Genomic DNA, 138,963 nt, shown 5'->3' with positions numbered 1-138,963 from the left:
TACTCTGTTTTTAAGGGCTACTTAAAACTGTTTACCCAGGAATGATCTTGCCAAGTTCAAGGCTCTTCATTTTATACTGGAAAGAAGTAATATGGATATTTAAGTAAATAAATAAATAAATAAGAGAGCAGCTAATGTTTTTAGCATGTTCTCCATGCTCTTTTGTACAGAACAAAATAATTAGTTAATCCTCTCATGTTGCCTCAGCACAGTACTTGGAAAACTGAAACTTGACAAACCATTTTCAGAGAACTGCAAAACATTCATCATTTAGTTTCCATTTTCTTTTTTTTTTTTAAAAGAAACCTACATAATACCTAACATTTGTATTTCTCAGTCTATTCAACTGTGAAGGGTTGATAATTCTCTGAACTGTTTGCAAGAATTGTACAAATCCTGTCACACTGAGATCATTGAGATTGCTTAAATTCAGCATAGAGAAAAATCATCGAGGCAATATCAGTTTCATACAGAAACTTTTACTAGAATACCCTTTGCAAGCATGGATTTAGAAGACTCCATGGGAAATCAAGCAAATGTTAATCCACACTGATCTTTTCAGCTGTTCATTGGACCACCTTATTAAAAACAACTATTGCCCCTTGTGGAGGATCAGGTGACACCATGTCTGGAAATTTTTTTGGATCAGCTTTTTCTTTCTGTTTAACTTGTCTCTCAGTTGTATAGCTATTTGAGTTCTGGGCTGATTCTAACCTGAATGTGGTATCCTGGGACCTGTAACAGTATATAAGCACACAAGATGCATATGAACATTGTAAGCTTCAGTAGCACTTGCCAGTTTTTCTCAGCTTGTGCAGTTTTGTTTTGCAGTTGACCCAAGGCTCTGATTCTGTAGATTATATGGAGCAGATCAGTTTCAATGCTTTGAAACCTGTCTTCTTGCCTTTACTTTTCTGTGTACCCTAATCACAAGTCAGGTATTTTTTACCAGTGATGAAGATAGAGCTGTGATCAGTTTTCTGTACACACAGCTTTTCCACTCCAAGCTAGCCTCAGCATCTGGAAAGCTGACATCTTGAAAATACTAATGTTCAACCAATCTTCATTTTGGTAACTGTTAAACACTCTTTGATCTCTTTTCCTGCACTGGAAGGTGGAGCTACAGAACAGGGCCTTTAAATGACAGTATGTATTTGTACACATGCATAGGGTATAAACTGCCAGCAGTTACATACTGTACAGTACTTATTCCTCAGTCTGACATTTATCATCCAGCATGGGTGCTGGTAAAAAATACATTTTCAAGTCCTACACACTATAAATCTGGATGTTATCACTCAATTATTTTTTTTATGAATCCTCCCCTTGGAAGTTCAGGCATTTATATTTACAGCTGAACAAGTTAGTTCAATTTAAACTTTCTAAGAGGTTTTGGAAAATTTGGATCATTTCCTCCTTTCTGTTTTTCACTTTTCATACCCTGCATTTCCTAACTCCAGCTGGGAGGAAAAAGTGCTGTGTTGCACTTTTCTGTGCAGTATTTTTGGGCAAATTAAAAGCAGGAAGTACCAGAAAGTTCATAAAATAGCATATTCTTGGGAGATTTCTTATCCAGCTTTACAGACTAAGACATTCAGATAAGATCTGGCTATGCATTTACATTAATTTTCAGTGCCATTGCCTGGAAAAATGTATTATAGACCTTTAATGATAAACGAGATTAATTCTTCTTGAATATATTTAGTTGGAATTTTAAGGTAATTACAAACAACTCAAATTAGTGGCAAAATAACTCAAATAAACAGCTCTGTTGCCCAACACTAATTTGCACAACTCCTGTAAGCTAGGGATTGAAAGCTAAACCCACTGAATTTTGTAGGTTAGTCTGCTGCTCATCCTTTGGGAGAGGTCAGAAATTGAGCCAACAACATGTCAATGCTCCAAACAGAGTATGAATCAGAAGATGTTCAATAATTCAATTAGCATGGACAAAAAAAACTTTGCTGTACTATCTTAGCAAGAGAGTAATAATGATGTGCATATGACAGAAGGTTAGTAGTAAATACATTGTGAAAGTAATAAAGCCAAAAAAGCTGCTTCAGTAAATAAATGAGAATTTTATGGCAACTGGAGTAACAGAACTAAGCGCTGTGTGTACAACTACCATTGATTCTGTATATGGATTTGTAGAAAGTTTTGGCAAACTGTGATCATTTGTAAGTAAACTGAGAATTTTGGTAAATTTTAAACCAAAATTAGGATAGTACATTTGGGATCTAGTCTTCAAAGTATTGCAGTAATTAGTGTGTCTCTATTCATCTCATCACAAGTTTCCACCTGACAGCCTCAGACTATGATGGTTTCTTGACTGCCCTGAATTTAGGAGGGTTCATTAAATGCAGTAGGATTTAGATGTAACTGTGGAGAATTTCCACTAAATATGGAAATCCACTACAGTCTCTTTGGATATACTGCTGTAAACAAGGACTGCAGATCACCCCAAATTTGTCTTTTTCGGAAGAACCCAGAGCCCTGCAGCGCTCCTTATTTTGACTCCCCACATCCAAACTGCGGCATTTCCGCCCTCAAATTATGCGTATGAGCACAGGAACAGTTCCTTCACTGGCTTTTCTCATCCTTAATGCTTGACCGCAGGGGACGACACTTCCCAAACACCACCATGCCAGGCCCTGTCCTGAGGCCTGTGGAGAGCTGGGCGTCAGTGTGACCCCCACTGGCATGGCCGTGCCCCTCAGCGGCTGCCACCCGTTGCATGGCAAAGCGGGTGCCATAGAAGGCACCCCAGAAGCCCGGGGTTTATCCTCGGCGTTCATCCCCGGGGCACAGCCGGCCGCCAGGGCTGCGGCCCGGGACTGCGTTTCCCAGGAGGAAGCGCGGGCAGCGGGCGCGCCCCGCCCCGCGGCGCTCGGGGTTTGTTTCCGGGCCGAGCCTGCGGAGCGCGGCCGAGCTGCGGAGCGGGGCTGAGCCCGGCCCGGCCCGGCCCGGCCCGCGAGCATGGACGAGGACGGGCTGCCCATCGTGGGCTCCGGCATTGACCTCACCAAGGTACGGGCTGCGTTCGCCCGGCGCTCCGGGGCTGCCGCTCCTCCTGCCCGGCGGCGGCTGCGCTGGCCCTGGTGCTGGGCGAGCCCCGCGTCCCCCCGGCTCCCGGCCCGGCCCGGCGGCAGCGGGCGAGGGGAGCTCCCCGTGCCGCCCTCGCAGCCGGGAACGAGCGGGCTCTGGTCCTTACCTGTGTCTCCAGCTGCTTTCCTGAGGCCTTTTTCTGCAAGTTCTGCGATAACTTTGTATTTAAAGACTAAGCCGTTTCAGACATCGATGTGGGGGGGCAAATCCTGTGCAAAGCTGTGTATTAATTTCTTCAAATGTTGCAGAAACTTTCTTTTTGAACTTAGTTTTCTCAATAGAGAGTCTGAAGACAGGACAGTTCCAATTCACCCAGTGATTCTTCCAGGCTCTGTGCCACCCTGCAGATTTCTGCTAAAGTCACAAGCACTGCTTGGCAAATTTTGGAACCACCGAATTGAACTTCAGCAGATGTTACTGTACAGTGCACAGGCTGAAGGCTCGAGGTAGTAGCAACAAAAGTCTCAAAAAGTCAGGATGTTTTAAGATGGCCATAATGAGTTGTATATTGAATGCACTGATAAGTCAGTGGCTAAAGAAGAGGTGGAGACCAGAGAGTTACTGTATTCACCAAAAAAGTGCAGCAGAATCTTGGCTGCCAGTAATATTCCTTGTAAATCTTCCACTTACATCAATGACAATGTCATAGGCTAATTTCCTTTGCGAAGGTTAACAGTTAAAGAATTGTCCAAGGTTATTAACCCTGAGCCACTAAAATTTTATACACAAACTTTTGTGTGCAAATTCCTGAATCCAGTCTTCTGTAATGGTTTAAATAAAAATGCTAACTCTGTGTTACAATACGACCACCATTCTTTTTGGCAAACATAAGATTCTGCATTTTAGTCTGAAAAGTAGGTGAGCATCGAAACTGATTTGGAGGATAACTTTTGGTCATTTTAGGCTAGTCTGGACTTGCAAATGAGAACCAGTAGGGCAGCCACTAAATACTTAGATAGCAACATCACTACACTTCAGTTTTGATCATGGCATTAGTTGTAACTGAGTATTAGTGTGGCTGGCCAAGTTTGTTTTTCCTTCTGATTTTCAGGAATATGCACAATTCCGTCTGAAGGTGTTTTCTTTAAGATAACAATCCTTCATTTCTTGAGTCTTGTTGCCTTTTCTATGTGTCCTCTAAATTCTCAGCTGTTGTGTTAATAGATTTTTAGTGGCAAAGGATTTGTATGAATGCATATGTGTATTAGAAAATGGTTTTTGTATGTATGTATTCATAGCAGGCACACTTGAGACAGATTTCCCAATAATTTCTTCTAAAAAAAGAAATTACGTGCATTTTTAACAGATATTTCAATCCAATTGTGAAACCTGACATTGACTTATAACCTGATTTTCTTATCTTTTTTAATGCAGGTTCCTGCTATTCAGCAGAAAAGAACTGTAGCATTTCTAAACCAGTTTGTGGTTCACACAGTGCAGTTTCTCAACCGCTTTTCTACTGTTTGTGAAGAGGTATGTTTGTTATTTTCCCAGCTGTCCCTTTATACAATTTAAAAAAATTCAAGAAGTGGGAAACATTCATTTAAACATTTTTGATGAGTAATACTGGTAGCCTAAACCAAAAATGTAGTCTGCTTTTTGTTGAAGGTTTCTCTTTAGTAAGTGATTAAGACAGAATTTTTCCCCAAGGGATCCACATGAACTCCTGATTGTGCCACTCTCCGTCCTGTTTTCTTAAACTTTTGCATTTGGAACAGACTTTGAACTTTTTGATACAGGGAATTTATTTTGGGCAGCTTCATCTCTGGCTCTTATGTTGTTATGAAAGAAGGATGCCATGTTCTTGTGGTCCATCAAAGCTTATTTTTATCACCTTTAATTTAAGAGAGTCATACGCTTAGCGCTGAATGTAAATAGTTTTTATGTTGAAAGAGGACATTTTTGGCAAGTGATTAGTATAGAACATGAAGCCTTTAACTTCAGTTTCCTGCAAAAAGAGAGAAAAATAAAAATATTTAGGATTAGTAAGATTATGTGATGACTTTAGAGTCAATGGAAATACACCAGACCAACAGGATTAGAATTGTCCACTCAACAAGAGTCCTCCTTGTAAAAAGAGTGTTTTCTAATGTGGCTTTGAGGGTAACCTTTTTGTCTTTAGAGGTTTTTTGTACTTTTTCATTAGTTTATTCAACAAAGAATGCTATACAGCTCTAGCCAGCTGAGCCAGGGCAGCAGTCACATCCAATTAGACTAAGCCATGTAATCTGAGAAATTCTGTTATTTGTTGGTGAAGTTTAGAGCCAGACGCGTGACAAGTATAAGATTTGGCTATTACATGAATATATGGAGCTTCAGAGGAAAAAAAGTCATTTTTCCTAGGTTTTTAAACTTCTTGTAACTTGATAGATGGGACAGTGCAACTGCCTGATGATGCTGTTGTCAGTTGTCCAAAAGTCAGTTGTCACCTGATATCAGTATTCCCTCTTCCACAGGCCCTGTGGAAATCAGAGCACCTATATTTAAAGCCACCTTGAGCACACTGCAGCACTGTGAAGTCTGCCTAATAAAACAGTTATTAGTTAACCAAAATGTGTTGTTACTCAAGAGACTAAATAGTTGCTTTATATACTCCTTGAGAAGTTTTTTGTATTCATCAAGTACAGAAGTGTTTTTAATGCGAAAGGTCGCAGTGTAAGTCAACAGAAGCCAAGAAACTCAAAATCAGGGCTGACACCATCCTTAACTCTAAATTTCTTGGCTCTTGTCAAATAGACCCATAAAATTGCATAATTGTCTTTTGTACATCTTTCCCCCGCCTTATCCAGTTAAATGTAGGACATATAGTTCCTTCCAATAGGAACTGACTCCTCTTCGTGAACAAAGGACCATCTGTAAACAAGTCAGTGCTCTATCCAAAAAGACTAACTCCTGTCAGTCTCCTACTTTTTCTAGCATATTGGCAGAACTGCCATTTTCTTAGGGTGTTAAAGTTCTGCTTCAGAGCCAGGCAGAATCTTGCCAAGGTGCCAGAAAGCTGTCAGAATGGTACGTATCTGCCAGCCAGCACTCTAGCCAACTTCACTTGGACAGGTCTGGTGGAGTATGGTAGTGATTAGTTAAAAGACTGGCAGTTCTTATGGAGTAATTTAGAAAAACTTAAGTTGTATTTAAAAAAAAAAGAAGTCAAAATTTGATTGAGGTGCACCTGGAGCATATAAAGTGCCTGGTAAGTTCTGATACATCGTGGATTTTGACTGTGTAGGACTTTGAATCACCTGCTGTATTAATTATCAGATTTTCTCATTGTATTTGCTCAGTTACATACACACACATCATCTCTTTTCATCTTCCACATTTGGAAAAAGCTTTGAAGAAAGATCTTTCAGTAACTGGGAGAGTACAATGTGTCTACCATTATTCTCCAGTTGCCCAGAGTAATACCCTATTTACTTTGGCTTTCTTTTGTAAGTAGTCTGTCTTCATTTCTCTCATTATATGGGAAAACCAACTGCAGAGTAAAATTATTTAAAATTTGTACCGCTGTAGCTACTGTTCTAAAAAGGGTTGTCATTGCTTTATTCATTTCATAATGTGATAATCTCATTTACACTGTACTCTGCCTTCAGCATGGAGAAGTTAAAAAAAGTAATTTTTTTTTAACTAGCTGCAAACTCTTGTATATGTCCAAGTGCATAGGGAAGCAATTTCACAACCTGATTGTTTTCTGTTGTAGAAATTGTCAGCACTCTCTCTTCGTATCCAACAAATTGAAACCACACTCAATATTCTGGATGCAAAGGTTTGTATGGATATAGACTTCATCTTCTAACAGTGACAGCCTCCTAGATTATGTGAACTAGCTTCTTTTTTAGAGTTTGAATTGAGCAAATAAGTTTTCATAATGATTTGAAGGAGCTAATATAAAACCCTGATATCAAAAATTCTCTCTTTTACTTTCTAGTTAATGCCTTCCTACTTGTATTGTGTAACATTTGAATATGTAGTTGATACAGAAGACAGAAAACAACAGTACCTAGTGGAAAATTTGTGTGTGCTAAGCATGTGGAACAGGAAAGGAACACTTTTTGCCATACAAATGCTAATAAGGAAATTCTTTCCCCCTGTGTAAAACAAAAATATCTTTGTATGTTACTGGACTGTAAGGACTTCAGCTGATATAAGTAACTAGAGAGAAGCCTTGTAAATCCTTTTGATATTGAAATGTGACCTGAAGTGGATCTAACCTAATTAGATTTATTTATCTTCTTTAGCTGAAACAACAAAAATATATAATCTGTGGTCTTAGACAGGAAATATAGTATATCATTTACTAGGAAAAAAAACCCAACAAAATCCCAAAGTCAATCAATCATCCACTATAAAATTTTAACAAGGTCTTTCAATAATGATGGAGGCAGTTTCAGTTGGCTTTTCTGGGAGCAAGGGTAGGATATTTTGAAAGCATTCATTAAGATCTTTGTGGGGAAAAAATAGTGTAATAACACAAACAGAGCTTACAAACTTATTTATTTCAAAATATTTAGGAATTATCTGAATTGATGATTTTTGCAGAATTCTTCATAATCATGTTAAATAGAATTTCCTTCAAATAGATTTGCGGTGTATTTAATATCCACTCACATAATTTCTTTAAAAAAAGTGAAAGATGTAGAAAATTGAAAAATTTGTAACCAGTCTCCCATCTGTTAGGTGATGGAGCTGTTCTTGCCATGATTTCTTTCACTGTAGGGAAAGTAGCAGAGATTGCATGGCTCTCATGTGGTTGATAAATGCAGTAGCAAAATGCTGGGAAGGTGTGGAAGTCTTTCCTGCTCTGCAGCCCTGTGTTAACAGTGAAAGTTTTTATTGTAGAAGGCAGCTGGATAGAAAGATTTTTTCCCCCCAATCAAAATACCAAAACTAGGGGCAGAAAGTTGCAATTTTACTAACGTAAAACCCACCTGGACAATAAGTGGTAAGCAGGATGCTGCAGATTTTGTTGTACATGTAGTCCTATGCAGTGCTCAATGCTTATTTGATGATGTTTTTTGCATTCAGTTATCCTCAATTCCTGGCCTAGAAGATGTCAAATTTGAAGTGTCCAGTGCAAACGTGAACAGTGTTACAAATGGTCCCGTGGCACAGGCTGCTACAGATCAACAGACAGCTGGATCACCTCAGTCTGGAGTAAGTAATGAAGCATAACTCACACCTTGAAGGAGTAGAGCTCTCTAGGTCAAGTTTTTAATGTCATTTGCAGTATATAGAGGAAGCAATTCTACTGGAAGTGAGCAATCAACTGTAGAAGTCCAAGACTAGGCTTTTCTCTACTGACACTGTTTTAACAAGTGACTTAAAACAAAAAAAGCTATACCCTTAATTAACTATGTGACTTAAATAATTATAACTAAGTCAAATCTAATGCTAAATTTCTCCTTCCTTTTCTTCACTCACACTAAAATATGAACATGAATTACATCAGGGCGCTGGGAAGGTCATGAATGAAAATAACAGTTCAAATCACACAATTGCAACTCTTTTCTCCTTTCTTCAGAATGTGTGCTTTTAGCTCAAATTGGAATTTCTAGCATGCTTAATTCTAAAGAGTTTATTATTGAAGGTTTTCTGTATATTATCCTTCACATATAGTAAAGGCCAGCTTATTACTAGCAATCAGCGTTAAAATACTACCCCTGCAACTAACTTCTTGTCATTTTGGGGCATTTAATGTGTGTGGTTTCTTGATTTTTTTAATCCAGACATTTGAATCCCATGGTCACCACACAACTAAGTGAGGCTTTCAGGTCCATTTGTAGATGGAGTTCTTTTCCCGGTTTCCCCTTACACTTTCTTCTCATGGAATCCTCAGTTTTGATCTCTCTGCTCATTCTCTTATTTGGTGGAGGTTGCTGTGGAAAAGCAGTAGCACTCTGCTGCTTTTGCCTGCCTGTCAAAGATTGTAACTCTGATTTGCAGGCAGCAGCAGGGGAGACACTGGACAGCATTGCATGTTCCAGCCATGTTAGAGAATGACTCACCATGAGTTCATTTTCTTTAAAATGTTCCTCTTCTCAGATATGGAAGTATATAAAGTATATTTAAGTATATAAAGTTCATATATTTCCACGCTTTCAGGTGGTTAGTTTTGTAGAAAAAATACAGTTTTCTGTGTTCTTTTAAAACTACTAGAACTTCTTGTCATTTTTCGTTTCATTTAAATTAAATACTTTCAAGGAATCTTTGATTTCATTACACTATGCTTTGATTAATGATTTATACTCAAAAGTATAGTTTAGAAGTTACATGATATGTATGAAACCTTTGTCAGGGAATTACATATTTTGAGGAAAAAAAGCATTTGACTACTGAGGGAGATTTACAGATATACTCCTTATAAATATTTTTATAAAAAGACCATTTACATTTAATATTGTGATATTTATTAAATACAACTTTACAGGATTATTTGGGCCTTTTTGGTTTTTTATGTGTTGTTCAATAACTTAAAATTGTATCTAAAAGTAGAAAGACACTTGTAACAGTGAGCAACAAAATAGCTAGTTTTGTGATTTCATACATCTAGGAAATGTCTAATTTTGTGAGTGTGGATCAGAATAATCTTGATGAGGAGGTGTTGCACTTTACCCTAAAATGCCCAGTTTTATTGTTTGGAATCTCTCCATGGGTGTGGTGTGTACACCTAACCATTAAAGGGTTTGTTCTTCACATACAGCAGAACAATACACAAGAGGAAGGGTTACAGAAAACAGAGGTAGTAACAGAAAATGTCACAACTGTGGCCAAGGATCCAAGATATGCCAGATACCTCAAAATGGTCCAAGTGGTAAGTCAGTTCTCGTGTCATTCTTTGGCTAGCATGTTATTTTTTGTTGGAATGTACCACACTGCTGTACCTGAACCTTAAATGTCTGAAAACATGTATTGCAACAGTAATCTTTAAGGTAGGATAACATCATAATATTCTAACACATCATCTCTAATAAATGAATTAATGTAATATATTCCCTCAGACAGTTTCTGGCAAGATCTTTCTACAAAATTCTGCTGGTAGACTTGTGAACTGAAGGTGTGAAATGTGTAAATGCAAAGTGATGTTAGCCGGAGGCACAGAAGATGCCACTGAAAATGGAGTTGTCCTGGCAAACTGGAGTCATTCCCTGCATACAGACTGATTACAGCCTGATTTTACTGTAGGGTACAAAATACAGCTTTGCAAGTATAGTCCAGAACAGGAGTACTTGATATTTCTGTAAAGACCAAAATAGAGATACAAGGATTGCTTCACTATCTGGTTCCACTCCAGTTTCCTGTTACTCGTGATGCAGTTTTGTTTACGTTTTTATCTGTGGTCTGTGCTACAGATAAATAGGAAATAAATGATTGTAATCTCAATATTAACATGTGTGAATCTAATGAAGGAATGAGAAGGTGAATGGGAGACTGTTTGTGATATTTTTAGGCCATTTCACATCCACAAACTTAAAAATGAGATTGGAAACAAAGAGTTTACTTCAATTTATTTTCAATTTGTCAGTGGAAATTTTCCTCTAAAATACATATTATAATTCTGGAAAGGATGACTATGTCATAGTATTAATAAAATCTTCCTTATGTTAAAACTAAATTAATGGTTTCACTCAGTCTTCAGAGAAATTATTACAATTGGTCTGCTTCATCCCTTGAATGCTGTTCCAAACCTTATTTTTCACTTGAATCACAAATTGTCACTTTATGGGTAGCTTATTACAAACCATTTGGAAAACCTAGCAGTGGGATAGTAGCAGAGAGTAGAACACTATGTTACTATATTGATTTAATGCCAGACTTCAAAGTGGATTTGAAAGTGCTGGATGGTCTAATTACTTTGAAATTTTTAAATTTTTTTTGTGACTGCTAGAGGAGTGAGATCTCACTTTCCACATTTCTCCTGTGTACTGGCAGTTCCTGGTGACTCCTCTGCCAGTTGTAAACAGTGTGGTAGGAAAGTCAAACTAACATACTACAAATTAATGTGTGTTTTTGTACTTGCCAAACTTGTCTCCTTGTCCGGTCAAGTATTTCAGTTAGTGTCATTTATTTGCCTAAATTAAGTTTCTAGCTGAAGATTTGTTTGAACTGATAATTTATTTATTACTCACAATGTTTGTAGTATAAAAGAGCACCATTCTAAACTAAAAGTAGCTCTTCCGTGAAATTGTGACAAACTCATTTTGTGAGGTGCAATTGAGGATACTAAATTCTTACTTTATAAAAATTACAACAATATTCCAAGAAATCACACAAAAGCGGTACCATATTTCCAGATTAAAATTTAGGAAAGCATAAAAGGTAAAGTGTAATGCCCTGATTGTATTATAAACAGATATAGGTACAATCTTAATTGTTTTCATTCAGATAAGAAGTCTAAAAGAGCATTTTGATTAAACTTCAGATTAGTTTTGTGAATCTATGATATATGAGGGTACTGAAAGGATTTTTTATTGCAGATTTTAATGCACACAGTGTTGGAATAAAACATACTCCAAGTATGAACATAAAAACAACCCATTCTTAGAAGTCCTATACCAAATTCCCTTTGATTGAAATCAAATATGAACTCTTGCCTTGCCTGATCTGACTCAATTCTGTTTTCACCTGGTTTGAATTGATGCATAAACAAACCATCAGTGACTTCTGAGGTGGGGAAAAGTACCCTGAGAGCAGTCAAGCAGGGGAAAAGCATTAGTACAAGATGGTGTGTAGACACGCAATCCCTGCTGCCCAAATCTATACTAGAATAACTAAATTTTTAAACTATCATGAAATACTCAAATAAATATTCAAAATATTCACCTGTGTAATGCACATTAGTTGTGAAGTACTGAGATATTCTTTTATGTCAAGGTATTTCATTGCAGCTACTTGAGTGACCTTTTTTGACACTGATACATTGCTACAGCTGTGTACCTGTGTGTGTGCTGTTCCACAGTGCTCATGCACAAGCCTTGATTGTGATTCTTACCTTGCAGCTGTCACTAGAATCACATCTTTCTCTGGAACATTAGTCATGCCTGCCCTTTATTTTAGCACTATTTTACTTGCTTTTGGACAAAAAGATACTAGTCCTACACCACTTTTCATTTAGAATTTCATAGACCACCACTAACTTTGTCCCTTTTGAATCAGAAATTGTATCCTCGTTTGGTTTGGGGTTTTTTTTCCCATATCCTGTATTGGCATGGAGTGATCCAGATGGTATTTCTGATGGTTTCCAACAGGAGATGGCAAAGCAACAAGTTGCCTTTGAGCAACTGTAGTGGAAACATAGGAGCAGTTTGTTGGAATGTATCTCATGAGAGGACTTGGGTCTTGGATATGTGATCCAAGATAAGAGGATGTTTAGGTGTTGATGAATAAAATAAAGTGCAGAAGCTCTGGAAGGACTTGCAGTGAAGGGAAGGAATTTTTTTAACAAGTACATATTTGGCTGAAATCTGTCCACAAGTCACAGAAGATTCAAGCCTGACTGCACAAGCAGTTGTATTCAGAGAATTCACTTTTAAATTGTGCTTCTGTTCTCATGTCCTGTTTGCCTTTTTCTCCATGCTTTTTAGACTTCTCCAGCTTTTAGCACTGCCTTACGAGATCCTTCTGGAGTGGTAGCAGATGCACTTCCCTGGTTTTCTCCTCTCTCTTGGGTATACCTTCAGCATGCCCAAGTCTTTCCTAGCACAACTTCTCTGCTGTCTTTATGCTACTTTGTGCTTTCTCCACGTTCCTACCCGTACAGATAATGTCAGCTTCATAATTTTGTGTACACAAATTGCAAGTATATCTGTCCAGTCTTGATTCTCTCCCTGCAACTTTCTCTAGATATTTTGCCATAAATATAAGATGGATTAAAAGGGCCTTTAATCTCAATCATTTTTTGCTTCTAGGTTCATATTGATGGGAACTGAGATTAATGTTCCGTGCTGTTTTTTGACAAGTGACACGTATAAATTTATGTGAAAGTGTGGTTTAAAAGTACCTGTGTTATTTAACTCATCTGTTTGTGTCCAGTAGTTTTATGTTATTCTTCCTGCTACACAGGGTGTTCCTGTAATGGCAATACGAAACAAAATGATTTCCGAGGGGCTAAATCCTGATCTTCTCGAGTAAGTAATTTGTGACTCCCAGTAGGGCTGCAGTGCAAGTGTGTGTTTAAAAAACCTGGAAAAACATGTGCTTAGAAAAGGTTGTTCAAGGTGTTCTGAGTTATAGCAGTGACAAGCTAGCATCTGACAATTTACCCATGAGGACTCAATAAAAGTTCAGTAGCCATTTTCACTTCCCTATGTAGGCTATGAGGTTTTTCCCAGATACTTGCTTTCAACACTCCAATAAGGAAATGTCATTATTGTAGAGCAGTAAGAACAAACACAGTCATATTTTGTTGAATGCTTGAGGGACAACACAGTTATTTCCAGATTCCCTCAGTAGATGTAGTGTACAACTTGACTTCAAAATTAACAGTGTAAATTGATGCCAGCAGTTCAAAATTTTGGCTGTTGATTGAGTTCATCTGATGTCAAGACTACTAAGAATAGATAGTAACTTTCAAAGCTTCTTGTCTGGCCATAAACATTAATTTCAGTCTTACTTTACAGTAAACATTTAATTTAGTTCTACTGTATTATTTCACAGAATTTGTTAAACTAATTAAAGTATTAACTTTCATTCTTACATTATAGAAACCAAAATGTTTGAAGTATTTTTGCATTCTTTTCAGGGTATTAGAAAGTATTTCAGGGTATTAAAAAGGTATTTGCAAGCTGTCAAGGTATTAAAAAGTCCATTTTTCATTTCCAGTGAAGTCCTTTTACATTTTGTAAAGGCTTATTCTGAAACTAGCTACATGTTAAATAAAATAAACCTGAAGTATCATCATATGATGAGTCACTTTAGCTCCCAGTTACTTCCTGGTCTAGATAAGCCTAAAGTAATTATTCCTGAGTTGTTTTCTTTACTGATTGAATGAGAAATAAAAAAAAGGACCCTGTGCAAGTTGGAGATAGGTTTAGCGAACCTGGGTTTTCTATACGTATGTTAAATGTATTATATTTTTTGCTGTGCTTTGAAGTCCATACCCTTCTATAAATGCTGCTATTTCTGCATGTTTGGGTGGATTTTTGTAGTAGATAAAACAAAAAGGTAATAGGTTAAAATTTCAAAAGCTGTTTTTTAAAAAGTGTCTGCTTTTGGATTGTCTACTTTGCGTTAAGACAGAAACGTTATTACTGTGGATTGAGGCTCACGGAATATATTTGGGGTTAGATCTCAAAATGCATCTTCAAAGATCTGTGCAAGAGTAATGCTTAGTCAGATTTTCTTTAAAAAGGTTTTGGTTTGAAAACTGGTTAAAGAAAGCTAATTATTTGGCAAGGTGCACAATGTGGAACATGTTGAGGTATCAATGGTGACTTTTCAATTTTCTTGCTTGTTGTGACACTGTAGGCTTCTTCTTTCATGTGTTTCTTGCCATTCACGCTGCATTTCTTGGGTCTTCAGCTTCCTTAGGTCTGCTCACTCAGTCCCAGAGAAAATTAGGAAAATGTACACGTGGCTGTGTGCTCAGTCACTTACTGCAGACTCCCCCAGCTCCTTGCCATTGGCTGAGCATGGGTTATTTGTGGCTGTAGATGTGCTAATTCTAATGATACAATATTGTTTCTACACTCTCCTCTTGGCTTTTCCACCTCTGTTAATGCTCCTTTCTCAACTTTTTACAGCATTTGGTAACTGCCTGTTCTATCAAGCTCCCAATTTACCTATCTTTAACTTTTGTTTCTTGTCCTTCCTCTCTTGCCTGTCTTCAGTTCCACAAGAGCTTGTCCTGCTCTCATGAGCTAAAGGAATTCAGCATCATCTTCCTCTTTTTAATAAATGAGAGGTTTTGCACTGGTCTCTGCAGATCACATCTTTGCACAGCTCTTCTGTTTTGTCATTACCACAGCAACAAGGAATAATATTGTGAAGTGGTATTTGCATGAGAAAGCAAATGCTTTCTTCATTTGTTTTAGAGGTGTGCAGAAGGGAGGGAGAAGGCTCTTCTGCAGTTCTTTCACACACTTCTCATCTTTGCACCAAAAATGTTTAGGAACACTTTAAAGTTACCTTAGGGATTCCCAACAGAGAAATTAAACTAAACAGAACTAATGTTGGAAAATAAATTCTGTACTCCCGAGATAAAGAAGAACAGGATGATTAATACAACTGTCAGCTTAGTTTAAAATGCAATATTTTATCCAAGATATGTTAGCTGTCATACAGGAAGTGAGGTTCTCTGAATGTCATTTTCCCCCAAGTATAATTATGTTTGTATTTTCTACCTTGCTTTCAGCCTTTATCAGGCTCTGTATTGCTTGTATGTCAAATTCATTACGTACTTTGGAGGGAGAGTCCATGGAGAGCCAACATCTTCGGGCAGTAATGTTAGTTAGTCTTTAGATGGCTTGCTTATCTCACCTTCATTTCCAGCAGATTCCCCAAGCAAACATTTTGCCACAGTGTTAAGATCCATCCTAAATATTCTCTTTAAAACTAAATACAAGAGATCTGATCATTTGTAGTCAATAAAAATCCCATGGCTGCTCTTGCATGTCAAATTTAACCCAATGTTCTAGCCAAATTCCACTCTGAGTAATTCTCTTCTGCTTCACTAAATTATCCCTGCAGTTTTAGTTGGATACAGTATTGTTCATTTCCTGTCTTATTTTTTTCATGTACTATTTACACTGCTCAATGGTGTACAGAATGTTCCTTTCAGCCCAACAACCTCTGAAGATTGAAAAAAAATTGAATTAATCACTATTGCCTGCTTTCAACTCTTTCTACAAGTGTTTGCCACTTCTTAATGATCTGTCATCATTTCTGATGGCATCAAAGGCATGCATTCACACTGGTGTCTACAGAGTTTTGATGTCCAGTGAGTTACAGTTTCTAGTGTTTGCGTTCCAGTTGTAGGTGAAGCAATACCACTAAGGTGTGAGTTTGTGAACCATAAACAGTTAATGTGTTAAATGTTGTGGCAATAGAGTTCTTGCAGTTGTCATGCAAGGACAGTGGTGTTACGTGCTGAGCTGCTTGTGCTCTCAGCTGGATTTACAGCACAGAATGTTTTTGTTGCCTGCAGGACCCCAGATGCCCCTGTGCCTGCCTGGGGAGATGATGGCAAAGCAGAAGACAGTTCTGATAGTGAATCTTCATTCAGTGACTGAAGAGACTGATTCCAGCCTTTGGAAACCTTTGTTAAGTGCCCGTGTGTTTGGAGCTTTGGCAGACAATGGTTTTGCCTGGATCACATGGATGACATGGTTTGTCTGATGGCGTTTTTAAGAACTAAGATCCTCCATGTTCTGCTCTGGAAAGTTTGAACAGGCAGCAGTGTTTCAACCTGAACCCTTCCCCTATGAGAAAAATGAATAATGAGATCCTTGCAGTTTTTATGCTGCATCATGTCAGCTTCATTTCTGGTTCTGCTGAAATTGCTCCGTAGGGCTCTAAGAATTCCACACCTCTAACACTGCATTCTGGTCATTGTTAGATTTTCTGTGTAACACATTTAACCTACGTTGCCTTCTTTCTGCATCATAACTTAAAGGTGAATCAAGTTTGGAAAATGAAAGTGTTTCATTGACAAACTGTACCTTTTTTGCAATATCCTGTGTTTGCGGCAACAAGAATTACATATAAGTTAGCTCTCTTATGGTGATTGCAAATCAGTGATACTCAGATTTGAGAAGAACTAAAATACAAGTGAAAAATATATTAAAACCCATTTTGAATCTATTTTCAAAGCATAGACTGCTATTCAGTGCCACATTAGAGTCTGTATGAAGCTGTTAGAGGAACTCCTACTCTTGAAGGGTTGATTTATCCAGTTCAGGTTGCGGTGTTGTAGAAAGGTGCAAACGTAGCAAGATTGGTTTGAAAATGACACTGAGAAAAAAGCAAGGGACTGGGAGATCATTAATGGAATCTCACTGCTTGTGAGACTGCTATGTGGGTTAGTTGAAACCATTTTCTGACTTCATTGGCCTTACTCGAAAGAAGCTGGGGCTGAACAGTTTGCTTAGGAGGAGAAATCACCTCCAAGTTGGTGCCTTTGCTGATAAAAGGCTAAAAAAAAGCTAAAATTCAGGCTGTATAAGGATAAAACTATCTTGGCACCTCTTGAGGCACTCATTGAGGAGCAATATAAAGAAATGCCTGATGTGCCCTGAAGATTCTCCTCAAAATTACTTGATGTATTCCATGACTCAAAAATTATATTTCATTAAAGAATCTTCTTTAATACAGTTTGTCCCACGTGAAATCCTTTGCAATCTGTTTGAATTCCCCAGATTGTTGTGATTATACCAGAATGCTGTGTGCCATGCAGTCATTAACCTTCTGGTGTTTCACATTCTTGCTGTGACCAAGAGAAGACTAAAACTGGAGCTCCAAGTGTATAAGTTTGTTAGGCTCTATGACTGAGTCAATACCTTCTCTCTTAGTTATTTGTGCCACTTCAGCAGGTTTCCTGCTTTTTTTTTTTTTTTCCTGTAACTTAAGCATGGCTCCCATTTCAGCCTAGCAGACCTATTTATGCTCTCCATAACCTGGAAATCAGAATAATGCCTGAATCCCTACAAAAACATATATGCACTAGAGAATGTCGAGAGATGGTATTTCAATGATGGGTTAATTACTATTGAACACTTTAAAATGTACTTAACAGTTAACACTTGGTAAAACACAAAAAATATTAACATATTAGCCATAAATATTTCAAATGTAAATGTGATAACATTATTCAGAATGTATATATTGAAACACTTAGGACTTTTTAAAATCTATATTTGAAAACTCATTGAAGCAGTCTAAAATAAAAGCTATACTTTGTAAACCAAAGTTATGGTTTCATTTTATTCCTATATCTTGTTCTAAACAAAACAATGAAAATTCTTCCAAAGTCTCTGCAATTCATGTTTTCTCCAGAACTAACTTTGCTGAAGTTGTATCACCCTGCTAGCCTAAGGGGAGAGTTTTGGAAATTGAGGTTTGGAGTTAAAGTTAACCCATGGTGGCACTCTGACTACAGGAGAACTGAGTATCCCATAGCCACTGTTCTAAGAAGCAAATTTAAGGAAGGCTGAAATTAATGTGTATTATATGTTTGATACTTTTGAACTGACATGGACCTATGTAAGGAAGTAGCATGATTTACAGAGTTGAATTGAGACACAGTAGTTAATATTTTTCTAAAGAAACAAGCAAGGTTAACAAAATACATTAAAGAAGGTTTAGCTTCAGTTGTTTAACATCCTGAAGAAACTTTTTGTGTAAAATAATTTTAGTTTGAAACAAAAAAAACCTAAAATCAATTGCCTTTTATACCTGCAGATACACTTTTATGTGGAATGAAAAAGAAAGCCTCTGGCCTACAGAGGCTTTTAACACTTGTTAAAATAAGGCATAATTAATCAGCAATTATACATGTCACAGAATAACAATTTCATGAATAGGGATTGTGAATTTAACTGCTTAGGAATTGGATGATTTTTTTCAGGGTAGACCTTTACTTTGGAGTACTGCATCGTTGATGAACTTGCAGAAACATTAAGAAAAATCTTGCCACTCTATCTCCTCTCCCAGTTGAGCGGTAACTAAATCTAAATGTCTGAATTGTGAGGAACTGGGGGGGAAAAGAGATAAAACCATCCCTTTTTACATTCAATGTCTCAGCAGCTATAGTGCTTCCACTCCCTTTGGACCCTGTGACCACTTTAGGCTCTTCTGTTCCTAAAAACATCCCTTTGCTCTTAGGCTGTACCAAATTCAATCTGAGATGTATCAGCTGACACGAGGAGCTATCAAGTTTGGGAAGGTTGGTTTGAGACTGAATTATGTCAGCTGTGCTGGTGCTCCTTGATCTGCAGCAGTTTTCTAGAGATGTGGTGCTAACCCAGAAAGCTGGAAAGTCCTTAACCGCAAGCTAAATACTGTAAGCGGAGAATATTCCAAGGTGCTCATTATTTGCCATCTGTTTTGGAATAGAAGATGGAGGGAGTATTTCAGCTTGGCAGCACAGTAATCAGATATATGTAATACTTTCAAGGGAAAAAATCCATTTTTAAGAGACTTTTATTTTTAAAAGCTTCCAACAACAATGAACTTTTAAAAGATGCGGTATACGTTAAGAAGTGTCATCTAATATACACAATTTTTTCATGGATTTGAACTCATCATCTGGGGCAGTATTACAACTTGTAGGTATAAAAACTACTGCAGAGTGTTGCTGAAATAACTGTATGCATCTGTTAATACTAATTATGTACTACTGGTAAACTATATATTCTTTGTTAAAACAAACATTTTTAACCCCATCACCATATTCCTCATTTTGCAGGTGAATGGGAGTGCAGAATGCATAAAGGTCAGTTTCTTAATGGTATTACAGGCATTTTAAATGCATATAGATGCCCTTAGACTAGATGCATGTCTCTATTTTTGTAAGTAAAACCTCAAAACCTGTCAAAGGCAAAAACAACATCTGGACATGATAACTTTATAGTGAAGTCCTGGTTTAGCAGTTGTAATCATTAATCTGTTCCCTCTCAAGTCTTCTGTTCAGCTACATTTGAAATGAAAATTGGTGGTTCTTTTTCCAAGCTGAGTCTCTTCCTCTCTCTTGTTTTTCTTTCCAGTGTGTGTTATTTACACCAGTGAGTAAGTGTATAGTTTGACATTCTGTGAAAAAAAAAATGTAACAAACTATAGCCTGTACTTGGAAAAAGAGAATATCACCAAGATCAGCACTTTGAGCTGAGTGATCTGGTCAGTTTTGCTTTCCATAGTGTTACATACCAAGAAACTTAAATTCATCATGGGCTCAATCTGTCCAGAGATCCAGTTTTCTACTCTGAAAAGCCAAGCAGAGGTAACAGTCTTACAATGAGTTTTTCTGCAGAACGGGACACTTATTTTCTTATTCTTCTGAAAATTTGGCATCCTGCTGTCTGAAGTGCCTGCATTGGTGTCCAGAGTGTTACTCTCCTGATGTTTCATGTGATGGTGTCTCCATTCAGGGCACTTTGCAAAGCACAGGCCAAACAGGAGCTGCCACATTAACTGGGGCCCGTGGCTTGCTTAATTGTGCAGTTCTGTCTGTGCTACAAGTCAGTGCTGAGTGCCTCAAAGGAAGATGTGAGGAGCACCTCAGTGTCCCTGCAGTGCCTTTTCCTGCCACCAAGACTTCACTCCAGCCAGGAGCAGAGATTGATGTTCAGTATGAAATTGCAAGTTTGTTGGTGCTTCCAAAAATAATTTCATTAATTTGGGAAGCTGTGGATATTCCTGCCTAGTGTTTGACTCACCAACTTTGCTAATTCGATATTGTTTTAAGGGAGTCCCATGGGCTCCCATGAGGGTAACAAAGCAGAAAATTAAAATAATATTCCTCATGCTATACAAAAAATGAGTGACAGAAACAAGCTTAGCATAGGATATGTCACATGCTAAAGAAATAAGTCCAAATAGCCATAAATTTAAAAGCACATCATTGGGTGAGGACAGATGCAGCACAAAGCACTAAGCGCTCTGTTTTATTTGTTGGTTTTTTGGTTTGTTTTTTATTAAAAAAAAAAAAAGTTAGATCTGTGTCTTGACCTTAAACTAATGGGTTATTTTCTCATTCATTATATTTCCCATTTTCAGGTTAATGGGTGGAAAGGAAAATTCTGAATAAACATTCACTTTGCAGACAGTTGTTTTTCTTTGCTTCAGATTTCAAACTGGTGCCCTCTCCCTGAAGGAATGAAATGGTAAATAATAGTATTCTCTGATTTAGGTAGCACACCCTTTGCCTCTCAAGCTCTTGTATATTCTAGAATATGAACTAGAAATCCCTTCCTGGGTTTCATTATGGCCCCCTGCCCTGGTCTGTAGAATCAGAAGTTGTAGTAAAGTGAATGCAGGCCCAGTCTTTCACTGGAAGGAGCATGTATCCGAGTGCTGAAAATGCAAGGCAGAACAAAGGGATCTGAGAGAATTTTTTTCCATTTATATGAGCTGTTCTTTTTATAGGTGATTACCATCAGCTGTTTGGTAAACCTTATCCTTAAAGTCACTTGTAGTGGTGAGAAGTTGATTACACATGAACCAACCTGCTGTGAAGAGTTCAACAGTGGAAATAAAACTTCCAAGGCCTGTTTTAAATAATCGCTCTCCTAAGAACTGTGATGATCCTTTTTGCTTTCGAGCAAACGATCTCTAGTGTTCAGTTGACTCCATGCTCCCAGCAGATTGCATAATCCTGTTGTGATTTCCTATATCACAATCCAGGACCTGGGGAATCCTTCCTCAGTGAGAGCCAAACTGTTCACAATTGGTTGTATTGATTTCTCTTTACTACTTCCCAACAGCTCTTTGAAAAAGAACAATTCTGTGTGCTGAGACGATCCTTTGGTCTTCTGGATCCAGTTCACCTCTTTTTAAAGGAGATCAGAAGTAGGGAGGGAAATGAAGAGAGAGAATGAATTGTCTTTTTGTTTGCTGTTTCATCATTTGCTTTTCCCTCAGGGGACAGCCAGTGCTTTTGTAAAAAATGGATTAGGTGAAAAATGGTTCATAATGCTTTATCAAATGATTGTTGTGATTTAGGAAACTGATGTTAGAAGCTTGCCTGCCTGCCCAAAAGCATATGTCAAGAAGATAATTTCAAAACAGCTGAATTCAGATAGAATATCATGGGTGGGAGTTTATTAGTAGTATTTTTGTTACTGTAGCTTCTCCCTGCCTCTTACTTGGCTTTTGTATTTGCTTTCTCTTCTGTTGTAAATGTGAGGCTTTGCTGCTGTTCTTTCAGCCTCCTGGCATCCTTGCTCTTCAATCATTGTTGAGCTGGCCTATTACCATACTTGTAACCAAGTCTTTTGAGCTCTTCCATTTTACAGGATAACTCTCTGATGCTTTCTGCATATTTTAATTGTGAAAAGTGTTTACCTTGATTTACTGTGGAAAAACCATCACTTTATATATGTCTGTCCTTAGTTTCCCTCAACTTTCAGAACCTGTTGACTAGTTTCAGTCACATTTGGGGAGGGACGAGAGGAAGGCATCCCAAAGAGTGAGGTTCCTATGGATTTGATAAAAAATAAATAACCAAGTAAAAAGGAGAGATGATGTAACAGCATTTGAGCTGAAGCATCTCTAGCTGAAGCCTTCTTATACCCCGAGTGGTCCATGCTGCAAAGAGGTGTTACCCATTCATGCTTTTCGCCTGAAATTGGGCCCTCTCAGCAGAAGCCTTTCACCCCCTCTGGTTACAGCCCTAAGCCCAGCTGTAGGATGGTCACCTGGGTTTTCTTTGTTCAAGCCATGTGTCAATCAGCAGAACACCACAACACTGAATCATCATCAGTGAGGTCTGACTAGCAGGTAGAACCTGAGGTGCAGTAAACTGGGCTTCCTTTTTTCCTGGGTCTCCTGTAACGTTTTACGAGCATAAGGCTGTGTGGACTGTAGCCCTGCTGTAGGAAATGAACAGGTGAACTTGCATCTTAGAAACCAAAGCCAGCCAGACACATGCTCAAGCTTCCTAGGAAGTCAAATTCTGATCATTTCCCTGAACTTCTTGCTCTAAGTATACAGTTACCAGAAAACATTTCAAAATGTGACCAGCTTGGATCAGGAGAGATGCCATGCTTTTGTGGTGACTGCAGCCTTGGCACAGAGGACAGGAACAATAGGACAGTTCTCTTTGGGAATTATTTATATTGTGTTCACAAGTGGACCATGTTGTGCTGGTGTTGTGTAAGGCAATCCTCAGGAAATCAGGTGGGAGCACAAACTTTCCTTTTGCCATATAAACAGAGTGTGTTGCATAACTGAACTTGTCTTTCTGCTGTTAGGGATGTTTTTTTCATTTCAGTTATGTGTCTATATCGTCACACATAGCAGCCCACCCCGCACTAGCTGTTTTTTCCAGGACCTGTCCTTCCTGGGCATCCATCCCTTCACTCCATCACATGCTGTGACTCTCCACAGGATGTCCCGGGGTTGCAAGGAGCCTCAGCCACCAGCAGCACCAAGCACAGCTACCCGTGGCAGGCCCCAGCTGGCTGCTGCTCCCTGTGTTGCTAATCTCACCTCTCCCGGGGGCTGAATTGCTCAATCTTGCCCAAGTATTTGACACTGGATTCTTTTGTCAGATGCCTTTGCTGGGACAGTGTGATTAGTAATGAATGGACAGGCTGTGAGGAGCAGGCTTTGCCAGATGTCACACAATGGGGCTCTGCTGAACCAAAAACTTGACTTCAGGAGCCCTGAGCCCCACCTTCCCCTGGGAGGGCTTCCTTTCTGAAAAGAAGTTGTGGTGTTTCTGTGTGTGTGTGTGTGTGTTAGCTTTCAGTATGTCTCTGTTGGGCAGCTACCTACCATTTCATTCACACACTGGGCACACAGTCCAGCTAGAGCCACAATTAATGTCACACCGTCAGCTGAGCCATGCCATTTTGGGTGCCATACTTTGGCCATTTTCCAGCACTTATGTTTGCTATGGGAGACTCCTTATCAGGCAGGAGTCACCTGCCAAGAGGAATGCCCTGTCATACAAAAGAAACTTAGGATCAGCCGTCATTTGCTTATCTGTTCCAGGTTTTGTATCTGTCAGTTGCAAGCACATAGCAAATTCACTTTAGTGGCAGTCTTCACTTAATAGTTTTGCTTGATCTTTTTCTCTCTAGCTTACATAAGCAAACAGAGTGAACTGGGGAGAAGAAAAAACATTAATTGATGCTTAACTTCATTATGGACAGAATATTTATCGTCAGATTTTGAAAGTTTTTCTTACATGAGCTCTTTCACATCACAAAGAAAACGCATCCACACATATGCGTTCTCACATGCACACTCCTAACTTCCCAACATGTTGATACTTTTAGTTCCAATTTGTAACACTTCATCTGTTCCTGAGCAGTGCAGATTCTTATGTTCAAGATCCAAGCAAACAAAATTTCTTCAAGCATCTTTCTGAATCAGAGAAGAAATGACAGTGAAAAAAAGCAAAACAATTAAATTCTCCCCCATTTATATGAAAATTTTACTGAGGCTTGTTTTGTTACATAGTGTTATAGTAAAAACAGATGATACTTGAAACTTGGCTTTGAAGCAGGCCTCCCTTCAGCCTCCACAGGCAACCAGACATTCCCCTTCTGCACATCACTTCCAATAGCTCTTTCGTGCAAAACATTTCCCTGTTTATCCTCCAGACAAATTACAATTGCTGGTCTTAAGTCATCTGTGTACTAAGAAAAATGATGTGCTGTCAACCCCAGACCCCACTCCTCTTTCTAAATCCTTTCTTTCATAAAGAATGAAATGAAAAGAAGAGGGAATTAATTCATTGCACTTCTTTATTTTCCTTTAAGATGTCAGGGTGGCTGCAGAGGGATCAGCTGCTCGGTGGACAGCGCAGTGAGCGGCAAATGCAATCAGCCTGTGCACCTTGTCTGATGCCAGGCTCAGGGATCAGAGCTTCAGCAGCTCTGCTGACACCACAAGAGCAAACCCTGCACTTACCTCCCCTAATCTGTGTTCTTTGTAAAATGACTGTGAACTGTTTAGCAAAATGTTTAGCTTGTTTTGATAGCTGGACTAAATTGTAAACAAATGGTAACCGCATGTTATTCACGGCAGAATAATTTTGCTTTTTTTGGTTTTATGACAGCATTTACACAGTATTTTTTTCAGCCTTAGTGACCTACATGAGGTTTTTGTCTACAAGGACTACTCTTTTTCTTTAAAAACAAAGAATTAACAAAATAGATTATGGCAGGTTTGGTTTTTAACTATAGCAGCTGGTAATTTAATGGAAACCAGCTCAGTAAACTTCTTTGGTGTTTTCAGAGATCAGAAAATCTCTTGCGGCTGTCTCAAGGGTCTTTAACAATACTCAGTTGAAGTTCATTAAGTCAGGGAGTGATGGCAATACACATTACTATTCTCCATAATTCCTGCCATCACAAACCATTTTCTGGCTTCTCCTCACCTTGCTCTGAAGTGGTTTTTCCTTTGGTTTACAGTGTTTTTTTACTCAAGATTTGAGAAGAAGGGGGTACATTGTGATGAAACCTTCTGTAAAATCACTGACACCATCACACTGCAGTTACAGCTTTGGTCTATTTGCCTTAAGGCACAAAGCAAGATTAGATGGTTCTAGATCAGGAAAGAAGAAATGGGGAAGGCAAAACCACATAAAAGCTTTTCTCCTCCATTCAAGATTCCCAGAAGAAATCACAGATATATTAGGTCAGCCTTACAAAAATTGTTCTTTAACAAAACACAAGTAAAAAGAAAAAAACAAGACCCAAAGCCCTAGGTTGTTCAATATCTGAATTATTTCATGGTAGTGTTGGGAAAGCAGTAGCAGAATAATTTTGTGGTTTGGTTGTTGTTTTCAAGACAAGACAGCTTTGTAAAGTTGCGTGAGAGGGAACAGAATCCTCTTGGTTAGGATTTGTGAATATAAAACATCCTAGGGCTGCTGTACCTTTCCCCTGCTCCCGGATCATTATTCTAAAGAAGCCACATGTAATTCTCTTTGTAAATTGTCTGTGCTGCATGTGAAACAAGGAAGGAAGAAACGGGGGAAAAAAACCAAAACAACAACAAAAATCACCCAATAAATTTGTTGAACAAGACCCAATGAAGTCAGTATTTTTGAAAATGTTTGATTTTCAAGGAGGGACATCTCCAGTTCTTGGTTCTCCAGTGCATGAGGAGGGGAGCGTTACAGCTGCTTTAACCACTATCAGCTCCATTTTACTCCCAAGATGACATATTTCCAAATTGAATTTATAGTTGACTGCAAATATGAGAAACACCAGTGCTACTATTTCTCAGTGTTTCTCTATGGTTTTTGTGTCTTATATGTAGAAGCTTTTTCAGTAAAAGATAAAGAATACATCATGAGCAAATGCTTCCTTTTCCCTGTAGTTAAATGAGTCACTGAGATTAAACAAAGACTAAAGTTCAGGGGTCTGACTTAAGAGTCTCTTTCATTTCTACTACCCCTAGTGTTTCGTCTTACAGGCTGTCACGTTTTTCATTCCTTCTAAAGCCTTTCAACATGACATTAATTTGCATAAACAGTCCCATGGCAATAGCAGGAATAATATTTAGGTCTCCAAAGCAGAGCTTCAACAGCAGGAATAATATTTAGGTCTCCAAAGCAGAGCTTTTATCCATACTTCCCTTAAGTGTGTCAGCTCTGAGCACAGCTGGTCAGGATGCCACTTGAAGTTCCTGCCAGCTCTTGCACTGTGGTGGTGAATTTGAACTGGTTGCAGCAGCTTAACTCAATTTTCAATTCTTTTCTCTTTCACAGGAATGACTAGAGCCCCAGGAGAGGAAAGACTGACCTGCTCCTTTTGCTTCCTCCAGCTCCTTCTTGATGCCTCACTGACTTGCCTAGTCCCCTCTTTCTGTGCTTGTCCTCATCCCCTGCATCCCTTTCCTGCAAAAGGTCAGAAAAGTATTTATAAAAATCTAGACCCACTTAAAGCAGATTTTTAGACCTGCCATGTTCCAATCATTGGGATGAAATATTCCAGACCAGGTGCCCTGATTGGGATGATTTGTTTCTGAAACTTCTGATTCAAAATTCTTTCTTGAGAAAGTTAGGGGGGAAAAATATCTTTTTTTTTTTCCCCTGTATTTTTAAATTACTAATTTTTGAAAGTTTCAGTGTTCTCACATTTAGATCAGAGGGAAGGTCTTTGCCAGGCAGCACCAAGGGCAGGTTCTCTTCCCCTGAGGGAGGGCAGGACAGGGACTGAGGCTGGTGGCAAGGCAGGAGCAGAGCTGGTCAGCACCAGCACAGTCTCTCAGACCATGCAGGAGGAGAGCAGGCAGGGTCCAGACACTGAGCCCAAGTTGAGCCAAAAGTCCAGATCCATAGTGGTGAGGAAGGTTTGAAGTGAAGTTGACTTTGCAATTTACATTCCAGTCCAGAGGACACCCAGTTATTGCACATTGACCACCAAGCATGCTTGTAGTGTGGAGGGAGCCGAGCTGGAAAATCAGACCAGGGGGTTTTCTTAAAGAATTTCAAGACTGGTGATTGGCCTCCTCAGTTGCATCTCTCCTCCCAGATAGGTCCAGCCCCACCAGAACTTTACAACCTTCAGTAAAATCTTTGTAAGCTCCACTTTCCCCTTTGTGCAGCGAGGAGGGTGCCCCGGGTAGCCCCCAGCCTGGCACCACAGCAGCCAGAGTGAGAGGGGGACAGGACCTGTGCAGCCCACAGCAGGGATTTCCCTGTCCATTTCTGGTACAACATTTTCTGCTGAGCTCCCCTCAGCTTAAAAGCATCAAAATACCATGTCCAAGAATCGTGGAAGTAATGGCTGCCCTGCACCACCACCCAGGAAAGATAACAAAATTGGAGCTTGCCTATGGGAATATAGAGCATAACTGCAAAATGGAAACACAAATGGCACTGCACTTGCAGAGGAATCTCAGATTATACTGTTGCACAGGTAGCTTTAAAACTGACAATTTACAGCTTGCATTTTCAGGGGAAAAAACACATAATGGTCTCAAAGCCCGTTTTGGCTTGAAACTGTAATACGTACATGCAGCAGAGACTGAGAGAAAAGGGTTGACTCACTCTTCTTGTGTGAGGAGGGATAGTGTGGAAAAGACACCAAATAACACCTAATAAAAAATAGGCAGTGATGCATATAAACTAGATGTTGGGAAGAGGTCTTTAGACCTCTTTTTTTCAGAAAAGAAAACTTTATTTTCTGGCACTAGTAGTATACCCCGAAAGACTGTCTGAGTTTTGGAGGGGTTTCTTGACAGAAAACTGAAAACTCCAATTGTAATAAAAGGAAATATTTTTCTGACAGAGGAGTAAAAAGGTGCAACATCTGATAAATATGCCCTGATAAATATACCCAGTTAACACAGGCACCTACAATGCATCCCCTAGACACATTTTTCTGGCTGGTGAAGTGGAAAAATGGGCAAATTTAGGATTAAAGAAAATTCTATTCCACTTTGAATGTCTGGAGAGTGCCTGAACGGTATAAATTGTGTATCTTGGCCATCTCCAAATATATAGGCAGGCATTTGAGGCAACGTGTTAGAACTGCATTTCCTCATAGGCAAAACTCAGTTGCAGCTGTCAGTAAACTTGTACTTTTCCATCTGACATGGTTAGTAACTTGGATTCCTGATGAGGAAAAAGAGATAGTACAAGTAATTAAACACAGAAATGGTGACATATGCCCTATATGGCAGGAAGTTTTCTCTAATTGGTTAGATGGAACCATGGATCTATGAAAAAATAATGTTTCCCTTATAACAAAACACACAAACAAACAAACAAGAGTTCTACCAAAACAACTGTCAGCATGACTCTGCATCATTTGTCTGAGCACTATGGGGGCAATAGCTTGAGTTCCACAGCTGTGAAGATGTTCATCTATGTTTGTGCAGCTATTCTGTGTTCAGTGAGTTTCAAAGATTTGATAGAAAAATTTAATGGAAAGCTCTAGGAAAAAAACCCCACTTTTTAACCAGTTTTCTGGGTTTGAAAGACTTAAAGTTACTTGCAAGGAGGTGTAATTGGTATGTATGAAACTTCAAACAATTATTTTTGTCATATTCTCTTTAGAATATTTTTTGTCACATTCCCTTTAGAAAATCTTTATGGTCAGTCAGAAATACTTGTGTAAAGCTGTTAGCATCACTTTAATGAAGATATTATGTATTTTGTTCTCTTTATGCTATACTGTGAGTTGGTTTGGCTTTCTTTTTCATCCCAATCCTGTCTTAAATTCAAAAATAGAAGTAGAGACACTCATATTTGTTCTACATATGTAGCTTTTTAGAATAATTCACACTTAATCCAGAAGCATCTTATTACCAAAAAGGAACTGAATGATCAAGAGAGCCCATACTTTGTCTCATATTTAAAACATGCATATGGGAAATATCGAGTCATAGAATCACAGGATGGTTTGTGTTGCAAGGTGTCCCAGACATATTTTATGAAAATCCTTTTGCCAGGATTTTCCTGTGAAGCTGAGGGGCCTCAGGAACAAAATGTAAACAATGACTGTCTGCTGCTGTGGAATGCAACAGGTGGATCTGTGATTGGCCTCATGTGGTTGTTTCTAATTAATGGCCAACCACAGTCCAGCTGTCCAGACTCTCTGGTCAGTCACAAGACTTTGTTATTCATTCCATTCTATTCTTGTCTAGCCTTCTGATGATTCCTTTCTCCCTATTCTTTTAGTATAGTTTTAGTTCAGCACTTTTAATATAATATATATGATAAGATAATAAATCAGCCTTCTGAAAAATGTAGTCAAGATTCTCATCTCTTCCCTCATCCTGGCTTCCCTGCAAAGACCACAGCAAGGAACCTTTAAGATCACCCAGTTCCACTGCCCCTGTGGGCAGGGATACCATTCAGTAGACCAGGTTGCTTAGAGCCCCATCCAACCTGGCCTTGAACTCTGCCGGAGATGGAAGTGCTGTGCAATTCATGTCATGTGATTTTCCCTATTTTAAAAGCTGCCAGTCTTCCAAGTCATTATTAATAACATCAGCCTAAAATCTACAACATTTGCTTATTAACTTCCCCAGCACTCTTACAGTAAAAAAAAAAAAAAAGACTTGTACTTGCAAAAGGATGGCTTGGATTGCACACGGAAGGCATTTCTGATTGACAAAGTTCTGCTGATTATCACGTTCATTCCTTTTCTCATCTACGTAGAAGATGGTTTGCCACATGGAGAGAAAGGCTCGAGTCAAAAGTGGAACCCGTGTGCTGCAGGTATGAACTTTTTCATCCTTTCCATCACTTGCTCTGGTCGTATACCTGTCATGGCAAGAGAGGAGGAGAGAGAACAACCCAGACCAGCAGGATAAAAGTACTTTGAGGTCCACAGTGGGTAAGGGTAGAGCAGAAAGTGTGAGCTCCAGCTGACCAAACCTTTGTCCTACACCAGCACGAGTGGACGTGTGGCCAAAGGGTGACTGCTCCAAAACTGTTCTTGGTATCACCTGTTTTAATATAGCAAGTATAATAATGCCTGAGCTGTTGCATAAGTGCAGATATGCTGCCTGAATAGAAATTACCATGTCTGGCAGTTTCAATACAGTTAGGTGAGTATATGACAAAATATGAAATTCTAGATGTCATGTGAGGCAGGGGCTTTCCTGCTGTCAGATCATTATAAGGAGCTTTAAAAAGTTATAATATTAAATTTTTATTTTTGTTTTCCTTAAATGTCCTAACCGGGCAGCATTCAGTTCCAAAAGCGTCTGGTTTTGGTACAAATGACTCATAAATAAAAACTTGCTGTAGAAGCTTTAAAGCTGGCATGTAGTTTTCCACAAAGCAAAATCATAAGGAACTTACTCTCAAAGTGGTGCTACAAATACTAGAGTGAATACACAGGGTGACTGGGGGAGTGGGATGGAAGACAGACAACCACCTCAGTGCAGAAAATTGAATTTAAAAGGTGGGGAGGATTCTTTTTTTTTCTTTCTCCTTGTTTCTATGTTGCTTATTTTAGAGGGAAATCTGTCCAAAAGTATTCAATAATTCACATTCAATCCAAACTAATTCAAATTTGAAATACTTGCATTCTTTTGTTAGTGTTTGAATCAGAGATACAAGTGCTGGATCAAGGACATGTGTGCTGAGAGGTGCCAGCAGAAATGTGGCAGACAAGTCAGTAAGAAAATTTTAGTGATAGAGAATCAGATTTTGCTGCTTTATGATAATAACTGGAGACTGGAAACAAGCCTTTGAATAATTTCAGATTTTCCACATTTCAGACTTTTCCAGCCAGTTTATGGTTCCTGTACTTTAGCCTTCTGCTAAAAATAACAATAATTACCTCCCACTGATTTTAATCCACCAAAGGCAGGAGAAGTTGGAGTCCTCCTGCAAGCAGGCTGCACGGAATTGCCAGATTTTGAGCTGCCATTTGGTCTAACTTGCAGACAGCAGAGCTGTACCTGAGATTTATAGAGCAGTTGTGCTAATTTACTAAGCTCAGTGTTGTCAGGAAGACACTGGAAACAGAAATAAGGAGCAAGAATGGGAGCTGAGAGGGGAACTAATGCCAAGTCTTGCACTGTAACAGCCTCCCATGCCAAGACTGCCATAGTGATGAACTGAAGTGAAGATGCCAGCAGCAGTGAGGAAGACTGGCTTTTTTTCATGGTGCCCAAGAGTGGTTCCTGTTCCTGTGCTCAGCCTTCACAAGTGGCATGAACCTTTCTGACAGCTGGGAGCCTACAGGTGTCTGTCCCAGCCACAGTTTTATGAGATTCCGCTGGAGACAGCCCCACATATCCATCCATCCATCCATCCATCCATCCATCCATCCATCCATCCATCCATCCATCCATCCATGCATCCATCCCTCCCTCCCTCCCTCCCTCCATCCATCTCACAGCAGGCTGCTCTCTGCTCTGCTTCTCATTAGCTGCTGCTGCCACTGACCATTCAAGTTTTCTGCTTCTTGAAAACCACAGCTGAAACCTTGTTTTGGTGAGCTAAGATAAAGTCAATGTAGCGTGGTTCCATCCTTCCTGCCACTGTTAGTCTGGCCAGCCATGGAAACACCTGTCCTCCTTCATGTGTCAGCAAGCCTGTGGAAAATAACCCCACTGACCTCTAACTTCAAAGAGACTCAGGGAGCAAATTCTCTTTCTGGTTAAATGGAGTGAATCCCTCAAATTCTCATTTCTCAACTCTTGTATTTACTGATCTGTCAGCATATTAAAATTTCAGAAATACACTCTGTAGACTTTCAACCATTTTTAAAAGAAATTACATACACAGTGCAAAATAAAGCCTGTTTTCTCCAGGTAAAGCATTACTCACCTATGAAAAACCTGTCTTATTTCTGTAAGTTTTCTGCAGGCAATTTGCAGTAGTCAATTAGACAGCAAGGACAAAAGAACGTCATCCCTGAACTGCATGCTGTGGATCAAACTCAGTGAAATACTTAAATGACTGCAGAAAAAAATTTGCTCTTATGAAAAATAATTGAGAGAAAAAAATATTCCAAGTCAGTAATAATTTAAAAAATTAAAGCAATGAATTATTGCCAAACTGCAGATTTTGTCAGAAGCCCAGACTCTTGGTGGTTCTGAGGATTGCTGTGATGACTGGTGGTTCACAAACTCTCCTTGGGAATCACTTTTCCAAATAATAACTGAAATTATGACAACTTTTATCCAATTTGGTTTCTATATAGCAGGCAGAAATATGATATCACTGTGCAATTATTCACATGTTGTTTGGTTGATTTGGTTTTGTTGGGGTTTTTTTATCTCTAAGGACAACTGTCGTTCTGTGTTTTTCTCTGGTGAATGAGAGCAGTGTCTGCAGCTAAGACTAGGTATGGATTTACTTGGATATGGAAATATTGATGGGCTTGACTTGCCTTTGAAGTCTGAAGAATGCTAAGTCAGCATTGTGACAGCTGTGCCTCTGCTCACGTTTTGAACAAACTTTGTTTTGGATTCCTGGGCTTGACTGATTCTTAGCTTCATATTTGTTTTGCACTTTGAAGTTCGTATTACCAGATAGGTGTTCCTGCCTCTTTTTTCTCCATTTTGTTATAAATAAACAAATCTCAGCATCATACAAAGTTCACAGAGTTTATAGTTTGATTTTCTTCATTTGGTTGGCCTGTCTCCAGAAAAATTCTTGGGTTTAGGTGTATTGACTCTGAATTAATGGACTTTTCTGCCCAGATTGATGCCACTTGTTCCTCAAATCCCAAAGTGATTCCTGTAAGGACATCTTTCCTTTTTCATCTCATGAGGTGTAGCCTTAAGTTACCACCCCAAAAATCCTCTCTCATTCCCAGGGAAGACTTTCCTTGGCTTTATTAAAAAGTCTTATGCAGTACTTTTCTATTGTAGGGAAATTAAATGCTGGTGGCTGATGGTGCAGATTTTCATAAGAAAAGTTTGTCACCTACATTATTTTCCTTCTTTGTGACAACAGAAGGTTTGGCACTGAATGGTATTGCAACATAACAACATGAAACAATTTTTTCACTGCTACTTCACTTTTTTCACTGCACCCTTGTGCAACAAGACTGCAAGATCTGTTTTCTGAATGAGGGCATTAGTTACTCTGTTCACAGGGGATACCTGTGCCTCATGACTCTGTTCTGAGACTGCAAAAGAGCTTAAGTGCTGGGTAAAGGAGAAAGGCAGCTCTACATTTCAGGATGCCCCCTAAAAAAAGGCAAGATTTGAAGCCCACCTGCTTAGCAGCCTTCCAGGGCTTCTTCCACAAGAATATTGAAGACTTGCTGCCCCAAATAGCTTCAGAAGACAGGAACTTGGCAGTTTTCATCCCGGCTGATAAAAGAATTTTCCCAATCTAATATAATCACAGTGTTGGTCTGTGGAGTTCGGGTATGCCATCAAAGCTGATATACACTGGATTTTGGCTATCAGTTCTCTAGGTTTCTGCCTCCATCCAGTATCATTTTAAACACAGGACTGATCTAAAAAAAAAAAAAATTAAGAAAGGGGAGAAGACAACCATTTGGAGATTTCATTTCATGAAACTAAGACAAGCTTCTACTAATTAGATTACATCTGATGGAGCAGTATCAGTCATAAAAAAGGATAGCTTTGAAATTTTCCATCCAGGAGTCCTTATTGTTGAATCTGGAGGCATGGTCCAGCACACATTTAGGTAGTTCTGATAGGTACGTATGAAGTAAGATATGTTTTTTGACACTGCTCCAACAGCCAAGTCAAATAAGGAGTCACATGTGCAGGCTGGACTGACAAAGAGAGCTGTCCCAGACTTATACATCTGCAGCCTTATGAATGCTAAACCCTTGGCCTGACATTTCCACACTGTTACCAGGTAACAGTGGTATCAGTGAAGGTATCAGCAAGGTCTTTAGGGAAGCCTGTAATTTTTTGGCAGAGTGTAAATGAACATAAAACATTTTTTAGCTTTAGCTCTGGGTCTTGCACATGAATGCTTGTCATTGGTCTCGCTGTACATGGAGCACCATTTCTGGATAAGAGGTTGGATACAATGATAAATGAAGTGCCAGTTGTAATTTGCTAATTAACCCAGTGTGTCAGGGTGAATAGCCCAGGGACATGGTGCCAACCAAGCAGATCTCTGTGATACCCTTACTGTTATGTCATTGTATAGAACAGGTAGTTTATTCTTTCCAGGAGAAGCTCATGTTTATTTGTGTTTCACAGCCGTGTACAGAACTCATGGCCAGTCATTCAAACACATGTAGGGGCAATGATAAGCCCATATAAATTTGTACAACTGGAGCCAAATTTTCATTGATGCATTCAGCTGCTTGACAGGTGATGATGAACAGAAAACAGAAATTACACAGCCCAGCCCCATCAGTAACAACTGTGCACTGATTACTCCAGTCCTCAGTAGATAAAAGTAGTGTTGGCAACCACTGATTACCTGCCTCACAAGTTGCTGTCGACCAAAACCAGTAAGCAATAGGACTTTTTCTGCAAATGTCCCTCGAAGGCATTGAGCAGATGAGCATGACAGGAACAGAATGTGATTTAAATTCAAGCAGCATGGGAAAATTCCACAAGATTTTGGTGTTGTTGAATGAATCCTCTGGTAAAAAAACCTTCTTAACATGGTAGATGCCATGTAACATGGTTAGAAGGTTTTGTTTTCCTCCTTTTGCCAGATTACCCCCCCCCGCCGCCCCATGACCCCCAATGTCTGCTCCTTCCCCTCCAATGAACATGAAAAGGGCAACTGCTCAGTCTGGTTCTCCATCTCTCATAATTGCACCATTATCATGCATAAGGAACCCATTAATGTGGAAGAGGTTTTGAAACCAAAGCCTCTCTTTTCAGAACCCTGATCTAGGAATGCTTTAAGGGTATGTGCCAGCTCAAGAATCAGATTCATTTTGGTTCTGGGAATCAAACCGCAGCCTCTGAAAAACAATGGAATTCAGGAATTCACGTCTTGTTCCAGAAAGTTAAGCAACAGCCTCAGTTTTTTGCTAAAAGAAGGCTAATAAGGCTTGATGTAACATCAGAGGAGCTAATTCAGAACTAATAACAATACCTAATTTTTGAACAATTTATCCTTTACACAAACAGTTTCTCACTTCATAATTTTCTTTCTTAGGGCCTTCTTTTGGAATATCCTACAGACAGATGTCCTACTTAGCAGGACACCCCTCATATTCTTCCAATTTTCAGCTACCTTTAAACATTTACTGATTGAGAACATTTCACCCAAAGAATCCTCTCTTTCTGTGTGGGATGCCAGATGCCAGCTGCACTATGACCTGCAGAAAGACACACTGTCTTGAGGATACCTGGGCAGTAGGAAGATGGGCTTAGCCATTCCTGCCTTATTTGAAACAGCACTGTCCCTTTGTAGAAGTAGATGTAAAGAAATAAGGAGTTGTGTCCAAAGCAGTGTGTTATGGGCAGAGTTGAAAAGCAAAGCAGAACCAGTTTTTACTGCACCAGCAGAATAATTAGCATGAACAATATGTAGAATAAAAAGCAGCAGCAAAAAGGACATGATCTCAAGGGAATAGACACTTCCATTTCTATTTCAAGTTTAAGAGGATCCATTATAAAAACAGTTGCTCCCATCGCTATAAATACAGAGAGAAGAAGTTCCCAGCTACTTTCACTTTTATAAGTGAAGCCAGGAAGTACCAGAAGCTTAAATCATTCCAGTTTGTTCTAAACCTTACATTGCAGCCCTAATAAGTGCTCACAGCTAAGAGGGTGGGGAAAAAGATGACACCAGCTGGAATTCATTAAAAATAAGCAGGTATAAAAACAAAGTAAAAAAACAAAACAAAAACAAAAACAAACAAAAAAAACACAGTGAGGAAAAAGGTGACAAAAATGACTAGGTTTCTGAAAGGAACTTTCACTGGAATTCATGTCCTGTTTGCAATCTCTGCTGTGAACTTCAGCTTCTATAGCTTCCTGCCTGTATACTGCACAGAGTACCTGGTGCAGTTGTAGGTGGCCCAAACAAAGCCAGCTCTGTGTGCCTCTTCACACACAGCATTGCAAAGCAGAACACCAGCAGTAAACAAAGTTGTTTTAGGAACAATACCTTAATTACTAGTGAATCAGCTGGCCTTTGTCCAAATTTTTGCAAATCTAAGATCAGTAAGGTGGTTAAAAAAATATTTTACAATCCTAGGAAGTTAAAGGCACTGAAGTGGCCATAAATAAATGTTAAAGAGTAAAACTAGATGTTGAAAAACAGACTCCCCAGATATGTTGGACAAAAGCCTATAAAAGCCTTCAAAAGAATTTTCTTCAAAACACTATGAAAATTAACAGGAAATGCTCTATAGGAGATTTCATAATCATTATAAAGATGTTGTTTGTCACTTTCTGAATAACGTGTTCTCTTCTTTAAAGAAAATTATACTGAAAATTCACAACAACCCAAAAAGAAATTATAAGGGCAGCAGCAAACATACACTAAGGAATGGGCTCAGATTAGCAATATTTTCTGTTAAACAGTGGTTTAAACAGTGGTTCTGTTAAACAGTGGTAGACCAACAGAACAGTCTCCTGTGTGGAGTATTTAATAGATGAGCATTAAATCCATAGGCTTGGTTGGGTGAAGTATCACTGCACATTTGATTGATCCTAATGCAGGCCAGTATAAACACTGGTAAGAAGAGCTGTCTTCACCCTTTTCTGCTGGAATCTCTGTCCTTCTGATCATCAACAGATGTTTTAAGACTTCATTACATATTGTTTGGTGGGTGATCATTTAGCTTGAGGCTCTTCCAATTGCATCAGCAAAGTCCTCTTCCCTTTATGTCTCCCCAGACCAGTATTTGTTCATTAGACTGACCAGAGGTTTGTAGATCTGCATCTGTTGTATTTCCAATTTCACTGATTTTCTTTTTTTTTTTTCTTCTTCTTTTTTTTTTTTTTTTTATCTCAGTGACAAGCACGGGGCTTCTCACTTAGGTTTCAGTCTTTCCATGCTTCTTTGGGATGTATTTCAGCCATCACTTAGCTGCTGGGAATGGAGAACCCATCTCAATCAAGCAATCCCTCCTTGCAGCCACAGTGACACCCTATTCAGAGTCTTCTACATGACACTGGAGACAAAAACAGATAACCACAACCATCTTGTGTAGCTCACCCCTCACTGTTTCATTACAGAGACTCTGTTCCTCTTCTAGACTGTGATTTTGCTGGCAGAAATCTCCCCTGTGTTCCCTGTCGGACTGCCAAACAATCTGGTGTCTTCCCACCAGAAGCTATGTGGGGACCTTTGCAAGCAAGAACAACCTCCTGTTATTTCAAATTCTACACTGAAAATCCAGAGAAAGGGGATCTCCTCCTGCTGCAATCTGTGAGCAGCAACCTCTTCTCCAGGTCCTGGGACTGTGGTTTCAATATAACTTGACTCCCAAGAAACCTATCAAAGTATTGATTCTTAGTGTCCAGAAAATGGCAGAAAAGTGCTTCCTGATTCTTCTTTGTAATTTGATGTCATTTAATGTAATTCTTTACGGGGTAATAAAAGGGTCTCTCTGTGTTTCTTTATTTCCACTGAGGCCAAAGATAAGTGTCATGTTCTTTTCCACAGACTTTGAGGCAAAATCCTACCTTTTCCTTTCCCTATTTTCTTATACAGGGACTCCTCTCTTTCTTACCCTTTCTCTCAGATTCCAATCTTTTGCCCTGTTTCTGAGTCAGTGTGCCTTCAGAGTAACTAACAAAACTGCCCCAAACACACAGGAACAGCTGCTTCTGCAACATGCTTACACAACCCAGATGAAGACCCATCTCCAGCTGTCCTTGAAGGAAAAAAAATCACTAATTCCCATTTTGCCTTGCTGTCTAACTGCTACTGTGATTTAAGGGATAGTTTCAATAACCTATCCACAATTTTGCTAGGATTTTGGTTTCCGAGACTTCTGGTTTTTCCCAAACCTCTTTTCCAAAAGAGTTACACACAAAGGCAGAGTTTCTGCTCTTCCTAGAAATCCATGAGAGACTTATCTGTCCCCAGTCCCGAGCTGAATGCCTGATGCCCAGTGCTTTCTGCTCACTGAATTTAACTGGGTGGTTTGAGGGTCGACCCCCCTTCATCCTTCAATCCTACTCAAGAAGACTCAGTCGTCTGCTGGATTGCATTTTAACTCCAGAAATTGTTTTTTATTTGTCTGTTTGTGCATTTTTCCATGGTGAATTTTTATCTGACAGTGCAATGAACAGTTTCCAATCCTGTCTTTCTTTAGTTTCCTCTCACTCCTCTTTAGTCTTAACATTGTTAAATATTTTTGCAACCAGAAGGTATTTTTGGAGTGAATACACTGCCATGACTCTCTGTTTTGAATGGCAACGCTCAGTTCTGGCTGCCACGAGCAGACACAAGATGCCATGTAAAACTGCAAGTTGATTTTTAAAAAACATGATTATATAATGTTGTCCCATTCCTTTTGGTTGAAATTCCAGGAAAGTAGCGATCAGGATTTTGTATTGCCTACCCTAAACAGTAAGCATGTTTTAAATTCAGTTCAAGACTTAAGAACTATGCTAATACAATAATAGCCTTCAAATTTTAAAGCCGTTTGGCAAGGAGGGGTACTGAAAAAATGTCAGCTTCACCCTTTGACAGCACTGGCAATCACCCTTTAAAATCTGCTATAATACTATAATTACCCCAAATATTTGGTTTAAACACTTTTAAGCTAACCAGCCATGCCAGCTGTAGGCAGGATCTCAGTTGAGAGTTGATTTTGGTCTGCAGTCAGGTCAGAGAGCACCCATGACTTACTACCTGCATACGTTCAAATTCCCCAGACATCAGATTGAGACCACAAAATGGAGGAAAGTAAGGCTAATTTGTTGACTGTCATGAAGAAAGATGATTTCTGGAACAGAATCACAGAAACCACATCCTAATACTAACATACTGGGAGAGCTGTTTGCCAACACAATTTGTGTGAATTGAGTATTAGGTAACACAGAAGGACAGAGGACAAAGGCAGAAATAAGAAATGGCGCCATCTCCGTGCCCCCAAAACCCAGAGGAAGCCAAGCCAATGGAAAGCTTCCACAATCCTGAGAAAACAAGTGCTTGCTGAAGCTTGGATCCTGCTTCCTCAGTTGCTTCTAAGACTGTTACAGCTACTTGGGGATGTCTCAGATCTTGTCACAGTGCCATCTTTACACAGTTGCACTGAATTTCAAATTAAATGTCATTAGAGGCTTAATCAGAACTATATCCTGCTGTACTTGTGATATTGGTTCTGAGAACTTAGATCAAAACACTTCACTTTGAACTCTCAATTTGTGTTTCTTCAGTAAAAAAACAAGCTGGGTTTAAGGAGCAGAGGCAGAGCAAGCAGATTCTAAGAGCTTGATGTCTCTTTCAAACTGCTTGCAGGGAGATAATTTGTTTTCCAAATTCATCCCTGAGATTATTCTGCTGACACCATAATCTATCCAGGAAACATCCCCAGGCTCTGTGAACAACATATGCACTTGCTCAGCACAGGAAGAAATACTAACATTTAAAGTCAGTAGAAGTCTTGTAATTTGATTTCAGTTGGTTAAAGTCAGGATCACTTTTCCTTCAAGTGAAGGTTCTTATCTTTTGTTGAATTTGTATTGCCAAAGGCTAAATAGATCTAAAAAGCTAATAGGTATGAAAAGAGGGATATTTCATCTGGTGGAGTTTCTGAACATTACATTTTTGCCTGAAGAACAAGACCTATGTCAAAATCCTTCCTAAGTAGTAGACAAGATTTTATGTGTAATCCCATTGAAATTTCAAATGAGCACAAAGTTCTGTTTGTAATTTTTTAAAGGGAAAAAACCCCACAAATTATTTTATTATCAAAAAATCCTCTTGAATGATTCAAACCAGAAGAAAAACCTCCCTGCAAACCATCTAATATGTTTCAGCCACCTGATGCAGTGTGAGAGGAAGGAAAGACACCTCTTTGCATGGAGATCCATCGGCTGTTAGTATCTCTAATAGAAGGAGAGCTACAGAGAATGTTCCTGCAGGTCTCATGATGGAAGTCTCGATGTTCATCAGAGAAATCTTCTTTGAAATGTACCTATAATGAGTTTTATGAGTGTGTGTTGGGAGAGTGCTTGTGGAGTAAGAAAGTTCTACCGTGTTAAAGATGTCTATAATGAATAATGAATATATAATAATGAATAACATATAATAATGAATCACTCATACTTTGTCAGAGCGCTTTCTATATTTATTTTTTAAAAAATCCATATAACATTTGGTGGGAGTTTCTAGAGAAACATCCATGCTGCTCAGCATAGTTTATTTAAAACTGTGAATGATAAACTTGTATCATTGCAGGTAAGATAATGTTTGAAAGCCTGTATTATTGCTACTCTGCATAGAAGACAATGCTAACTGTTTTGTTAGGCAAGAAATAACTGGGAAAAAAGACATTTTACATAAGTGCATTTTTAAATAGATACAGCAGCTACCTTTGAATTTCTTTTACAACTAGAAGTCACTTTTTCTGGCTGCAATGTTGAAATGTTAAAATCTTGTTCTTTCTATATTGTTGTCTCATGAAAACAAGGCCTATTTTGTCCTCTAAAGCCCCATGGCAAACTGACAGGATTCTACTGAAGCAACCGAGGGAAATGTACCTTTGTGATAGGGTAGGAAAAGCTTCCCAGGAGAAGTGGGGTAGTAATGAGAGCACGATGTCAGCGTGTGCTAGTGATAACTGCAGCAAGTGGCTCCTTTGACTCAGACAAATTAATTCGAAATTGAAGTTGCTATGAGACTACACATTGCAGTAGCAAAACATATTTACTTAGATGAAGGCAGGAAGGGATGGCAAAGAAACTTAGATCTGACTTGTTTTCCACAAAGGCACAATACAAAACTCATTTAACTGGGCCTCCAGACGACTATTAAAATCAGCTAAAGCTACCTACAAAACTACTGTACTTGCTTGCCTGAACGTGGGAAATAAACGCAAATCATGTGGGCTGCTAGTGCCATCTATTGTGTATGGGGAAAAATACAGATACCACATGTAGGACTTGCCTATTTTCTCCTTAAGATGGGAGAAACGCTCTTTCTGAATTATATTACCAATCCAAGATATAGCCAAAGCTCATTAAATCACTGTGATTGTTTATAAAATACAGCATCTATTTTTATTTCTGTGCATCGCAGCAACATGCAGGACTCTGACCACTGCCAGGCCTCATCATGCCAGTACTGCTTGTGTCTGCAGGTGTGACCCTATGGGCACTGCCACACACACAAACGCAGTGAAAGACAGACTCAGCTCTGACAGTTTTTAGTCAAAGCTACAGAGAATTTATACATTAAAGCCTATGACTACTTGCCCACATTTCTCCCAAATAAATGGACATTAACTCGTCTTCCAAGGAAACAAACATTATCACTTCTTAAAATACATGCACCATGCTGCCTTTCACTGTTTCTTGGAGGAGAGCAGCTCTTCTGCCTCTTCCAGAGACAATATTTCCACTGGATATTGTGAACCACTGGGAACCAACCCGACACCCTCTGCAGTCTTCAAACAGATGCTCTAAAGCCTGAAGTCTTGTGAAAATGTGGTCAATATTGGGACTAAGACTGTATTACAGAGGAGTTTAAAATGCCAAGCTCTTGAACCTCTTTACACAATTCACACTGGAATGTCCAAAATTCACTGACGTGTTGACATAATCCCTCTAATCTGCTTGGAAGTTTTGCTACCAGTATTAAGAGAAAGAAAAAAATGCCTTGCCATCAAGATTATTGTACTACTGTCAAACATATGTTGCTGTCACAGGTAAGGCAGTGTGCAAACTGAACAGACCAGAAATTAAAGTTTAGTTTGCCTTATGAGAAAAGCCAGTGATAAGGTCATCACTAGCTCAGTGCACATTGGAAGGCAAAGCAGAGCAAGTAACAGTGTCCTAAGACAAAGGGGGTTTTAAGAGTTTTGAGTTGGTAGAGTTTCATCCTTACATGATCTGGAACTGTGACAGAGACCACAACAGTGGTATTTCATCTGCAGATCAAGCTGCACAACCTAGAAAAATCAGCTTTTGCACTTTTGGGAGCAGTAGAATAATTTAGCATAACCACTAAAAATAACATCAAGCATCATGTGATTTACTGGAGTTTATGCAAAAGGAATTTCCCAATCACTCCTGATGGGCTGACAAATAGAGAACATCATGCAGAATAGATGATGAAAATATTTCTAGCATAGCTTCCAACAAAAAAAAAAAGCTATTTCTTGTTGCTAAGAAATATGAAAATATAGAAAAAAGGACCTGTAGCAAAGCAACAGAAATGTGCTGTGACATTATCTGTGCTAACCTCTAGAGATCGCTTGCCCGTAAAAATTAAAGTGCAGTATTTAACAAGAGTCAGAACAGCTAAATTATACCTCACTAGAATATTATTTTGGCAATTGCTTGCAACTCGTCAACTCACATTTCAGCCGAAAAAAATAGTTAAGCTGTTAACTGAAAATCTGCTTGGAGCCAGAGAGCTATCAAAGTGTTTTCAATGGTTGCTCACTGCACAAATAAAAAAATCATAATCCATTGCCTCTATCTGCATGCCAATGCAAGTTGAGGTCTTAGGCCTTACAGATTTAATTAAAGGAGCACTATTGGTGCATTCTTTTGGTCATGAATATAACTCATATTCAAACGTATTACAATAAAGCTCAGGAAAATGGGAAGGATTTAATTCAGTACTTGAATTTACCTCTTGACTTTGGGGACTAAGGTGATCTTGATTCAGCCACTTTCTCTGAATTTTTTTCTTCCCTTATGGGTACTGTAAGCACTGTAAAGGTTGGCTATCATTTAAAATAACAACTTCTTGCTTCTTATACTTTACTTTATGAAAGCTAAGAATAAAAAACAAGAAAAGAATTAATACACAATGCACTAGGAAATATGGTCTTTTCTTAACAGAGCCTTGAAAATAACATGATGTCACTTTTTGTGGTTGATATACATTTTCTTTATGATCTTCACTTGAAGGAATGTGTGTCCCTTGCAGGATACCCAATCAGCAAGACATAAGGTCCTTCCTTTAGTCAAGTACTAAACTTGATTTTTAACTTGGTTGTAGCTATAAACCTCTGCAAGATAACCTGAATATTATGGAAAGCAAATCTTCCAGTGAAGAAAAAACACTCTTACTGTTTTTAACTGTATTTATAAACAAAACATCAACTCTTTAAGTTGCGAAACAGATGAATTTAATACAGTTTAAAATACACATTAAAAGAAATATTAACAGATGACTAATCTTAAGATATCACTCTCCAAATACACATTAGTTATTGGATATTAGCAACTGAAAATCATCAATATTTCTGCATAAACTGTGATAGAGTGTGGAAAATGTAATTTTCGGAGAACATAATTCACAACCAAGTGGTTAATGCACTGAATGGAGGTGGAGAATCAGCCCATGAAAGAACCTTTTGAAACATCTGACTTCTCAATTATTCCTTTCCAAGTCTTCCACTACAGAAGTAACTCTATAGCAGCAAATATCTTCATTACAGATGCTCTGCAGGTTTGTTTTTTAATTCAGTTTTATGTATATAATACTCATACATTTATTTCTAAGTACCTGAAAACTACTGCCTCTTCTTATTTTCCATTCATTCCCAAGACTTTTTTTGAGACCTTCTTCACTCCATTGTAGATTAAAACATAGGCTGAAAAATTCTGCTTCATATTAATGAAATTGCAATAAGATTTCTCTTCATTACATCATGTTTAAATGTAAATTTACTTTCTATTCCCACTTCTATCTTTTGTTTCCTGTGGCCATCAGTGCATAAAAGGGTAAAAGGGGTGGATTTTACAACATGTACTGCAGTGATGATTAGCAAACATTTTTCAAGCAATAGAGTTTAAATTTCTCATAGGATTTGCATTTGCATTGCAGTGCCCAGTATCAGAAATATGTAGCATAGTGTTGCCATCTGCTAATTTCAAATTTCTTCAAAGATGCCCACTCTTGCTGTCACCATCTTCTCCAGCTCTTGCAACTTAACAGAGTAAGAATTCAGTCCTAGTGATTTCCATTGCCTTTACACTTCCCTCTTTGCAAAATTTACTTTCTCAAGTTTAAAACTAATGCTACTGATCACACTACAGCAAATTAAAAAGTACAGACATGTCCAAAATGGAAGAGCTGAGGAGATCAAGTCCTTGAGTGATTTTCTGGTGCTTCTAAATATTGCTTTTATTACAGTATTTTTAACATACCAAAACATATAAAAATTACAAAATATTGCAAAAAGGTAGGAGGAACCTTGCTCTGAGCTTTTAAAATCTTTTAGTGGTTGCTGGTGCAGAGTTAATGGCATGGGTTCTTAATACAACCTTATCAATCCTTGTGCATCTGCCACTTTTTCTATAAGTAAAAAGAAACCTAGAATATTCATAGATATAAAATATTGTTCTTTCACTATCAGGTTTCTTCATGTATTTCTGTTGATATCCTTAAAGAAAATCGCTAAAAGAAAAATAAAGCAAGATCAGATTAAGATAATTTAATTTTACAGTTCTGTGATATAAAGTACAAGGAGATGAAACAAAATAAAAGAAAAAAGTGTTAAAGTGAAATAAATACTGGGGGAAATTAGAAAAAAAAATCTTGTTTTTCTTTGAGTGTGGCAGGACTTTTTTACTGAATTAATAATCTGGTTTTCTCTGAGCACTGGTTATGACAAAAAGACAGTAGAATCTAAAAATCTTTCTGTCATTGTCAAACACCAACATTGGATTCATGCTCTTTCATAGCCTGTAATCTAAAATGGCCACAATTCCATTTTGTTAATTCCATTTTGTTTAATTTCATCACTTTCTCTTATTTACATAATATTTATATTTAGTAAAAGTTTTTATGTGTCTGAAGCCGAATTATCAACTAAGGATTGTTGATAAATATTCTGAGAATTACTGCATTGTCCTGCAAATCTCTGTCTCCAAGGGAAGAGTTTGACCTTTGATGAAAGAGATGCCATCATATACATAGATATGAGAGAGTGATGGATACAGACATTTTGGAATGGTTCTTCAATAATTCTATCAGTTTTAGAAGGCAATTATATACCTTTAAGATCATGTGTGGTGTAATTCAGAACAACTATTTTTTTTTTTTCTGAAAGAAGTGGATTTTTTCTGCTGAACCTAGCTTATTTTATTTCATTTTCTTAATTAAGGAAAAGCCCTACAGCCATGGTCTATTCAGTACTAAGTCAAAACTAAACAGACATGCAAATGTTTGCTATTGGTTAGCAAAACATATGTTCATTCTGAATCCTGCTACCCAAACCAGAAGGCTTTTGTGTCAATACTTTTCCAAAAATTATTTCATATTATTTTCACTGTGAGGAAACATATTGCAAAATGTGTAAAACATCAATGATTGAAATGCTTTGGATTATTATATAAAATCTCTCAGGCAGAAAGAAATGACATTTATTTGCATCATTTCTTTTGTTATTATGTCACCTTCAGAGGGCCTCTTTCTACAAGAAGAGTGGTAAATAATTGACAGTCATTAATTTTCAAGAACCAACACATTGAACTATTAAACTGAATTTTATGTTTTATAATCAAGGGGGAGAATATTCATTATGTAGACAGAAATAATTTCTGTGCTTGGTGCTTGGTTACATTTGTTTCTGTATAGCTTTGATGCATCTATCTAGGTAAAGAATGGTAATTTTCTATTGCATTGTTATATAATTCATAGCACTTAGTCACTGCTAAAATATGTAGATACCAACCTGAAAATCCCTAATGAATGTTAAAAAGAAGAAGATGAAACCAAAGGCCACTGTCCATTCACAGATTGCACTCATGAAATGGTAAGTATAATCCTGATAAAATGAGATATAAAACAAATTTTCAGATTAAACAGCTAAATAAAATATGGGCGAAATTATATAGACATTTCCTTCTGTAAAGTCAACAAATAAGATTTATGACTTGTCATCCCTGCTGTATAAAAGTCAATTCACATTTTGTTTTTACAGAATGGTGAGTAAATTTATGAAGGTGAATGTGTTACGTGAACTCTTGTGCAGTACCATCAAAGGCAGTAGAAGAAAACTCCAACTGGCACGGTATCAAAACAGAGGTTGAATGGAATATAAACCTGAAAACACTCAGTTGTTATGTTAAGATTACTGATGTGCCCATGCTCCAAGCTTTCACTCAGAGCCACTGAGCTCAGTAATTCTGACCAAATCCTTACCATGTTTTGAAATGGAGGGCTACCCTTAATGACAGTTCCTGACAAGACTTTTAAGACTGTCATTGAAAACCTATGGCACACGACACAAACAGAATGCAAAGTGTTTCTTAACAGGCCATCACCAAATATGCCATCTGTTTCAGTAAAACTGTTTTTTCATCTTTGCATCACATAAAAACTCACAAAACCCCCGAAGATATTACTAATATTGTCAAATTTGCAAAGATTCCTCTCAGAGTTGCCTTGCCACTGTTTGGTTGTGGTACATTTGCTAAGTGTGCTCTTATTAAGTGCTTCAAGCAGAATATACTCTCTGCATTATTTAACCTTTTTTTTAATACCTCCTTTTAGCAAAATTTGCTTCAAAAAAAAAATTAGTTTTCATAGCTGTCATTCTGAAAACACTGAAATGAATTCAAATACCTAAAATTAACTTTAGGATGTTTTGGGTCAGAGTCCAAATATTTATGACAGTATCAAAGACTATTTAATAAAGAATAATAAAAAAGCTGAGAAAACCAATATTGTAAAAAACCTCAAAAACTACAGAATTAAATTGGTCTACTTTTTGTTTCATGCGAAAAGTTCATTTTCAAGAAAACTGACTATAAAAGGAAGTGGAACAACTAATTTCCAGATTTTTTTTTGGTAGTCTTTTTCTATGGGAAACTTTCAAATTCTTGGTCAAAATGAAAGTCTAACTTCTTTCAAGATTGATCAACCATGACAAATTTTCTTACCCACACCGCAGACATCTTTCTAATAAAGAAGTGACTGGAAACCAGCATTGCACAGATATGTTCATGATAATGTGCTATTTGAAGCCTCTGAGGTGTTTGTAGTGCATTAAGATAAATATAACAGCATTCCCCAAATAATATCACACAAGGTAAGTAGGCTACCTAGTAAGATTTTACCTTTTCACCTGGAGTCCAATCAATTTTTGTCATGGAAATTTTTGAAGCAAACACAATCACTGGGAAAAACAGTGTAAAGGAAACTATACAATATCAGTGAGTAAAAATGAAAATGCCTGCTTACAAAACAAACAAACAAACAAACAAAAAAACCAAAAACCAAAAACAAACAAAAAAAATCCAAACAAAACAAAAAAACACACAAAAACAAAAAACCCAGTCCATCTTCCCCTTCTGTAGCACAGGAGACCCTGAACAGCCAGAATATCAAATCAAGGTATTAAGAATACAATTAAATGAAACACCTTATTACAAGGCAAGTGGTAACAGCAATCAAAACACATTTCTGCACAAAGGAAGGTTTCTGTAGTTTCTTTCAAAGTATAGACAGCAAGGGAGACACTCCAAACTTAGGTGACATTTGTGATCAAGAACTATGGAAGCAGTAGTGCTTCCAGAACTGCTGCAAGTGGAACAATGTTAGTTTCCAGTGATACACAATAAGTGCCTTGATCTGTTTGTACAACTTCCTCTCGGGACTGAGGCCCTCTTCCAAAGCCCTTTCACAGCTGCTGGAACCAAAAGCAGGCTGTAGCTGGCTGGCTCATGTGATGAGCTGCTGCAATCACTTTTCACCACTGGCAGATCACCAAAGGCAAATAAAATCAGTGAGATGACTAATTATAGCGTGCCAAGGGAAAAGCCAGGAAGTTGTGCTGTGTGGCTTTAAGAGAGGTGGCTATTGAGGTGAAGAACCAAGCAGCATGATCAAAATCATCTGCTTAGGCTTGTATGCCACCTGTGTTTTTAGCTTCTGTGTGTTTGGTTCATTGTAGAAGCTGTGGCTCCCTGTTTCAGACCTTCCTCCCTGCTGTCCTTCGAGTGAAGGAAATTGCTCTAGCTTCACTAGTGCATGGTTCTGTGAAAAACACTGGGACATTGTTTTTAAATGTACCACTGAAATAAGAGATAAAGCTTTTCAGAAGCTCCCAAAACTCATCTTTATACTATTAATGGTGTCTCAACATGCTGTATTATACACATTTGAGAGCCCTAAGTAAAGAGTGTGACCTCGTTTTTATTTTTCATCAGCAATGATTTAACTTGAAAGGAAAACCATGAACACATAAAGGGAAAACCATGGGATACACCATAAAGGATACTGGGAATGAAAGCAATGCATGATATGACAGATATGGCCATCCTTATGTGACACACAAAGTAGGTGTTCCATCGTGGGCAGGACTTGTAGGAGATTATAGACTGAAGTGTGATGTATACAACACCCGAGCCAAAGGCCACCAAAGCTCCTATGTCGTGGACACTGGGAACAGCCAGCTCCTGGAAAGGGAGTCAGCACAATGGTTAGCTGCTGTTACCTGAAGAAACTGGCAAGTAGTGCACATGAATGTATTTTTTCTGCATGACATACTGATTAGAGGAACTAGACTGAATACTAAGGGAATAATTTCTAATTTCAGATTTGCTTTGATCTCCTGACTTGAAATATCACCTGACCTTGAGCAAATCTCACATCCTCTTCATGTTTCAGTTATTCTATTGGCAAATAGGGATCAGAATGTACTGTTCACCAGTTGTACATATGCAGTGAAAAGACTGGAGGCTTACAAGCCACCATTTCCAGCTTCTTGGGCAATTAAGGATGCTTGAAAATCAGCTAGATCAGATGCTTAGCTAGATTAGATCCTTATTATGCTCAGAACCCTTTCTACAGATTGCACTTAACATGGAAAGCAGGGTCAAAGCAGAAGAAATAGAAATTAAGTGAGGAAGGAGTTTATGGACTGCCAATGAGACACAAGAGAGATTAAATAAGAACTTGTGTTATAACTGTCAAGGAATCCCTTTGGAAACATCAGGATCAAAGCTTCTGCATTCCTGACTCTCACAAATTATTTTGCATTCCTGATTTGTCTTTTCCCTATTGAAGCCGAGTTTGGTTTCTATTTCAGTCAGGCATCATCCAGCATTTTTTTTATGCCACACATAAATCTTATCAATAAGGACAGGGATATTTTAAAGTAAAATATGATTAGAATAGACTACAATACCTGTGGTGTTTGCAATCTACACACACTGCCTGGATGTAAAGCAAATTATCATCCTAAGGCAGAGGGGCTTTTTGTCTGAAAATACCATTTCCATTACATGTAAAACTGTACTGGTTGTTGAAGGCCCAACAGTCTTTATTTTCAATTTCTGTGTATCTCATCATGTCACTATATGAGCACAATGGTATTTAAACAAAATGTTCCAAGGTAGACCATCCTTTAAAAGAAATAATGCAGCTGTTTCCACAGATTTTAAGAAAGTATCTCAAGCTGCCTGCCAATTAAATTTAACTTGATTCTAGCCTGAAGTTTGCAGTGCAATTGTCCTAATATTTGTGTCAGAATCTACCCTATTACACACTTCCTCACTAGAAAAAGTGAAATAAATCATTTCTTTCAGTATTTTTTCTCCCTATTGAATTTGCTTTCAGACACTGAGTGGGGGAACTTTGGTTTGTAATGAGATACTTACTTCTGGTAAAGTAAGCAGTAGTTCTACATGTCTCTATCAAAAGATAAAACATGTTGTTATGCCATTTCCTACAGACTCAAAAGTTTAACAGGCTGATATTGTGCTCAGTTTTCTAACCTGTCAGATAAGATTAGTTTATTTTGTAGAAAATTCTGCTAGTGAGTATGCCATCCTTCAGCCAAAAATGCAGATGCTTTTGTTAGTCTGACTTATTCTGCCCTACCTGATTATAAGCAAACTAAACTTGGAATAGCAAAGTTTTTTACATTCAAGTAAATGTAAAAAAAAATGTACAGCAAAAAAAAAAAAATCCATATAGTACAGAGCTGTTACAAGACAAGCACACAGAAAACTCCTTAATGGCATAACTGCACAAGCAAAAATTATCTTGTATAGGGAGGAAACAAGCCAGTTCCTGAAAAGCTACTGGAAAAAAGGCAAGAGCAAGAAAGGCATTCTTGCTCCATTTTCCAAGGAACCACATGGGGATAATGTCAATCACTGTTATCTAGTTGAAATTTTTTAATGGTAAAACAATCTTATTTTCATTTTTGTTATGAAATTTACAGTCATACCTGAAAAGTTGCAACTATGCCCATTCCAGTGCAGCCCATCAATCCCACACATAATGTAAACATATTGCATGAAGATCTAACAAAGTGTGATGATTCATTTTGCTTCTCTATTAATAAATATCTGATGTACATTGTAATTGAAGCTGAAAAAAAACAAAAAAAAGTGTTTTGTTCAATGATCACATATTGATTACATCTTAACAACCTTTTCCTGTAACATATGACATGCAGAACAAAATTATAAACATAATACAATAAATAATACTACCTTTAACTCTGCTGGAATGAAGAAGTTAATTCAGATGAACTTTCAGATGGAACTTCAACATTATCTTTGTCCTAAAATTGCATATTATTGCTATCTAGAACTAAATGCACATCAGTTCAAGAAAAACATTAATTTAAATCCCATTTTCCTGGGTGTTTAGGGCACAGAAGCATTGCCATTCCGCATTAGGAACAGATGTTACAGAGAGATAAGAACCATAAGCTGCAAGTGGGAGGCCTTATTCTGCTCTGAGATGCAGTCTTGTGCCTGAACTACATCTCCTTATGATGGATGGTCTGAAGAATGAATTCCTTTTTGTAGAGTCACTGCATGCCTGGCCCTAATATGCAGTTCACTCCTGGCAAACACCTGTACTGAATTAGGAAATCATGGTTCTTCAGGATATAATAAGCTGTGGACTGAATTCCACAGTTCCATAACACAGAACGCAGTTTCAGTCTATCTACAGTTGGAAAAAGAAATCAGGTAACTTTGCCCAGGTACTATGAGGTTACATGAAACACTCCAAGATTGTGACTGAACAAGGCTCTTATAAAAGGTAAAATATGTTTACTTTGCCTTAAGACCATCATGTAGAGATACACAGCTCTTGATCCTCCATCCTCTAAAAGATAATAGATAATGCCAAACTTCCTGATTCACACCAGTTAATTTGTAGAGAAGTAGGCACATTGAGGAGAAAACCAGGTGTTGCTTCAACACTGTTCTTCCCTTTACTGCAGCATCTTAGCACCTAAAGTTTCCCTACATCAGAGTTTTTGCAGAGTAATTATGCCATCGTTGCTCCACTTTTATTTCCAGTGTGCTGACTACTTTGCACTGATGAGGTGCTCTGAAGAGACACAAGTGCCTCTAAGCCTGCACTAACTGCTCCTAAGGACCCAACTCTCCAGGTATTACATCTACCTGATACTGCCATTTGACTGTGGAGAAGTTTTTCTGCAGAATACTGGAAACATTTCTGTAATTATAGCAGGCATTTTTCACTAATTCTCATTGCTTCATTCTGGTCAAATACCTTATACATACCTAGAAGTGCTGAAATATTAATCATAAAACCAAAGACACCACTCTCTGGAGGTTTAGTTCCAGTGTCACTAAAGCAGGAAGAGAGACAAATTAAAAGTTAATTGAGACCTGTGAAACATAAATGAGACAATTCAAATCCCATGAGAAATAGAACTCATGTGAACTGCTGCTGTGTGTGTAAGGCAATTCATCTTCTGCTGCACCATTTGCAGTAGAGAATCCTTCTTTTCAAAAAGAAAGCATATTTTAAGAGCATATTCTTTGAACGGTATTTCTTCTTCTTCTGTATGCAATATGCAAAGATGTGACAGACCTGTACTTTGCTCAAGAATGACAGGATTACATAAATGACATTTCAGAATTAATGTTTCTTTTATCTGCTGAATTAACACTGTGATAGAGTAAAATATATCTAATGGCAATCACTATCTTAAGATGTGAGAGAATTTGGTTTAATTTCTTTTAAAGGACTTAACCCTATGAAAGAAATTGTGTTCCATGCCCAGGAATGTTCCTAGCAACTGTTTAATTAAATAATGTAGACACAGCTTAAGAGTACTCTATCTCCAAGGTGTTGTAAGTCTCTTCTGATGAAACACTTCACCTTTATAGGGAATAATTAGAAGTTCACTGGGACAGAGAGGGAGCATGAGTGTGAGAATATCTACAGAATTTATATACATATCTACATGCACGTCTATATATAGGAAAGACATAATGTACACAAAACATTTGCTTTGTAGAAAATAGAACACCTTTACCATAGAGTCCTTTCCTCTCTTTTCCCTACATAAGTGCAAACACCCACCCCAGAGAATGCCCTTCCCTCACAGAATGAAAATACTCCTGGGAGTATGTGAGCTCAAGCCCCCTCAGGCAGAACTCTTCCGCGGAAGGTGAGTGATCTGTTGAAAGAACAGTACTATGATCTTACCACCTCTTTTTACTATTTTTTCTTCTCTGATGTCCATTTTTTCCCTGTTTAACATACAACCAGTTGATATCTATTTGATCAGATTCTGTTGGTCAAGCCAATGGAAACCATCTAGTTCTTCAATCTTTACATAATTTGAGTGTGAGCTAAGTTTTCAGTTACTGGGCAGTACCAAGAGGCAGGATAGTGTGTTCGAACAGAGGCACCCAAAAACTCTACTATCAGATATGTGAACACATGAGGGTTTTAGCTAATGCCAAAGCTTAGTGGACACTGAGCAAAGATTCTGAGAACAAACCTTTCTCCTGGAGTGGGAGTGTCAATCTGCTGGAGGGTAGGAAGGCTCTGCAGAGGGATCTGGACAGGCTGGATTGATGGGCCAAGATGAGTGGTAGGAGGTTCAGCAAGACCAAGGCCTGGGTCCTACACTTTGGCCACAACAACCCCAGGCAGCACTGCAGGCTGGGGAGCAGTGGCTGGAGGGATGTCCAGCAAAAAGAAGCTGGGGGTGCTGGTTGGCAGCAGCTGACAATGAGCCAGTGTGTGCCCAGGTGGCCAAGAAGGCCAGTGGCATCCTGGCTTGTATCAGCAACAGTGTGGCCAGCAGGACCAAGGCAGTGACTGCTCCCCTGTTCTTGGCTCTGGTGAGGCCACACCTCATTGCTGCTGTGAGTTTGGGCCCCTCCACTGCAAGGAAGATATTGAGGGGCTGGATTGTGTCCAGAGAAGGGCAGCAGAGCTGGGGAAGGGTCTGGAGCACAAGTCTGATCAGGAGCAGTTGAGGGAGATAGGAGTGTTTAGCCTGGAGAAGAGGAGGGTCAGGGGTGACCTTATCACTCTCTACAACCATCACAAAGGAGGCTGTAGCCATGTGGGGCTTGGTCTCAGGTAACAAGCAATAGGACAAGAGGAAATGGCCTGAAGTTGTGCCAGAGGAGATTTAAACTGGATGTTAGGAAAAATTTCCCCACAGAAAGGGTGGTTAGACATTGGAATGGACTGCCCAGAGAGGTGGTGGAGTTCCTGTCCCTGGAAAATGCTAAAGGAAAGCCTGGACTTAGTGCCATGGTTGACATGGTGGAGTTCAGTCACAGGTTGGACTCAGTAACCTCAGAGGTCTCTTCCAACCTAAGTTGATTCTGTGATTCTGTGCATAATGGGACAAGTAGGTACTAGCTAGGGATATTTTTTTATGTCATTCAAGATGAATACTCCTTATTCTAACAGTGAGGCTGGATTAGGTTTCAGTGCTAAGATTCTCAAGCTACCACTGAGTACAGCCAAAATGACCTCAGCATGAATGCTCTCCACATGCAAAAGAGAAAGCACACTTCACTTTAGCAATCACTTTCAAGGATTTTGACAATTTTGTGAAGTTCAGGGCAGAAGAGTATGACCATCTCAAATGACTTATTTTAGAAATTCATATTTGCTCTCTGACCCCTTCTATGTTATAGAAGGATTTGTTTAATAAAAGTTGCTAAGATGATTTATCAGCAATAGGAGGAAGCTTAGGATAAAGGTAGGATCTTTTTCTATGAAAAGCTGATGAAAAAAATAGAGAATATTCATGTATTTCTTTTTACTAGATTGGTTCCAAATTCTCAGACAACAAAATTTTGGACCAAGCTTTTTAGACAAGTTTTTACAACTTGTCAGGCATTGGGAATCCCTATTCACCTGAATTTTCTTGTTGTAATACTCTCTGAAGACTTGTTCCAGCTGGTAGTCTGTATTAATCTTATTTCTCTTTGACAGTGAAATTGATGAAAACAGTAAACTAAGTCTTTTTGTTTGTTTGTTTGACACACCTGAAAATCATCTTAATTCGTGTTTCATTTAGCCCATTTTTTAACCTTGAACTTCATCTTTTCCTTTTGTTTCTGGAGTGTTTTCATTAACACGACAAAGGAGTCCATTTAAAATGTGGGCCACTTGTGACAATCTTCAAGGACTTTTTCAAATCAGAAACCACTCTGTGGTAAGTACAGGACTGTAATCACTTCAAAGCTTTTGAAGGGCTTTAGGTGAGAAGAGAATGGAATTGGCACACACATAGAAAGCCATTTGAAGTCCTTGGAACACATTGTAGGAGCAAACCAAATAACCTGAAATTGCATGGAACTCCATTTTTTAACAAAGTATTTTCTCAAGCTAAAGGTTTATAGGTGATTTTTGCTGCTGTGGATTTTTAAACTCAACAATCTTAGATCATGTTGTAAAGAAAATTCACACCAGGAATATTATATCACAATCTATTTACAAAGTACTGCACTGGACTTTTAAGGACATAGTCTTCTTAATGCTATATTTTGCATTAAAAAAAGCTAAATGAGTACTTGGATTCGTATTCAATTTTCTTTAAATCTGCTGCTTTGAAAAAAAAAAGATCAGCAAAAAAGTATCGGTGACAGTCCCCTCCTTTTTATGAAAAAAAAAAAAAATGGCATATTTGAAACACAAATGTGCTCACTTATTTGAGCTGGTGCATAGGTGAGCTCAACCACTATGGAAAAGATGAGGAACCCTGTATGAAAATGACAGCATTTGTGTCACCATCTCATGCAGAAGAATTTTAAAAATGAACAATCTTCTGAAGAGTGAAAAGACAAGAAGGTGAAGGTGACAAGGAAAAATATTTTAGGCCCAAAAGACTATCATAATTGAATTTTCTCCAGTGCCATCATAACTATTTCTCTTCAAACTGAAGACCCAAATTTTTAAAATAGGAAGATTGTATTCCACATACAGGGTTTCTTATTTGTCCTGTGGTACCAATTGGTAGCAAATACTTCTGGGAAAATTTCCTTTACTCTTTCACTGAGAATTCAAACAAGCAAACAGCCATCCCAGCACATCCAAATTGGTTTGGATTTTGAGCAGTGTGAGCAGCAGGACTAATTTTGGCACAACCTCATCATCTTTTAGGACGCAGCTGCTAGAAAACACAAAACCATATTAATTTTATTTACCAAGAATTGTATTTATATGGTTTATTTGATGGGATATTACACAGCCTCAATGACAAATTTAGGTGTGGTCTCTCGCTGTAACAGCTGCTACATTGTAAGCAAATCAAATTAATGTTACTTCAAGGCATACACAGAGTACTCGGGGAATATATGTAAGAATTACAGAAATGTTGAACTCAAGTATGTCAGTATTCTTCTCCTTTGTGTAACTGGAATTTCCCCATACGAACTCTATTTAATTTTTATGCTTGATTTTAAGATATTGCACAACTGAAAGGTTGCAACATTCTTCCTCTTTTTTTAACACTCTTAGTTTTACTAAATCACATTCTCAATCACATGATTCATATTCTTAGGCTAAAGCAATGACCTGCAAATTAAGAATATTAATATGGTATGACTATTGTCCTGAGTTCTTAGAAGAAAACCTTGTATTATGCCCAAATGCATCTTCTATGAAGTTCTTATGCTTAGGCCACATGCCTTTAGAATTGTTGCAGGTGCTTCACCAATAGTCAACATATATTCTTAGTCCAAATGTCGTGTTAAAAGGATTTAACATAAACAAGACTTTTAAAAAGGTTTACTAGTAAATGCAGAGGGACCGAAATGTGAGTGGGAATCGCTGGTGCAGCCTCTTACGTCTTTGTTTTGTTTAGGTTTTTTTTAGGACATGTGGACTTTTATTGTGATTCCATAGCTAAAGAATAAGAACAATGTTTAATGGGAGCTATTCCATTAAGTTGATATAACTGTGGCAGCTGTGATACATTCACTAGAGTTGTACAGTTGTGACTCAAAGGTTTGGTCCATCCCTTTTAGAAAGAATGACACAGTTAAGATATCTGGGCTGTCAAAAACTTAACTGCAAACAAAACTAGACATAAAAAACCACATTCTGCTCTCTCATATATTTTATTCTATGGTATGGCTTCAACATAAGAAATATAATTTGCCAAATTTCTCACTACAGGATCTCAAAATATTTCTGAACACAAACCAGGTACAATTATATCAAATGATATATTTTTGTTAGCTAATACTGGATAAGTTGCACTGATCACAAGCACTTTTGATTTAGTAAAGCTTTGTGTGTAATCAAGGATGAGCAGTAGGGTATTTGTTCAAGTACAAGAACAAGGCTTTCCAAGAGCATTCCAGATTTGTGCGGAGAGTCTTAAAAAGTTTTGCTAATATAAACATGAAGCCCAACTTTCCCTGGCTCAATTTGAATGAAGCTCAGCTATCTTGTGGGTTGTGGTGTCTTTTGCTCTTGCCTGTGATGACAAACCCTAATTTTCAATCAAATTTTCTTCTATGTGCCAATCAGGTTAGCAGTCTTCTGAAATTGTGCATGTCCAAAAAGTCCTCCAAGGAATTAGATCTAGATGCCTCTTGAAAGATATATTTTAAAACCTTGTTTAGGTCTTCTGTATATCAGAGACACTCTTGGATTTCTGGCTAACCTTCAATCTGTTGAGAGATAAATACTAACATTTTCATAGTTTAGATTTAAATATTAACATAAGCCATGTGTAAAGAATGACTTACACAGAATTGCACTTAAATGAAAAAGGTTATAGAAAAGAGATGCCAGGCATCTCTTGGGAAGTCTTTAAAACCCATTGGTCCTATGATGAAATATAAAAAAATGTATGTTTGTGGGGATGTGTGCCCTGCAAAAGCCATCACAGGACTTTGAGACCAGTCATCGTCGGGTACACTTTGGCCTAGTTCTGGAGTTATACAAACAAAATTACACTTCCACCACGTAATCGAAAAGTTTTTCTAGGATCAGGCCTGCGTTGGCTGCAGCAGAAAACTTTCACGTCCATTCTTTCCATCGTGTCTCCAGCGTCTGCGTTCTGTGGCTCTCAGAGGTGCTAGAGGTGTGATGGGTGCCGGGAGCGCCCAGCGTGTCCCCCTGTCACCGGGAGGCCCCGCCGCCAATGCCTCTCTTCCCCTGGGGTCCCCACACTGCCTCCGGGAAGCCCCTCAGGACACCGCCCATGGTCACACACACACAAAAGCCCCGCACCTAGGCCGCTCCCCCGCGCCCCCGCCTCACCTGATGTAGGGCACGAAGGGCTCGACGTGCCCCGCCAGCACGGCGATCACATAGGAGATGATGAAGGCGGCCGAGGACCAGCTGACGAGCAAAGCGGGCACGAAAGCCACGCCGGGCATGCAGCACAGCATCGCCGCCCGGGGCATCGGCAGCGGGGCGGCAGCGCCCTGGAGTGACGGCCCGGGAGCGGGGACTGGCGGGGCGCATCCGCGCTCGGCCACGCGTGCCTGCCCCGCCGGCAGCGGCGCTGCGCCGCCCGCGGCCCCGGGGATGCCCCGCCGGCCGCTGCCTTCCCTTCACTTTCGGTTCTCCGCGGCGCTCCCCGCCCCCGACGGCGGCGGAGAGCCAGGAACAGCCGCGGGCCCCTTCGCCTCTCACCGCTGGCGGCACCTGACGCACTTCGGAGAGTTTCTGGCCGCAGAACTTTCTCACCCCAGAGCCCGTGTCCCTGTCGCTGCCGGCTCTCCCGGCCGCACACGCCCCGTCGGGGCAGGGAGGCGGGCGGTGAGATCCTGCTTGGACTGCTCGCCGGGGTCTGCGGATCGTGCCGGCGGCTTGTGCCTTCACAGTTTTCTTTAAAAGGGCTAAAAATGGGTCCAGTGTGAGCGTGCAGGGGCTCTTTGAAGCTCGGCGGCCGGGGAGGGGTCGTGGGGCCACAGAAACCGGGTCAGAAACTGTGCCGGTGTCATTCCGGAGTTCTGCACACACCTCATCCGCCTTGGACTTTCGCTTCAAACGTATAATGTAGCCTTGATCTCCTAATTTCCCCTGAAATTCACTTTTCCACATGCTTAGAGGGAAACCATAGTTTAATTCAAAATCATGCCGAGTTCAGCATTTTCGCTTTTGTTTAGCCTGAAGCCACGGACAATCCGCCAAGGGTGTTTCTGTTTCCTGTGATTGTTTGTAGTTATCAGCCCTCCAAACCAACACCTAAACTCGAGGTTACCATTCTGCTACAAAGACATGTGTGCGCATACTCTGCCTCTCTCCCTGAGAATGTATTGAGGATTTTGCCTCCAGTGCACATTCCCTGTGGTGGATGCATGCAAGGTGAGTACTTGCCATGCCTTTGAAGGTATTAGGAATGGAGATAGAAATTACATAAAAGGACCAGGGACAGTATATCTAAATGCAAGTACAGAAAAGTAATCAAAAAAACTATTCTGCCACTAAGACTGGAGGTAGTTCATGACCTTCTCCTTGGCAGTAGCAAGCTGCTCATATTCTTACCATACAAACTGAGCGTAATAGTTCGCACCATGCCAAAATTCATACTTCACATTTCCACAGCTAATCTGCCTTCTAGTAAATTTGAGTGACAGAAATTTCTGACTGGAAGAACAGGTTTGTTTCTCGTTATGTTAAAGGTGCAAAAATATTGGAGGGGAGATAATATTTGAGCTGTCTTAATATGCTGGCTTAAAAAATTCTGTGTAATTATGCCTCAAAATCAGGTATCTTAGTTTTTTTCCCTCTTGAAACAGAAAATTAAAGAAATACTATACAGGAATGAAATCTAGTCTCTTTGGTAAATAAATGGCAGAAACATATTGATGGTAATTATATTTATAGTAGTAGAATTTTAATTTTTAGTATATCAGTAATTTAGTATTTTGGTTTGGTCCCTTGCAAAAAGAGGATGGAATTCTCTTTATTTTACTGTGTCAACATTCAAGCCATATTGTTGGAAAAATGTTCCATCCACAGTTCTGCAAGTTCCTTGTACTACCTTTGGTTTTGTAAGTAGTAAATAAATTACTCTAAAGTATGAGTTAAGTATTTGCATTATTCACATGACTTTTTGAAATGCCTGAACACCATTTGGAGTGAAAGAAATGGAAACATTTGGCTCAAGCAGGTGGTAGTTGACTGTTTGGTGATCACTAGCAAAGGCTCTTGTTGCTATGTAAACATTTATTGCAGCTCACGTGATGTTTAATTTTCTTTATAATTTTATTGTAAAATTTGAGCAGTGATCTTTAATATTTTTTTTTATGAGAAGCATGTTCTTTAAAGATCATTAGAAGCTGCACAGAGTAACAAATACAGGTTACTCACAAACTTGGGAAGTGTATTTTATTTACTGGACTGGAGAACACTAGTGTGATATTTCAAAGAACGTCTATGTATTTTAATTTATTTTGTTTTCAATAAATTATATTACACCCCTAGGAGTATAGAAACATAAAATAACTATGAATTTTAATATAGCTCCATGGGATTTTTGTGGATGAAAAATTAGATATGAGTCGTCAGTGTGCACTTGCAGTCCAGAAAACCAGTTTTATCCTGGGCTGTATGAAAGTATGGGAAACATGACCAGAAGGTTGAGGAGATCCTGCCCCTCTGCTCTGCTCTGCTCTGCTCTGGTGAGACCTCACCTGGAACATTGCATCCAGCTCTGAGGTCTCTTGCACAAGACATGGACCTGTTACAGTGGGTCCAGACGAGGGCCACAGAAATGATCAGAGGGATAGAGCACCTTCCCTTGTTGAAGAAAGGCAGAGAGAGCTGAGGTTGTTCAGTCTGGAGGAGAGAAGGCTCCAGGGACAACACATTGCATCTTTTCATTATTTAACTGGGGCTTAGAAGAATGAGAGCTAGAGACTTTTTACCAAGATCTGTAGTGACAGCACAAGAGCAAATGGCTTTAAACAAAAGAGGGTAGGTTTATTTTACATATTAGGAAAGAATATTCTGTTCTGAGGGTGATGAGATGGTGTGACAGGTTGGCCAGAGAAATTGTGGATGCCCTGTTAAAGGCCAGCCTGGATGGGGCTTTGAGAAATCTTGTCTAATGGGAGGTGTCCCTGCCCATAGGAGTGGGGTTGAAACTAGGACACCTTTGTGGTCCTTTCTGAACCAAGCCCTTCTTTGATTCTATGACTCTGTGATTTAACAAAATGATCAGACTACTTCCAATTAGAATTATTAGAAAAATAAATATATCAAGGTGTGCAAATAATAACACATCCATGTCAGTGATTTGAAAATATATGAAGGTAAGGAAATAATAATGGAAGAAATCTAAAATAGCCTAGCCTATGCTGCTGGTACTTTTATCTCCTCTTTTCTCCTGCTTTACTCAAAATATGTTTTCCATAGATTTTATATTTATTATATAAGAATATTCTTTATAATATATGTATTTCCCAAACTCATTCATTATGGAATTACCTGTAACATGAAAGACCCAGTTAGAAGAATCTCCTTCCCCAAACATATTGGTTTTTAATATCTCTGCATGGTTTTTACATTGAACGTGTACAGAATAGTTACAGTAGCATTTACTTCCCCAATTTGGTAAAGAAACTGCTGGAAGATGGAAGGATGGAAGAACAAGTGAGACGAGAAAATGGTAAGCAGTAAATGTTTGGAATGAGAGCAAGAGACACGTAGTTCAGCTACTTCTTGACAGCTGTTGCTACACACAAGCACTAGGAAAAAAAGCAGTCAATCTGTAAATGTAATGCCTAAATTCTTTTATTAACAACTGGTTATTAACTGGTTTATTAACACATGTTGCACCAGAAATACATTTACAGAAGGAATCAAATACACTACCTGTAACTTCTTCAGATTACTGTGTGAAGAGTTCAAGCTGGTTTGTGGTGTCTCTTCCCTTCCTCTTTGGTCATGTGCCAGTATCTGTAGCCTTCTCTCAGTAATGAAAGCACGTGTAAACTATTCTCACTTCTGACAGGAAGTTTGGAGTAAGTAGTAACAGCCCACAACCTCTGTGAAGTCTTACACTGTGAGGCATTCATGGCATGATGTTAATATTGCTAAAAGGTAACGGGATTTAGTTATAACACAGTTTTCAGGCATTACTGTTTAAGAGATGGTTTATTTTGCTCCATTTGTTTCGGGTCCCCCCTGTAGATAGCTAGATTATATCCAAATGTCTAACCAAAATTCAAGTAAAAGATGTGTCAGCTGTCAAAAAGATTGGATAAGTCAAAAACTGAAAGTTCCTTTAAGAATGAAGAGAGGTAACTACTGGGTTGAAATTGTATAATTTCATCTCTCAAAAAAAATAAACAAAACAAAAAAACCCAACCCAAACCAAAAACCCAAAAAACCAAAAACAAAATCAAAACCCAACATCCCAAAACCAAACAAATCCCAAAACCCAAAATCAAGCAAGCAAACAAAAACACCCCACAAAAAACTACACACACACCCACACACACACACACACACACACATATGAAAAAAACCCAAAAAACAAACCCAAAACAAACAAAAAAAAATCCAAAAAACAACCAAAACCCCAAAAACAAATAGCAGCTTTCTCTGGTGCAGGACAGATTAATATCTTGCAATAGTGATGAAGTGTGAAAAGGTTTATTCCAGAATTTCTAGAGAAAATTAGCTCCCAAAATATATATTTTTTTACCACTCTGCTCTGTATTTTCAGTTACTTCTTGGGTGATGTTTTTTTTCAAATCAAGTGTTTATTGAGAGAAATCTTTGTTTCCAGAATGTATGAGCTGTAGACCGACAAGGGCTATAAAGAGCAAAAGAGAGGCTGTTTAGCTGCAGATGAGCCATTCTCCAGTGGCTTTGCTGTCCTTCACGCTAAATGAGGTAGTGAACATGCTGAAGCAGTTAATAGGAGAATTTGGCTCTGGCATTTTGAGAATTTTGGCAGTACATTTTTGTAGAAGCACATTTTTAGTGAAAAGTAAATCATTCAAAGTGAAATGGGAGCTTTTTATGTGGACTTGTCATCTGAAAGAAATACCTTTGCAGTTTTCTTAGTGGTACACAGTAAGTTGCTTGCTGAAGATTAGGAGAAAGTAATGAAATTCATGACCTGAGTCAAATTAGAATGCAAAGGGATTAATGAAATCAGACTCTAAACAGAGAGAATTTGATCAATCCTAGGAAAACCTATCAAAACATTTTTTTTTTCCTCGACATCAGAAGTGGCTAATGATGTAGCTACATCCAACACAAAACCTCCTGGAAATGGGGAGTACTCACTCCTGAAAAATCAGATCCTATTTCCATATGTTAATATTGATTTGCCAGCACAATTTAGGTGTGTTGGTTTGTCTACCTCTACTGCATAATACTGTTAAATATAGGGCACTCCATTATTTCTTCCTGTATACCATGCTTTGCACATTGCTTGCTATATTTCTGTTTGCTTCTTTCATGAGTTTCCCTTTTCTGAGTCTGGCCACAGCTGACACCAAGGTCTAACAGGGCCAGAGGGAGCTGCTACGTGTGCTTCAGGGGAATATTGTGAAATCTGTTTATGTTGAAACAGCTTGATTCCAGCTGATACATACGTAACAAACAGACGTACCTAGTAAAATGCAGCTTTACAAAACCTAAATATTGTGTCCAATTTTGTCTTTTCAGTTTTAACAAACTGTTCTTTCCATCTTTTCTTGGCCTTTGTCCATGTTCCTCATAGTTCTTCAATATCAAAGGGTTGTGCTGCATAGCAAATCTGTTATGACCACAAATAATATGAAAAAAAGGCTGGATTTTTCTTGTTCAGTAAAAATGCAGTGAATCAGTATCATGAGGCATAAACAAATGCTCAACTTTGTAGCTGGCAATGAGCACTGCAATAATCTGTGGAGCATCACTGCTTTTTGTTTGAGGAACTTTAGATGGAGGAACAGCTGGTGCAGCTTGGGAGACCCAGAGGAAAGATCATGAACTATACCTGTGTCTTGTCTGTGCCAGCTCCTTCACACTCTTGAGCAGCAGTTAATGGCTGGACTCGATGGTCTTAGAGGTATTTTTTAGCCAGCCTAAACAATTCTATGTCTCTATGTTCTGAAATAAGATAGATATGAAGAACAGCTAACATGGCTTTCCAAAAAAGTATTGTAGCAATTATCCCCACTCTACTCTCTATGTAGTCTCTTAAGCATTTTTTAAACATAAAAGCATATTTTCAACTATCAAAGGAAATTGTTAATCCTTGAGGTCCTTTAACTATTCAATCCTTCTGTCTAGTACTGTCATCCTTACCTAATGATAGAGAGCTAACTAACCAAAATTAGATGTTCTTCTAATGTTCTGAGTCTCCATCTCACTACTGTGATGTAAAAGGTGCACATTATTTGATATAGCCACAAAATCCTACTGACCACTGTAAATCACTAAAAGCACCTCCACTATTTTCTGCTGTGTGCTTCTGAGTGGATTTAAAAGAGTACCCTGCCCATTTCAGCCATCAAATCTATACAGTTCGTTCTCTGTGCCATTGCAACCTGGCAGGATTAACAAAAGAAATATAAATTCCATCACTATGATGTAACAATGCCATCAAAAGGCTCTGTGTTTCCAATGTTAAAGTAAAAAAAATAATACCTTTTTAACCTTTAGAATAATCAAACATTTCATAGAAGCAGACCACTGTGAGAAATTCTATTCTACCCTATTCTATTCTACTCCAGTTAAAATAATAGATAAAAATCAAGGATAATGAACTCCAACTGTATATTTTCAAAAAGAATGATGAATTTAGTATTTATAAAATAAAGTTACATTATTATACTTCCTAATATACATAAAATACATTAAATCACGGCCTGGGGAGATTTTCCAGGATATTTAATCCACTTCATTAGGGACTTTGGAAACAGATATACAGATATGATTTGGTTTGAAAGCCACTGTCTATTTAAATTTTAGTTTACCATTGCTAAGAGCATATCTCTTTAAAAAGCAAGGGTTTGTATAAAGAAAACCAAGGACAAAAATCCTAACACCCCCAACAAAAACAACAAAAGCCCCAAACCAACCAAAATCAAGAGCAAATGCCAGATTCTGTAGAGTTTCAAAAGGTTTTTTCTGGCTTTCTGGAAGCATTTATTATTTTAGTTTGAAGTGTGCAGGAAATAACAGATCTTTCAGAGTAAAATGTTGGCGAATATTATGCTTAGAAAATCTGATTTTGCTGCCAGGTGCACATGCTGCCTCAGCTTCATCTAGATGCTCACTTTCAGAGATTTTTCAAATGGCATTTTTCCAGTCCTTTGCTCTCTAGGCACAGCTTTTTCATCTGTTTCTGAGACACTACTGTTTTCTCTTTAGTTACATCTCATTTTTACCAGCTACGCTCTTCAGATAATTTTAAATATTCTTTCCAGTATCTGCACAAATAAAAAAGAACTGGAAAGGGTAGGAACTGACTGATGTTTCAGAGATATTTTTTTTTCCAGTAGAGTAATGGGTACAGTAGAGAAATGGATGTGAAACAAAAAAAAAAAAAAAAAAGATTCCATATTCTATGAAGAGAATTTTCAAGTAAAAAGTCATAAATGTTCCTTGCATGTGGGTACAGAGGGTTGGGAGCTGAACATCTGAGGGTTTTCAAAAGTACTGAAAAGTACTGAGCACAATTTTAAAATCTCCAATTTGCAGGAGTACTAAGTGAAAACTCTCACTAGCTGCATATAATTAGAATGCATTTGCTCATGAGTCTAAAATTACTTTAGACTGATTAAGAGATAATCCATTACAAGACACAGCAGCGAGGTCTAGCAGTGTCTCTCAGAAACCGATCACTTTTATTCAATCTCTATTTTAGAGGCAATGTCAGTGGCATTGAATCTCACCAAAGCCCAAGAGCTCTATAAATGGTGAGTCAAAATGAGATTATATGTTAAGGATAGAACACTGCTCAGTCGCTGTCTTTTACCCTTCTATGTTTTGAGTGACTAATGTGATTTAATTATTGTATTTGATGGATAGTGGTACTACCAAATTCACAGTGCCACACCAAGCTATTAATTCCAGAGTGCCTAAGGCTACTGCTTTCAATTTCAGAAGCATAGATATTATAGTATTTTGGGAGGGTAGAGTGGCAGGGAGAGAAGTCCTAGAAGGCCCTATTATCTCCCAGTTCATTTCCACGGAGAGTGCTTATTCAGCTCTTCAAAGTAGTGACAAACTCTCCACAGGCAAGTCCCACTGCCCCTCTATTCTGAACTTTTACTTGCCTGACTTGAGACACCTCTGAATGCTCAGAAGTTCAGAGCACTCACACATGAAACTAAAATCCTTAAGAATGAACTGCTGAGCCTTCAGAGTACTACGAGTTATCTCCTGTATAGTGAAAATTCACATTTCAAGTGGAACAGGCATCAAACTTGCTGAATTTTGTCTTTACCTTTGTGGTCAGTAATTTTTGCCTCATAGAAGTGCTACAAGTTTAATTCATGTTTAAAGACACCATACAGAGACAAATACAGAAAACCTACGTTGATGTTAATTGTCTTTTCTTTAGAGTAAGATTCATTAAATGTCCAGTGAATAATATTCTTGGCTAACAGAAAAGCTTGAGATGCTTGGTTGCTTATTTCTGGTCTTTTGCCTCAACCAAAGATAATTACACTGTTGCCTTGGATGTTTAGCTCCTACTGTTCTCCTTTCCCAGAAAATGAGAACACAAAAGACCTGGAAAGAGCTACTACTGGATAAATTTACCATGTCCAGTAAGAAATTCTGCCTTCCTCAAGATTTTGAGGATTACAGAATCTCCATTCCTGTTAAAAGAAAGCAAATATTACTTTGCTTTTCAAAGTAGCTTCTACCCCTTCTTAAAAAGGTCTAATTGTAGTAAGAAAAACATCAAAAAATCAGTTTGCTAAGAGAGAAAAAATATTGTTGAAGACAACTTGCAGAAAATCAAGATCAAGTGTGTTTATAACTATTTGACTGCTTATTTAGATTACATCATAATCCACAGGAGGCATGCCTTTGTGTTAAGTGCTGCTACGTGCACCTTTGAGTTAATACAAATACAAGAACAGTCAAGCAGATCATTCCAAGAGCCCAGTGGTTTACATGGATAACGACTTGGCAAGGCCCTTAAGTATATGTTGGATTATAATGGCAGCGCCTAATTTTTACATATGCTGACATCTAGTGGAATTTATTGCTCCTAGCAGAATATCTGTGTTTATTTGCATCCCCAGTGACTGGGAGAAATGGAGAAAGTTAAGTATTCTGTTCTTGGATACAATTATAAAGTTCTCACCTGGAGAACTGCACAAGCAGTGCCTTAGATAAAATGTGAAAACAGAAGAATTTGGCCTAAACCTGGCTCCTTTCAGACACATGCCCACAAAGACAGCTGCAAAGGGATACAAGGCCCCTGACCTGGTTTCTGGTTTTAGGCTTGGAAATGATTTCTAGTGACAGACATAGAATAATCCCAGCAACTTTGATAGATTGTCTCAAAAGGTATTTGAGCCTGCATCTGGTATGTATACCTTAATAGCTTGCCATTAATTAACAAGCTGAGGGTGGCCTTGTTTTCATCCCCATTCCATGCCTTTCACAGAATCACAGAACCATCAAGGTGGTAAGAGAACTTAAAGATCATGCAGTTCAACCATCAACCCCCCATAATCACCCCTAAAATGCATCCCCAAGTGCCACATCCAGATGCCTCTTGAACACTTCCAGAGACAGTGACCCTAACACCTCCCTGTGCAACTTATTCCAATGCCTCACCAGTAATTCAGTGACTTTCTTCTTCCCCTAATACCTAATCTAAACCTCCCCTGGCACATCTTGAGACCATTTCCTCTCATCGTTTCACTTGAGACATGGCAGAAGAGGTCAACTCCCAACTCACTACAACATCCTTTCAGATGACTGTAGAGAGCTATGTGGTCCCTCCTGAGCCTCCTCTTCTCCAGACCAAACAACCTCATTCATCTGGAATAATTAAAACTTTGATTGGCAGAAGATGGGAAGAGACGAGACTATGAGTCCATGGCAAAATGGAATATAGGGGAACACCTGGAGTACAGAGCCCTGCTTCCTGTCACAAGCTGGTTAGGCTGTCTCTCAAGGCTTAATAGGTATTCCTGCTATTCCTGTTTGAAATATATTCCAGAACATGGTTTTGTCTCCTTTTTGTGTTTTGTTTTGTTTGCTTTAGTTTTTCCTGTGTTTTGTTTTAACCTCGTGTTTAACCTTTTAACCTTTAACCAGTACTGCATTTAGTTTAATTAAGTTTCTGATCTCCATTTCTGTGATGTGAGCAAGTCAAAACCTTTAAATGTCTCTTTAGAAAGAAGGATCTGGTTGTTCCTTTTCATGCACCAATCTCAGTTTAAATATATATTCCTTGAATATAAGTATTCTACAAGAAAGGACAGATATAGTGCCATCATGATTTGTTCAGTACCTTTTTATATATCTGTGTCTAATTGTATGCTTCGTCTGATACTTTTAAAAATAATTTAAAGATCATGTGAATTTTAATGGCTTTATCACACTGGTATCATATGGAAGTACTTATTAGTCTGTATAAATGCATCATCCCACACCTTAAATTAATTATTAATCCAGGTCTTGAAGTAATTCAGCTTCCCCTGACTGGTTTTCAGCTTTACATTGGTGACATATCTCTCATCTTCATCTTTTCAGCACAGTCAGTTTCATTTCTGCATTTACACTGGATTGTTGACCAGAAATAGATTTTTTTTGACCAGAAATAGGGGTTTTTCTCATAATCTGCATATGTGCTATACCTCAGTTCTCAATGAAAACCTCAGTCTGCTGACTCAGAATACCAGGCCATCACTGGCACAGTGCTGTAGGCGGTGGTAAAGAGGTGCTGCTAGGCAGTAATAATAGCTAATAATAGTTTAGTAACAATAGCACAGTGCTTGAGCAGGAGGGGCAGGTGAGGGAATATGCAAAGATTATATTCCCCTAGGATAGTACTTCAGCACATGGGTGAGAACACGAAGGAGAGAAAAGTTTCATTAGAGTGTTCTGTGTACCAGGACTGGAAGGCTGGGTTATCACCAAGTGCCAAATAAGTATTATCAGGCTGATAACACACCATAAGGAGGAAGAACACAGCACTATTAAGGGGGTTCTGAGACTCTTCAGGTAACCCCTGGTGAGTTCATCATCCTGTCCTATGGCTCATTGTCAGGAAAATCCACAAATTCCAGAGGTTTATGTCCAAAAAGGAGACAGAGGAGTCCTGCAACTTTATTTGAATAAAGGGAGTGCACCGGGGCACACAGCCACGGGATTTGCTCTCTCGAGGTTTCCCAGGGCACAGCCTCCTTTTATCCTAAACTCCCGGCTGCGTGTTGCCCTCTTCCTCTCCCCACTGGCTGAGTACAGGGAAGGTACAGTCTTCCAGAACTTCCTACCACATATCTCCCCTTGAACCTACTATTTTACCCCAAAGTTCAGAAACTCAGGCTTGTGCAGAACCTTGTCTGTTCCAGGAGCCAAGCTGTCTGGGCTCTGCAGCAAACCTGGCCTAAGTCAGGAGGGACATTAGGCCCCATTTCAAAGTGAACACCCATCCCTTCACCCATCAATTCATTAGCTTTCCTCTCACCCTGGGGAAAGACAAATGCTGTGACACTAACAAGTAAATAGGAGGAGGGCTCAGTGGCTTGAGAGAGACGTGCCAAAGAGCCGTGCCCTCTTGGACATTTCCTAAAGTACAACCATGTGTAGTCCTCTCAGACTACCACTGCGTAAATATACTGGGACAAAGTTCTGGAAAGGGTCAGGCATTGTTACTTCCCACAGGAAATACAGGATCACAAGGACGATGGTTGTGACTCTGAAAAGTCACTGCAGGGAGTTTCAAGAAATACTTGGACGACCTTTGGGTGCAGGGACAGAATACAGAGACGGGTGCTACTACGCCTGGCCTCTTGCAGGCCTCTGACAGCCCGTCATTCTGCTCTGGCACCAGCGGCGCCTCTGCCCGATCCGTGTTTGACAGCGGCGACGGCAACAGCACCGTGCCGGTGGCTGGACTTCATGGCAGAATGCAGAGCGCCAGCTGCCAGAGCTGTCAGCAACCGACCGCGAACGAGTTTCTTGTGTTTTTTCCTCAAGAGCTGCTCTTGAAGAACTCAATCATTAACCCTCTCTAGCCTGCTGACTCCCATTCCACGAACCCATCTCCGCACTTCATTTCTGTGCCATAACACGCAGGGACCGCTTCAATTCAATCTCAGCACGGAGCTCGGCTCTATCAGCGCGATGTCCGCAAGCGCTCAGCGACGGAACAGCCGATTCGCCGCCTCCGTGAGGGCGGGCGGCACCGCGCTCCCTCAGCGCGCTCCCTCCCTCAGCGCGCTCCCTCCGCCACCGCCAGGCGGCGCCGGGCGCTGCCGGAAGCGGGGCGGGCGCAGGGCCGGCGGCCCCGCCCGGCGCAGGCAGCGCGGGGAGCGGGGCCGGGCCGGGCCGGGCCGTGCGGGGCGGCGGCCGCCGGCGGGCCATGCTGCTAAAGCTCCTGCAGCGCCAGACCTATACCTGCCTGTCGCACAGGTATGGGCCCTGCCTCTGCCTCGGGGGCCTCGTCCTCATGATCGTCTCCGCCCTGCAGTTCGGGGAGGTCAGTACGGCGCCGCGCCGGCGCGGCGTGGCTGCCCCCCTTGCCCTGCCTGCCTCCCTCCCTCCGTGCCGAGCCGAGCGGTGCCGGCGGGGCAGGCGCGGCCCCGCGGCTGCACGGCCCCGGCGGGATGTGGGGCTGTGTTTCCTCGGGGGAGCCGGGCGGCTGCGCTGTCCCGCGAGCAGCGCGGTCCCTCTCCGGGCGCCTTGCGGGTGACGGGTCCCGCCCGTCGCGGCGCCGTGTGCCCCGTTCGGCCGTGTCGAGCGAGCGGCGCCGCCGCAGGCCCGCCGTGCCCGCGGGGACGGGCTGGCTCCGCCCGCATCCCGGAGCCCCGCGGGCGCTCCCCGCGCCGCCCTGGCCGCACCTGTTGGGCTGCGGGGAGCGCCCGCGGTGGCAGCGCGCCGGGTGTCCCCTCGGGGGTGAGCCGGGCTCTGACAGGTGACACAGCCCTGCGCGCTCGGACAGCTGCTGTTCGCTGCTCTTGTGCAATTCTTTTCCACTTCCCTCGTCAGGTGATTTACTAGTGCTGTGTTTTTGTTTGAGTTTTTTAAAGCCTGTGCTGGATGTCACCTTCGCGTGTCGACTGGGGGTGACAGAACCTTTTCCCTCTGCGACGTTTAAGGAGTTAAATGTATCCTCCCTCTAAGCTGTGCAGCAGAGTCTGCTTAGCTCGCTACTTGTTACTTAGTTGGCTCGTATTGTTTTCTAAATGATGCAATGTAATTGCACTTCTTCTAGATATGATTTTACACGGATGTGTTGAATGTTTAAATCTTCATTTCACATTGTCCTATCGATTTGGTAAGTCATCACTGAAGGGATGTGGAGAGGAGAAAATGAATCCTACTTCAGCGCCGTGTTAGTTAATGTAGTGAGGAATCAGGGAAATCAAGTATTTTTGTCAGTCTGAAAGGATGGCAGTGTTCAATACAAACAGACTGGAATTTCGTGATTCCTAAGCTGGTTTTTTTTTTTTTTGTTTGTTTGTTTGTTTTCCCTTCTCTGTTTTAATTTGATCAGCTCTTTCAGATACAGGAAAAAAAAAAAAGAAGAGCCATAAAGATTATTATCTGAAAGTCTTGCATGTACCACAATCAAAACTTTATTTTTTGTACTAACTCATCTTTGCGTAAAGTACTAATCTCTACCGTCTTGTGGGGACCACAAGTTCCTGAAACACTCCAAAGGCATCAGCAAATTAGGTAATTGTAAAGTAGTCATAGGCACCTGTTTGTACATGAGTATCTACTTGGATTGTTGTAGTTTTTGTGCTGCTGTGAAACTGACATAGTTTTGCATTTCTTCAGAATGGGGACTTAAACCACAATTTTATATCAGATATCATAGAACTCTGAAGGTTTTAAAAATATTTCAGTAGTTGTCCAAATTATGGCTGATTTTGGTAAGAATCAGTCAAATTTTTGCTCAGATTTTTCTGCTAAATCTTAGTGTGCTGCTTCCAGTCCTTAAAAAGCTACTTGGAAAGCTTAGATACAATTCAGAGAGTGAGCAAAAGAACTGGAAGTTTCATGTAGGAGTGGACTTTCCAAATTACATATGAAGAAAAAAGAAAAATGACTAGTAATTCTTTTTTTTTTTTTTTTTTTTAAACAGCTATAAAACACCAACGAAACACCTGCAATTTTTTTTTTTCTTTCCAGGGGTGGTAGATAAGCCCGGGACGAGATGTTTGCATGCATCTTGCTTTTTGCCTTTGTATTTTCTAAACAGTGGTAGTTCAGTGACTTAGGAGAGACAAGGCTTATGAGAATGAACACTGTTAGACCTCTTCCGACGACTCTCGTGGGAATGGAAAATGCTTCTCTTCTTCAGTACAGAATCTGCAAGGCAGCAACTAATAAAAAACTGTAAAGCTGTTTGCAAAATGAAACCAAGAAATCTTGCTAGAAATTACCAGCTGAACCACTTTTAGCCATCTGCGGGAAACTCAAGCAATAAAAAGCAGCGTGAGGCAGCACTTACCAGACCCTGGTGTCTGAACAGCTTTTGCAGTTCTGCTTTTCCCCCACCCCCAAAGCCAGCTTTTTTTTTTTTTTTTTCATGTTCTAATAGGCAAAATTAGGTCTGATTTCTTAGGTTCATGCTAATCCCAGTATTACTGGTGGAGTAAAATTGGATGGTTAGGGGGTTAGGGCAAATAATTCGAGATTGGTTCTCACAGCCAGAAGCTGCAAATTAGCTTCATTTGAAGGAGAACCTTGAGCTCAGTGGAATACTAGGGCATTGAACATGAGTGAGAAATTTGTCTGCAAAAACATACAGGGCAGCCAGGTCTGAGTCAATGCTGTTCCCTGTTTGTAAGATGAGCTTTAAGTATTAGGGCAGTTTGATTATAAACCCTCCTTGGCCATCCTTCTGTAGGTGGCTCTGCTTTGTACAATGCTTTCTAACCAGAACATGCCAGAGACACTGTTATCGTGTCTGATGCAGTATCTCCTGATAGGCTGTGTTTCTCCCCTTTTTAGTGTTCCCCTGGTGGTTTTGTGATTCCAGTATGTAAAGTGGAAGCAAAACAGCCTCTAGGCATTTTTGCACGATGCATACATAATGTGTCAGGAGGAAACAGTTGCAGGGAAAAAACATATCGGGTAGGAAGAGTTTTTAACTGTTCTTTAATGTGTTCTTGAGAGATCTGTCCACTTCTTTTTGGCTGTAGGTTCACAAAAGACAAAGGCTGGAATGGTTAATGCTGTTCTTCTGGAGAGACATATTATTCATATAGTATATTCTTACTCAAGCACTTCTGTATTTCCTCTAGACACAGATCGGTCACAATGTGTCAGTGTGTCATTATCAGTAGGAGCAAATGTTTCCACGTGGATATAAACTTCCAATATGCACTATATTAAACCTGGCATTTGGCAGAAGGACTTACTGAATTGTGCATTAAGAAATGGTAAAGAAAGTGTTTTTAAGACAATTCCTGACCTTGGTGTTTCAGGGAGGAGATTTTTATTCCTTTGTGTGTGCTGATGTGATCTTGGTTACAAAGAGACCATTTGCAGCTCTGGAGGAATTGCGTGTGTGTTCTTGTCACCCAGGCACATGATGGAGCTTCCCTGCTCTAGGGAAGGCTTTAATTGGCTTTAGTGGCAATGAGCGTAGAGGGATGTGTAACTTCTTTAGAGGGAGGACAGCTTGTTTATGGTTTTGAAGGTGACCTCAGGGAAATGGTATATGTCATAGTTCCCACAATACAAGAAATAAGCCATAATAACACTTAAATCTAGGGAGAGTGGTGTAAAGTAAGTACTATAAGTACTATGCTTTCCTGGTTTTCTTTCTTTTTGTTTTGTTATTTTCATTTGTTTGTTTTGGGGTTTTTTTCACTCTCCAGTACATAGAAATATGTACTTATCCCAGTAAATTCAGCCCCCGTGCCTTCAACTCTAAACCAGCACAAAATGCCACTGTAGTTTCAAGGTTGGACTTTCACTGTAAAAGATGCCAAATCAAGTTTATCTCAGAGGAGAAAATATATGTTTTATATTACTTCTATCTCAAAATACCTGGACTTCTTTATTATGTCAAAGCATATTTACCACTTATATTGTTGAAAATTTGTGGGAAAAACTGTTGAAAATTTTTTTCCTGGATGTTTGTTTGCAAAGCTCAGATTTTGGAGATGTGTATACTTCAGTAAATCCTGTAAGAGAACAGAAAAAGATGAACAAAATTGTGCAGGGGTGTGTGTATGTGTTGGGGGTTTCCTGCTTGTATCCAAGTGTATTTGATTTAGGTCTCAGTTTTCGGAAAACATTCCTGAACCTTTAGATGCTAAGAAACAAGGGGGAGATGACCTAAATAAAAAGTCGTTTAACAAGAGTGATCCTTTGTTGCAGAGAAAAGTAAAGTTTGTTTAAATTAAGTATGCTCTTCAGTTCTGGGTCTGATTGCTGCCTCGGTGCCATAATCTAGTTGGGATTGTGGTCTGCCCAGTTGCTCATGAATGCATAGATCGATTGGAATGAAATCAGTTGTGGTTAAACATTTCAAAAGGTGAAAATTAGGTGCCTAACAGGTGGTGACATCAAGTGGTTTTGGTTTTTTTTCTTTGTAGGTTGTGTTGGAGTGGAGTAGAGACCAGTATCATGTTATGTTTGATTCATACAGAGACAACGTCGCTGGCAAATCATTTCAGAATAGGTGAGCTTTACCTGCACTTGACACTATTGCACGTTTTACTTTCTAAGTAAATATTTAAATAAAACATATTAGTTGAAGTAACATACTGTTGAGTAGAACCTTATGGTATGGGCTCTAAATCTGCAGCAAATTATAAACTTAGTGAGTGCTTAGTTAATTCATAATCTCCCAGTTTGGAAGATTGGCTTTTGAGAGCTCTAGTCATATAATAAATTTACATTTTGAATGTATTTAATTCATCCAATCTCTAGTGAAACATCAAAATGATGACAATGTTAACAATGAAGGGAGGTCATGACATGTTTTCCAAGTTAGGATAGGAAAACATAAGCACTGTTCCTATGTGCTTAACATTTCAATATTCAATGTTTCTAGAAGTTATTTCTAAATTACCTTATGTTTTCTGTGATGTCCTATGAGGATCATTATTTTTCAGAGAAGTCACAAAGCTAGTAAGAGGCTTTTAAAAACTGAGTGGATAGGAGAATCTCTCACAGCAAGTTTGAAAGCAAGTCATATGGGTCATTTATTTCAGTTGTGTTAACCGCTGCATGACTTCCTGTGGTTTCATCCTTCATGTCTGAATAGCCATGGGTCTGTTGCTCAGGGAGTAAGTGTACTATGAGTTGGTAGGTGGAAGAAAGCTACTTAGCAGGTATCATCTGACTCTTAATATTGATAGACTTGACTGGGATAAAAGCTAACCCTGAAAGCAGAAGCTTTAATCTGCCTTGAGGTTTGTTGCATCATGGAACAGTAGAAATGATCAGATCAATTTGTCACGCTTTAGTTGGTGTGAGATAACTCTGTAAAATTCATTGCATGGTGTTGGTGAATACTAGGAACTTTTATAGTCTCTTCTCCTCTCCCCCATTTTCCAATGCATGACGGATAAAAGCAGAGTGATGCAGCTCATGTGGATGAATAGCTTAATGTTTGCATGTTTTAGCAGTACTGAAGTGAAACATGGCAGTTTGGTCCTGTCACTGCTAAAATCCATGACTTTGTGGTAATTATGGAGTGTTTTTATAAAACCATTTACTTTTTCCAAAACAAAATCACAAATCTTACTGTTGTGGTGTAGATATAGTTACTTCCCATTTTTGCAGTGTTTACTTACTTCATTGTGATTGTGAAAGCACTCCTTTGCTAGCGTTCATTTCTGAGGATTGTGAGCAAAACATCCAGTGCCTGGTGAGGACCTGTTGGCTGCCTGAGCAAAAGCTTAAGGTTTTTATGATGGGCGCTTAAATTATTCCAGTTCACCAATATGCCTTTAACAATCTTATGTCAGGAGTAACAGGGAAGTTTGCTGTGATATTTGTGTGCAGCTAACAACTTCCTTTAAAAATTCATACCAACCAGAAGTCTTTGTGGAGGCAGTCCTTTCAGGCATTTGTTAACTTTTAGACGTCTCTTGTCAGGGGTTCAATTAATTTTTATTATCAAACTTCACAAATGCAGCAACAGACCCTATTGGTGGAATTTTTTAGGCTGGTATCAATGCAACATACAGAGCTACACATAAAATGAGGACTTCCAGATTTAGCTTGTCCAGTGATTTTAATCAGTTCCTGTTTAGTGCTGGAGAAAAATACTCAGAATTGGAGAACAGGAGGCATGTTGGTTAGAAAATTAAGCAGGTGTACTGCTTTGTGGAAAGTAAAAGCTGCATGGCCTTTGGGAAATATTAATGGGCCTTCAATAGAATTTGAGTTGTGTTGTTCTCTAGGAGCTTTGCAGATAAAATTCTCTGTTCTGAAAAAACCTCACTGTGCATTGTAGACAAATTTGTGCATATGGGCAAGCTCCTTATGATGATAAAATCAAAAAGCTCATCACACGAAACAATGACATCATTAGTAACACCTATTGAACACTGTTCTCTACCAGACCAAGGCAGACTTCTGGTTTTGCCTTGGAGTTTAGCAATAGCTTTTGGCTGGTTTTCCTTCTGGTTGCAAACCCTTGGCATCCCAACCGTGGCACCTTTCAGGTAGCCACATCAGCTGCTAAACTTGCTTCTTATATTGCTCAGGCTCTTACACAGCTTGAAAGAATGCACTAGAAATTCCAGTGCTTTTTACCAAGGCACTTTGTCCAAACCCATTTTTGAAGACTGAGTTTTGATATAAAAATAATAAGGGAGAAAAGGAAACTAAATAGTGGAGTTCCATGCATGAGTGTTTTGGATGAGGACTGCATTTTATTACTCTACTTGCAAATGGTATAGTAAGTATAGTTTACTTACTGTAAAGTGTAACTTTGCTATTCCAGGATGTCCTGTTTAAAACTCAAAAATATGTATAGAAAGATGTGAAGGAATAATCCCCAACTTTTAAAATGTGCAGCTTGATTTTCAAGCAAGTGAGAGCTGTCAGTGGTTGGCCAGCCATTAACTGAGCTGAGTGAGGCTGAAGAGAGGAAAAGATGTTTAAATCAGGGAGTAGGCATAGCAATGGAACAGCTGAGTTACTGTTAGAGCATAATTACAGAGCTGGAACAGGCAGGAGGGCTGGGAGGTTTACTATGAGCATCTTAGACTTCTACTGTTCATAAAGAGGCTCAGCAAGGTTGGAGATCACCATATGGTAGCTTGGGAGAGATGCAAAATCTGTTGTACTCCTTCAGCAACAGTGGATGTTGAGACAAAAGTTTGTCTTCTACCCACAGTCTCAGCTGTGATGATGTTCTCAACACATGAGTACGAGACGTTCCTGCCAGGAAGTGTTCCCCTGTCCTATCTGGTGGGTCTGGTTTTGTCTTCAAGCAGGATCCTATGGATGTTTTTAGATTTGCAAGTAAAAATGGATACATTTTGTAAAGAGAAAGATGTAAAAACCTCAATAAATTGTTTGGGAGTCTCCAAGAAATTTTCCAAAAGTGATGATTTTCTGTAGCAAGGTGTTAAGATAATTCTCACTAGGAATCAAATTACACCATCTAGTCACATCTGTTAGGGAACCATAAGTTAGTCATGTCAAAGAGGGGAAATAACTGATTAGAACAGTGGCTGTAAATAGTAAATTTACTCAGGTCACCTTGGGCTTAACCTGTTTGCCAGACTGCTGTTCCTGATGAAGCCCAAATGTATGGATCCAGATGAAGGAAACACAGCTACAGAATATGAGAGAGAGTTGTTGAGCTTCTCTGAACTTCAACAATCTGCAAAAGACTCTGAATGTTAAAATAGTGTTTGAGAACAGTTCTACTGAAGTGTAGTATCCGTTCCTTTTAATTCTAAACCATTTTACAGCAAAATTCCAATACATACTTATTGTGTGACTCTACAAAGGGGTGATTGATGTAACAACCTCAGGGTCACTAATTATCACTGAAGGGGTATAGGGGACAGCCGAAGGTGATACAGAGACTATCGCCAGAAGGTATGAAAAGACTTTATTATTAGAAGTCTACAGTTCTTATAGAAGCAATGGTGGACTTAAGACTTGATTGGCCTTTAGGAATCTGAACTATGAATAGCACACTTTGGAGAGCTATATCTATAAACAATGGTTACAGAAAAAGAGATAATAATTGTTTGAATTCTTTGCTCTAAGTTTTCCCACAGCTTCTACGCAGCTTCCCAAGATTTTCCTGGGAAAACCATGTCTCTCTCTCTATACAGAGGATATATAATTACTACACATACTTCTGAAATGATAAGCTCCCAGTGTACTTTAGGAAGCCATCAAACCATCCAGAAAGCTTTGGCCAAGTCCAGAAGGGTACAGACTTAGCAGTGTTAGCTTAAGTTTGTACAGTGTTAGTTGGAAATGCCAAATTTACTTGGGATATCTGGTTTTTATTATTATGTTTGATTACTTTCTGAAACAGTGTGTGCTGTAAAAGTGCATTAAGGAAACTTATTGAGTATTTGGATAAGTTTTAAGCAATTAGACTAGTGGATCTGCAAACAATTTACTTTTTTATTATTGGGCTGTCTCTTTTGCCACTGGTAATGAAGAATGAGCTTGCCATGCCAGGGTTGATTGAACTGACGTGTCTGCATCTGACCAAAAATGCTTTTCCTCTGTGGAATTTACAAGCTTTTGGCTGTATGTAGCATGGTGTAGGAAATTTCACAGGTATATGTGCTATTGCATAGAGACACACTTTTAGGTTATGGTGAAGTGGAGAAAGGCTTCACAGAAGTCAAAGTTGCCTCATACCATAGAAGGAGCTGGAGTTCTTTTGAAAATACTATGTTCTTCAGTGAAGCCTGCCTAAATGAGCTCTGCACTTTGCCCAGAAGGCTGAAGGTTGGGCTGTTTTGAAATCCGCTGACTTGAGTCAGGTGCTTCCACCTAAAACACTCCTTTCTGAGCTGTAGCATTCCAGGGACTGTCAAACCAGTAATTTAACTGATCACACAAATGCAGAAAAGCTGGAAGAGCTCCTGCCGTTGAATTTCTACTCCTCTGGAGGATGTTTTAATTCAAAACATATGTTGTAAATGAACCAGAAGTTAGTTACATCTGGAGAAAAAAGTGAAAAAGTGACTTTTTTTGGCTAGAAGGGTAGCCTCCTGCAGATGTGAGAGATTTTCTGTGTGGTGCTGCTAGGGAAGGCAGCACTGCTGCTGAGATGTTCAGATTGTCTCAGAATGCCCCAGCATCATCCTCTGAGTGTTGGAGCTTGGTTAGGAACATGGGTAAATTGAGTATGAAATGTTCCTGCCCATTGTGCTGTGACGAGCTACTGGCTGACCTTTCAGCAAATTTTGTGCTTCAGTTGTTGAGTGTGAGCCAGTAGAAAACAAAGCTGGGTGCAAGCTCTCTGCATGGCATGCTGTGCAAGGGCAGGGGGACAGGACACCTGCCTGTAAGCTCTGTCTCTCTTTGAATGCTTTTGGAAGGATGCGGTGGGTGGAGAGAGAACATCTTTGAACCTCTCTAATGCTGAGATCCATGTGGCCACAGGATGATGTTTTCCAATGTTTGCTAGGCCATCCATAGTTTAGGAAGGTATTAATTAGCTTGACACTGGAACTTTTGAAAATAAGAACTGGGGTATCCTTCTGCTATGGCACTCAGATTCACCCATGGCAGTAGCCTGGAGTACCTGCTGACACAAAGCTGTGGGCCTTGGAGAGGAGATTATCATAAAAAAAAGTAGGAAAAAGGTACCCAAACTCCTTCCTTCTGCCTTATGCATGCTAGGAAGTATGTAACTCTCCAGAAACAGCTCCAGGATATTCAATTGTGTCAAGAATTAATTTGTGTGCCATGTCTAGAGTCTGAATTCATGTACCCAAATTAGATTGTTGTTTTATAAAATGCCCTGTTAATATAATCTAAGAGACATTCCTAGGATAGAGACCTGGTCCTGCTGAGATCTTACTGGCTCTGTGCAATTGAATAACAGTAAGTGTGATTTAAGTTATGCTTCATGCTGTCCTGTCTGAAGTAGTTGGTGAATTAAGAATGTGCTCAGGTCTTGGTGCTGACTTGAAAAATATTTGATGTGTTTGCAGGAGGTGGGCCATGAGTCTGAGTTAGTGAAATTTAGAGCATAAAGTTAGGATTTCCTTTAGTTACTGAACAGCTAAAACCACTTTGTGTCCTTTTGGTTGATGTCCGTGCTGTTTTGTCAAAGGCTTGTGTATAATTAAGGCATGATACATATAGCTAAAGAGAATCTTTTTGTCTTGTTTGCAGCTCAAACACAAGTATTTCCCTTGTTAGACAGAAACTGCTATTGTAGAGTGCCACAAACACTTGTAATGTAATATTAAACAGCTCATACAGCTTTCCTTTGAATTATATAGGCTTTGTTTACCCATGCCCATTGATGTGGTGTACACCTGGGTGAACGGCACAGATGTGGAACTGATCAAAGAATTGCAACAGGTCAGGGAACAGATGGAGGAAGAACAGAAAATAATGAGGTAATAATCTTAGATATTTTCCCTTTAACTGACAGCAGCAATCTAATGCTGTACTAGTTTTCTTAGTTGTTATTTTTCCCATGTTACTCGACATGAAAATTAAAAGCTCATTTTCTCACTTGTTCATTTGATTATTCCCAAAACCTTGTTTCAGTTCTACTTTTAGCTGCCAAGTACTGTCTAATTAGAAAATTATTTAAGATAAGCATAATAATTAAGGTTGTCCTGTCATGAATTTGTAAAATGCCATGTGGAAAACTGTGTGTTGTGTATGTCCTTTTGTATTGATTTCTATAACAGTTTGTAAATAATAATAAAACTATGCCGGAAATATATAACCTCCCTTCATCCCTTTTTTCTCTCCCCATCCCCCTGGTCTTTCTTTTTATAATAGGCTTCATAAAATCTGAAACATGTTTCTTAAGTTCTTGTTTTTAGATTAGTTAGATTCATAGTCTGACAAATCCTGAAACTGAGAAATGGGAAATAATTTATGCATGTTATAAAGGTATGAGTTGACCTTTATCTGTGGAAGCAAAGACATGTACTGCTGCATTTTTTGTTGTAGATTGTGCTATAGAGTTCTGCAAAATTACTGATCTAAGCCTTCAAACGCAGGTTGTTGCAGTTACCTTAGATTATGTCTTGTGACCATTTATTTAGTTTTTGATAAGCAATTCTGCTTACATTTAATCTGTTTTGGCCAGTAAATATGCTCAATGGAAGGACAAGTCTGTGTTTTAAGGGTTATAATAATTTAGTTCAGAATAACGAGAAGTCCACAAGTCAGTGGATTGATCTGATTTTTGGCATGCTGTGTCTTGCAGTTAGGGTTCAAATGGCAGTATGATCTCAAGGCAAATTCTTGATTTTTTTTTTGTTTTGTTTTTTTGTTTTTGTTTTTGTTTTTTTTGTTACCTAAACACTGGAAATATTAGAACTTTAAATTCATTGACCTTAAACATACACAGTCTCTGCTCTGAAATCTTTCATATTTATGCTAATATTTTCCTAGCAGCTCATATAGCTAATATTAGTTGGTTTAGCTTTGTCATCACTCATGCTATGATTCCTGTTTCAGGAAGGGAAAAACACGTGATTATTTCTGTAACACTGATTTGGAAAGTTGAGATTAAGCTTATGAATAAAACTGGTGTCTATACCATGTTTGCTGTCTGGAGGGACACCTGCTTCCCTCCCATGTAGACCATTTTTTTCATGTTCTTTGAAATCAATGAGCACTGCTATAAAAAGAGCTGTTTCAGAGACCTTATCAGAATATTTATGTTAGGCAAAACAATGAAGTCAACCTAGTTTCAGGTCACTTCGTTCTGGTTTCTTACCAGTGTTTTTCACTTTTGTTAAGTAAGCTAATAACCTAATAAAAACCCAATAAATTCCTGTTACCAGAAGGAGTCCTGTTGCTAAAATTCTCAGCACAGCCATGAATTTTTGAGTTCCACACTGCACGTGAGCAGTGAAGGGCACGTGTCAGTCTGTACTCACCTTGGTAAGGCCAATGGCAAGGCCTTGGCAGCTTTTTATCTGGGTTATTGGTGCTTTGACAACGTGTCCCTGACTCAATTAACAATCTGCAATTAGACTCATTGACAGAAACACTGTCAATTCAGTGTTACTTAATATCCTTGTTTTAACTTTGTAATAGGGAAATCCTTGGAAAGAATGCAACAGAACCAACAAAGAAGAGGTGAGTTTTTGGGATTTTTGGTTGTAAATTGGAATAATTTATATTCTACTCATTGTTAGCTGAAAGGAGATGCTGGCTGGGGGGGGAATGGTTTCATTTTCTATAGCCTATGCAGGCTTTCCTGTGTCACTTCAAGAGCTGACAGCATGATAATATATTTGCTGAATAAAAGTAATGTTATTGTGACATATATGAATGAACTTCCGATAACAGTTTATGGAGTTTGGAATATCCTGTCACTGTTTAGGGTTAGCTCCTGTTCTGAGTATGAAAAAAATTTTCATGCTTTTGAATTATAAAACTCCAGGTACATATGCAATAATTCAATGGTGCTTTCACCTGCCATTTGTATACGTGGCACTGCAAAAAATGTCTGTAGAGGGTCCATGCCTCTTGTGGCTCTACTGCCAGGAAGCAGCAGGACCTGGTCTGTCCCAGTCATTTAACTTGGTCCTTTTGTTATTTAGAGATTTTTCTATAAGGTCTCTTCCATGGGCAGACTTGGAAATCTTGCAAACTTTAGGAAAAACAGTTAGGGGAATGAACGAAACACTACTAGTAAAATATTTGCCTTCTGCAGGAAAATAAGCATGCTCATCAATAATTTCCCCTTGCCACAACAAATGTTACAATTAATCAGATTTTACAAAAAAATTTCCCATTGCATCCAAGATTGATTTTTATTTTCAGTTTTCTAGTGGTGTTAAATATGCCTTTGGTATTTTGCTGTAGTGAGAAGCAGCTGGAGTGTTTGCTGACACACTGCATCAAAGTGCCCATGCTTGTCCTGGATCCTGCACTGCCTGCCAACGTCACACTGAAAGACCTGCCGTCCGTTCATCCTGCTTTACAAGCTGCTAACAATATGTTCTTTGTAGCAAAACCAAAAAATCCTTCCACCAATGTGACTGTAATTGTTTTTGATAGCCCTAAGGACGGTAAGAAGCTCTTTGTCAGATTCCATCCAGTTTTCTAGAGCAAGTTTTTTAAGCTGCTGTGAATTAATTTTGGTTTTTTTTTTTTTATTTTTCCTCCAGTACTGACTTTGATGCTGATTTTCTGTTTGACTTTAGCAAGTCATTCAGTATCTTTCTTGCCCTCAAACTGTTTCTCTAAATGATGACATTAATGATACTGTTTGCTTACTTCCCAGACAACTGATTACAGATGATTAGAGTTCTGTGCTTTAGAAAGCTATTGCAAAACAGGTTTGATATCTGAATATCTGTGTTGCTATGATAATCTCAAGAGGCTGGGGTTTAGGCTGAGGAAGATTAGTCTTAGAAATCCTCTTTTAATTGCTGTGAAGTCTAGTTTGAATAATGTGCAGTAAGTTCTGCCCTTGTTCAAAGGATTGGCAACTGTAAAACAATAATTCGTGTGTTTAACATCTTAGGTCTTAGAGCAGATACGAGTTTCATATATTTTGTTTAATGTGTAGTGCCTGACCACTAGTACAACCACTGTTCTTTATTTTACCACCAAGAATTATTTACTATTTGTTAAAATAACTTTTCACACTATAAATACTCAAATATATTTAATTTGCAAAAGTATTTCTTCGTTACTATAATACAGAAAAGAAGTGACTTTATACTGGAAGAAGTTTTTGATTTGCAATTTTATGTATTCTAGTTGAAGCTGCCCATTCTGGAATGTTAAAAGACAACAGCAAACAGATAGCATGGAGGGGTTACTTGGTATGTACTTTGACAATCTGTTGATTAGCTTTTGTATGTGTTAAGCATTCTGTACGTTTTTAGAAAGTTTCTGTGCTATTCTCTTTTCATAACTCACATGTAATAAAAAGTGAAAGCTCTCAGAGCAACCCTTATTGTTATGTGATATATTCTGCCTTTAAAATGGTCTTTATAACCTGTTTTCTTGTTTTCAGACTACAGACAAAGAAGTTCCAGGTCTGGTACTAATGCAAGACTTGGCCTTTCTTAGTGGATTTCCAGCTACATTCAAAGAAACAAACCAGCTACGAACAAAACTGCCAGAGAGCCTGGCCTCTAAAGTAAAACTGGTAAGGCTCTGGAGGAAAGAGTGCCTTAGTTCTACTGGTCTTTTGGAATGGCTCAGTTACAGAATCTCACACACCTTGGAGCCTTAGGATATTTCTGAGAGTAATCTGGGGTATTTTGTGTGTTTCTTCCTTGAGTAGTGAAGAGTAGCAAATAGTGACTCAGAGTTGCCTGCAAAAGACCAATTGTCTATTCCGTGACTGCATGGTCTTAGGCATTACATTTACTAGCCTGCAGCTGATTAAAAGGCAGCCTTATCAGTTTCTCTCAGCCATTTGCTGGAGGCTGTTTTCTTGCTGTAGGATTTTGGATCACTAGCTTGTTTAATGTGACAGAATTTTGTTTATGTAGCTTCTTAGCTTTTTTCTTCCCTCTTAGAGCTCTTAACAGTAACAGCACTGAACGCTGCATTTCTCTCTGCCATGTGCTCTGTAGGGTCTTAAACAAGTGGCACTTTGGCTGACCCAGCTGCAAGGCAGCAGAAGACAACTTGTGTGACTGCCATTTAGTGCCTTCTGTTCTCCCCTGCTATTTGGACACCTGTTACAGTAAGGTTTAATGGATAGGTGGAACTTTAAGAAATTTGTTAAAATCACTAGCTTTGTACTGGAGAGAGTGTGATTCATGGGGTGAAAAGGAGTGAGGCCAGGGAGTTGGTGGAAGAGAAGTTAGCAGGGGTAATGGGATGGCAGTAATTTGTTTTCATTAGTCTGATATACACCTGTAATATGGGCTAGTTCACTTTATGGCTTGTTCTTAGTGCTCAAATGAACATGAAGTCCTTTCCCCTTTTCTTTTGTTTTTTTCTTTTGGTAGGCTGGCCTAACAACTCATGTACTCTGTTGCAGAAATTATCTTGTGTAATTCCTTTCCTAGGCTGGTCACACTCCAATATAATGCAATCTGAAATTCTTTCTTGTCTCAACTTGTGTTAGATGACTTGGAGCCTTGCTAATGGCAGAAACTTTGCAAAGTAAACACATTTGTACCTCTCTTGTACATGCCCTAAAACAGATTAAAGAGAGCGTTTTTAAGCACTTATTGAAGCTTAAATAGGTATTTTCTTTTGACTTTGCATCTCTAGTGTCACAGCAGTTAAATAACAGAAGATATTCATATGGTTCATTGCTGTCCAGATGAACATAAATGCTGCATCTCTGGGGTGTCTTAGATATGTTTCCCATCTCCTTGTGTGTCCTTATGGAAGTGACATCCTGTGCCTATTACCTTTTTATATGATTTTTTCTTACCCTGTCTTAGTTGTGGTTTTAATTTGTCATCAGTCATGTGTCATCTATTTGTGCTGGTTCCCTTTTCCTTGAGGTGTTATCTGTGTGTAAATGTTGCCACTGTGATTGTTCCTAAGAGCTCCTCTTCTGCAATTTGGTTAGGCAAATATAAACACTGTTTATATATACAGATATAAATTGTGCTTATCTGTATAAACACAATTTTTTTCTCAGGTATCCACAATATTCTGTGGTTTTCTTTCCAGTCATCTTTGCTGTCTGTGTTTCTTTTCGTGGTGGATGCTTTAGAACAATTAGATCAGGATTATTATACCCTGTGTGGTCAGTGAATTCTTTCTCAGACAGTCCTCTATTCTTGATAGCAGCAATTCATGTATGTAATGAAGAAGAAACATATGTATGTGAAGGTAGGAAATGTTTTATTTTCATGCATCCAAGTGTGGATGTGGTTATTTCCATAGAAGCCTTTGGTAGGTTCTGAGCTCAGAGTCAGTTCTTCTTTCAGTGGATATGGTATGTAGGCAGTAATGATAAACACAGCCAAGTGGGTTTTCTTCTTACCAAAGGGAGATGCTAGGTTAATGCTACAATTAAGTAGAAAAAAAGGTTGATTATTTACAGTCTCTACTGACATTTGCAGCAATTCCTCTCTTGTTATGGTTTCGGGAATCTGTGAGGTGATGTGAGATGCTTGGTAGAGAAGAAGAAAGTTGCACCTGTGCTTGAACTAGACTTTTATGTCATAGATGCCTTTTGATGTTTAATGGATTTCTGTGTGCTTTAAGTGGCTTACTTCAACACCACAAGTAAAGAAATAATAATAATAATAAAAGCTTTGAACAATGCTGCTGTTAGAAGGGAAGAAAGGTGAGAAAGGAAGGAGTGTAGTTATTGGTGCATTTGTGTTGTATGTTCATAGTGTTATTTTGGTTGGATTGCTTTAGTTTGGTTGAAATAACTTCTAAACCCAAGGAAGACCAAAACTTGTTCATCTAGACCAGATAGTTCTGAAAATCTAAATATCTGAGCAAAGCAGCTGAGCTCAACTAGAGGTGACTAAAATGTGAAGATTCATGATATCGTGGATCTATTTTCAAGGTGGATTCTGCCTGTTAAGATTTTTTTTGTACTTGTGACCTGCACTGTAATGTAATGATAGGGAAGTTTATTTCAAGATAAAAGTTGAGTGGCAGTGTGTCTGCTGGTCACGTTTGTTGTTGTAGGTCGTGTGTTATGACAGATGAAATTGAAAGTGATATTTGATAGCTTTTTATTGTCCATGTGTTCTTAACTGAGTGTTAGAAAGCCACTAGATGGAGGTGTTACTCTGGTTGTACAGCTGATGGCTGCTGAGCTGTTTCTTTAAGACCTTACCTATATGTGAAGAACAACCGAATATTTCATTTTCACTTCCCCCCTGCCCCCAACCTTAAATACATTTCTGAAGGAGACTATTATTCAGCCTGAAGAGATGCTTGTAACTTTAAAACTACATTTGTTTAAGGACTTGATTTGTTTGCTTTTGGGTTTTTTGAGGCTGTCATGCTAACAGTTCTTCACTGAAATTGTACAGACTAGTGTACAAAATTTTTTGAGAAAGTTGATTTCTCCTTCAAGATTTAATATCCTGATTACTTCAAGGACAAACTAAGAGCTTGTAGCTCTTCCTCTTTCCAAAATATCATCTCCTTTAATCCACATGCACACACACATACATACTATAGCCACGTTATGTTAGAAACTTGGGGATGTCTTAATGACCTTGTTTTGCTAATGGAAATAAATCCACATGGGAAACTGCAGGCAGAGTGTTGGATGTTTTCTGTCCTCACTGGAGCATGCCAGGTTTGGGATCCTTACTGCTGCTCATCAATGTTTCTGGAGCAAACAGGTGGCTCCAGGAGATGGTGTTGTGATCACACAGATGTAGCAAGTAAGCTTTGTAGAAAAAAAAAAAACCCTAAGGCATTGCATTAACTCAGAAATGACCCTCCTACTATGTCATCCTAAAAAGACCACATGAAACATTTGTAGAGACAATAGTGGTTTATATTTGTAAAGCTTTTTGTAACTCTTCAGCATATGCTTCCTTTCCCTTGCTATGTAGGCATATGAGTTTTCCCAATATCCACACTGGAGTGGGAAAAGGGGAGCTTCTTATTTCCTTAATAGTCAGCTTTCATTAAGAAGATAAGGTATAATAATTTAAGGACTGGTTAGGAATCTAAGTCCCACCTCAGAAAAAAAAAAAATGTTCTTGAGGTCCCTTACCTTGAGAAAGTGGAAATGAAGGTGTTTACTTCTGCATGGGGTGTCTGAGCTCATCTGGCTCCTAGTCTAGTAAGTTAGGAGTGAAACATGCAGGATCCATGCTGGAGAACATGCATTTCATGCTCCCTGGTGGAGATAATGCAGTTTTCCTGTCTCGTTTTCAAGTGTGTGGTAAAAATGTGTCCCAGTGGTGGTCTGGGTGTGTGCCTGCAAGGTGTGTTCTCAGCCCACCTGCGTTAGCAGAGGCTCACCTGGTCTCACTGACTCTCTGCATCTACCTTCTTGTTCTTCTGTTTTGACAATGCCTTTGGATCTGCTGACCTGCTATGGCAGGATGAAGATGTTGTCTGGAAGGTAATATTTTATAGGAATGGGTAATTGTATCCATCCCTACAGAGAGGAGGTTGATAGCTGTGAGACGTTAAAAAATCTGCCAGGAGACAATTTCATTTTGCATGTATCAGCAAAAAATGCTTGGAGCAGAACTTGAAATTTATTAGAATCTAATTAGTTATTTCACCAGAAAACTTCAGTGTAGATCTAACTTTATTGATAGCCTGCTTAGGAAAAGACTGGTTTCTTCAAAAGGTATTACTGGAAAAAAAACCCACTTTAATGTAATAAAAATGACCTATTCAGTGCAGGGGTTAGCTAAACTCTGATGCTGAGAAATGGAACATGTTTTTCCACTGCTTCCTGTATGTGCTTGGAATATTAAGAAATTTAATTAAGAACTACAGCATATATACTATGTTAGTGGCGGGTAAGTGTTTGTAATAAATCTAAGTAGGAGTTTGTAGTACAGGTGCTTATTTTGCCTCGTTTGGGAACAAGTTAAAAAGAAACTAAATGTTCTCACATGCTTTCAAAGCTCTAGCATGGTAATATTTTTGGTTTGTTTTATATATGATTTACAAGAGAGATTCTAAGGGACTGTGTGACACTGTTGTATTGCTAAATAAAGCACATACCCAGTGCTGGCAGCTTTGCAATCTGCAGCATTTCAATGCCGATATTTTTGGAGGTTGCTGCCTGAAGTCCGTAACTATACCTCAGCCATTCAGCTACTGAAGCCATCCTTTCCACCCATAGGTTCAAATGATTCCCTGGAAGGTCTGAGATTTATCAGATTTTTCTAATGACAGGCCTCATAAGTCAGATTGAAAGATCTCAAATAGCATATGAGTCAAAGCATCAACAGCTTTGAAATGTCACAAGTGGAACAGCTGGTCTTGCTAAGGGAAGGGCTGCTAACTCTGGGACAAGTGTTGTTTTAAAATGAGCAGAAAGGATCAGATTTAATAAAAAAATATAACCCTTAGAGTTGCTACGATGGGAACTGTGATGTTTTTGCTTTTTTTGAACGTGATTATTCAAATTTGGTAGCTTATAAATGGTAGTTTCACTGAAAATTTGGTAGACGTGGTTGTCTTATGTTGCCTGAAGGAACAAAAATTAAGCATAGTATCAAATATTAATGATTAACTGTTTATTCTTAATTAGACTGTTGAATGCATGCTCTTGGAAAATCAAAGTGCAGTCCTGCTTTTAGCTTGATTGGGTCTGCTCATCTGACTTTGTATGGTAAACACAGCATTTATTTGGTTATGCCATATTCCTAGGGAGCTGCTTTGATGCCCTGTGATCTGTAAACTATACTCACTGTTAGGGTGTGTAGTGCAAGCCCCTGATCCTGTCCATTATGAGATCTGATATACAGACTTACTGGTGGCAGGAGATAAAAACAGCCAACAGATCAAACAGTCCACAACTAAGAAATGACCTTAGCAGCGTACTGGCAAGCAGCACTAAGGACTTGGAGACCCACATGGATTAGCTCTGGAGCCCTTTATATCTCAGATTTCGTAGCTGTAGGTTGAACTAACTGTAAACCATTCTGAACGTTTCACGCTTCTGACAGTGACGATACATCAGTGCCCTAATTTTCTGGGAAGATCATTCCTTGTTTAAGATGGGGGAAGTAAAAAGGACACTCCTTTCTGTCACATAATAAAGTGTTGATAAACAAGAATTTTGTTATTGGAGTGACGGAGAGTGGATAGGGAATTACTATTGATTTACTCCCGAAATATTTGAAACATGAAAAGGTTTACCATTGCTGGATCATTGTGTAAAGAGACATTTATTTTGCAAAGTGAAAATTAAGCATAGATTTGTATCCTTAAATGTCTTTTTTTAGTTTCCATTTTACTACTTCTTTTTGTGTTTTTATGAAATTGTAGCTCTTTAAAAACAGTGCTTACCAGTCATTCTTTAAGTAACTCTAGGAAAAATAATACAACAAAAAGATGGAAGAGTGCTGCTGAAGTTGTTTTCTCTGCTTGTATAGTTGCAGCTCTATTCAGAAGCCAGTGTGGCTCTCTTGCAACTGAATAACCCCAAGGGCTTCCAAGAACTGAGCAAGCAAGCAAAGAAGAACATGACTATAGATGGGAAAGAACTGATGCTTAATCCTGCGTATTTGCTGTGGGACCTTAGCTCTGTCAGTCAGGTGGGTAAATTCTCTTACAGCAGGAAAATACTGCAACATTTCAAAACTGCAAGTAGAGGCTAACTAGTCAATGACAAGAACATGGGATTTTTTTCCAGAAGCTTGGAAGTATTAAGAATCAAATATTTATTAGCTTGTAAGAAGACACCACAAGAACACTGTCCAGTTCACAAATCAATGGGAAAGAAGGATCAAACAGTGTGATACTTAATTTAAATTTTCATGTTCCTCTACTAAGTGAAAAATGTTGCCCTCTGCATATATTCTGATAAAGCTGTGTGTAGTTAAGTCCTGAAAGGCTTAGCTGATCCTGACTGGCAGATAAGCAGGCCTCTTTTGTGGGGAGAGAAAGGGTTTTTTTAACAAGCATGAGTCTTTTTCCCAATACATTTCCTAAACATTTTTTGCTTTGCAGCATCATTTATGCTGAGCAAGTGCTAATGGCTTCTCTTTCAAAAATCAATGTTGAAGTCCTGAAATACAGATGTCTGTAAGGAAAAGAGGTTTACTTTAAATGCCTTTAATACAATGAAGGATGTTTGGTTTAATAACAGGAATCCTATTAAATAACAAGGTGTCTGTTTCAAGATAAGATATTCTGTAATCTTCGTTTTTTTTCCTCCTGCTGGAATTTAATTTTTAACAGTAAATGTCATGTGGCATGGTTAGTGTGTCCTGAAAAGCTTGCAGTCTGTCTTCATATCCTGTGACCTGGACTTTTGGGGAATCCTTCCTGGTTAATACCAATCCTCAGCTCAAACTTTATATTTCCCCATGTTGAAATTAGGGTTAATTTTGTGAATGGGTACTTAGCCAATGGCTGCTGGTGCTGCTAAAATGTTTTCAGTCATCACTCTTCTGTGAATGTGAAAGCTGCATTACTGTACATATTAGAAAACTTATGTGCAGGGTGTAGAATCTGCAGTGAAAATGATAATTATTAAACATTCAGCTATTTTCTTGAGTTTTCTGTTCCATTTGGGCTTTAGAAAAGTTCCTTTTAGGCAGCCTTATTTGTTGGTTTTAGGAGAGGTCATTAAGCTCTCATAAAAGTGAAAAGAAACATGTTCCAGTGTCCTAAACCAAATTTTGTTACTTAACTAATAAATTTCTAGCTGAACCGGTTTCTATTTAATAAAAATATATGGAAACATTTAGCTAAGTTCTGTTAATTTTATCCTGCTTAAATTCTTTAAAATAATAGAGCAGGGGATAATTGAAGAGCATCTATATCATGACACTTCCAGTAAATCTATATTAGGTGCCATTTATATACAGCTCATGATGCAACATAGGTGGAACAGGATTTCTGAAAGGTGATGTTACTGGTTTGAAATGCAGGAGGGGGAGTTTTTGATGCTTCATTCTTCAAGAACTTTCAGCATGGTCAGCAGACATCCTAATGATACCAGGTGCTCAGCCAATGATATCAGAACACTGTATTGTTCACCTTGATAATTCGGAAGAATATGATTCTTTGTAAGAATAATAGTTATTATCAACGTACTTTTTGGTTTTGAATTTCTAAGTCCTGAAGTGCTTATGCACCCATATGCCAAAGCACACTGTCCTTACCTAGCTGGACCAGAACCTTGGTGTTCTATTTAAAATTTAAGAAAAGATTTTTTTCTTTTTGTAGTCCAAGCAGGATGAAGACGTTTCTGCCAGCCGCTTCGAGGACAACGAAGAGCTGCGGTACTCCTTGCGATCGATAGAGAGACACGCCCCTTGGGTACGGCACATCTTCATCGTCACCAACGGGCAGATTCCTTCCTGGCTTAACCTGGATAACCCTCGCATAACTATAGTGACACATCAGGTAAAATTCAACAAAACTAGCACTGTGAAAGGGCCAGCAAAGATATCCTGTTTGATTTGAAATGCAGTTGTCCTCTTGCAGCAAAAGGCTGCATTTATTTGGAAGAAGTGACAGCCTCTTCCCTCTCTTACCCAGGGTTTTATCGTGTATGTCCTTATATTTGGGCTGAGCAGATAGCTGAATATAAATCAACCCTGTATTTAGTACACTCTTCCAAATATTGAGGCTTCAGCTAACACATACCCATGTCTAATTTCCTTACAGAGTCTATTTATAAAAAGCTGGGGAGAAGAAAATGTATCTGAATCTATAAACAGCCTCTCAGAACCAGTAATAACCTAATAAGCTTGTGTTGAGACAGGATGGATTACAATTACTGGAACTGGGAAGATGGATACAAAAAAAGTAGCTATGCGTTCTCAAAATGTTATTTAAAAAGAGAAGAAGAATCCTTCAAACTTCCTGAATAAGTGAAACCAAATTCTCTAATAGCATATTACAAATTGAGGAGTAATTTTGGTATCTGGACATGCCATAGGAATTCTGCACAACCGAAGTGCTAAAGAGATACTTATTCAACTTGTTCTGCTGTCTGCTGGTGAAGTTACTTGAAAAAGATGGAGCAATCCTGACTTTCTGAATGCTGCAAGAGGTTCAGTTTGCTAGAAATTTTGTGCAGCTGAAATTATTGAGAATTATAAATGTGTACTCTCAGCCTGGTCCAGTACTCGCTGAAAGAGGAGTGTGTGAAAGTATGTGACTTTGTGAGCAATCATGTGCTGTTTCTTAGTTAAGCAGAAGAACTGAAAATGGTTTTGTGTGGGGGAAAAAAGCGATATTCAGGTATTTTTTTCTCTGCTTTAATATCTTTTTTTCTTTTGTAACTATCCTTATTCTTGATAATTTTTTTTCAGTAGATAAGTATCAAGTATTTGTGTGCCTGACTGAAACAGTTTTTGGTTGTTGGGGATTTTCTTGTTTTAGGAAATATTTCAGAATGTGAGTCACTTGCCTACCTTCAGTTCACCAGCTATTGAAAGTCATATTCATCGTATCAGTGGCCTTTCTCAGAAGTTTATTTATCTCAATGATGATGTTATGTTTGGGAAGGATGTTTGGCCTGATGATTTTTACAGTCACTCTAAAGGTCAAAAGGTAAGCCATTATGACAAGATATTATAGCAGAAGTAGAATTTTTCTACTCTAATGATAAAAGTCAAAGGAATGCTACTTTGAAAGGGAGAGCAGTAACTCCCCCTTTTATTTCTAAGAGTTGATTGTTCTTAACTAGAGAACTGTTGGCCAAGGTTCAGGGTGTGGAAGGCTCTTCTCTGTACTCATATGTATGCTGTGTTTGTAGGATTACTTTTTCCTGTTCACGTCTACGTTTGGGTGGTTATAATGGTTCCTCTGTCAGGATTCACTTTAGTTTCAGTGTTATTCTCTAATTCTCTTACTTCCTGTTGGAGCACTGGTAAGACTGATGTGGTGTTTGGCAGTTGCCAGTCTTCCTTCCTTGCAATTTTTTTTTGTGGGAAATACTCAAAACTAACAAGAATTGTCTTTTCTGTGGGAATGACATTTGAACCAGTCCTAATATTGAGGTTTACCATTAATTGCCTCCGTTCAGACACCCATAATATCTTTGCCCAATCTGTATATAATCATATATACTATATACTATATATATATATAAATAAAGTAATTTAGTCTTTCAACAAACCCATTACCAACAACTGGGGTTTAAGCAAGGAAAGCAGGCTGGAGAAACATTAGCAATAGTTATGCATAAACACTCTGGCTGCCAGCAGGGTTTTCATCCATTAGCTTGATCTACAAGAATGACATGGAGGAAAAAATTGAGGGTTTATGTATTATTCTTTCTATTAAAGCAGCAGGTACACAAGACACCAGAGACCAATGAATTAAACATTTTATGCAGGCAGATGTGCCACTTGCACACAAATTACAGAAGGGTTGGGCAAAAGGAGTTTAAGCTACATTAAAATAACTGTTTCAGTACCTGGGGATGTTAGGAGGCTTTTAGTTGTTTTAAATCTTTAAGGATGGAGGCATATAATGCAAAACCATATTGTTACAACATTTGTATTGTTCTTTAGTTATTTATCCCAGTTATGATGATGAAGTCAGCTTAGGTGCAGGGTTGTTTTTGATAACTTGATCAGCAAGTGTTACTGTAGGAAAATGTGCTGCTAAAATCTTGAAACAATAAATTCTAAAGGAAAATTTGTGGGGGTTTTAATGCCTCCTCAGTTGAAAGGACACACACATGCACACTTTTTTATCCTGCCAATTCTTAGGATTATTTAAGTCATAGAGGATGAGATGCTTCAGGGATTATGTTCAACATGTGCTGCTTATCTCATGACTGGTTAGTAATGAAGAAACATTTTGAATCAGGAGAATGAGTGAACTGCAGAGCTATTTAAGAGTTTAGTTTCACCCTTCCTATCTGACAAAAGAGAAGATATTCATTTTAATTGGAATATGGTTTGCAGAAGTAGATTTGGGAAGTCTTGCTTTCCATTTCTGCCTGTTGCTTCTTTGTTGCATGGCCTTGGGTATTCTTCTGTTCTTCCTTTCCCTTTGAAAGGGATGGCATTTACTTCACAGACAATGAGGTTTAAATTCTATTTGCCAAGTTCTGTGAAATCTTAAGGCCCTGCACACAGGGAGACATTATTGTAAGTCTCCATATTCAAAGAAACAAGCTCAGTTGACTTGTATTTGCCAGTCCTTGTCTCAGACTTTAATGTTGTTTCAGGTGTACTTGACTTGGCCTGTGCCAAACTGTGCTGAGGGATGTCCTGGCTCGTGGATAAAAGATGGTTACTGTGATAAAGCCTGTAATAACTCAGCATGTGATTGGGATGGAGGCGATTGCATCGGTAAGACAGCAATGTTGGATTTAGGAAAACTGAGCTGTTTGTTTTTCCTGACAGGAATAATTCTGTAATTTGTCTTTTTCATATAACTGCAGTATTTGCCTCCTTTAGTAGTTAAAAAAAAAATTACTTAGAGATTAAAACCTTATTTCTGGCAAAATACAAATTTTTATGGAGAATGACAGGAAATTATAGGATAATGTTTCTTTAGGTATCAAATTTGACTAGCTGAATGGAGGGGTTTTGAAATTCAAATTATTATATATTAATATACAGCATTATATACTTGGTCTCATAATCCATGCAATGATTTGTGAAGCTGCACTATTAGTTCCTAGATCAAATTTTCAGGACTGCAGTGTAATAAAACAAAGTGGTACTTCCAGATTGAGGAAGCGATGCTTTTCTAGAAGACTGCAAAGTCAAGACTGCAAGCACAAGGAGTAGTAAATCTGTTTTCTGCATGTATTTTTGAAGTTAAGACAAAATATATTGGCACTTTGGATAACCTTTCCACTTGATTCCTAAGCTTCTACACTGAGTGTAAAACCTATAGTAGGCACAAACTCTCACAAGTCTAGTTAGGATTTGCCCCTTTTTAATTTCATTGATGATTATTTAGTCTTCAGTCTAGCTTTAACATGGTGGCCTTTAATGTGCCTTTCTTCAGTTATTTGAAATTCCTACTTCTGGTGGGTTTATTTATTTTTTTTTCTCCTTTCTCTAGGTAACAGTGGGAGTAATCGCTATGTTGCTGGTGGAGGTGCAGTTGGAGGTATTGGGAATGGCCCACCATGGCAGTTTGGAGCAGGAATAAGTGGTGTTTCATACTGTAACCAAGGCTGTGCTAATTCCTGGCTAGCAGACAAATTCTGTGACCAGGCCTGCAATGTCCTCTCATGTGGATTTGATGCTGGTGACTGTGGCCAGGGTATGTAAAAAGCATTGCTGATGAACTTCCTATGGGGATTCTCTCGTATTGCCTGACCTTTCCTGGTTCGTCATTACTCTCAGACTGGGCTGAGATGTCCTGTACAAGCATCTTTACCTGACTAAGGACACTTGAATTGATGAGGCCTGTAGCAGTTACGAAGTTTCAAGAACCTCTCTGATGCTGGCTGTGTGAGTTCAAGTCTGGCTCTGGGCTCTTGCAAAAGGCTGCTTTCAGTCACAAGTGAACTTGTCTGAAGTTCATTTGGATTTGAAAGATTAGCAAGGAGTAAATAAAATGATTTAAAGTGCTGTCTGCTATATGCAGGAGAAGATTTTGCCTGTTTGCAAGAGCAGAGGCTCCCCTGCATTTCAGCTGGGACAAATGTGTTTCTGGTGATTCTGTTGCTAGTGGTGTGGTTTTGTTCATCTGGGAGGTGGCAGATAATCTGTGTTCTGCTGTGGGAGGAAGAAGTTCCTTTCAGCCTATCTGATTTTGAAAATTTCAAATCAAGATGCAGCACTGTAGCAATGAACTCCAGCTGTTGTAACATTACTCTCTTAAAGGTGGCAAAAATGTAATAGGGGCAAGTTGCTTATGACTGATACGTAATTTTAAGTGACATGATAATAAAACACTTTAGGCTCTTCAGGTAGAGATTGAAAGAGTGATGGATTATACTGGCTTTTAGAATTAGCATGGGAATGTCTAGTAGCATTACATATCTGAGTATGTTCTAGTCATCCATTACTGAAGATAAGTGAGCAAGAAGCTGGAAACTAGAGTAAGTGTTTTTTCACAAAACTGTCTCCCTGTTAATGTAGTGACTGTAGCTGGGCATATTAGTATTAAAAAGAGTGAAAGATAAATGTTATGCTGAAAATTGACAGAAATTTGTTTTGTTTCTTGTTTGAGTTTTGGTTTTTTTTTTTCCTAGATCACTTTGAAGAGATGTACAAGGTGATGCTTCAGCTTAATCAGACCTACTATGTTATTCCCAAAGGTGAATGTCTCCCCTACTTCAGCTTCAGTGAAATAGCCAAGAAAGGAATTGAGGGTTCATACAGTGATAATCCAATTATCCGACATGCTTCAGTTGCTAACAAATGGAAAACTATCCACCTAATCATGCATAGTGGCATGAACACAACTGTGATCTATTTTAACCTTACATTCCTAAGTAAAAATGATGAAGAGTTTAAAATGCAAATAGCTGTTGAAGTCGATACTAGGGAGGAACCAAAACAGAACACAACTTCCATACAAAAATCTGACTCTGATTTTAAAAGTGTAACTTCAGTACCAGAAGCTGAAATGATATTTGAGGATATTCCAGAAGAAAAACGGTTTCCAAGAGTCAGGAGACGTAGAAATGGCACAAAAGAAAGTGTACCTGAAGAGTTGATAATCCCATCAGTAAATGTGTCTCTTCTTCCTAAAGATGTTCAACTAGCACTGCAGAAACTGGACTTAAAACTACTAAATGGTGATATAACTCAGAAAGGATATAACCTATCCAAGGTTGCTCTCCTGAAACCTTTCCACTTTTTAAGCACAGCAAAGAGTATTGTAGGCCTGGAAAAAAAGGGCATGCGTAATCATTCAGAAGATCAGAAGAACCAGAGCAGCTGGGAGAAGCCTTTTAAAGGTGTAAATGATGGCAGAATAAAAAGAGTAAAAGCAAAGGAAGAAGTTCCTTCCAGGCTTATGGGAGCAAAGGGGACTGTTGTGACAATGAGGACAAATAAACACATTTATAAAGTACAGCCTAAAGCCACACTTCCCTCCCAAAGCATGGGGAAAAAAAATGAAACTCGAGAAAAAGTATTGAATGCACTCATATTAAGGGAAACACAGAAATCAAAACATGCTGGGACTTTTGATACTGGAGAAGACACGCAGGGAATGGAAAGAATAAAAGAGCATGAGCAGGTGGATGCAAATATGAAGGAGGGGCCAGTGGGAAGAAAATTACAGTCTTATGCTGGAAGTTACCAAGGCTTTTTGCCATGGGAGAAAAAGAAGTATTTCCAAGACCTGCTTGATGTGAGTATCTTAATCATTTCTTACTGGAATAGTTGCACCTTTCTGCATTTATTGGAATATTGTTAATATGATTTATACATTTGAAATGTGCTTTGCCTTTGAAGGCAAATGCTGGGATTTTTTTTTTTTTTGTAAGATACTTTTCACATAAAATGTGACTTGTTTATGATCTGGGCCTCTCTTAGCTAAAGGTAAAAAGCCAAATAACTATTTTTGTTCTCTTTATACTACCTTTTCTTGTTCAAATTCATTTTTTGTTTGTTGTATGTTGCCACAGGGCTGTTGCTCAGACACATAGCACTATAACAGAGAGGTTAAATTTTGCTTTGATTGCATTTATGCAATTAATGGATTTAGTTTATGTTTAAAAAATGCAGAAAACAGGTATAATGATAAATAATTAAATTCTAAAAGTTAAATTAAAAGTCTGCAAAGAAACTGCTTATCTAGATTGTGTCAAGAAGATGTGTAGGAAATTTCCTCTTTTTCCATCCAAAGCATTTTGGCAGTTTTGAAAAGCTTTAGAAGAGAAGATACTGTGCTTCAGTTGGTAGCAGCTGCTTTGCCCTCTTTCACATAGAAAAGGGCTATGTTTTAAAAAGACTATCTCTCTCTGTTCACCTGAGATTGAATTCTGCATGAAGAATCTTTATATTCTTAGGATTTCAATTTATCAAATATGGATGAATAATCTGCAAAGAAAGGCAGTATTACAATTAAATCTGATGACAAATAGGGCCCTAAGTGTGTTTGAGGTGTCAGAGAACAAATATTAAGGAAGCCTTTTATAGAGTAGTTTACCTCAAAGTATGAAAGCTTAAAGGAAGTTTCTTTTATTTCTTTTTAAAGGAAGATCTAACAGATATGAAGAAAGATATTTTAAAAATTCTCTTCCCAGTTTCAGATATGGAAAGAGTTGGCAGCTGGCTGAAATATCATTTTTTCTGCATGTCTAGTGTTTTCTGACTTTTTCAGTAATGTAACCTAGATTTATGCCTGTCCTGCTCTTTAGGAAGAAGAGTCATTGCTCAAACAAATGTCATACTTTACTGAAGGTAAACATTTTGGAAGGCAGCTGAAAGATACATTTGCTGATTCCCTTCGATACGTCAATAAGCTGTTAAACAGCAAGTTTGGATTTACATCTCGTAAAGTCCCTGCTCATATGCCTCACATGATTGACCGTACTGTAATGCAAGAGCTCCAGGATATGTGAGTGTGGTTTTGCTTGGAATAATGTAAAACTGGGAAATTCTACTTTTCTGTTGCTTTGCTGTAGCCATTTCCAGTGTGTTAATGGCTACTCATAAAAATTATATTTTGGGAAAGGAAATGAGAAATTTATTACAACATGATAGTTGGGATACAATGACATTTTTGAGGCACTTTTGAAATTCTGGATAAGAATTTATTTTTAGGTAAGAAATATTTTCTTCAACAAATTAGGATGCTAAATGAGTTTTCATTCTTATCTAGGTTTCCTGAGGAGTTTGACAAGACATCATTTCACAAAGTGCGTCACTCTGAAGATATGCAGTTTGCTTTTTCATATTTCTACTATCTTATGAGTGCAGTTCAGCCACTGAACATTTCTCAGATCTTTGATGAGGTTGATACAGACCAGTCTGGCATCTTGTCTGACCGAGAGATTCGCACACTGGCCACGAGGATCCATGAGCTACCATTAAGTTTGCAGGTACTCTTTCCTTGATGATGAACTTTTAGAACAACTTCAGTTTTAAAGTCCAAAATGGTTACAATAAAACTAGTCAACTTCTATCCTTGCTTGTAGCGTCAGTAACATTTGGCAATTTTTAAATAGTACCTGGAAAATATAGCATTGTGTTCTAATTATCATTGTTAGGTTGTTTTTTCTGTGGAGTCTGTGATTAAACTGAGTTCTAGCAGCTTCAGAAAAATGGCTCACTGCTGTCTGAGTTCAAGAAAACAGTGTGAGTTTGTAAAAAAAAAAAAATTCTCTGCCAATAGTTGGATCCTGCTGTGTTTACTGTAGTTTTTGCGCATAGTAAAAGATACTTCTTGTCCTGAGGAACTTGTGGCCTGAAGAACTGAGAAAAAGGACAGCAAGGAAGTCATACTAGTAAACAGTATGGATAATGTACAAAGACTCATGCTTCTGTTCTTCCAGCAACCTCATAAAGAGAGACATGGTTTTTGTAGAACTTGCATTCTTAAACATACAGGTAGAGAACAAAGTGTGCTGGTTTTTCTTTACAGAGAGGAAATGACACAAACCCAATGAAACAATTTGTGACACAGGGCTCAAAATTGTTGGCGTAGTCAGAACACAGTCCTTCTTTAGTGCATTCCTGGCCTGTACCTTACTCAGAAAATCTTCCTGTCCTTGCAGTTAACTCTTCTGTTTGTTTGCCTGATTTGGGATTTAATGTGCCACTGTTGATTTGGGAACTCTGTACCGTCCTGAAATTATTAGCAAAGATGTGCTTTTAATTTTAAATGAAAATGACATTGTCATACCTTATCTGGTCTCAATTAAACTCTGTACTGAGCATTTGCTTTACTTTATAGGGAGTCCCACTGACTTAGCAGTTACTGAATATTAAGTCTTCTTCTGTGGACAGTAGCATGGAAATTTATGCAGTTAACATTAAATACATTTGTGCACCCTGCGTTTTTTAAATGTTTTTTCCCCCTTTTCTTTCTGTTAGGATTTGACGGGTCTAGAACAAATGCTAATAAATTGCTCTAAGGCTCTCCCTGCCAACATCACTCAGATCCATGTTATTCCTCCAACTCAGGAAGCATATTACGATCCAAATCTGGTAAGAAATACTGATCTTAAAAGGTGCTTATTTTCTTTCCTGAGTATGTATTTACTTTACTTTAAAAGCTGGTTTGATTTCTAGAAGGAAAGTATAAACAGAAATTACTACTTTGTGTGTACATGAAGTAAGTGTTACAAAATGAAAATTTTGCAGGCTGCTTCCTAACTTACTAACCCTTAATTTTCTTTAAAAGCAGAGAAAAGCTGAAATTTAGGATGTTATTATAATTGGGATTTAAAAAGTTATCCTTGTTAAGAAAATTTACTGTTGCGAACCAAAAAGACAGTAAGCCCAGTACCTCTCTGACTAGAACTTCCTGATAAGTCTTTATCTGAATTATAACCCATGTATTCAGAAACACCCTAAAATCCAAAAATCTCTGTGGTAAAGAGATTGCCCGGCCAGTTTTACTAGTGGCCTTTGTCAGAGAAATATCACACAGCTGTCGAGTTAGTTAGAATTTTTGAATATTTTACTGAGAATGAAGTTGCAATGTTTTTGCCAAAAAATAATTTGTAAAATAGGAAGTTGTGGTGTTATACACCAGTATTGTTTTGTTTTTTCCCTCCACAGTTGATATATAAAAGCTATAGCCTTTGATTCCAGGAGAGGAGAGGAAAGTATGCAGGCCACTCTAGCTGTAATACAAGTTTTCTTACAAAGTACACCTTTATAACACTCTGTAATCATCAGTAACCCATAATCTAAACAGTGTTTTCTTCCAGCCTCCAGTGACCAAAAACCTAGTGACTAATTGCAAACCTGTGACTGACAGGATTCGTAAGGCTTACAAGGACAAAAACAAATACAGGTATGTTGAGGCAGTCCTGTGAAAAGAGATGCTTTGTGTTGTAAAGCCATAGGAGGAGGGATACATGCACATATAGCACACACATGCAATCTTGGGTTAACAAGTCTTAGCTCAACCTATTTTAACAGTGGAACTAAAGAAACCTTCTGTTGTTAATTTATGTATGTTTCATTGTGCAGAGTGATGTGGGTTTTTTCATAGTTGGCTTAGTGGACTAAATACTTCCATGTTACTTGTGTCATCTTGGGCTGTTTCCTTATTTGTGTGGTACAACAGTAAGCCAGAGTATATTTGGATGGCTAGAGAGTGAGTGCAGTTCAAGTGGCAGATCAAGAAGGAAACAGCCATCCTGTACTTAGAAGTTGTAAATCTACTTCATCCTTCCTTCTACTGAAGCTTAAAAAAAAGAAAATAACAGAAAAAAGCATTTTAGTTTTAACTACCTTGTATGCTTCTCGTGGGATGGAGGAGTGACAGTGGCATGAGCTTTGTGAGTGGAGGAGAGTCTCAGGTGAGACTTGAAGAAGCCTTCAGGATATTTTCTTATATTAAGATAAGTGAAGTGAAAAATGTGTGGTATCTACCGCTAGTAAGACTGTTTACCTGGAGTCAAATTATATGCTTTCTCTTAAAATTCAGATCTATGATTGATAGGTAACCACCTATCTAATAAATCTACAGAGAAGTGGTTCTGTGCAAGAGTATTAGCTGAAAAATTTAAATGTATTGATAGAAAGCAAATGGCAAATTTTAATGAAGGTTGGCCAGTCAGACTAGAAATGTTGTTCAATAATGTTAAATACAAGATTGGTATTTATTGAACCAGACTTCAGGCTGTTTTATTAATGTATAAATATTATTTCAACAATAAGGTTTGAGATCATGGGCGAAGAGGAAATTGCCTTCAAAATGATTCGCACAAATGTTTCTCACGTAGTTGGTCAGCTGGATGACATACGAAAAAATCCCAGGTATCCTGTTTTGTGATTTGTGTGAAGTTGTGAGATGGTTTTAATTTTCTGACTCAACTATTTAAACTTTTTTTTGTATTTAAAAGATAATTTATGATCATGTATTTCTAAACTGTGTGTTACAGGGTAAGACAAATTTGAACTGAAAGTACTTCTGATTTTTTCTCTTTGACTGAAGCTGACTCATCTCTCTCTTATGCCAGGGGCTATCTCAATAATTTGTTACGTTTTTATTTACCTAAAGCCTTTGAAAACTTCAAAACTTTGCTATTTTTGAAGATTTCATTTTTGCCATTCTAGAGGGCATAAAGTTTATATTGCTGGCAATTTTATTTTAAAGGAAGAACTTTTTGACCTGCTTTATGCAGATATTTCACACTAGTAATCAGGTGTGGATTTTTTGTTACTAAATCAGTTTGCATATTCATTGTGCTTTCAAGCTTTTTTACTACATGGAAAGAATCTTGCATCTGTCCTCAGAAAACCAGAGCTTTCTGCCAGTTTAATGAGTTTAGCTGTAAGAAGAGGTCTGACAAGCGGCAAAAGGCAGAACTAGGAGCAAAGTAGAACCAGGTACCTTGGGCCAGGGAAAGTGAAGCCTCCTCTTTTTGTCACAGAAAGCTTTTGGGTAATCTCAGCTGCCTATAGCATAATTTGTATTTGTTAATAAACAGTAGATTCCTGCTTTCCTTTCAACATTTTTTGCTGGGTTATTTATTCAGAAAGGGAAATGCTAGTCTTGAGGCATTTTGCTGCTGAAGGTGGTTTGTATCTATTGCTATTCTTTCAAAGAGTGCCTTCTGGCTACATAACTCTTGCATTCCAGTAGCCACAATGATCCATTTTAAAAGAAAAGTAGGCAGTGCTCTAGCTCATCCTACTGCTTCCTTTTCCTTCTCTATTTCTTTGTCTGCTGGCTACAAGTTGTGGGTTTTTTTAGGTAGGGGTGATTTCGAGTCTTGTTAGGCTCAGAGAGGCCTGACTAACGTGAGTTTCTCACCTTCAGTGTTCACAAAGTGGAAAGGAGTCGTTTACCTGGGCTCTGTTCCTGTGAAGAACAGTGCAGTACTGTAGTCTTACCTTACTAACAAAGGAGAGCTGGCACAGTTATGTAGGCATGCCATTTCCTTCTCTTTGCCATGTTTTACTTGCGTACAAACCAGTAATTATAACCAGTCTCTAAAAGCAGGTTTTCAGTGCTTGTCTTGGAATGAACTAAAAGTGTCATTCACTTACTGATCTCCCAGGAACGTTTGGTTTACACCCTTAAGGCAAAGTGAGCATTAATTGTCTAGGCATTAATTCTGAAATATCCAAAGAAATGTCCTGTTGGTTTCTTTTGGATGAATTTAAACAGTCTTTACATTAGAAATGGGCTAATATCCTTATCAATCCCGTACTTTGCTGTGTGTAGCAATCTCTGTCTGTAAGCTGTATCTCTTTTCCATGCAGCTAAACGGGAATATACACTCTAGGAGTACAGCTACTGCATTCCCAGGGCTAATGAGCTGCCAATCCAAGGGACGAGTCAGGGATAGTCCAGAGTTAACTCCCAAAACGCTGAGTGTAGCCATTATTGCCATAACCAGCTGCTTTGCATAGTATTACTTGATACAGAAGATACAGCCTGCTTGTTTTTGAAGAGCCATATTTTATCTTCTCAGATGTAGCAATTTGAATGCCTGCACGTAATTGTCTAGAGCAAGGTTACCAATTATGCCAGATGCAGTACATTGCCATTCAGTGCTAATTCCCTGTGTGGGCTGATAGAGAAGCTCCAGAGCTCTGCCTATTTCCAGATTCCTGTACAAGTCTGAACTTTGCTCTTTGGGGGAGCACACCATGCTATAGAGAATACAGCTGACTAGAACTGCTTATTTACAAAGGTTAGCAGTGACAAGGCATATGTCATCAGATATGATTTCTGCCTCTGGGGAAAATGTAGGGGTCTTGTATCTCACAATATAAATAAAGCACATAGCCTTGCCCAAATGTGGGAAGGGGAATTTTTGTTGTCAAGCATCAGGTCAGAGTGGCCAAGAGTACATAGCAGTCTAGCACACTAGCTGCTGCTTTAGTTGCAATTAGTTGCAGTAATTTAATTCCATGTTTTTTACATGAGAAATAGCTCTCTGCAGGAGCCATTATTGGGAGCGTGCTTATTTGGTCACAGTGATTTCCATGTAAATTCTATCCAAATTGGGTTTTTTTGTATTTTGGTTGGTTATACAAGTCTAGCTTTAGGTCTGTGTTTCGACAGACCAATTTGTATAATGTTCTCAGTAAACCAAAGCCTAAGGACCAAGCTTTGCCCTCTCTTATATAATCTAATATAGTTATGTTGATTTTCTCTAAAGAATTCAGCATGCACACTAGAATATTAGTAATTTAGTATGTTTCTCTCCTAGAGTGGAGCTCACTTTGTTTTTTTTTTTTAGAGGCTTTACTCATGATAATTCAAAAGTATAAAAATCTTTACCCAGATGGTAATGCTGTGTTCCATGGGCTCTGGGATGGTGCACACTCTGGTGCCCATTAGATGGCAGCATTACATAACTAAAAATGTGGCCTGTCACTGGATTCTCTGAGGTTTTGGCTTGCTGTCAATCCTAGTGCTCTTAGAATTTCAATAAAATTAATTTAAAATAATGCAACTATAAAAAATGTGTCTGTTTGGTCTTAAAATGATATGGTTTCAATTTTGTTTTAAAGGATTATGTTTGTGTTATTGGTTTGGCAATATCTTTTCCGTATTATCAAGGAAATATTCTAACAATGTCATCTTGTTTCCTAGAAAATTTGTTTGCCTCAATGACAATATTGATCACAACCATAAGGATGCACAAACAGTGAAAGCAGTGCTTAGAGATTTTTATGAGTCGATGTTTCCCATCCCTTCCCAGTTTGAACTGCCAAGAGAATATCGGAATCGTTTCCTTCACATGCATGAACTCCAAGAATGGTATGTTCCGCAAGTTCTTTTCAAGTTACTGTCCTGCAGTAATATAGAATTACCTAGGATACTGCTAACAAGCTGGTTTTCCCCCAGTATTGTCATGAAAGAGTTAACAGTGAAAATAGCGAGGTGAGATTTGAATGGACTGAAATATGAGGTCTGCAGGATTTGGGGTTTCCCAGTGCTTAAACAGCCATCAGTATTTTAGCAGTTGTTCCTAACCTACTGCAAACAAAAGTTGTTCGTTTGTTCCTTTTGTTTGTTTTCTTTTTTTTTTTTAATAAAACAGGAGTTCTAGCTTTCTTTAAATATAAAAAAAAAAAACTCCAAACCATAATTACATTTCTGACTAAGTGATTTTTTTCAATCTGTCACAGCAATAACCATCTGGATAAAAACCAGAAAATATATATGTGTGTCTCATTTTTGTATAATATGTGAAATATTTGTGTGTGTTTATCTCTTGCCATTTTATAAATAACAACTGAAGAAATTGGAGTAGGTGACTTGAGAAGACAAGCAAAACATTGACAGATACAGTGACAAAAATGACACAAGACTAACATAAGTAAACCTGTTGCTGATCAGCAAATCATGAGAAATAGCTGTTAGTAATGGGTCTTTGTGAAGAGAGAGCCTACATCCTCTTTTTAGTCACCCTTTAAGAACTGGAAAAAACTGTCTTTGCATGTTTTGTGGAAACTCTATAAATATTTGCATTTATGATATATGAAGTTGTTTTTCTGTTTCCTTCTTTCTTTGTCCAGGAGGGCATATAGAGACAAGCTCAAATTCTGGACCCACTGTGTTCTAATAACACTTATTCTATTTACAGTCATCTCATTTTTTGCTGAACAGGTAAAGTTAATGTCTTCTTATCAAATATGTATAACACTTAATAGATTGTGGAATCTTCAGGATGACACTGGATGGATTTTTTAAATAGGTTTTGAAGAGCAGATAGGATTTTCCCTTCACAAAAGAAGATGTTACATGACTCATGAATAGGTTGCTTTAATTTTTAAGTCACCATGTTGAGATTCCTTGAAAAGAGAGTCATATGGGGAGAAGGAGAGTGGCACTGTCTCAGGTGCCTTGTGACAGTAAAATCCATCACTGGTGTGCTTAATTGGATGCTCGAATTCAGTAATTGTTTTTGAAATTCTTGGTCTGTTAACATGGATATTGGTAGAAGTGTATAGTAAGTTAAAAGGAAGAAAAATTAGTCCAGAAGGGGATCTTAAGTTACTTAAAGCCTTATCAAAATCTCTTCCCTAAGTAATTGATTGCAGAGACTCCTACTGAATTCAAGAGGTTTTGAATCTGACTAAAGGGGAAAATACCCTTGACTTCTGTAAGCTTAAAATGGCTTTCTTGAACATGATTAGTCCTGCTAAACTCAGAGGGAGTCAATGGAACAAATCATATGGGTAATTCTTTGCAGGTTGGGGCCTTAAGTAACACTTTCCGTGGTCTGATGAAGAGGGTGTAATTCTTGAAAGGTTGGCTTTTGATTATTATTTTTTTCCCACCTGTAACTTTTGCATGACTCTTTCCCTTGATTTTCAGCCTTTTTTATATATTAGAAAACTCCATTAGTAACTTGGTTTTGGAAGGGGATACTCAACTCAGTGATACAGTTAGGAATCTAAACACCATTTTAAGATGCCGGCTTTGTGCTGATCTTTTAAAAATAGAATGTAGTCTGGTTTTAATTTAAATACACAAATTATCTTGCCTTTAAGATAATCAGAATAAAGGCATGGTGTATTTTTTCACTTTCTGCTTGTATTCTGATTATTGAGAAGTCTAGTGGAAATGTGCACATCTAATAGATGAATTGGAGTAAAAAATGCCTTTCTGGTATAATCAGAAAAAAAAAAAGTACAGTACTGAGTATTTACCATGGGTGGTACAGATTTGATAGTATCTAGGATGAATAGCTGACTAGCTGTGGACCTTTAGCCCAGCATTAAATACATATTGTATTTTTTTCTCTCCTCAGCTAATTGCACTTAAACGAAAGATTTTTCCAAGGAGAAGGATCCAAAAAGAAGTTGGTCATGAACGAATCAAAGTGTAGAAGAGCTTTATTTTGGAGATCAGTCTACCTCAAGCTGTGATTAAGCATTTTAAATGTCTCTTTCATAAGTGTCTTTTCTGGTTTGCTGTTTAACTACATTGATATGAAGAAAAAAAATCATGCACCTACATTCAAGTCTCTGCAGTACTCTTCATGATATAAAAGCTGCTGGAGCTGTGACAATGCAAAATAACATCAACAAATAATTGCAGGACACCTGTACATAGGCAGTTTTCAACAGCTCTTACTTTACAACTCCTAGTTCATGGCCATGTTATCCTTTTTTATAAAAAGGGTTACCTAAACAAATGTAACTGCATTTATTGCAGTGGATATTGCCAACTAGATAAAATGTTGGAAGGAAAAGTTGTTTGGGATCAGCTTAAGAAGTCCTTGATCTTGCATTCCAAAGCATTTTGCAAATTTCTGTCATTGCTGCTTTTTTTTAGCCCTCCAGGGAAAATTGAGAATTATGTAACTTGTCATTTAAATTTAGAATACATTTATAGATGTTGACATTCTTTAAAGCACAGTGGCAATTCATCTCCCTATTTATAGTGTATAATTGGGATTTGAAAGAAAGGTATGCTACTAAAAAATTACACAGTAACAACATCTAATGGTTTATTTGAAAGATGTTTTATATCTGGTGTATTATAGTCCAAAGAATACACAAAGAAATGGTGTTATTTCCTGGCTTGATTACAAAGAGAGGGTTGTAATCAAAGGAAAATGATCAAGGTAAAATATTTTACAAGCATTGTAAATCAAAAAGCAAAAGTGCCTCTATATGAATGGGTATCAAACTGTTTCAACGTAGAAATGTATGGGGAGCAGTGTTTCACTTCATAAAACAATATTTGTACAGACATACAAAGCTGTGGTGTTTTTAAATTTCACAGGGTTTGGCCCTGTATTTTGCCGAGATATCAGAGTAGTGTGGTTTTACGTGGGAAAGGGAATCTTTTCAAGCCGAAATTTTTGGTGGTGTATCTTAATTGTATTAGCAGTATTGAAAAAGCATTAATTTTTGTAATCGGATGATGTACAAAATGTATGTGCATATGTACTGTAAAATACTTGGCTTGCTTTGAAATTAACTAAAACGCGATGAAAGTTTTGTCTGCCGTTTCTGTTTCAAAGTCAACCAGAGCTCACACGTTTTGGTAAATTAGCCAGCAATCTTTATGAATCTTTACGTCAGAATTTCTTATTTTTTTCCCTTAAAAACCTTGCAGCTTTAATGATTTAATAGTAATTTGAAGCACGGCTCCGTTCTGAGAGCGGGTTGAAGCTTCCGAGCAGCGTCAGGGTCCGCAGGTGGGGCGCGGCCCCGCTCCTGAAGGCGGCGGCGCCGCGTCCCGGCCGCGCCCGTTCCCGCCCTTTCCCGGCGGCGGGAGGCGCTGAGGCGGAGCCGCGGGAGCGGCGTGAGGGCTGCCCGGGACCGGCGGGGCTCCCTTTGGGACCGCCGGGGCTTTGGGACCGGCGGGGCTCCCTGTGCTGCGACGGGAGGTGCGAGGAGCGCTGTCCCTGCCGCCTGTGCGTCCCCTCAGGCTGCAGCTGAGGGCCCGAGTCTCCCATGCTGCTCTGAGGTGGGTCCCCACGGTGAAAAGCCCCGCATAGGAAATTCACACAACCACTGGTTTGTTTAATATCTTTTTGGGGCAGGGTAGGAAAAAAAAAAAAGAGGTGAGTTTCTCTAAACATCACTGTTAAAAAACACAGCTGTGGATTGAAGACAGATCAGCTAAAACAGGTACCTGCACGGGATGGGCAGGGGCTGCTTGGGCTTGTGTGATGGCAGGATTATTTTACACCTGGCTGAGGGGGACTGAGAAGTTCTACTTTGTAAACTGATTTTTAATACAAAGAAAAGTGTCTTGTCTGTCAGATAAAATAGATGCTTGCAGTTCAAAGTTGAAGTGCCTTGGCAGCACAGGGAGAGGCACAGCTAGACATCATGGCCCAGTACTCTCGTCCTTTACATCATGTCCTCAACAGGCAGGAATTGAAAAGCAGATTAAGTCTTGACAATTTTCTCTCATTTGAGGATAATTCTAATCCAAAGGCTTTTGATTTTCCAGTCAATAAAGACACTTGTTTTTCAAGACACTTGTAAAATCTAAAATTCTACACGCTACGTAGAGAAGCATCAACCTCAGAAAAAGCTCGGTATTAAAATGTACTCTTTCCTTAGTATAGTGTGGTCATGTTTGTACAGATTCATGGAATTTGGGTTATACTGAAGTGTGTGAGAGAGTTTATAAAATTGGAGGGACCTTACAGTCCTTGAAATTCAAAAGATCTTTATTGGAGTTCTCAATTTCCATGTGTGAACCTAATTTTTAGGTCTGGCCTGGCTCTGGCTAGTGGAAAACCTACTGATATTTCTAGCAATGTTGGATTGTGTCTAGAAAGAGAGGTTTACTAAAGTAAATAAATGAATAATTTTTTTAAGAGGGTAGTCTATGTGTAAATGTTTGCCAGTGTAGAAATGGCATTACTTACATTACAGAATGCAGAGGTGTAATAGCTATAAAGAAAGATAAATCAGACCCTGGAAGTTGCTCAGGACTTGAAAAAATGGCATAAGCATATGTACATTTGGCTTTACAGTGTGGGATGGCTTGTAGGATCACATTGTTCTCTATGGTTTATCATTTCTCTGTAGAATATTGGCATAGCTTTTGGAGAATGCTGGATATGACAAAATGTGTAATAAACCTTATGGAAGCTAAGCTGGCAGACATCTTAAGAAAATGGGTACTTTATCTTTCCAGCAGAATCAAGTATGTTCCTAATAGCCCTGGTATTTTTAGCATGTTTTTAAAAGCATCACTGTTGGGTAATGCTGCAAAATACCTCAAAACTAAACCAGTTTGACTGCTTGCATGTCTTTACCAGGTGCAGACTGTCAAAGAGATACCCGTAATAGGTCCAGGTAAGCATGAAAACATACTTATTTTCAATTTATTGTGGAGGAGGTTATGTCACAAATACAATATACTGTTTCAGTAGGAAAAGATCTCACCATGGCACCATCAGGAAGAAAGCATGGAGGAAAAGCTGGTAAACCAGCACAGGAAGATCAGACCATACCTACTTTTGACTTTGAGGAGGAAAGAAAAGAACTGAGTGGATCAGAGGAAGATATTAGAGAAGGTGCTTATATGAAATTTTTAGGACATTTGTAAAATGTGAATTTTATCACATTTGTGACTATCAAAAGAAGGGAAGAATTTGTGAGTCAGCCAGGGACTGAGCACAGCATGGTTTGTAATGCCAAAGACCACTAGGCTCCTACTTTGATTGGTAATTTTGATTGGTAATTTTCAAAATAATACAAATATCTATTTGTGATTTTTCTTTTTAAAGGTGCAGAATCACAGTACCTTTTTTACAGTAAATTCAGATTGGACTTTTATAAATTTTTACATTATTTTTAGCTTTCTGATGATTGCTCTATTGTGAGTTGTGAGTAATGGTGTAGTAGTGGACAGAGAAAGTTAAACTATTTGGGACGAGGGTAGAGAACTCAAAGCAGTGCCAGCTCCAGTCTGGCCTTGCAGAGGAATTCACCACAATGTGCCAGCTCCAGACTCAGAGTTACAGGAGCTGCCTGTGTCACTGATGGGAACTGACCAGGAGACGTGGTCAAGGAAATGGCATTACAGAAAAGTAATTACACCTCTAATAACCCCAACAACCAACACAGAATGTGGTTTTGTAAATATTTCTATACTCCTTCTTAAGGTGACATACCAGTAATGGACAAGCATGGAAAGAAAAGACCTCTGGTGACTACTCATGTGGTTCCAGATGATGTGGGGTAAGGTTAGATGTTTAGGGGCTTTTTCCAAACTAAGCAGGTCTTAAATAGATACCAACTTCAGTTATTCACTATGCTTATTTTTGCCTTGTTTGGGTTTGGTTTGGGGTTTTTTTAGTATTCGATTAAAAAAATTAAGTGACAGATAATACAGTAGTTGTAGGTAAAAAAAAAGAATTAAAAAAAAAAGCATTTTAAAACAGTAATTCTTCTGTTTCTTCGTAGTTTCTTTTGAACATGCAGAAAAAAATGATATATTTGTGTGTTCTTAAAATTTGGGGTTTTTTTAAAGATTACTTAGATTACTTGTTTTATCCTAAATTGTTGATAATGTCATTAAATCCTATTAATTTTTTCTTCTCATTTTAGTTGCTTGAAGATATTACCAATATTTTAAATGATCCACATATTGCATGAAAAATAAATTATTTTACAGACAAATTTAATATTCATGGAGAGTGAATAAATATTAATCAAATTCGATATTCATGGACAGTGTAAATGTAATAAAGTACATGCTAAAGAGTTTGCAAGCAGATGATAACTGTTAGGTTCAAGATACTGTTTTTACTGTATTGTAACAGTGTCTTACACACTGGTGTTACCATCTTAAAGATGATGCAAAAACAACCCTGAAATTACATGCCTTGGAGTTTTTTACTGTGCCAGTCATGCTAGCTGAAAAGGACTTGTTTTCATTTGGTGTTCCAAATACCCATTTTGTTTTCTTTGTCATAGGGAACAATCTATTTTATTTACTGACTCTCCTTATTCAAGGCATGTAAAATACCTCTTTATATAATAGTGCCTCTTTACTGGGGACTAGCTAATAGATTTGAGCATTTTATTAAAAAAAAAAAAAAAGGGCAAATTAATCTAAAAAAGAAACCTGCCACAGGAGAAGAAAAGGAGTGAAATTATTTTATGGCAGTGGCAGTTCTGTTACCGCTTAGAAGTAATAGGCATGTGAATAAAATTAGTTCTAAGCATATTCAACAGGTCTAAAGTCAGAAAATGGGCAAATAAAAATTTGAAACACTGTTTTGTAGGGGTGAAGTACAGAATATGTTGGAGAGATTTGGAGGTAAGTACATTTACATTCTAATAAATAAAAAAATACTTGCAGAGTTGGCAGTAATTACTCACCATAAAATAACTTTCAAGACTTCTGTAAAATGACTAGTCTCTGTAGCACTTTGCAGCATTTCTGAATAAAGCCAATTTTCAAGAAAAAAAAAGTTATATCTAAGGAGAGCAAAGGGAAAGAAAAGGAGGGAATATCTGCATGTAAATGAGTCACAGCTTGTAAGTGTAGATAATTGCAAAGGAAAAGGGGAAGATGCATGAGTGCATCAATTCCAATTTTAAGATGAAGTTTATGAGGTAGTAAATATTGTAGAGAAAAGGGACAATAGCAGTTTGCTGTTGTTCTCACTCAATTTTTGTTACACTGGCATAGAGGATACTGGGGATGGCAAGACTTGAGTGAGAAATAAGGGAAATGTAAATGTTAATATAAGCAGAAAAAGAGGACAAGCAGTTCTAATTCTAGACAAGCAATTTTGGAAGTAGAGTTTAGTTGTGATACAGAATGAGAGAGCAGTCTGTACTTAGCACTTCCAGAAATCTAGAGAACAGGGAATCAGCAGGTAAGAGAATTTCAGCAGTCAGAAGGAATATGAGTTTCTAGAACAGCCAGATAACGAGGGTCAGTAATGCTGGTTATCCAGTGATGAGCAATTTGTGTGTGTCACTCAGCAGGATTTAGTACAGTCATAGTCAGATCCTCAGGTGGCTTTACCTAGTTAAATTAGCAGCTGAATTCTAGATAGTGACAGGATAGAGAAAAAATCCTTTTAACATTTGTAAAGAATGAACAATACCCATCACAGAGTGAGCAAACATCAAAAAGCTGTGGAAGGGAAACCATCTTAATGCCAGCATTACACACTCAGTAACTGAACAATACTTCCATTGTATGTAATAAAAGAAATCTGTACATAGTCATTGCTTGCATGTCAAATTTAAGGTGAAAGAGAAGCCCGAGTAACTCCTTAATCCACAAATTAGGACTTTTGGCTGTCAAAAAATTTACATCTTTTGTATTACATATTAGAATGGTATTAGAGATCTGGCAATTCAAATAAAAGGAAGGTTTCAATGCTAAAAAGTTACGATTGTCTGTAATTTAAGACTCAAAAAAGGAAAGAAAGGAAGGATGGAAGGAGGGAGAATTAATGGATCAGAGAGAGGATGCTGTCTGCACAAAATAGTGGGTTTGGCATTAGCAGAGACAGATGCCTCAGCAAATTAGAGAAGTTTGACAGATGTTTCCTGAAATCTACAGTGAGAAGTAAAATAAATTACTGTATTAATCCTAAGCTGTGAATTTGATAAATCTCCAAATGCAAATTGAAGTGAAACAAACACAGTAACTTATATTAAATACTTAAAAAGTACTGTCTCTCTGAGGTATAAAAATAGTTATTCATTCATTCAGTATGTTCACAGGGATAGTAACCACATGGTAACATTAATTTATTTCTGAAATTCAAGAATTTGCATATGACTCTGAACAGGTGTTGGTTAGGGCGTGTGACACAAGGAAGCAGTGTTCACACCAGTGCCACCACCAGTGGCCACCAGAGGGACATCACCACATCAGATCACACGAGCTTCTTGTCACTAGAACACACCTCATTTGCTTCTCCAAAGTGTAACTCATCAGCCTTTTTTATGCAAATCCAGTATGCCTAATTTCTAAATATTCTTTGGCTTTCAGCTGACATTAACAAGGCTCTCTTAGCTAAGAGGAAACGATTAGAAATGTATACAAAAGCCTCACTCAAAACCAGTAACCAGAAGATTGAACACGTTTGGAAAACACAGCAGGAGCAAAGGTGACCTTTACTCTTGGTTTTCAAGCCTGTGGAACTAGATTCCCTTCTGAGTCACAGAATGGATGGCTGGTCTGTTGCCTTGCAATAGCAAGTACTGTATCCAATGTTAAACGTCTGCTCAGGGCCTCTGCTGCCTTCCATTGCGTCCACTTTGTTAATCTGACAGTAATAGTGCAGCACATTCTCTTTTGAACAGACAAATTTATGATCTGGAACTCTGAGAGCAAGGTACATTAAAGAGTGGGGATTACTTTTATCTTTATGGAAAGAGATCTTTGTTATTATGTGTTTTAAAATAATGTGGGGTTTTTTTTCCCCACTTTGGAATTTTCTCTTTCTACCTGAAAACTGAAAAATGTTTAGTAAAACTTCAATATCATTCTGGTTAAGAAAGTAAATAATATTCACCTTCCTTAACATTCCTCTCACCTCTTAAGGCATATTTAATTACTACATCTGATACTAGAGATAGAGCAAACTGAAAAAAGAGACAGCTAAAAACAAGTCAGCAGTTCTTGTAACTGACTTGGTGTTGTTCTACGTTTATTTGTATTTGAAACTTGTACGGACAAAACTTTAAGAAATGAGCTTATCAGTTTTGGAATGTAAACACCTTGTAGTTGAATTAGAAAAACATGGTAAATCTCAGAAACCTGACACTGTTAGGAAGAAGAGTTGTCACAATTTCTTTTTAACCAGTACTTTATGGGAGTGCTGTCTCTATAGATATATTCCACATTCACTCAGTGTATGTGTGTGTTCAGTTTTTCAAAATGTACAGTATATAAATGGGGTCAGATGTCAAAGTAGCCTATTTCTTTATCTATGCCAACTTTTATTCTATTCCATTCATTCCTTAGCTTTCCCTGTAATTCCCTGTAGCATTTGTCATACTTACAGACAGTGTCTGTTTATAGGCAGAAGCTCAATCATGAGTTCTCCCAGCAGTTCCTGACTTTATTTCAGCAGTGGGATGTAGATGTGCAAAAGGCAGAGGAGCAGGAAGAAAAACTAGCGGTGAGTTTCCAGCATGGTGTGAGCCTCACTGTATTTTCCACAAGGAGGGAACATTGTTGTTTCTGTACTCAAGAAATGTGAAAACACTTTATGTAGTTTAAACATAAATATATGATTGTTTAAGTTTGGGAAGAGAGGTGCATTTAAAAACCTTATTGCAAATTTATAAACATTGTTATGTGATGCCCTCGGCCAGCATATGGCTTGAGAAAAGCAAGGACCATGTAAGAAGAAGAAAGACATGTGCTGTTTCTCTCCATCCATAGTCTTTGGGTTCAGTGAACAAAGGAATAAAGGAAAGTAGGTGTATTTTAGCATACATTCCTTAAAAATATGCCTGTATATAATAAATGTAAGATAATTTGGTCACTGAAAGAGGATAGGAGCTATACAGTGGAATGTAATCATGTGCTGCTGTTCTGTTTGTACTTCCAACACATATCCAAGGTTTGCTTTTCCCTAGGTAGCACATTCCTCTGGGATACCCTAAGAAGCTGTGGGTCATAGCAATCCTCATGGGATTTCACAGGGGTAATTCAGGTTGCAAGAGACCTCAGGAGGTGACTTGGGGCTTAATCCAGTCTTCAGTCTTACTTTCACTAATAAAAGCCAGGGTAACTTCTCCAGGCAGAGATCCACATTACAAGGCACAGATTTCCAATAAAGGAAGATTTTCTGATTCTGAAAAATGAAACTGGTGTGCTGTCCAAGCACTCTGCCTAACAACTGATGGAATTATGTTTTTCTTTTGCTTCTGCTTCAGAATATGCTTCGTCAGCAACAAAAAGTTTTTCAACAGGCAAGAATAGTTCAAAGCCAGAGACTGAAAACCATTAAGCAACTCTATGAGCAATTCTTAAAGGTAAGTCTTGTTCTTGGAAAGCAGCTGATCCTTATCACTTGAGAAAGCTATATTAATTCAGTGTTTCAAGTAGTTAGGTATTTCTTTAACAAATAACTAACATACTAGACAGCAAGCAAAAAAACTGTTTTGAGTACAACCACACAAAAATTTTACTTTTTTAGTTAAAGGCATTCTTCACAAGAGAAAATCTTCTGTGCCTTAATCATTTTCATGACCCTTTGCTGGAATCTGTCCTGTACGTCCGTGTCTTTCTTGTCCTCAGGAATCTGAACTGGACTCAGCCCCAGCGTACAGGGCAGATTCAAGTCCATCAGTTTCTGACAAACCTTAATTTCAGTTCAAGTCATTTCCTAGCTGGTCTTGAAATTTCAGTTATGATAAGCTTGGTGTTTGGTGTGGGTTTTTTCCAAGCCTGGTAGTTGATAAAAATAAATCTGAAATGGAGCAAATCTTAGTTTAAAATAGTCAGAATTTACTGAGTATATTACAGAAGCAATAATAAGTAATAACTCTTCCAAAATGTCAAAAATGTCTTCATCAAAGAGGAAAAACTGAACAGAAGGTCAAGTATCACTTTGATTTTTCTCCTTAAAAAAGATCAAAAGGTAGAAGTCAAACCTCAAATAGGCTTAAATAAATACAAATTAAAGAAAATGCAACTAGACACATACACAGAGGTAAGTGTAACTGTATGTAAAAAAGGGAGGATAACCAGGGAGTTTTATTTGGCTTATTTGGGGAGAAGCGTGCAAAGAAACGCAGTGGGGTTTATACTCCTCACTTCAAGTCCAGCAAGGTTGTCATAATATTGAACCCCTAGAATTCCTGAGGGATGTCTGTTCAATCTCCTCTTGTAGAATTTTTATCTTAATTGAAATGCAGAAAAAGTAGCTGAGACCTCACAGAGGCTGACTGGAGGGCTCTATCTTCTTCCCAGGGTACATACTGTTTAAATAGGAATGTAGACTGGAGTATGAAGTCCTGTCTCATTCCTCTGCCAAGTCTGAGAGAAACTCATCAATTATCTGTGATCCCTGTCAAAATTAAAATGTAGTATGAATAATTATTGGTTTGTTCGGTTGTTTTAAATTAACTGTTTGACATTGAGGAGTTCTGAATTAATATCCTTAACTTCAGAGCATGGAAGAGCTGGAGAAGAGCAATGAAAATCTTCTGGCTGGTGCCCAAAATGAACTTCGCAAGGAAATGGCGATGTTGCAGAAGAAGATTATGATGGACACTGTAAGTATCAGGTCTATGAAGTTAGTTAAATGCAAAAATAGAACATTCAATTAAAAGTCATTTGACATTCATTTAATTCAAAGGAATCATATTGATACAGCATTTGTTCAGCATTATCTCCTTTTCTTGTGACAGCAACAGCAGGAGATGGCAACTGTTCGCAAGTCTCTTCAGTCCATGTTATTCTGATGGCTCAAGGGAGGAGCAACTTGTACCTAAGTAACACGATATAAGTACAGGCATTAGAAGGATGTTGAGATTTAAATGTTTCAAGGTTCCTATTAAACTCTTTCCTGGATTGTTCTAATCTTGTCTGTTCATGTTGAAAGAACATATCTTAGTAAACTTCTATTACTGGGGGGCAGTATGGACCCCAAACCGTTCACTGTCTGTTCAGTTGATTTTTAAAAATTTCATAACCATTTCCAATAGCATTGGACTGTTTAAATTGTTTCACTTTTTTTATACCAAATTGTAACAAGGGGAAGAATTAATGAAACACGCATTACCCAAATTGTACATAATAACTTGAGACCTTTAGGTACATTGTGCAAATAGAAGCATTTCTAACAAGCTGCAGATTGTCACAGTTTAAATTAGTCTGCTGATATATTAGCTGTTATAAAAATTCACAGGGTATGACATAGCTCAGATAGAATTATTTAATGATGTGTATTATGGTAAATTAAAGTAAATTTTATTAACTCTTTTGTTAGTCTAGACATTGTACTATCTCTGTATTAGTATGAGATTTATAAACTGCTGTAATTTGTCCAGAAAATGGGGGTTTTCTTTAGTTAAATGATGAGCTTAATGTATCTGCTCAAGTAACGATAATTAAACATTATGCATTTTGGGGTCTACTTTCTGTAGAACCACTGCTAGAAGAAATCTACCTCATTTATTTAATATAAGCCTTTGAGATGGAATATTATTTTTTGCAATTCCAAATGACTAGCAATTTAGGGAGGCCTGAATTTTAAGGGTAAAGCATTTGTCTTGCACGTCTCTCATTACAGTAAATAAGTATAAACTAAACAATTGGTTTAGTGCACATGCAGTTTGTTTTTACAGAAAACCATTACACCTGAATATCTACTTTTGAAAATTAGATAGTTGCCAACATATTTAATGCTTTGATTTAATACAACAGTAGATTAAAAAACCATCCACACACCCACACACACCACATGTGATGTTGTCACAACAATGTGTTTCAAAACCATATTTTTCTTCTCAGCCTATGAGCATTGTGAGTCAAGTCATTTGATGGTGTTCTCCAGGTCTGGAAGCCAGATCAGCGATGGCTAACTTGCATAACTTCAGCTGTGTGGTTATAACAAGTATAGAACTTCTTGTTCTGCCCCTGCCAGAATTCAGGACAGGAGCAAACATGGGAGTTACACTGCTACACTGATGCATGTGGGGATAAGGGCCTCTAATGGGTAACTAGTAACAATGCTGGTTTGTAATTACTGAGTCTCAGCCCTCCAAGGCCAATGAGAGGAGACTGTGAAATAGGTGACAGGTGCTGCTTCAGACCTTCAATAGGAGGTTATCTGTTAGCATTACCTCCTGCTTCTGGTTTTATTTGTTAGTATTGAGTCATGGTTCTGGTATTCTGAGTGATTTCTGCATTAGTTTCCTATTATCCACATACGTCAGTCATATCCTCAAAACTACTTACATCTACTATGCCTGGACACAGTTTTGACCATTGTGGAGAACTCACTCATTTCACTTTTAAGATGTTGCCTGTGTCTCTTCATCAGGAGGTTAATTTGCTTACAGTATTTAGCCAAAGTAAAATGGTCATTAGTATCTCCTTTTGTATTTGGCCATGGCCTGGTTCAGGCTAAATTCATGTGCAGATGCTGTGTCATTTACAGCCTTGAACAGGAGTAGTAGGATTTATTCTGAATTTATATTAGCCACTTTGAGTTATAGTCCTTTGGCAGTAACTGTTACAGTTCCAGATCCTCAAAATGAGCATTATGTTCTTCTTAGGCAGGAGGGTGGTGGATGCTATTTTATTTCCTCCAGACCAGCAGACAATACACCACTTTAAAAGTTCCTAGAATGCCTCAGGAAGTATTTTTGAACTAATAAGCAGGTAGGAAGCTGCAGTGGTAGTATTTTTAAAACAAACCATGGCATTTTTTATTGGACAGTTCAGGAAGGACTTCATTAACTCAGAAGCTCAGGTACATATCAGCAACTGGAAGGAGTAATGCACACTTACATTCAACGGCTTTTTACATAAACCATATTCAAGTAGTACCTCTTGAAAGGAGCTTAAGCTTATGTATGGGGTTTGTGTGCAAGTAATCAATTTTTCATTCAGCTTTTCTATAATGGCAACAGCCCTCTGGTTAGATATATTATGTTACCAAGTGAGTTTGTTCTTAAAGGAAGAAAGAAGCTGATATTATACCTGAGTTCCTGTTTTGGAGAGTTTTACATTATGGTTCAATTTGTGCCCTTTTGTTTGGATAAAGTACAGTAGTAGCTACAAGACAACAGGATCAACTGTAAGATAAACGAACACAGATAGCAAAAAGACCAAAGGGGGAAATACAGAATGGTGGGCTTCAGTGCTGGAGCCACAGGCATTGGAGTTTATCAGTGAACTTTGTCCTTCACTTGCATATGCTTACAGATACAAGTCAGGGTGCCTAAAGTTAGTCCTCTCCTTACACAGCTAGCTGTAGTCTAGATAAGGAGGAAGTACAGTGAGACTGTTCTTACTATGACCACAGAACCAGAAACTGGCCTTGAAAGAAAGTGCAAGTTTAAGTTTCATGTAGTAGTAGTAGTAGGTTATGTACTTAGATACTAGGGAATGCATGAATTCTAAAGGCACTCATAACAGTACTTTGAATCAGAAGAAAATTTTCCTGACCTGTACCTCCTTTATCTACTGATCCAACAGCTTGTTCCTTAGAAGTACCAGAGGAGAGACTGAGTGATTTTTAGGTCATGGCTGCCTCATTTTACCAGTCTTAATAATGCAGGATTGAATTCATTGGTACATCTGACAACCACTTCAGAGCAGTTCCAACAAAACTTTAGAACCTAATGCTACAAGATTAGACATTAAATTTCTCTTCAAATTCTGGCTGGTAGCACCTTGGTTTGCATCTACATTCACCAGAAAAGTACAGAATTAAAGTTACCTAGCAGGAAATGGCAACATTTTCAAATGTAGTATTTGTGGTCTGAAACACAGGGAAATACATACGGGCTCAAAAGTACAACAGCATCTGCAGAACTTTGTACCTACTAATTCTAACATCTGGTAATGTCTGAAACACAGTGAACTTTCTCATAGAACTGTTTTCTTCAAAAGCTTAATCTGTCTTCCCAAAAACACAGAGGCTGCTTCATTCCCCTAGCTGCTTCTTCTCTTGTCCTTGACCTATTTAATCAGTCATTATGGTTTTGAACCTGCTCAGGAGCTTGATGAGATGAAATTCTGAAGACATGTATATGAAGATGAGCAGCAATCTGTAGGCACACACCACTGGCATATCTCAGCATATCAAACAAGGATATGAACTTCAAAAGAACAAAACAGAACAGGTTAAAAAAATCCATTTTTTAAAATTGTCCTCCCTATAAATATGCTATACTTTAATCAGAATTTATCCAAGTGACAAGCATAACATAAATACATCATTGTAACATACAGCTACAGAGTGATCTAGTTTAGAATTAAAAATAAAACCATCACAAACCCCCAACATCCTAACAGCACTAAACGCTTACAAGATCTGTTAAAAACCATTTGTCTGTAGTTCACAGAACGACTTCAAAAAATCCACGTGGACTAAAGCATAATTTCAGGAGAGATTTATAAATTTGCCTCCATTTCTCTGTTCCAAGGAGAGCAAGCCAGTCGGCTCCCAAAAACATATTTACTTGCTACCTGGCACTCCCTTCTGCAGTGACAGCAGAAATGTGAGCAAGTCAGAAATGGCAGAACAGAATGACAGGGACAATTCTCAATCCATTCCTTAAAGCATTGTCCAAACAAAAAGTATAAAACACTTACCAATGCTATCCACAGAACAATATATTCATCAATGAAACTGTTGAAGTACTGGTTCAAAAACAGAAGTCCTGGCCCAATAAATGCAGAGTCCTGAGGACAAATTTCACTTTTTGTCATGTGAGCCACCTATGTTTGAAAAAAAAAAATAATTAAAAAGCGCATCCCTGCACGACTGATGTAACTAGCAGCAAACAGGCACCACATTCTTGCCCAGCACTGTCCTCTTGGAAGTTAGATCTATACACGTGCATTTCAGCTATCTGCAGGGGCTCCCCACCATCTAGTTTACCAGCACTGTATTCAAACTGTAAGACTATGCAAGTGTATTACTGAAAACAAATACTATGAATTTTTTCTTCAAAATTTTGGCTTTCCCTAGCCAAAAGTTAACTAGGGAACAGACCTTTTCTTAGGTGGTAACACTGGTTCTCACTGTTTAGTAAGAAAGTCTGTAGAATACCTATTTTCTAGTGTTTGAAAAATGTCATCCTTGGAGAAAAAAATAACAGCATCTGGCTGGATTACTGATGTCGGTGAATATGTAGTAAGGCAACTTTTTTAATCCACTGAGGAGTGTTTTATGTACAAAAAAGACAAAGACCAAAGAAAGACAGAATAGCGACAGAAAAGTTTCTGTCTTCATTTTAATGATCACAGTAAATTCTTATTTCAGATGATTAAAGGAGAAGTCACAGCACTGTTGTAAGAGTGGTAAGAGACCACAGTTAGGATGTTAACGACAGACAGTAAGTACATTTCTAGGAGTAAGTTAAACAAAACTGAAAGTCCTAACCCGTCCATTCAACAACAAATACATGTTTTCATCAGCATCACATATAATCTCCCTGTAGAACCTGAGTCTAGTTCAGTGTCTTGAACACAATGAATCTGGTAATACAGGAGGAAAATAAAATGGGAAAACTGTTCCCCCGATCCAGTAAGTGTTTAGCCGAGAACCAGATGAGTTTTAGGAGGTTTAGGACTGACTTACCACCAACTTCTGGGAGATTTTGGCATTCACAAGCCCAAATGTCAAGACATACAGGCAAGAATGTTTTTCAAACAGCTGAGTTGTAGACTTTTTATAAATTGTAATGGCCAGTGTGATAAGCAGTCCAATGTGCAGGGCTGGTGAAAGAACACTTGTTCCCTAAGATATAAAGGGATGGAAATTTTGTCTTAAAATTCAGTCACATGATAAAGTCCAAGTTTTATACATATTTCAAATCCCATGAAACAAAACCAGAGTTGTCAAAACTTCAAAATCCATTAGTATTATGTCACTGCTCTTAGTCCCCTTTGCAGTACCCTTTACTACTGATCAATATTTTAGGAAAATTCACTGCTAGTTCCCATGACAGAAGAAATCCAATAACAGGCAGAGAGAAGGCAGATAATGAATTTTGCTTTAGCCATCGAACACACACATGCCTGTCTGCTTAAAAAAATAAAACCCTTATGGATAATCTGAAACATAAAAATTATGGGCATAAGTTATTCAAACCTCATTTGAATTTTTAGAGCAACTTACTGCTATTGTAGATCCATTCTTTCCAACCCCTCCACCAAAGATGACACGAAAGTAATTGAAAAAAGAAAGTGCTGTTCCACACAGGATGCCAATAACTGCAAAGAACTTGAGTTCTAAGCCCAGCAAAGGGACCTTAGCAGAACACAAAAGAAACAAAACCAAAACAAAAAAAGAACAAACAAACCACAACAAAACAAGAGAAAGATATTAAAAGTTAAGCACACAACACCTTTTTTAAGAAGTGATTAAAGCAGCCACTCTTACCTACTAAACAAATGTTTATTTGAACCCTCACTTTCTTGGGAACAAGCACAGGACAACAGTATTTAAAATTTGTTTCCTTATTCCTTACCAAGAAAACAACAAGTATCGTTTGTAATGCTTAAACTCCACTACTGAGTACTTAAGTTCTGTTTTTGAAATTCAGCTAGATCTTAGTCTGCTCCTCCTCAATATGTTCTTCAAATATTTTCACCACACAAGCAAAAACATGACACAGACTACTGCCATCAATCACCATGATATGGGGGCAGGAAGAGGGATAGTTCCTTCTATTCCACTGGATAAAACAACACTGATCCACAGGAAAAATGAACACCATCTGCCTGCTGTGTGTTTTGGCATGTTATTTGTATGCTGTATCTTTGCATATCACCAGACGATCATGAAAAGTCTCCAGATACAAATTTTAATTAAACAGTTACCTTTTGAAATAAATTGCAGTGTCAAGGAGACTTCCAAAGGCAGTAGAGGATTTTAAAAAGAAGTAATAAATACAAACTGTTTACCACACTTTTTGAATGTATAGTTTTTTTTTGTGATACAGCATAACTACAACAGATTCTAATAGTGAGGAAAAAAATAATCATAATTTAAGTTTAATGCACCTACTTTGTTTTCCAACATGAAGACAAGCTTTTTGAAAATAGAAAAAAAAAGGGCTGGGAAAAAGAAACAAAGTTTAGCTATACATTCCTTAATTGCTGAGTAAACTTTTGAACTAGTTTTCATTTCTATTGGTTATCAATAGTATGGAAAAGTAAGTCTCAACTCTTTGCACTATAACCAATCAGAACTATAAATTTCTGAGTAAAAGCCCTAAAAAGTTGAAGATCTTTTGATACTGTCCACTAAAGTGCATCTTTAAAGATCAGAATAAAAGCCACGAACATGGAACAGTTTTGGGACAGAAAACAATGCTTTAAATATAAATATTTACATTTACATGGCTGTGACATAATTCTTAAAAATCAGTACATCTGCATCAACACAAATATGGGTAACTTAAACAAAACCCCTGGCTTTATCCCACAGTTTCATTAAATTGAAGCATTTAATCCTTACATTTTAAGATAAATTGTTTAACTGAAATGTATGCCTTACAATAAAATATACAAAATATATAAAACCAGAAAAAAAACTATTTGCTAAGGCTTAAGTATGTGTGGAGTACTAGTTCCAGATCAGAAGTTTGTATGTGGCAGATGGGGTCTTTTTTCCTCTATGTAGCTATAAATCTGTGCACACCAATAGATCTAAGTTAACTATGGCATTAAAATAACCTATGCTTATACAATAAGCTAAAACAACATTACAGAACTAACAGGTGTTGATAGTGCTTGCACAGAGCAGCTTCAAATACCACAGCAACTGTGGACACTTGACAAGATACTCAACAGGAACTCTGAGCACTTAACACGCTCACCTTATAGTCCCATATTCCTGCTCCTGCATAGGCAGATATCAAGAGTAGCATTGTTATGGCGATCTGAACTTCAGTTACATCAATTCTGTGAAAGGGGAAAGAAAAGAGATTTAGTTCAAGGACTTTTTGCTGTAAGTGTAAAGTGTGTGTACAGGGAGGGGGGAAAAAAAACCCCAGTAACTGTACTTCTAATGATATATATATAGAATATTACTTTCCTTGACTGAGAAAGCTACCCTATATATGGGGGCACACATCTCTGGCTAAGATTTAAAATGAAAGCTATACTCCTTTTCTGGAGCAAGCTACATATACTTTTGAAAGGGGGACTCTTTAATCTCACTGTTAACTATTTGAGAATTCTGTGCAAATTTACAGACTTGTGGATGTGTAAATGTCAAATCAAGATTTAAGGTAAGCTCATAGTAAATGCAATCAAACATTTCCATTAAAAGCACAGCATATAAAAGCAGACACTATAATGAACAGGCTGGGAAAGAAGGGATTTCTTTAAGCTTCATATCATGAAAACTTGACAGATACGGCCTGCAAAACAAGGGAGGACTGAGTCAGTGCATAGGTAAGCATTTGCCATATTTCTGAGAAGACATAATTGCTATCTTGCTTTCCTCCATAAAAGCTGTTTAAGGAAAGGTGGCCTTGTATGCCTTATGAAGTCCAGACTCCATATTTCACCTCATTTTTGTTCTCAGACAAGACAGACAACTCTTTGTTTTTGTATTTAATTGATGAAACCTCACATGAAGCCAAGGCTCAAGAAAAAAAAATAAATCAGTACTTTTTAAGCTTTAACATAAATAATTAAAATAATGACCAAAAAAAGTGCATATCAAAGGTACCTTTTATGGTACCAAAAGTTTTGAGACAGGTATCTTATCTTCATACTAAAGTTACCAGCAAACACTGATAATGAATGTTCAAGATTTCCTTTAGCAGTTGGAATAAATTTGCTGTTTTAAGGTATTATGGCCAATGTGTATTGCTACTTACTTAGCACACGACCTATCTGCACAGGAAGCAGTGGATTTTTAGAAGAAGGTAGCAATCATCTTTTGGGTAATAGAAAACATTTATCTGAACTTGATAATCTCAGTTAAAACTCTCTTCTTTCACCAGAAAGATGGTGATAAAATATGCTAAATTTCATCACAATCTTGTGATTCTCAGAGGATCCAGAGTTTAAACTGCAGTTAGATGACAAGCTGAGGTGCTCATCTCCTCTTAAAGGCAAGAGAATGGGGAGTCCTCTTCTTCCTAAGGTGTTGCAGTCCCTCAGTTTTATTTGCTGTAGTGCTCACTGGACTGTAAGGTGAACCAGTCCAGCCTGCCAGTCCAGTGTAGGCTTTTCACCTTCTGTCCATTTAATGAAGTGGCTTGAGGTCCAGTGAGTGTCACAGGACAGTGGAGCTGGGAGTGGGCTCTTCCTTCTCTGCCAGGGATGAAGTGTTACATCCACCCTGCCATTGCTGAACTTGCTGGTTCCCTTATGCAAAAGCACCCATGTGCAAGTGCTCAGAGGTTGCACTCTGTACTATTAACACCAGGATTTCTAATCTGCATTGCCTTTCTTGTTGCTGGGGGGAGGGGAGAGGAGGCTCAAACTTAAAGTTGTGCCAAAGTTTAATACCTAATTTTACAGTGGCTCAGACTGTTGGTGGCAACAGAGCCCAAACTAGAGCCCAAAGACTTTACTCAGACACCTGACAGTGTCACATTATTCAGCTCTCTGATCCTTCCTGGCCAGCTCATTTGTGATTTATTTCTAAAATCGAGTGCTGCTAATTGAGAAATAGCATCAGTGAAAACTTCCATCCATCTTATTATGTACCAGCATATTTAGAGCACTATAGTAATGCCTTCTTCACACCTCTATGTTTAAGAGAAACAAAATTGGGAGCCTTGAAAAAAAAAAAAGTTACCTGTTTTCACTGGACAGAAATAAGTTCTCATGGAAAGGTTGTGTCTGTTTAACTTCCAACAGTAGCCATGGAACACCAGGCCATTCTGAGCTGTTTATACACTATCGTTATGTTAAAGTAGAAGTCACCGAGTTTTTAACAAAATCTTTATGTGGTAGAGGAGTCTCACTGTCTTCCCCATGTGGGGAAATCATTCTCATGCATTTTGCAAGAATAAAAGGTACAGAAAAGCAGAAGGCCAGAGCTCTGCAGAAGGCTGCAGAAGGCCTGAGCTTCACATCTGCAGAAGGCCAGAGCTCATGGCCTAGTCCAGCTCCCTTCAAAGTAGCCTGCTGTCATGGTCAGAAAGTATCCTCTTTCAGCCATCACGGTAAAGCACCTATTTTTGTTTACACCACAAGATGTCCTCTAAAACAGTAGGATGTGTAGGCAGGCACAGAAGAATTACAGTGGTAAATGTTATAATGTGGTAAAATGCATTACCAGCAAATCGAAAAGAGCTCTTATCAATATCACAGAGACAGCTGCATTTGATGCAATGTGCAGAGACAATGATGCAATGTGCAGAGACATTTGATGCAATGTGCAGAGCTGGTCACCAGCCTGTGTGCCTGCTGATTTGCTAAGGCAGTTCTTGCAGAGCAGAGTTGAGTAGGACTATGTACAGGTGATTTAACAAGTGACTGGCATTAGCAGGCAGCCTTCATGTATTCCTTATTTTCAGTTCTGCTGCCACAGAAGTCTCAGACCTTCTCCTCTTTTCACAGAAGTAATTATACTAAAGTGAAGCCTGTTGCTTAAAACCAGCAAAAGGCCGTGGCCAGGCACTACCCCAAGTATAGGAGGGTGCAGCAATCCCTACATTAGCAGTTAAACTGAAATTACTGTCTTCTACATTAACGTTACGACTTCTCCTCCTATGCTGCAGTGAAACAGATAAAATTTCTATCAAGTCATGAACAGCATCACAGCAGTCCCTAGAAATGACCTAACACAAAAGTTAAAGGACATCAAAGCCAGTATGAGCCAGATTTTAAAAAGGCCCTCACATTAATGTAGGGTAATTCTTCAAGCATTGCCACAGATCCTTGGAACTCCTTGAGGATGCAATGGGTGCAGAGAGCTCATTCCAAGGAAGACTGAAAATGCCTATGAAAGGGAAACCCATTAGCAGGGAATTTCTCTAAAATGCATGTGGTTTAGACTGCCCTGGGGCTGAAACTGTTCTGCAGCTGGGAGATTACAAAGGGAGGTACCCAGATGCTTGCTCTGTCCCTACTCCTACACCGAGCACTTGTCTGCAAACAAGACCTCTGGCCTGAGCCGGTGCTTGTATGGGTTCTGACAACAAATCTGCAGAAAAAAGAGCCAAATGCATGCAAACAAAGCATACAGAGCTAAAATCAGCTGCTAGAAGAACAGCCGAGTTCAGTATTATGCAGAGTTTCAAGTTCTTGTCAGGTAGAACACAAGTCTGCTGGGCTGGAAGGGAGATGAGAAAGAAGGTAAGAAAAAGAGAAAGCAGGGAGTAAACTAAGAAGAAACTGAAACCAAGGAGCTAGCAGTCTCAGACATCAAGCCACATGTAGTTCTAATGATACCTACTTACTTTCCAAACCTTAGTATGCCTGATACGTATGTCTGCCAGTGAGCAGAATAGAACATGAACAGTCCCACAAAACAACAGAAAAACAACCAGTCAGGATTTGTTCCTAGTCGGATTGCTATGCAGGATCCAAGGACAACAAATACTGAAAAGCAGAAATTAATATGTTAGTCATATATCCTTTTTGCTTGAAGTTAAGAGAAATTAAATAAGTAAATAAATAAAGACGCAGGACATTTTACATCACTCTAACAAAGTAATGCTATGACTGATACTTTACTGAGTAGCTGACCCTCAGGGGCAGTCCTGGCAGGAGAAACTGAAACACAGCACTCCCTTTCTGCCAAGGCAGGGCCCTGACCTCTAGCCTACAGTGGTTGTTCTCCCTCCTCCTGGCCTTGTGTTCTTTGCAACACCAACAACTTCAGCTGAAGGGCCAAGCTCAGGGAGACTGGCAGCTGCACTTCTCTGGGAAGTGACACATAAAGAAGGTACCAATTCCCAGAGCAACTGTCTCAGCCATTGAGCTTCAGGGAACTACAGGCATTGGCACCAACAGCAGCTCAGTTATGGAAAGTGAAACTCAGCAAGGCTTACTTTTTAAGGACTTCCAAATTTTTAGAACTGCTTCCTCTAAGGAATATAGATTACCCTTCCCGTAAGTGCCAGGCTGGATGCCCTATTACCAAACTGATATTTTGGCACCTTACTCCTAAAGTGGAGCATGTGAAGATGCACAGTTCAGTAAGAGCAGAACACATCTTACCCAATGCTGGCGAAAGGAACTCCTAAAATTACCCCGTGTTACTGGCCAGGGATGCAAAGGTCAGGAGACTGTGAAGTTATCCTAAAAAACCCTGTTCTGAGCAGGGGTTTGGACTAGATGATCTCCAGAGGTCCTTTTCAACTTCAACAATTCTATGATTAATCAGCTGCTCCTGAAAACAAGCAACTTTTATAAACTAGGATGGGTGACAGTAAATTAAGGCTACCTGTGGAAATAGAGTCGCAACCATGATCAAAGAGTTCTCCAAGGGGAGAACTACTGTTTGTTCTTCTGGCTTGCTTCCCATCAATGGCATCCAGAGACTGGTAGATAAAAAGTCCTAGTGCACCCAGGATGTATGCCCAAAAAGGTGCCTGAAAGAGATTCACATAAAAGGTCACCAGGTAGTTCCCAATTTCTTAGGTGATAATCTGTTTCATTAAAGGTAAAATAATGTTCACCACAAAACTGTACTATATTGTGCTATCTGTTACTTAATGGACAAACCAAACACCTTGCACTAATATTTACATGGATTGTAGTAACTACTGTAATGAACTACTTCAGATACACCAGTGGAACACAGGTCTATTTATTTAAACAAAACCAAACCCAAAACTTTGGCCCCTCTTCTGCATCAACTGACCTTCTTTTCTACCTTAAACCCACAGTATTTCTATGATTCTTTGCATTCTTTGTGCTGAAAAATGTTATAAAATAAAAATCACCTTTAAAAAAGAAAGTAGTAGCAATGCACTTACTAAAGATTTCAGCAGTTTGTGTCACAGACACTTTGATGATTTGCTCATATTTACAACATAGATCTATAAAAACCCACCAAGTTTTTTACTAAATAAAGACTTCAGCCTTTAGGGAAAGGTATTTTTTCCAACATACAAAGATTGACTACCTAGGCACTTTGGACAGGGCTTAAAAAAATTAGGTAATTCCCTAAATATGAAGGAGAAACTATCTACTTAATATACATCATCAGTTTCAAACCAAGCTGTTACATTAACACCACTCTTAGGTTCAAAGGAACTGTTCTGCAATCATTCCTTTGAAAAGCACCGTTTTCAAATGCACAGTCAGTCTGGCTTTGTCTAGGAATTAAGTTTTGTTTAAAAATATTTTAAGCACCTTTGGAACAAAGTACAGGCAACATTTTAACTTCATGTAGTTTCCAGTACTTCCCTTAGCATTCAGAAGTACTGTTCACAAAAACAAAGTCAGGTAAAAATGCTGGAAATGCAACTTGCAGGTTAAACAAGCAAACATCCACAGGCAGGCACAGAGCTGAATCCTTTCCCACTCCCTGCTTGAGGACAGCTGCTGTGGTGCTACTACACCTCTGCAACTCCTCTCCTGCAGCACAAACTGACCAGCATGTCTCCAGGCATTTCCTAAGACCAGTAAAGGCTATTATGCAAATAAGACAACAGATCAGATCTCAGTGTACTGAGATTTGTCCACATTCAACTAAACCCAGTGTCACTGCTGGGGAAGATGGGAAAATGGCAGCCATCCCTCAGTTCAAAGGCAGCAGTAAGAAAGAAGATGAGGTGCAGCTGCTCCTCTAGACATTCTGATGTCTCATCATCATTATAGTCATTATCTTGAGCTAGAAAAAAAGTTATGCCTCCAGTTAGACTGGTCACAAAACACACTAAGCAGCCACATGCTTAAAGAAAGTCCAGTTCATAGCATTTTAGCTGTTATTTCAGACTTCCTGATGTATTTCAGGCTGGCTGATACACTGTTATCAAAGTCAGCTGGTTGGCTGCTTCACCCAGCTTTGAAGGAAAAGACAGACAAAGCATCAGGAACTCACTTTAGGTGCAAGCTCTGGATTTGTATGCAAATGAAAATCTAGAAAACTTAAAACCTTCTTGAAAACTGGCAAGGCTGTCTCCTCCCTTAACCCAAGGAAACCAAGAAGAATTGTTATCACAGATCATGTAGGAAGCCTTAAGCAGGTGAAAGAGGATGAGGAAATATTATTATTCAAATGGACATTTAATATACTGGTATTTGATAACTCCTGCAAAGATCACACTATAGAAATCCAGGTCAAGTGAGGACAGCAATACAAGTTTGATGCTTAGTGATGGAATTAATTGAGTTTCTTAGGTTTATTCTCCCGTTTAGTCTAATTAAACAAAGGAATCTTGTCTTGGGGGATGTGGTTAAACCAGAGAGGAAATTTTTAGCCACCTTTTGAAAAAGTTTCACTCCTCTAATGAAGGGGAAAGGATAGAGCCAGTGGAGAATAGGAGGTGCCTGTAGCTACCCCAGGACTGAGGATCACCAAAAGCCCCACGAAGGCACAGAGAACTCAAGGATCTCTCATGGCACGAGCTCGCTTGGTCTCACACTGTGCAGGGGGACTGAAGCTACCTCCACTTGCTCTCCACCCTTCAAAAACAGAGGCCTGTCAGTCATTGCTCGGATACTTCAGAACATAAAAGCACAGTCAGGACTTTGTTGAAGCTGAGATAATTTTAGCTGTGATATAATCCACATACTAAAGCTACCATAGTACATACACTGGCTTTCAGAATAACTTGGTTACATGGAGAATAACAGAAAATCTCAAACACAGCAGCTCCAGACCAGTGAGCAGAAAGGCCATGAGAAATCACTGGTTGCACTGTTGTCTTTTAAAGGAATTTTTAACAGACACAACCAATTTTATCAGCAATATTTCTGTGAAGTGCCACAAAGGTCATCTGCAGTGTGAGGTGTCCTTATGGTGGCAAACTTCTATTCATTATGAAAAAGAAAGCTTGAGATCTACCTTTAGCTTCTTGCAAAGCAAGCATAATACAATATATGCAAAAACAAACAAATACATCAGCTTTAACTCAAGCTTCTCCTATTAGGGCTTTTGGACAAAACAGTAGCTTTTTTCCAGTTGCAAGTTATGCTACAGCTATGATCATTCAGGCTGATGCAAGTCTGTCTGCATTAGCTCCTACTGGGACAAATCAAAGCTAGAATCCCTCAAGCACTCTGTCTGCCCCTTGCTGATCTGGACAAAGGGTGAGCATTTTCATCTGTTTTCCAGTAAGGATCATCTGTATCCATTAGCACCTGTAGCAGATGTATTGGTATTCCCCACACTTACAAAGGAAAAAGATCCTAGTAAGAATAGCATATATCAGAGCGCTTAGAAACACTATCTGGAGCATTTCATCCCTAGGCTGTGAATTCAAATCTAACCCAGAGAGGCAAGAACCAAAATTCACCTGTGATCAAGTATCATTTAGCAGCTCCAATGTTTTAATTGGTAAAACACAGTTTTCCAAATCACCAAAAGTTCCTAATAACCATGGATTTTCTCTGCTATCCACCCTCCCAATACAGCTCATGCTGCTGTCTCCTTTGCCTTCTCACATGCCTGGCTGTCCATTCAGGGATGTCCCCTGATGGCTTCCCACACTGGACCCAAGTTGTTTTCAAATTAGAGAAGTGGGAGCATCTGAGAATGCTGACATGGCTAAGCAGAAAGGTCAGGAGGCTCCCAAAAATCATCAGGTTTTCACTGATGAGGTGTTTATTATCTCTGCCCAAAGTTATATCCTGCCCAAGCAAATGTATTATTTGGCCAGACCTAGATGCTATTCTCACAGAACTAGAAGAGAACAGAAACCTGAGGGGGAGGAGGCAGGGAGGGAGAGGAGGATGCTCAAAGGGTTGTCTGAAGATACTACAACGCCAGAATCCTGTCACACACAGATTCAATACAGCAGAATTGGTTATCTGCTAACCCAGAGCATGTCAAAACAAAGCCATGTACATGAAGTGTTTGACAGGTATATGTGACATGCCTCTCCCTCAGGAAAAAACGGGGGTAGAACAGCAGGCATTCTTCTACTCCACCAATTCCACCCCACAAAAGAGCATGGACATCTGCAAAAGACTACATGTGTCAGGGAAATCTCTTAGAAATTGTTTCAAGCACAGCTCTCAAATCCAGAGAATTCAACAGGCCAAGCTTCGGCAGTATTTAAGGATTCAGTTCCTTAATTACTCATCACGTTTAGCCATAATCTCACTTCCTCAATCCACGCCTAATAGTGTTGCCCTAGTTTACATGGCACCTCTCTGGATCAGTTCCAGTATAGATGGAGACATTCTGACTGGACTTCCACTTCCTCTACATCCTAAACATGGATCATTTCCCACGCTTCTGTTCAGCACAAACCACTGTGCAATTGTACTAACAGCAAGAAGAGGGAAGGGGCTGTTCAAACCTGAACTACAGCAGGGAAGACAGCATGGATGAAAAACATAATAATCAAATAATTATTTGTACTACAGTCCAAGTGCATTTCATGCATACCAAGGACTCTCTGCATTCCTTTAGCATCCTTGTCTCTCCATCAAGCCCTGTCTGAGAGAGCTCCCAGCTTTCTGTGTTAGGATTCACGTACCTTCTTACTTCATGCCAAATAACCTCCTTCTCCCATTCATAACTGATCTGTTCCCCTCTTGTGGGTTTTGGCTGAATTTCCCACTCTACTCAGTGCTTCACATTTATTTTCCAAGTCAGGTAATGGTTTTTCCTTCATGCTCTCCCCCCCTCCCTGCCCCCCACACACATGCCCTGTTCATACCAGCTGCTCCAGTTTAACTTCTTTTCTACTTCTCTACTCTCTCTCCCACAAAGCTCAGCTGTCCCCGCTGTTTACATAATATCATACCTGCCAATATCTTCCTCTCATTCTGCCCTCTGGCAGGCCTCTTTCATTTTAAAGGTGGCTCGGTTGTTTGTTTGGGTTTGCTGTTGTTTTGGGTTTTTTTAAATTTTTTTAAAAGACAGAGAGGCAGAGACAGCATCTCACCAATGTTCCTCTCCCTCCAAACAGCTGATAGTAGAGCCAGGTAAAGGCACTCAGACTCTTCCCTGCTCTTTGGTCTTCCTAGATATATGGCTTTCTAAACAGCACATTTCAGCAAGGTATGACACCCTTTTATAAATTCACGACACCATTTCTTGAACAATCTTACAGAGCTAGCCACCACAAGCCTCCCTTCCTTCCCTTAGCTCTCTGCTGGAGAACCTTTGGGCCCCTGCTCCCTTCTCTTATCACTGCCCAAAAAGCAAATCCATAATCCATCCTTTTCTCTTCCTGTCTTCCTCTGTTCCCAGTTCTTTGCTTAGATCATGCTGTAAGTGCTACAAGAATTATTTTCAAATAGTTATACTTCAATACAATCTAATAATTACTGCATGCACTTCTGTCTGAAATTCTAGCTTCTCAAACCATTCTACAATTACATGACTTTATAAAAGAGGGCAGATTTAGATTAAATATAAGGAAGATTTTTTTTATGGTAAGGGTCATGAAACACTGACACAGGTTGCCCAGAGAGGATGTGGATGCCCCATCCCTGGAAACATTCAAGGTCAGAATGAACAGGACTCTGAGCAACCCAATCTAGCTGAAGATGTCCCTGCTGATGGCAGAGGCTGGCCAGGATGGCCTTTAAAGGTCTCTTCCACCCAGCTATTCTGATTTTAGAGAGATCTGTGGCTGATCTTGAAGGATTACCAAAGTGAGACCCCTCCACGAGCAACCATGAAAACAGAGGATCAAAGTTTCCTTTCTCCTTTTTAAGAATATAATGATGTTTAGTCAGTTTTCTTCCTGGTTTCCCCCAGAAAGGGGAAGGATATGCAAGATTCCCCTGCAAAGCCTTATGAATTGACTAGCTGCTTCAGTGGTCTGCTGGCAGTAGAGCAAAACAATTCAATGTCTTATGGTGGGGATGAAATAGAAATCCTCATCTAAAAAGTGCTCCTTTCACACTCCAATGCACCAGATACACACTGTTCTTACTTAATGTCAGGAAGAGTTTTCATTCCTAAATATTTCCTAAATGTGTCCAAAAAAAAAAAAAAAAAAAAAAAAAAAAAGAAAAAAAAAAGAAGGAAAGAAAGATGAGAAAACATAGGAACGCAACCCAGGCTGCAGACACAGTGAAAACAGTATTTATTTCAGTGCTCCACAGAACATGAAATGTGCAGGTGGTGTCCTCTCCACCACCACACCTGTCTACTGTTTTTATAGATCGCTGTCCTAAATTACAGAGATTAGGAAAATAAAAATGTGCACGTGAATTATGGTTGCAATCATGCCTGAGGGGTGCAACCTGCTAATGGCTTAGCTGTAAATAAGAAAGCTTGTGTCAAAACATGCAATTAGAGGAGACAGTGATACAAAACCCGTGTTCCTGCTAGGTAAGGAAACATTACTGAAGCAGACAGTATTTTATAATTCCAATGCATACTGTGCCAGTTAGTAACAAACTGGCTTTTAGTAGTTACTGATACTGATGAAGATGAAAAAGGTAGTGTACAGGGAAATAACGGCTCCATGTTAGGGGAAGAAGAGAGCATTTTGTGGTTTGAGACATTAATTTCATTGGGAAAGGGAATAAGCAGTATGAAATCATGGGAATCATTGCAATAGGACAAAATGGAAGCGGAAAGTACAAACAGGTTCAGAACAACTAATTCAGAAGGTAAAATCACAAGGTGGAAAGTGTCTGTGGGGAAACAGATCTGTCAGTTGCTTTCTAGTAAATAACCCAAACAGAATCCCTTGGAAAGAAACTGCTAAGCCACAGTCTTCTGGCAGCTGGAAAGGTATGTATTTACTGGAGAAAGATCTCCTTTCTAAGCATCTGTTAGCAGCTGCTCTCTGGGGGATTCCAACTACCAGTCTTACTTGTTTTGGATGGTTTGTACAAACATCAAGACTTTTGTGTTTTCAATAAAAGCTTAACCAAAATGGCCCACTTAAGATTGGCTAGGGAACAAAAAACAACCACATAAACCAACTCAAAAGAAACCCTTGACACCAAAACGCAAATGTGCTTATTACTTTATCCAAGCCTTTTATTCAGTGCTCCTACCTGTGAGACTATAACTATGTTATAAACAATGGATGTTTATCCATCAGGTGATCAAGACATGTTCACGATGGAAAGAGGCACTGTTGAAGTGCACCACTGTATTAGTTCAACCATCTTTAACATAACTGTCAGCTCCACCTATCCCTTCCAGCCTACACATCCCAGTCAATACTACAAAGCAGGTATCACAACAGTGCATGCAGCACCTGTCAGTGCTGCAACAGTTTTAGCTTTTTCAAAAAGCCATCCAGAAACATGACCTCAACTTAGGCAGAAGACAAGCTGAGTCATTAAACAAGCTGGAGGGAAAATGATGCTTCTAAGTGAGGCAGCAAGAGAAAAAACAGGGCTGTTCTCACAGAGCAGAGGCAGCAAACAAAACAACAGGATAAGGCTGGATCCACACTGCACGTTTATACAGGATATACTGATATCTGAACATTAATGTATAGTCCAAACTGTAGGTTCCTATAAAATCCAGCTTCCACAATTCAAAAAACAAAAATAAAAAGAAACAGTTCAAACAGAAAAGTTCCTAAAACCCAACCAAAGTTTTCCTGAAAGGAATAATTCCCTGGATATCTGCAACACAACTTTTTTCTTTTTGTACTAGAGTCCTCAAAGGAAAATAACTTAAGTAAGATTTACTTTCTGCTTTTAGTTTTGAATAGCAAAGAGAAAAAGCTAAAATGAGCATTCAGACACATAGCTGACACAACTCATATTTTCATCACAAAACTAAGCTAAAGGTAGCAGTACACAAGCATTTTAATTCTGAAAGTGAGACTAGAAGACCATCTGTAGTTTCCAACCATTCACTGTCATCTCTGTCTTTCCTTCTACTGCCTGAGTGCCTCTACCTGGTGATGTGTATTGAGGGAGTGATTAGAGTGAGACCAAACCAAGCTAATTTCCATCTGGATCACTTTCCTGATATGTCTGCCACAAATACCTTTGCCAAAACAAAGGGCACAGCAACTAGAGAAAAAGAAATGTTCTTCTGACAAGAAAACTCACCAGGGTAAAGCTACGGTATTAAAAAACTCCCAACTGTTTAAGCCCATCAGAACACAAGAAAAACAATGGCCACCTTTCAATGTATTTTACCCACATAAAGCAATTTTCCCCTGCTATTTTCTACTCCAACTACTATAAAGACTCTGCCATGGGAAATTTGCAACAGGCTGGGAAGCTCTGATGGAGCTCCTGAAATTGACTGAGAAACTGTAGGCACTGCAGGTCAAGTGAGAGTAGCACCAGCCCACGTTAACAAGCCTGTTTTCCCTCCAGAAGTTAAGCAATTAAATGTTTCCCACACAAGGAGGGATACATTTGAGCAGCTGTCAGCTAATGCATCTGCTACCCAACCCAGCCGCACCTCTGATGCCCAAGTGGCATCAGCCGTGTCTCGTGGTCCAGCCCTGCCCTGCTCCTGGGCACATCCCGCACCCTCCATCCTGACCAGCTGCTGTTTCTACGTCTACGGCCCCCGGGTGACAACAACACTCCTGAGGAGGGGGACATTCCCTTCCCAGCCAGAGGCGCGCACATGGAATGCAAGATGGGCTGTGGGGGAGCGGGGGTCCCCCGCCCCAGGTGAGCCCGGCTGTGCCCTTCGCAGCACAGCGCGCAGGGCAGGCCAAGCGCCCGCCACACCAAAGCCCCATGCGGGCTCCACGGGGCCCTCCGGGCGCTGACGCTCGTCCTTCCACGTGATCCCTACGGCGTTCTGCCATTCCCACCTTAACACCTACCTCCAGCTTGCCCCCTGCTGCCCCACAGGGTGAGCCACACGTCACCGCTCCCCTGGTTTCTCAGGAGAGCCCCGCAGCCCTGCCTTCACCCTCCCTGCCAAGAGACGGGCCACGCGTGTGGCTGCGGTGGAGCCCGAAGTGACAAGGCACCCGTGGCGGGCACGGCCCCCCGGCTCCGGGCACCGCCGGGAGGCACCAGCCGGGCCGAGCCGCGGCCCCTGCGCCCGGCTCCGGCCGCGTCGGGCGGTACCTGCTCGGTGGCGCTGGGGCAGCAGGCGATGAGCGGCAGCGCCGTCAGGCAGTTCAGCAGGAGGCCGCCCATGGTGATGGCGTTGGGCGCCAGCCCCCGCGGGACCTGCTCCACCAGCCAGCCCCAGTAGGGCTGCAGCCACGGCTCCAGCAGCGAGCGCCCGGCCGCGCTGTAGCGGTGCTGCTCCAGGCGCTTCAGCTGCGCCGGGCTGAGGGGCGCGGGCAGCGCCCAGGACACGGCCATGCCCGCACCACCGGGACGCATGGCACCGGGGTCAAGGAGCCGCCGCCGCTCGGGGCGGGGCTGAGCCGAGCCGGGGGCAGCGGCGGAAGAGGCCGACGCCCAACAGCGGCTTGGCCGGAGGGGAACGGCCGCCCCCGCCTCGGCCAACGCGCGGCGAACGCCCTCGCCCCCGGCTCGGCTTTGGCTCCTTCGCTCCGAATGCGCGGCGCTCTCACGGCCCCAGCCCCGGAGCGGGCACGGCTCCGCCGGCCCCGCCTCGCCGTGAGGGGCTGGGGATGCCCGGGCGGCGGGGAAGCCCTCGGGCGGGGCGGGGTGCGCCCGGCAGGGCCCGTCCCGCCGCCTCCGCAGGCCGCGGGCGGCCAGGGCCGGAGCTGTGCCGGGGAGAGGCGGCAGCTCTCGTTTCGGCGGGGTGAATGAGTTGCCGCTCTCGCCCGTGATTTGCCCCGTTCGGCTCACTTCCCTTCCACAAGTTTTACCATGCAGATAGTGGCCACAGCGGGGCTGCACGCAGCAGGTGGCCAGAAGGATTTTTGCCGGAGCAAAGCATAAAGGCAGGGTTTGAGCAGCAGGTGACCTTCCTGCTGCCAGCAGGACGGGGCGGCCGTGCCTGCAGGCAGGTGGCCCCACGGCATCACCCAAGGGTCCCTCCACCACCACGAGGGGATCCATTGCCTGGGGAGTTCTGGTGTTAAAATGTTATGGAGCAGCTGCGCACGGTGTTACCCAGGACTTCACATCCTTGACTTGCTTAGAGGGGGTGCTTCAAAACACATGTGCCTTTTGAGAAATTGTGGCACATCAAGTTATTCAGTCATGTGAAGGATTTTAGATGCATCCCTGAATCTCCCTGGATGAGGCCAAGAAAAAGCTGTGTAGCTGAAGTAGAAAGTGAAAAATACAACCTGCAATGGCATCTTCTTAGTATTGGAAATTCTCTTTTTATGTTACTGTGCTGTGAGCCAGAGGGTGCAGCTTTCTGTCCAGACACTGCAATTTCCTGGAGAGAGCCGCTTCCTGTTATTCAAAGCGAGCTGATTCACTTCAACTGATAAAGT

At 39.0% G+C, this 138,963-nt stretch overlaps 5 protein-coding genes across 10 annotated transcripts; 3 read left to right on the top strand and 2 right to left on the bottom strand.

Moving 5' to 3' along the window:
* Nucleotides 1-2,873: 2,873 nt before the first annotated feature.
* On the top strand, nt 2,874-18,003 carry WASHC3 (WASH complex subunit 3). Of its 2 annotated transcripts, none has more exons than XM_038155807.1 (7): nt 2,874-3,027; nt 4,480-4,578; nt 6,803-6,868; nt 8,128-8,256; nt 9,806-9,913; nt 13,162-13,226; nt 16,244-18,003. In XM_038155807.1, the coding sequence occupies exons 1-7, from the start codon at nt 2,977-2,979 to the stop codon at nt 16,326-16,328; spliced, it is 603 nt and encodes a 200-aa protein (XP_038011735.1). In that variant the 5' UTR covers nt 2,874-2,976; the 3' UTR covers nt 16,329-18,003. The 2 variants fall into 2 exon arrangements, with proteins under 2 accessions (XP_038011735.1, XP_038011734.1); XM_038155806.1 differs by having other exon boundaries at nt 9,803-9,913.
* A 25,640-nt stretch (nt 18,004-43,643) lies between these two features.
* On the bottom strand, nt 43,644-58,464 carry DRAM1 (DNA damage regulated autophagy modulator 1). Its single transcript, XM_038155804.1, has 7 exons — nt 57,761-58,464; nt 51,787-51,854; nt 50,469-50,611; nt 48,513-48,690; nt 47,350-47,408; nt 45,963-46,055; nt 43,644-44,683 (listed from the first exon to the last, which is right to left on the bottom strand). The coding sequence occupies exons 1-7, from the start codon at nt 57,904-57,906 to the stop codon at nt 44,639-44,641; spliced, it is 732 nt and encodes a 243-aa protein (XP_038011732.1). The 5' UTR covers nt 57,907-58,464; the 3' UTR covers nt 43,644-44,638.
* An 11,461-nt stretch (nt 58,465-69,925) lies between these two features.
* On the top strand, nt 69,926-108,402 carry GNPTAB (N-acetylglucosamine-1-phosphate transferase subunits alpha and beta). Of its 2 annotated transcripts, XM_038155801.1 has the most exons (22): nt 69,926-70,130; nt 74,209-74,294; nt 80,065-80,184; nt 81,851-81,892; nt 82,625-82,830; nt 83,528-83,592; nt 83,787-83,921; nt 89,791-89,952; nt 91,592-91,771; nt 92,756-92,926; nt 94,557-94,680; nt 95,405-95,608; nt 96,546-97,654; nt 98,667-98,866; nt 99,131-99,350; nt 100,345-100,458; nt 101,187-101,272; nt 102,145-102,243; nt 105,038-105,205; nt 105,967-106,057; nt 106,644-106,701; nt 107,205-108,402. In XM_038155801.1, the coding sequence occupies exons 1-21, from the start codon at nt 70,014-70,016 to the stop codon at nt 106,689-106,691; spliced, it is 3,747 nt and encodes a 1,248-aa protein (XP_038011729.1). In that variant the 5' UTR covers nt 69,926-70,013; the 3' UTR covers nt 106,692-106,701; nt 107,205-108,402. The 2 variants fall into 2 exon arrangements, with proteins under 2 accessions (XP_038011729.1, XP_038011728.1); XM_038155800.1 differs by lacking the exon at nt 106,644-106,701.
* Nucleotides 108,403-108,651: 249 nt separating this feature from the next.
* On the top strand, nt 108,652-120,559 carry SYCP3 (synaptonemal complex protein 3). Of its 3 annotated transcripts, XM_038155809.1 has the most exons (8): nt 108,652-108,874; nt 110,187-110,223; nt 111,036-111,111; nt 112,161-112,195; nt 113,894-114,011; nt 114,929-115,028; nt 115,792-115,890; nt 117,031-117,212. In XM_038155809.1, the coding sequence occupies exons 3-8, from the start codon at nt 111,050-111,052 to the stop codon at nt 117,187-117,189; spliced, it is 573 nt and encodes a 190-aa protein (XP_038011737.1). In that variant the 5' UTR covers nt 108,652-108,874; nt 110,187-110,223; nt 111,036-111,049; the 3' UTR covers nt 117,190-117,212. The 3 variants fall into 3 exon arrangements, with proteins under 3 accessions (XP_038011737.1, XP_038011738.1, XP_038011736.1); XM_038155808.1 differs by lacking the exon at nt 108,652-108,874 and adding an exon at nt 117,271-120,559 and having other exon boundaries at nt 109,381-111,111; nt 117,031-117,135; XM_038155810.1 differs by lacking the exon at nt 111,036-111,111 and having other exon boundaries at nt 108,652-110,223.
* CHPT1 (choline phosphotransferase 1) lies at nt 116,345-138,592 on the bottom strand. 2 transcript variants are annotated; one of them, XM_038155802.1, is made up of 9 exons: nt 137,666-138,592; nt 128,964-129,111; nt 127,975-128,116; nt 124,426-124,510; nt 122,721-122,852; nt 122,181-122,339; nt 121,190-121,315; nt 120,583-120,693; nt 116,345-117,350 (listed from the first exon to the last, which is right to left on the bottom strand). In XM_038155802.1, the coding sequence occupies exons 1-9, from the start codon at nt 138,575-138,577 to the stop codon at nt 117,306-117,308; spliced, it is 1,860 nt and encodes a 619-aa protein (XP_038011730.1). In that variant the 5' UTR covers nt 138,578-138,592; the 3' UTR covers nt 116,345-117,305. The 2 variants fall into 2 exon arrangements, with proteins under 2 accessions (XP_038011730.1, XP_038011731.1); XM_038155803.1 differs by lacking the exon at nt 120,583-120,693.
* Between the last annotated feature and the right edge of the window lie 371 nt (nt 138,593-138,963).

The sequence above is a fragment of the Motacilla alba genome, chromosome 1A, assembly GCF_015832195.1.
Source record: "Motacilla alba alba isolate MOTALB_02 chromosome 1A, Motacilla_alba_V1.0_pri, whole genome shotgun sequence".
In the NCBI taxonomy this organism is placed as follows: domain Eukaryota; kingdom Metazoa; phylum Chordata; class Aves; order Passeriformes; family Motacillidae; genus Motacilla; species Motacilla alba.
This window is presented reverse-complemented; position numbering and strand designations above follow the sequence as displayed.

What these genes read in the sequence shown, in the direction of transcription:
- CHPT1 (XM_038155802.1), bottom strand. Translation starts at nt 138,577, where the DNA reads ATGGATCCCCTCGTGGTGGTGGAGGGACCCTTGGGTGATGCCGTGGGG. An exon ending in GGCATACTAAGGTTTGGAAA is followed by an intron (nt 124,511 to 127,974) that starts GTAAGTAGGTAT and finishes CCCCTTTCACAG; the next exon opens with AATTGATGTAACTGAAGTTC. An exon ending in CAGGAATATGGGACTATAAG is followed by an intron (nt 122,853 to 124,425) that starts GTGAGCGTGTTA and finishes TGTTCTGCTAAG; the next exon opens with GTCCCTTTGCTGGGCTTAGA.
- SYCP3 (XM_038155808.1), top strand. Translation starts at nt 111,050, where the DNA reads ATGGACAAGCATGGAAAGAAAAGACCTCTGGTGACTACTCATGTGGTT. An exon ending in GTGGTTCCAGATGATGTGGG is followed by an intron (nt 111,112 to 112,160) that starts GTAAGGTTAGAT and finishes ACTGTTTTGTAG; the next exon opens with GGGTGAAGTACAGAATATGT. An exon ending in AGAAGATTATGATGGACACT is followed by an intron (nt 117,136 to 117,270) that starts GTAAGTATCAGG and finishes TTCTTGTGACAG; the next exon opens with CAACAGCAGGAGATGGCAAC.
- DRAM1 (XM_038155804.1), bottom strand. Translation starts at nt 57,906, where the DNA reads ATGCCCCGGGCGGCGATGCTGTGCTGCATGCCCGGCGTGGCTTTCGTG. An exon ending in GCATAGTTGCAACTTTTCAG is followed by an intron (nt 48,691 to 50,468) that starts GTATGACTGTAA and finishes CTCCCTTTCCAG; the next exon opens with GAGCTGGCTGTTCCCAGTGT. An exon ending in ATTGGACTCCAGGTGAAAAG is followed by an intron (nt 46,056 to 47,349) that starts GTAAAATCTTAC and finishes TCATTTTATCAG; the next exon opens with GATTATACTTACCATTTCAT.
- WASHC3 (XM_038155806.1), top strand. Translation starts at nt 2,977, where the DNA reads ATGGACGAGGACGGGCTGCCCATCGTGGGCTCCGGCATTGACCTCACC. An exon ending in TTTCTACTGTTTGTGAAGAG is followed by an intron (nt 4,579 to 6,802) that starts GTATGTTTGTTA and finishes TTTCTGTTGTAG; the next exon opens with AAATTGTCAGCACTCTCTCT. An exon ending in CTGGATCACCTCAGTCTGGA is followed by an intron (nt 8,257 to 9,802) that starts GTAAGTAATGAA and finishes CTTCACATACAG; the next exon opens with CAGAACAATACACAAGAGGA.
- GNPTAB (XM_038155800.1), top strand. Translation starts at nt 70,014, where the DNA reads ATGCTGCTAAAGCTCCTGCAGCGCCAGACCTATACCTGCCTGTCGCAC. An exon ending in TGGCCTCTAAAGTAAAACTG is followed by an intron (nt 83,922 to 89,790) that starts GTAAGGCTCTGG and finishes CTGCTTGTATAG; the next exon opens with TTGCAGCTCTATTCAGAAGC. An exon ending in TCTCATTTTTTGCTGAACAG is followed by an intron (nt 106,058 to 107,204) that starts GTAAAGTTAATG and finishes TTCTCTCCTCAG; the next exon opens with CTAATTGCACTTAAACGAAA.